This window comes from Perognathus longimembris, chromosome 20 (genome assembly GCF_023159225.1).
Source record: "Perognathus longimembris pacificus isolate PPM17 chromosome 20, ASM2315922v1, whole genome shotgun sequence".
Lineage (NCBI taxonomy): Eukaryota > Metazoa > Chordata > Mammalia > Rodentia > Heteromyidae > Perognathus > Perognathus longimembris.
Window position 1 is genome coordinate 20087930 of NC_063180.1, and position 116380 is coordinate 20204309.

Here is a 116380-nt window from a genome sequence, read left to right on the forward strand (position 1 = left end):
GTGTCCCGACCTGGAAAAGCAAAATTAGAGTTAGCAACCCTTGGGACTGCAAAGCTACGTTAAGAACTTGTGTGCTCTAGCTTGTTGAAGAGGTAGCAGATGGTGGCGGTGATGGTGGTTATGGGCCAGAGGCCGCAGACCCACCTCTGACCATGTAATATCCATGACAAGGCCTTGATTTTGACTTACTTATTATTTATTGCCCAGATGTGTTTCTTAGCAACATGGCCCAATGGCAAGGAGGGGCATTGAGGCCCGGAGCAGCCAGAGCACCCATAAGACAAGGAAAGCCTCACCAAGGGAGAATACCCGTATCCACCACCGAGGCAGGAGGGAAGGAGGAAGGGCAAGGAGACGAGACGGTGCCTGCAAACTTGATTCCCTCAGGCCTGCCTCGCTTGGGTAGAGTGGGTGCCCTCATCAGAGGGGGCCCTCAACTGAGGGGATGGGAAGTGGAGATCGCGTCTGTGAAAATTTCGAAAGGAAGGAGTGATTTGTGACTCCAGGATTGGCTGCCGGGGCGGGCACGGGGTGGCGCGTACCCCCTTCTCACGGGGTGAGTTGGCTTACTTACTGTGACTGGAGGCTGAGGGTTTGTGCTCTGTGAGATCGCGCTGGTCACTTGTCCTAAATAAATACCAGACACTGTGACTGCTATTCCCCAAGAAGAAGGACTTTTGCCCCCTGGGCCGGGGCCGGGCCTGAAGGTACTGTCCCGGCACTCCTTCATGTCTGTCATGTTCATTCACCAGCACTCCCCGTTCTTGGGCCTCACTATGATCCCTGCTAGTGTTTCTTCCTTTCCTATTGGTGCTATGTGCTGTCCACCTTCTGTCTGATCTATCTATTCTTTGGTTGGTCATGGGGCTTGAACTCATGGCCTGGGCACTGTCCCTGAGCATTTTTTGCTCAAGGCTAGTGCACTATCACTCTAAGCACAGCTCCACTTCTGGTTTTCTGGTGGTTAATTGGAGATAAGAGTCTCATGTACTATCCTGGGCTGGCTTTGAACCATGATCCTCCGATCTCAGCCTCCTAAGTAGCTAGGATGAAAAGCTGACAGGCATGAGCACCCGGCCCTTAGTCGTTATTTTTTGCTTTGCTGTGTGTGTGTGTGTGTGTGTGTGTGTCTGTGTCTGTGTTTACAGCTTCTGCACCTGTTGTTACTTTAACACCTCTCCTAGTTCGCATTACACAGATAGCCTCTGGATTTTGTTTTTCCTTTCACATTATCATCCATGAAGACATCCTTTCAGCTTCTCTCCCTGGCTCATTCCTCCTCCTCCTGCTATTGTGGTCCACAGAACATGGGGTTGCTTTCTCATGCTGCTCTTTCTATGTTCTCATCTGTTTTCTTTCTTAGCTCTTTGCTTCCTTACTAGGATGGGGTGGGGGGCAGAGGACATAATTGGATTGGTTTGCTGTAGAGTCCATCAGAACTGGACTAACCAGCTCCAACAGACAGAGTGGGAAGACAGGGAGCCTGGAGACCATAGGTGTTAGTGCTGGAAAGCAGGAAGGTTAGCCAAAGGAGGTGGCCAGCCCAGAGAAGGAGATAAAGAAGCCCTTTCCTCTCTCAAGCATGGCAGCTGACATGGAGAGGAAGGGCCATCATACCCGCCAGTCTTCCTGGAGTACAGGAAATACGCCAGGGCCGCTATCAGAGCCACCCCGGCCACAACTCCAACCACGATTCCGGCAATGGCTCCGGGCGAGAGGTCAGAGCTTGATTGTGCTGGGTCATATGTCGGGGGAAGAAAAGAGAAGAAATGGAGGTGAAATTATTTGGCGGTGAGGGGACCTTGATTAACACTTCTCAGCATGAAGTATGGCCTGTTTGTACCTTCCCAGGGAGGTAGTCTATGTGGGAAGGGTTGATCAGAGGCGGCAAGGTGAGGGGTAATTAATAGCTGGGCCTTTTGCAACTGATGGCGGCTCTAGATTCGGCCTTCCCTCCATTCTCTCTTGGCCTTTCTACACTCAGAAGGTTTGGGGATGAGAAGAGGGTGGATTTCTGTCTCTGTGTTGTACTATTCCTACTTCTCCATGGTCACATCTTTTTTTTCAGTATCCCTGTCCTGGTAGGGATACTGGGGTGGGGGTGGGGGGTCACCTGCCTCAAGGGCTTAATGGAGAGAGGCCCACACTGTGTACCCCATAGTGTGCACTCTGCATGACTCCCATGACCCTCCATGATTCCCATGGTTCCTAGGAAGGCTAGAAAAGTAGGTGCCCTTCTGTAAGACAGTTTGTTCCATTTGGGTTCCCCCGCTCCCTCTGATGGGTAACTTTGGTTCAAGAATTCACCACCAACCTTGAGAAACACTCTTAGCATTGCACTACCATTGAGAGCATCCTTCCTGCTCTTTCACGACTGCATTGCGGTCTGAGGCCTCTCCAGGGCCTCTCCCTCAGGGGTGTTTCCCCCCAGTTCATGCCTTGTGTCCAATCCCATCATGGCTGCCCCTCAGGGCATCCCAACTCATCTACCAGACTTGAAAGTTGGCACTGAACTCTTAATTATTATTTTTTGGGGGGCTGGTCCTGGGGCTTAAACTCAGGGCCTGAGAGCTGTCCCTGGCTTCTTTTGCTCAAGCTAACACTCTACTTCTTGAGCCACAGCTCCATTTCCAGCTTTTGGGGGAGATAATTGGATATAAGATTTTCACGGATTTTCCTGCCTGGATTGGTCTCAAACTCTGATCCTTAGATCTTGGCTCTTGGCCTCCCAGTAGATAGGATTACAGACCAACAGCACCTGCCTCTTTTCTTTAAAAAATAATATCTCCCACAGGGCTGGGAATATGGCCTAGTGGCAAGAGTGCTTGCCTCGTATACATGAGGCCCTGGGTTCGATTCCTCAGCACCACATATACAGAAAATGGCCGGAAGTGGCACTGTGGCTCAAGTGGCAGAGTGCTAGCCTTGAGCAAAAAAGAAGCCAGGGACAGTGCTCAGGCACTGAGTTCACGGCCTAGGACTGGCCAAAAAATAAAAAATAAAAAAATAATAATATCTCCCAGGTTGAGTTAGTACTTTGTCTCCGTGATTTTATTCTTTGTGTAAAGTTCTCTTCTTCTTCCCTACTCTCTTTCCACTACTTTTTGCATGTTTCTTCTTCATTTTAGTTACAGCTCTTTGGGCCTTCACCAGCAACCCACCAAAAGCTGATGATTCGTGTTGGCTACGGTTATAAGGATCTACCATGCGCCACGCCCCTTACGGTGTGTTAGTGCGCATCTCACAGTTGAGTGACACACTTTCCCTGTCAGGTAGATGCTCTTTCCATTTCTCATATGGGAAAACAGAGGCTCAGAGTGGCAGGAGCCCCTTCTTAGAACTGAATGCCGGGTGCGAGGTGGACCTGGCCACCTGACTGGGGCTGACCATAACCGCAAGGTGAACAGCAGTTAGTGTTTAGAAACTTTTCCTCTGTGTGGTATGTTGCTAAAGAATATTGTGCAAGTGGCTTACAGCTATACCTCTTTGCATTTACAGAAGAGGGCCTTGCCCAGACGCCAGTGGTTCTCACCTCTCACCCTAGTTCATCAGGAGGCTGAGACTGTGGTTTGAAGCCAGCCCAGGTAGGAAAGTCTATGAGACGCTTCTCTCCAATGAACAACCCCCCACCCCACCCCAAAAAGCCGGAAGTGGAGCTGTGGTTCAAGTGGTAGAGTGCTAGCCTTGAGCACAAAAAGTGCTGGGACAACACCCAGGCCTCCCAGACCAGTGCACACTCACACATGCACACACACTCACTAAAGCTAGAAGTAAAACTGGAGACTGCTACTGGTTAGAGCAACAAGAATTCTACAAGTATTACGTACCCTCATCTGCAACAATTGAATCATCTAGATAAGATGGACCAATTCCTAGAAACACGAAACCCGCTAAGGTGGAATCATGAAGAAATAGAAGATTGAATCCATCCATAACTAGCAAGGAGACTGACCTAATAAAAGTACTTGGCAAACACACACACACACACACACACACACACACACACACACACACACACACAAAATACATCCTTTTATGATGAAATACCCAAGCTAGTGGACAGAAACTACCTTATTAAACATAAGTCACAGCTGGAAATCCTACAGCCAACTTCACACTCAACGGTTAAAGACTCAAAAGCTTTCTTCTAAAGTCAGAAATGATAGGTCAGAAATGAGCCTATCAGCACTGTCGCGCCGCTGAGAGAAACTGAAACCACCCAGACTTGCAGAACGAGCTGAGCTACGCTAACAACCACCGCTGGCAGGAAGTCCCCACCTACTAATTCCCTGCTTTTGGTCGGGGCCAAATAAACCCCGACTGAGCCAGGCCCAGGCCCCACCTCTCTGATCCCGACCCCCTGGGGACCGACCAGCCGCTGACCCTTCTGGGCCTCCTCTCCTCTCCCCATCTGCTGGGGCCTCCTCCATCCAGAGCGCGGAGCCCGCTAAGCTTACTAAGAGGACTAAACGGCCGCCGGATCTGACTTATCGTGGCTTTTGTCCAAGTAAGTGGTGCACATCCTGTGGACGGCCACCTGGTGGTTTGGGATTCTATTGGTTATCCATGTAAACCCAGCTGAGGCCTCCACTTCCGCTCTCCCTCTCCATCTTCGGACCCAGACCTCAGCCTGACTTCAGCCTGGTCCCTGCACATTCAGCTTGGGTGAGTCCGTCTGTCCGTCCCTCCCCCCACCCCCCTTCCCCTTCCCAGGGTGTTCGGGCTTGCTTCCTCTGGGAACTTGGTTTCGTCCTTTTTCTACGAAAGTCATGTGCTCATGCCCCAGTCTCTCCCCGCCCCCCCCCCCCCCGCCTTTGTTAAATTACCTGCCACCTTAACTTGGGGGCCTCCTAATTTGGCCCCAGCAGCCCCGCTTTTATTAATTTTATCTCCCAACGAGTCCCCACCCTCTTCCGCCCTACCTCTTCCCCAGGACCAGGTAGATCCCATCCATCCTGTGGGACTTCTCCTCTGGGGTTGCAAGTTCTTACCAACCCTAAGGACCCCTGCATGATCTCAATTTCCAATCTCAGCAAAACACCGCCAGGGACTGTGCCCATTATCAATCGCCTTAAAAGTAAGGGACTTCTGGTTCCAACTCATTCCCCCTATAACACCCCGATCTGGCTCCTACCGGCTAGTACAGGACCTTCGCCTCATTAATGAGGCCATGGTGTCCAGCCCATATACTCTCCTTTTTCACATCCCTCCTTCCACCACCCATTTGTCTGTATTAGACCTCAGGGATGCCTTCTTTCCAATTCCCTTGGACCTGGCGTGTTGGGATCTTTTTGCCTGTATGTGGGAAGACACCGAGGCCTCTCAGGCTAGCCGGCTGACCTGGATGGTGCTTCCCCAAGGGTTCTGGGACAGTCACCACTTACTTGGCCAGGCATTGGCCACAACCTTGGGGAGTATGACTTAGGCTCCAACACTCTCCTAGCCTTACCTGTCGCCCTAGCTACAACCATGTCCAGCAGATTCATGTCTCCCTGCACATCAGGCCTAAGGCATCATTCCAGTTCCTAAAACCTCTCTTTTACCACCCCCACCTCTCCTCCATAGTTGAGTCTCCCGAGCATGCTTCACATGCTCTACCTCCACACCCCAAGGCGGACTTAGACCTGCCTTTCCAACCCACCAAATGAGGGGCTATCTCACCCATATGCCCACCCACAAGGGGATGAGGTACCTCTTGGTCCTGGTAGACACCCTCATGGGATGGGTGGAGGTCTTCCCCACCCTAAAGTAACGGCAGGAGTCCTAGCCCCATTTCTACTTTCAGAAATCATTCCCTGCTTTGGCCTTCCTTCCTCCTTCCAATCTGATAATGGCCCAGCCTTTATTTCCCAAGTAGTACAATGGGTTTCTTCTGCCCTGGGCATGGAATGGAAGCTGTTTGTCCCCTACAGGCCTCAGTCATCCGGTAAGGTTGAGAGGGCACAGGGTTTCCTTAAGACCCACCTGACTAAGCAGCCCTCGAGCTATGGCTTTCATGGATGGAGCTGCTGCCCTCTGCACTGGCCAGAGTACGGGCCACTCCCCAACCTACCTAAGTCCCTTTGAGCTGATGTGTGGACAGCCTTTCCTTCTTAATCCCAATCTGCCCTCCAAGCCACTGCCTTTAGCATCCTATTTGCCCTATGTTTCCCTCACCAGACAGCTGCTGTGGGAACACGCGGACCGGTACCTCCCCCATCCAGAAGAGGAGGAGGACCCCCCACGTGGCCCCAAGGAGCTCTCACCAGGGACTGGGTGCTTCTCAAGACTCTACATCCTAAGCCCCTGCAGCCCGGGGGACCGGAACTCACACCTGATCCTCACCGCTCCCACGGTGGTAAAATTACTTGGGGACCACATCTCTAGGGTTAAGTTCGCCCCTGACCAACATGCCCTCGACAGGTGCAGGTGGGAACAGGTGGGCCCTACCAAGGTGTGCATTCCCAAGGTTGGCCCTCCTTCTCCTCTCCCTCTCCCACCTGGTGACGCCAGGACAGAACCAATGGCGCTTTAAGATCTTGGAAACTAAAGGTACCACCTATGATGCCACCCAGGCTGAGCTAATAGGGTGGGGGGACTGTCCAGTGGCAGGATGCTCCTGGCCCCTCTCTTTCAAGATACAACCAACCGTGGTGGACTCCTCAACCCTAGCCGGAGGCCCATCTGGAACTCGACTGTATGCATGTTTCTTTCACGACCAAACCGAAAGCTGGTGCAAGCAAGGGGCCAAGTACACGGACTACTACGGAGGCTGCCCTTACTGGTCATGCAAGATGCATGCCACCTGGACTCCCATGTCCTCCCTCTTCTCCTGGAGTCCCCCCAACTGCCAGGGGGCATGCTCCCTGAATATCACCATCCCGGACCCCTGGGAAAACAGGTGGGAGGGGGGAGTGGAAGCCAAAATTTACCGCTCGTACTCCGCGGCTCACGCCCCACTAGAGGCGGTGTGGTTTATCTACAGGGAACCCACGGCTCTCCCTCCTGACCCTAAGACAGTACAACAAACCATGGGAAAGGCTTAAACGACACCCAACCAGCAACCTGGACTGGGATGCTTCCAAAATCCCCAGCCCAGTGGCTAGTGCCTGTGGCAGGACCTGTGATTTTAATCTGCTTATTTTTTTCTTTTTGCCCCTTGCTTTTTAAGATTTATACAGGAGTGGATACGGGAAATTACCAGGGGAACGGTCAATCAGCTCCTTCTCCTCCATACGTGTACTCATCTGCCTACCTCCCCTGCCATGGTGTCCTAGACAAATCGGCATCCTACCCAACTACGCCCCCGTTCAGCAGGAAGTAGCCAGAGGACTGTCGTCGTCCTTTTATCTAACCCCAAATGCCCAGATGTCAGGCGCTTTTTGCCCCGGCCATATAAACCCTGCCTGAGCCAGGCCCAGGCGCAACTCTCTGATCCCCACGGAGAGTCACTCGGGAGCACACCCCAATAAACTCCCTTTTAATCACCTCTACTTCTCTCTGCGTGCTAGCTCCTCACTTAGAACCTTACAAGCACCTCTGCTCAATATACTGTTAGAAGTCCTAGACTGACCTATTAGGTATGACAAAAATACAATTATCCCAGGGGCACGAACTTGCATGTAGAAAATTATAAGGATCTTATAGGAACTTCTAGAACTAAGAAGTAATTAATCCTAGCTACATGGGAGGCTGAAACTGGGAGGATTATAATTCAAGGCCAACCCAGGCATTGAAGTCTATGAGACTTCACTGCAATGGAGAAAAGCTGGGTACGGTGGCAGGCATGGTGCGTGCCTGGGCAGGAAGAGAGACCCTATCCTCCAAAACAACCAGTACAAAGCACTGTTGGAGGTGTGGCCTAGTGGTATAGAGTGCCTGCCTACAAAGCAGGAGGCTCTGAGTTCAAATCTTAGTAACTGCCTCAGGTTTGTTTTGTCAAAAAATTGTGTCTGCACTAAAAAAAGACACCATTTTCTCTCATCATTATTTGAATAGTATAATCCAACAACTATTTATATAGCATTGCATTAGGCATTAGAAATAATCTAGAGATGGAGCCAGGCACCAGCACAGTAGATCATGCCTGTAATGGGTCCTAGCTCTGCAGGAGGTTGAGACCTAGAGGATTTCGGTTCAAATCAGCCTGAGCAAAAAAGGAAAAAGAAAGTCAGCAAGACTCCACTTCCAATGAACCAACACAAGGCTGACCATGAGCCTTAGAGCCTCGGGGTCTTTGCCTCCCGAGTAGCTGGGATTACATGAGTCACTCATGCCTGGCTTACATCTTATTCTTTTTTCTTTTTGGTGGTCGTGGAGCTTGAACTCTGGTCCTGGGTGCTGTCCCTGAGCTCTTCAGCTCAAGGCTAGTGCTCTACCACTTGAGCCACAGCAACACTTCCAGTTTTCTGGTGGTCCATTGGAGATAGTCTCTGGGACTTTCCTGCCCAGGCTGGCTTTGAACCATGATCATCAGATCTCAGCCTCCTGAGTAGCTAGGGTTACAGGCATGAGCCACTGGCATCCGGCTTTCCTATTCTTTTCCCTATGACTTCTCCATTTGTGCAGTCATGGTAAAGAACTCCCCCCTCTCCCTTCCCCCGCAATGGTAAATTTCACAGGAAGAGGAGGGGTAACTCACAGCTCACAGACAGCAGGAGAGCTTCACTCTTCTTGACACTGACTGGGTTGGACACCTCACACCTGTACTCCCCGCTGTCCTCCCGCCTGACAGGGTCTATGCTGAGCGTGCTGTTGTCTTCAGATAGCTTTGTCCTCGAGCTGAGCCGCAGACTCTGGTCATTGAAGATCCACCGGATCGTGATTTCGGGGTCACGAGAGTGGCAGGTCAGGACCACAGATTCCTGTTCCATGACCGTGGTGTTGCTGGCGTGGATGGAGGGCTGTGTCACCAGCTCTGCAGACAGACAGACAGAGGAAGGGGACCACTGAGGCATTGCGGGAGCCTGGTGGAAGGCCCTTCCCATCTCTGCAGGGGTTGCCTCGTGATTTGTAAGGACACAGCTGTTACCTCCCTCTGAACCCCCAGATCGTCCAGGGTGACCCCCTGACCAGAGCCCTGGCCAGCTCTGTGAGTTCCACACCAGGAACCACTTCTCAGCCCCCATGGCCAACGGCCGCACGGCCAGGTGAAAAGTTCCCCCCATCAACGCTGTGCAACCCTTTTTGTGGTGATCTTTGTGACTATATGAGATCAAACCTCCTGGTCCCCGAAATAAAGTAGACATATTCAGAGGGAAGGTGGCGGCTGTTTCCCCTCCCTTCATTAAATACTTTTGTCAAGGAACTAAGATGACTAAGTCTTCATGGGATCAGGATCATTTCATTTGGAGAAACTCCAAACTAAAGAATTACTGTTTAAAGAGGACTTTTATTTCCTGATCTGTAGATTAACCAGCACAGCAAACGAAAACTATAGAGGTGAATGGTCACCGAGTTCACAAAAGCCTGGCATTCTCACTGCTCTTACAAATAGACACACTGGCACTGCCCTTCCCTCCCTTGGCAAAGCTTCTTGCTCTTCCAGCCAGCTCCCTCCTGCCCCCCCCCCCCCATGCACCCCGCCTGTGCTGGGGTCCCTGGCTTGCTGCAGCTGGGACTTCAGAGCCAGGACACAGTGAGGCTCTGGGGCTGGTTCTTCCCCATGTCCCTGAACCTGACCCACTGATTGACTTCAAGATTCAGCCAAATCCAAGATAGGCCTCCCGGGCACCTCCTCTACCTGCCCTGTCTCAGCCAGTACGTGGGAGCAGAGTGAGCCATTCACCCCTGATGATGGGCTCCTCCCCTCTCCTTCAGGGGAGGAAGCTCCCTGATCACGAAAGAAGGAGAAGAAAGTGGAGGCCACAGAAAGGGTTGATTCAGTGACAGAAAGAAGCTACTTGACAAAGACCTCGTCTTCTCTTCTCCTGGGAGGCCCCCTACCCCAACCTGGGACTTTCTAGGTCTAGGAGACCCAGGATGAGCCCCTCCCCACCCCAAGTCTGCCATGAGAAACAAGCAAATCTAAGCAATAGAGCTGGAGGCTTGGGGGAGAGATGGCTCGTGCCTGGAACTAACTTCGCCAGAGACTAGAGGCTAGCCATGAGCTGGGTCCGCCGCTGTCCCAGGGATGCACTTACCAAAGACTGTAATAGTCTTGACTGTGGTCCTATTTAGGCCAGTGACAGAGTTATGGGCGAAGCAGGCATAAGATCCACTATGGTTGGCAGTGATGTTGGGGATAAAGAGTTCTGGTGTGGATGACTGCGGCCTCTCATTGAACAGCCATGTGTACTGTGCGGGTGGGTTAGAGGCTGTGTGGCAGGAGAGGCTGAGGTTGGTCCCTTGACCGACATTTGAGCCAGGGGGGGTTATGATGGGGGCATCCGGGCCATCTGGAGCAAACAGAATAAAGTCACGGTTGATGTCATGAGATGGAAGGCCAGGTTCCCTGTCTGTGGAAGGCCCGGGCAGCCCCCTGAGCCGTGTCTCCATCTTAAGTGTCACCAGGGGCCAGTGGCTCACACTTACAAGCCTAGCTCATTTCTGTGAGACTCTTATCACCAACAGACCAGCAAAAAGCCAGAAATTGGAGCTGTGGTTCAAGTGGAAGAATGGCAGCTTTGAGCACAAAACAAAAACATAAACCAGGGGGCTGGGAATATGGCCCAGTGGCAAGAGTGCTTGCCTCCTACACATGAAGCTCTCGGTTCGATTCCCCAGTACCACATATATGGAAAACGGCTAGAAGTGGCGCTGTGGCTCAGGTGGCAGAGTGCTAGCCTTGAGCGGGAAGAAGCCAGGGACAGTGCTCAGGCCCTGAGTCCAAGGCCCAGGACTGGCCAAAAAAAAAAGAAAAAAAAATACACCAAAAAAAAAAAAAAAAAAAAGCAAAGGGGCAGCACCTAGGCTCTGAGTTCAAACCCCACGACTGGCACTCCCCCAAAAGATAAATAATTAAATAAAAACAAAATGGTGCCATCCAAAGCCGAGACTACATTCATCGATAGAGCACTTTGCTGAGCACATAACAGTGCTCTGGGTCTGTTCGCAAGCAGATTAATTAATTAGAAACCACTGACAAGTCCCACCTTGATCCTGTTGTGTTCACAGGGTTTGAGCCTAGCACAAGCTCTGTGTGTCCATCACAGGAGGGGGCCCCCCACCCCGAGCCCTGCACTTTGTTCCTTAGCTCATGGCTGGAATCCCTGGATGGACTTCGGTGGGGGGGGGGAGGGGAATGTTCTGGGAAGCCTGGGGGTGTCTGGGGGCAGGGGGTCTGTCCTGGGGCCCTGTCTTTGGGCTGGGCAGGTAGGATGACAGAGAAATAGAAGCTACTCACAGGAGACATTCAAGGAGAATGGATCGCTTCTGTTGTAGCTCACTAGATTGGAGGCTGCACATTCATAGGGTCCCGTGTCATTTCTCGTGACACGGAGTAAAGTGAGAATCCTGTTGTCGGTGGACAGGTCCAGCCTGGGGTCATTGAGAAGGCTCTGGCCATTGATCCACCATTGGTAGCTTGTGTTCTGTGTCTCGGGATCACAGGTTAGTACTACAGAGTCTTCCCCCTCCACAGGGCTGGAATTGTTGCTCGTGATGAAGAGCTTGGGTAACTTGGCTGCGTGGACAACAGAGAGAAAGATTGCCCTGTGCGGTCCCTGGTGACCCCTCTATAAAGACCTCTGTCTACCAGCGTGGGAACCTGACCCCCCTCTCCTCCCAGACAAGCTGGGAGTCCTTCACATGCAGGCAGGGTAAGATTCTCACCCACAGACCCAAGTGCTCAAAAAACATGGAGGCCACATGCACATGGAGAACAGAGATGGTCACATGAGTGACAGACCCAGAATCTAGACGGAGATGTCCTGCCTGTCTCATGTCCTCACTGCCCCACCTGTGTAGACTGAACACCTCCGACGACACAGACCTCCCTGGCTCGCCCCGGTGTGTGTCCTCTGAGACTCTGCCTTGCAAGGCTATCCTGAGGGCCAATCATGGCGGCCTCCTTCAGTTCCACATGAAGACAGCAGTGTGAGCCGAAGTCCCATGCCAGAGCTCAGGACCGAGGACTGGCGCCCTGGCTTGGGATAGGCGGGGCCGCAAGGCGGGTGGCTTTGTGCAGGTTCTCTAGGTGCCCAACTCTAGGGAATGATCTAGGTTAGAATGGGGGCGGCAGACAAGGCCTTGGGGCCGTCACAGTCCTGACCTTGGCTTTTAATATGCCTCCCCCCACCTCAGAGGGCAGAGGAGGACTGTGACAATCTTCCCTGAAACACGGGGACACATTTTCAAGTACAGAAGAACTGAATGGTGACCATGAAATATGCCAATCCAAGTCAGGCACTAGTGGCTTATGCCTGTTGTCCTAGCTACTCAGGAGGCTGAGTCTGAGGATCATGGTTCAAAGCCAGCCTGGGCAGGAAAGTCCATGAGACTCTTATGGCCAATGAACTACCAGAAAACTGGAAGTGGTGCTGTGGCTCAAAGGGGTAGAGAGCTAGTCTTGAGTGAAAGAACTCAGGGGCAGTGCCCAGGTCCTGAATTCAAGCCCCACAACAGACAAAAGAGGAAGGAAGGAAGGAAGGAAGGAAGGAAGGAAGGAAGGAAGGAAGGAAGGAAGGAAGGAAAGAAGGAAAGAAGGAAGGAAGGAAAAAACATGGCAGTCTGGCCCTTATGGGCCATGTGTGTTCATCAGATCCAGTATAAGAATTTGAGGAGGTAAATTAAAAAATGTATTATCAGGCCAATTTCTCTAGCGAGTGTAACAGGCCAAACTCTGAGTTCTGTTGCTCACATAATAATCAAAGGCAGAGGCTATTCAGGCACCAGTAGCTCACATCTGTAATCCTAGCTATTCAGGAGGCTAGGATCTGAGGATTGAGATTCAAAGCCAGCCCAGGCAAGCAAAACCCAAGACTCTGTATCCAAACGACCAGCAGAAAGTGAGGAATCTCCAAATACCCAGCACAAAACAGGGAGTGGGGGCTCAAGGGCCAGAATGCCAGCTGTGATTGAAAAAGCCAGGCCAGAGTGTGAGGTCCAAAGTTCAAGCCCTAGGACTGGTGTGGCACATGTACACACACACACACACACACACACAGGACACATGCCAAAGCTGCTTGGAATCAGTGACTCTGACTACAGAGGGCCTCTGCAGAGCTGGTCATAGCGGGAGGTCTGAGGTGTCTTTATCGTAAGAGATTCATGTCAGTAAATTCAGAGGTCTAAGTCCCCAGTGGAGATCTACAGGGGTGTGGATTGCTTTCTTCCTTTCCTTTGCCCTCAGCAATCAATCCCAGCTAGGACTTTTATCAAATTCTTCCAGACATGGCAGAGTCTGATGGAAATGACAGCGACTGGGACATTTGTGACTGGGTTCAAGGTCAAGCCTCCTGACCTTGATGTCATCATGAGGATACAGGTGTATAAAATAGGCTGGCTCCCCGCAAAGGCTGGAGAATGGTGAAGCCTCTACACCAGGACCAGGAAGGAGTAAAGAAGTGCAAAGAGTGTAGCCAAGGGCGCTGGTGGCTCAACACCTGTCATCCTGGCTACTCAGGAGGCTGCAACCTGAGGCTCACGGTTCAAAGCTAGCCTGGGCAGGAAAGTTCGTGAGACTCTCCAATGAACCACCAGAAAACCAGAAATAGAGCTGTGGCTCAAAGTGGTAGAGTGCTAGCCTTGAGCAAAAAGCTCATAGACAGTGCCTAGGCCCCAAATTCAAGGCCCATGACTGACCAAAAAAAAAAAAAAAAGAAGAAATGAAAAGAGTGGTGTAACTTAGGGCTGCCTACCTCTGCCGTTTATCTGGGGGCAAAAGGGCAACTGATTGGCAGGAGAGAGGCAGAGAGAGTGGGAAATACCCATGACGGTATAGAGCGGGGATTATAACGACTTCAAGGGCCCCAAGAGACCAGAAGCGTCATGGCTGACTCAGGCTGAGCGGGCCTCACCCTCAGGCCTCCCCCCAGCCCAGCTGAGGTCACCTGGGAAACAGGTCAGAGGAACGGAATGGGGATCTCAGCCTCCCCGAGCGACTGGGAACGGGTGTGGCCAGAAACTGCAAGGACTTGAGTCAAGTTTCAGTCTCTGAGGAAGTCCCCAGCCACTCGTGCTCCCGTCCCTCCATTCATTCAAGTTCGTGCTCCTGGCTCCCAGGGGCCTGTGGCTCCCACCTGTCATCCCGGCTACTCGGGAGGCTGAGACCGGAGGAACCTGGCTCCAAACCAGCCCCGTAGCCAAGTCCCTGAGCATCTCATCTCCAATGAGCCATCAAAAAATGATGCAAGTGGCACTGTGGTTCAAGGGGAGGGCACTGGCTTTGAGCACAAAAGCTCAAGGATAATGCACAGGCCCTGAGTTCAAGCCCTAGCCATGACAGGCGCCAAATAAAACCCAACAGAACTGAGAGTTGGCTACACTCTGGGCCCCGCGTTGGGTTCAGGGTGTAGTGGGGGTGAGGTAGCAATGCCCGCTCCTTCACTCCACAGCACATGGGCAACACCATGCCAAGCCCAAGTGAGGTCAGCAGGGGCCAAATCCAGCACCTTCTACGCAGGCCGCTCATGTCATTCTAAGGTAAGAACTGGAATTGTCATTTGCTCTCACTAACCCCAACTACGTTCCTCACACCCTGCCGACACCTGAGGTTAAAGTCTCTCAACCAACAGTTCCTCTCTGACAGGAGTCTCACAGACTCCTAGCAAGTCCCTCGAGAGGAGGGGACAGGGCGGTGGACAGAGACAGTCATCCCAGGTCTGAGGACTCCGATTCAGCATCCATATTTATTTCCCCATGCCTCAGTTTCCCTTTCCTAAGACAGATGGTAAACAGCCTGAGCCTTACCATGGTGTCTATAAATGAGCCACAAAGGAGTCACCCACATCAACAGCTCCTCCGAGAGAGAATTACTTGAGCTGGGGTCTCCATCCCCGCACCCTGGCCTTCCCTGGATGTGGCTCTCAGGGGAGTTCCCAGAGTTGATGACATTGTATGACATTCAGACAGGCAGAAAATCAGGACTCCTCAGCCCAGACAGGAGGCAGAATTCCAGCTGTGGCCAGAAGCTCCCAGAGTAATGTAGGGTGAGGCGCCTGAGCGAGGGAGGGAAGGAGAGAGAGAGAGAGAGAGAGAGAGAAGCCTGGAGCAGAGGCACCCTGAGGCTGCCCTAAGCCAGGCTCTGCCCACGCCCTGCAGGTTCTTTCTTAGGACCATGTTCCTGGGAGAAAAGACGGGGGGGGGGGGGGGGTGAACCGCTACCCCACCTGGCTGCCATTCTCTCTTGTCTCTCTGTCTCTGCCCCTCTCTCTGTCTCTGTCTCTCCCTCTCTCTCTAGCTGGATTCAGGTGAAGGATTTCTGTTTCTGCAAATCTGTTTCTACTGTGCATGCCCCATCCAGATGTCAGCTCCCCAGGGCAACAGAAAGCCGAGAGAAAGGTGGGCACCCAGTCCATCTCCACACACCTGTGTGCCTGGGCTGGGAATACGACACCCTCCCCCCCCCCCCCCCCGCAGCACCCGGAGGCCACGGTGAACTCACCGAACACTCTGAGCTGTCCAGATGCCTTTATACTGGTAAAGTCTTCATCAAAGATGTCCAGGGTGTAAACTCCGGAGTCATTGACAGTGACGTTTCGCACGGCCAGCGATCCGTGGGGCAGTATGGTCTCGCGGCCGCTGTTGGCGGGGCCTGGCTTGCTTTCGTTAGAGGACAGGGAATAGGCCGCCAAGCGATAGGCTTCCTCCGTAGTTGCCCCTCTGAACCAGCGGTAGATCTGAGTATTTGCTGGCTGATTGTGGACCCGGAGGAGAACGTCCTGTCCTTCAGCGGCATTGGGCGGCACGGATTCGATCCGGAGCTGAGACATCGCGGATGGAGTCCACAGGGCTAAAAGACAGGCTGCAAGGGGTGAGAGAGAAGAAGCCCATCAATAGTGAGACCCTGGTATGGGATGGAAAATGGAGCTCTGAGAAGGGGTCTTCAACCCCCTGCCTTGAGAGATATATGTGTGTATGTGTGTGTGTGTGTGTGTGTGTGTTTGTCTGTCTGTCTGTCTCCTTCTTGCTCTGTCAGCAGCATGACCTCCATTCCTTCACCACCCCTGAGCTTGCCACCCCCTCTGTGTGCAATAATCTTCTCAAGGGTCTTCACAGCTCACCCCTCGCTGCCCTCTCAGTCCCTGCTCACACTCGGGGTGTCCTGGTGAGATGCCTTTCCTGACCCCCCTCCTCTAGAGACCCTGGAGCTCTGCTTTCTCACCTCTCTCTGCTGTGTCCCTTCTGCAGCTGCTGTCACCCCCTGGCCTCCCCCGCTAGACGCCATCGCTGCAGTCTTGCTGCCCGCTGGGGAGGGAGCTCTGTGGGGACAGGGACCCTGTGGTCCCTGTGGTGGCCCTAGGCCTGGGACAGGCTCAGACACCTTGGATGGATGAACCGGCATTCCCAGGGCCCTGCGTGTCCACAGGGTTTATCTGGCAATTTCTGAGGTTGGTGGCTAAGGACACGTTGGCTGATCTGGTTGGTTTTTCCCTGGAGATTCCAGACACAGGTGTCAGATCAGCCCTTAGCATAGAGGAACTTGGGAGGAATGGAACTTTCCCTCCCCGCTTAGCACTTCCAATGCCCCAGGCCGTTTTCTGAGGAGGAGCCTTGTCCCTCTCCAGCTCCCACCGGCCGGCAGCCCCGTCCCCTCCCCACCATGCTGTCCTCCAACCCAGGGGCCTCCCCTCACCTGTGAGCAGCAGCCCCTGCCAGGGCCGGCGACCTCCCTGCACAGAGGCCCAGTGGGGCTTCATGGTGTCTTCTGCAGCCCCTGCCTAGAAAGGACAGCCTTGCTTCCAGAACCACTCCCCTGCTCCGTCCTTCCTCCCTCTGAACTGAGCCTCCTCCCGGGGCTGGAGCACTTTCTAGGGTCACATGGTATGGGGGTGGGATCTGTCACCGCAGCCTGCCCCTCTCTCCCTTCCCCCGCTCCTCCCTCCCTCCCCCCTTCCTCCTCCCCGCCCCCTCTGGTTCCTCCTTTCCTCAGTGTGGGGTTTCAGTCCCCCCAGCACACTGTGAGAAGCAGCAAGACTTATAGGGGCCCCTGCCCTCCGTGGGACCTGCCTGCCTGAGGTTTGCGGACCTAGGGAAGTGTTCTCTTTTCCTGACTCAGGACCCCTGCAGGCCTGGTGGAAATCGCCCGTGGCAGGAAAGCCACAGAGATGTGGGGGGGGGGGGGGGAGCGGGGAGGAATGGGTCACCTGAGTCTCTGCAGGGCCAGGGACCAGATCCAGGGACAGCTAGCAGGGCAGTATCCTCCGGAGCTGACCGGGGCGTGGAGGGTGGGTGTGGTGCTCTGCTGTTGGTAATGATGGCGATCAAGGGCCCCCAGGCGCCGGCAACCTCCGCACGGGGGTGCAGGGGGATCCTCCACGCCCGCCTGAGTCAACAGAGCCTTGCCTCTGGCTGGCGGCCAGTGGCCTTTGTCCTTTGTCCTCTGCCCTCGGGCCATCCAGCCGGCCTCCCTCTGGCACCCCAGACACCTGGCACAACAGAGTCCTCCAAGACAGGGAGGTCACAGGCAGGAGGGAGCAGGCCACCCAGGAGAGGCGTCATGGGGATCCGCAGAGCCCCCGGGGGCAGAAGTCAGACTGCATCTCTGCCTCCTACACCCAAGCCAGCTTCAGGCCCCGGGGATTCCTCCCACTGCCAGTTACCTGCTCGGTGCAATGCCGCCCCCTGGAGGCCGTGAGCAGACCCACGGCCAGGGGTCAGGACCGCGGCTGGCTACCTGCCCACCTCAGCCTGCCCCACCGCTGTCTTTGCCCAGAAGGTATTTTTATTTTTGTCCAACACCAGGACTCAAACTCAATACCTGATACCTTTGTTCGTTGGCTGGTGCTCTACCCACTGAGCCATGCTTCCAACCTCCCCCACCCCAAGGTTTAAAGGTATCTGCGTGGGGCCCCGAGTATGGCCTAGTGGCAAGAGTACTTGCTTTGTACACGTGAAGCCCTGGGTTCGATTCCCCAGCACCACATATATAGAAGAGGCCAGAAGTGGCGCTGTGGCTCAAGTGGTAGAGTGCTAGCCTTGAGCAAAAAAGAAGCCAGGGACAGTGCTCAGGCCCTGAGTTCAAGCCCCAGAACTGGCAAAAAAAAAAAAAAAGGTGTCTGCATATGAGTATAACAAAGATGAACTGACCAGAGTGGATGTTTTATATTTCATCCCTAAAGACTGCTTCCCCACCACCACCCTGCATGTGCTATGTAGGTGCTCTACCACTCGAACCATGCCTCCAACAAAGGCGTGGTGATGTGCACCTGTGGTCTCAGGTACCCGAGTGGTGGAGGAAGAAGGTAGGTTTACAGGTTTGAGGCAGAGTTGGTGAGATCTTGTCCCCAAAACAAATGAAACCAAAAGGCCTGGGTGAAATCCCTGGTAATGCAAAAATGATGATAATAATTATCAGTTTTTCCTTTTGCTGTTCCTGCTTTTGTATGATATCTAAGAAACTATTGCCAAATAAAATGGAAGGTTGGAAAACTTTGCCCTATGTTTTGCTCTATCAGCTGCTTTGTATTTATAAATTGATTTGTTTTGATTTTTTTTTTCCAGTTCTGGGGCTTGAACTTAGAGCCTGGGCACTGTCCCTGAGCTTCTTTTTCTAAATAAAGGCTAGCACTCTAACCACTTGAGCCACAGCACCACTTCCAGCTTTTTCTCTTGTTTTGTTTCGGGGTTGTTGTTGTTTTGCCAGTCCTGGGGCTTGAATTCAGGGCCTGAGCACTGTCCCTGGCTTCTTTTTGCTCAAGGCTAGCACTCTACCACTTGAGCCAGGGCTTCATGTATACGAGGCGAGCACTTTACCACTAGGCCACATTCCCAGCCCCCAGCCTTTTCTGTTTATGTGGTACTGAGGAATCAAACCCTGGGCTTCATGCATGCTAGGTAGACACTCTGCTGCTAAGCCACATTTTCAGCCCCTGTTTTGATTTTTTTTTTTTTGTATGTGTGTGCTAGTCCTGGGGCTTGAACTCAGGGTCTAGGCACTGTCCTTGAGCTTTCTGGCTCAAGACTAGTGCTCTATCACTAGTGCTCTATCCATTTCTAGCTGTTGTTGGTTAATTAGGATATAAGAGTCTCACAGACTTTCCTGCCCTATTTGGGTTGGAACTAGGATCCTCAAATCTCAGCCTCCTGATTAGCTAAGAGGACAGGCATGACCTACTGGTGCCCAACAGAGATCATTTTGTGTGTTTTTTTATTTTATTTTATTATTTTATTTATTTATTTATTGCCAGTCCTGGGGCTTGGACTCAGGGCCTGAGCACTGTCCCTGGCTTCTTTTTGCTCAAGGCTAGCACTCTGCCACTTGAGCCACAGCACCACTTCTGGCCATTTTCTGTATATGTGGTGCTGGGGAATTGAACCCAGGGCCTCATGTATAGGAGGTAAGCACTCTTGCCACTAGGCCATATCTCCAGCCCATCATTTTTTTTTTTTTTTGGCCAGTCCTGGGCCTTGAACTCAGGGCCTGAGCACTGTCCCTGGCTTCTTCCCGCTCAAGGCTAGCACTCTGCCACTTGAGCCACAGCGCCGCTTCTGGCCGTTTTCTGTATATGTGGTGCTGGGGAATCGAACCTAGGGCCTCGTGTATCCAAGGCAGGCACTCTTGCCACTAGGCTATATCCCCAGCCCCCCCATCATTTTGTTTTAATACGATGAGAATATAGTCTCTAAAAACTCATTCTTTTGCTTCTTGTTATCTAGCTATCCCAGCACCATTATGTAAAAACTCTCTTCTCCTGCTAAGTTCTTTTCAATATTTATCCAAAGATGACACGGCTTGTCTCAGGACTCTCAGTTCGAATCCTGTGGTCGCCGTGGGTCTCAGGCAGGTCGTTTTGTTCCCTAGAGCCAAGTCAGAAGTTTTCAAATAAGGAAGTGTGGGTCTCCCGTGATGCTTTTCTTTCTCAAGATAGCTGGGCTGTCCGGATGTGTCTATTCTTTCCAAACCTATTGTTCAATGGTTCCTAACTAGGAGGGGCTGCGCTCCTTTCCTGGGGAAGTTGCCCGTCTGGGGACACCTCCAGGAACTCCAGTCATTGCGCGATTCACCGGGTGCCGTGAAGAATGCAGGACTGTGTTCATGGCCTCACTGTTCACCACAGCCAAGCTTTGGAAACAGCCCAGATGCCCTACAGCAAAAAGTGTGGTGCCTCTCTATTCACAGTGGGACTTTACACCACCATTAGAAAGAAGCATATTAGGCCATTTGTAAAGAGATGGATAAAACCCACAACAAACCATGTTCCATGAGATACAAGCCAAGCTCCAGAGAGACAAATGGCGCATGTTTTCTCTCACAGGAGGGAGCTGGATCTAAAATCCTCTGGGACATGATAAATTTTCCAAGACTCTAGGCATCCACACACACAGTGAGACCAGAGGAGGATATTCTTAGGGGGGAAACACAAAGGCCACTGATCATATAAAATAGCATTTATCTGAATGAACTACAGGACATGGAGAAAAAAAAAAAAAAAGAAGAAGAAATGAGGACCTTGAAGCCCTCCCTGTCAGGATGGAGCCAGTAATGTCCCCGCGGATGGCCCCAAGTCTTGCCAACGGGGGTTATTTGTATTTCCACACCTTACTTTTCCTCTTGAAGGCCACAGGCAATGGTCTTAGTATATATTTACATTCTGGTTTATCGCCTGGGATCCCCGAGCCCCGAGGTGGCCTGGCAGGTAGGTGGGTTACTCCCGTCTGTCGGCAGGGCACCCTCTGGGCTGGGGAGGGAGGTGGCAGCCTCCAGCCAGCTGGCCTGGAAAGCCTGACTCTGAGCCCAGGGAGGGGCTGGGAGGGGCTGGGAGCGCTTCTCCTGCCCTGCCTGTCAGGAAGTCGCCACTAGAGGGTGCACACGCCCCTCCTTTTGCCTGTGTGCGGCCACTGGAGGGGGGGAGAGGGGCGGCAGCAGGAAACGGCCATGAGCCTGTGTCCCCAGGGGCTTGCTTGGTCACCTCACAGCTGTGTGCATGGCCCCGGGCCGCTGTGGAGCCTTCCACACCAGACCTGTGCGGTGTGCATCGGGGTCTTCAAGCAATGCCTGCAGCTGAAGGACCAGGAGGACCTGTGAGAGGTCAGCCTTCTCCCCTCCTGCCTCCTTTCCTCCCCCTTCCACGGCTCCCCAGTAGACATCAAGGGGCTGAAACACAGGAAATGGGGAGCTGGCATGGGAAATGACTGGAAGCCAACAACAAGGGCAGCACCTCAACGTGTTAAGCAGCTACTGACCATAGCCAGTAGCCAGTGGCTCCCTCCTGTCATCCCAGGCTGAGATCTGAGGCTCAGCACGCGATGATGCCAGCTGGGAGAAGAAGAGTCTGAAAGACTCTTATCTCCCATTAGTTACCAAAAAATCCAGAAGGGGCTCCATGGCTCAAGTAGTAGAGTGCTAGCCCTGAGCAAACAAGCTCAGGGACAGCATCCCAGGCCCTGGTTCAAGCCCCAGGACTGATGTACACACACACACACACACACACACACACACACACACACTTGATGCTTGGTTTAATTCACAGAGGAGCTGAGGGTCACTCAGGTCACGGCCAGTACCGGGGTGGGGGGGCACTCAGTTCACGGCCAGTACCAGGGGGTCACTCTGGCTGGCGGAGGCGGGGTTGGAGACCTTGCACCTGTACTCCCCAGCATCCTCCCTCCCCACGGGGCCCAGCCTGAGCGTGCTATTGTCTGCAGCCAGCGCCGTCCGCTCCGTCAGCCGCAGGCTCTGGTTATTGAAGATCCACTGGATGGAGGCTCCAGGCTCACGAGGGTGGCAGCTGAGGACCACGGATCCTTGTTCCAAGACCGTGGTGTTGCTCGCCTGGATGGAGGGCCGGGCCACTGGTTCTGTGGATGAAATAAAAAGGAAGCCTGGCTGAGTGAGGTGGCCCAGAAATGGTGCTGCCCCCAGGACTGAGAAGCTGCATGGGGGGGGAGGGGAGTCCTATGTGAGAAAGGTCACCCTTCCCTCTGACCCCAGATCACCCAGTGTGACCCTAACCAGACCCCCTACATGTCTATAACACCCTCAGATCCCCTGCTTCTCCGCAGCTTTCTCCTCAAGGGGAATTATTCTCCTCTAAACTTCTGTGTGACCCTCTTTCTAAAACCTTTGAGACTCGTAAGCCATCAGCGTTTGCTCCTTCTGTGTACTTCCGCAAGTATTAAAGAGAGCCAGTTTGGCAGAGCTGCGTGTCTCTGGGGCAGGGAATATTTCCATAAACTAAAAGCAAAAAAGGGCATTCACTCTTTGTTGTTTATTAGGGAACAAAGGCAGCCCAGATCTCTCATGACCTGAACAGCTGGAGCAGGTCCAGCCTTAGGAGTCTCAGCCTAACAAGACTTGGGCTTCCTGGCCTGTGGATTGATTGTGACATTGCAGGAAACTCTTACAAGGAAGTAGTCACAGTTTTCAATTTAAAAAGGGTGGGGGGGAAGGCACTCTTAGGAATACGGGGAAATTATCTCAACACAAAAAGGTCACAAGAAGAAAAGTTCACAGGTAACTTAATTCTCCGTTGTGAAACACAAAGGCTTTTAGTCTATGACTAGGAACACGACCAGAATGTTGCCTTCGTCACTTTCATTCGGAGCAATACTAGTCCTAGTTAGAACAATTGCACCAAGAAGAGGAGGAGGAGGAGGAGAAGGAGGAGGAGGAGGAGGAGGAGGAGGAGGAGGAGGAGGAGGAGGAGGAGGAGGAAGAAAACCACTTAAAAGTGGCAAAGAAACATTTTTATACATTTACCAATGAACAGTCTCAAAATGAAGAAAACAATTCCATTTATAATAGCATCAAAAAGAGTAGTATCTTTTCTTCTTCTTCTTTGGTTGGTCCTGAGGCATGAACTCAGGGTCTGGGCGCTGTCCCTGAGCTCTTTTATTCAAGGCTAGGGCTCTACCCCTTGAGCTACAGTGTCATTTCCAACCTTTTCTGAGTAGTTTATGAGCTAAGAGTCTCTCAGACTTCCCTGCCTGGGCTGGCATCAAACTACAATCCTCAGATCTCAGCCTCCTGGGTAGCTAGGATGACAGGCCTGAGCCACCCAGCTAAGAATAATGTCTTGAGGAATGGATTTAACGCAGGAGGAAAATACTCAGCAGTCTAAAACCATGAAGCTTTCATGGAAGAAGTGAAAGCTTCTGGGGGCTGGGAGCTCACATCTGTCATCCTAGCTATTTAGGAGGCTGAGATCTAAGAATCAAGATTCAAAGCCAGCCTGGGCAGGAAAGTCCATGATTTTTTTTTTTTTTTGCCAGTCCTGGGGCTTGAACTCAGGGCCTATGCACTGTCCCTGGCTTCCTTTTGCTCAAAGCTAGCACGCTGCCACTTGAGCCACAGAGCCACTTATGGCTTTTTCTATATATGTGCTGCTGAGGAATCGAACCCAGGGTTTCATGTATGCGAGGCAAGCACTCTACCACTAAGCCACATTCCCAGCCCAGTCCCATGATATTCTTATCTTCAATAAATTACTAAAAAAAAAAAAAAAAAAAAAAGGCCAGAAATGTGACTGTGGCTTCAGTGGTAGAGCACTTGGCTTGAGCAAAAAGGCTCAGCGAGAGCACCTGAGTCCTGAGTTCAAGCCCCAGGACTGGCACAAAAAAGAAAGGAAAGAGAAAGAGAGAAAAGAGAGGGGGGAAACGACAAAAGCTGACATAAAGACAGCCCATGTGCCTGGGTTGAAAGTCGTGTTTGCTAGGAGACCATTACTAACCCAAGCAATCTACACAGTCAACACTTTCTGCTTCAAAACCCCAGATATACAAAAAAGACACCCTAAAATCCATATGGAATGCCAAGGGCCCCAAAGAGCCAAAACAATATTGACAGTGAAGGACCCCCTGGCCATGTCCCACTGGCTAGCTTCCATCGTTCGTGAGCCCCTGGGACTCCTGTGCCCCAGAGGCCCTGGAGTGTCCACTCACGAAACACGCGGAGCTGCCCCGACGCCCCCTGAGTCCGAAGGTCTCGCGTGAGGGTTCGGAGGGTGTAGAAGCCCGCGTCCTTCGGATTGACATTCTGCAGGAGCAGAGACCCATTGCGGAACATTCTCTCCCGACCGCTGGAGTCGGGCCCGGGGATGACGGTAGGAGGACGGACCCCAAAGATTACGATCTGGTGGTTGTCCAGGCTGTCTCGCCCTTTGTACCAGATGAAGTTTCTAATATTCCAGGGCACGTTGTGGACGCGTAGAAGGACATCTGTCCCCCTGACAGCATTGGGGGGCACCGGCTCAATGCTGAGTTGGGCTGTCGTTGGCAGGCTCCAGAAGAATAAAATGGAAGCTAGGAGGAGAGAGAGAGAGAGAGAGAGAGAGAGAGAGAGAGAGAGAGAGAGAGAGAGAGAGAGAGAGAGAGAGAGAGAGAGCGCCACTGATTATTGGATGGGAAGAGCAAAATCTAGAATCCTGAGAAGTCTTCATCCCTAGCATGACAGACAGACAGACAAGACACCTGTGCCTCTGTGTGTGTGTCTCCTGCTGGCTCGGTCAGCAGCACAACCTCCGTTTCTTCCCTGCCCCTGAACTTGTCGCCCCCTGAGTGCCATACTTTTCCCAGGGGGCTTCACAGTTCTGTTCACACTTGGGGTGCCCTGGGGAGACTCTGTGGTCCCTGTGGTGGCCCCCGAGCCTGGGACAGGCTCAGGCACCCCTGGATGAATGAACTTGCGTCCCAGGGCCCTGGGTATCCGTGGATTTTGTTTGGTAGTTTCTGAGGTTGTTGATTAAGAGCATGTTTCGTGGTCTGGCCTGTTTTTGTCTGGAGATTCGTCTATACACAGGTGTTCAATCCATGTTTAAAATACAACAGCCAGTGGTGAGGAATTTGGAACGAGAACACCTGAGCTTTTCCTCCCTGATTAGTTCCAGTTCATTGAGGGTTTCCTGCAGCTGAGCTTCTAACACTGTCTGCACACCTTCGACTATAAACAGAAGCCCTCTGTCCCACGTTGGTGACTCTGAGCTCCTCTCCCTGGCTCCCTCCCGGGGAGCTGCACCCCTACCTGTGAGCAGGAGCCCCCGCCAGGGCGTGCAGCCTCCGTGGAGAAGGGCTGCAGGAAGCGCCATGGTACCCAAGTCTCCTCCGTCCTTCCTCTGTGGGGATGAGCTCAGTTCCAGTGCAGATCCTACACAGGGCTGCCGGGGGTCAGCTCTGCTGTCCTCCTCCCTCTGAGCCCAGCTTCCTCCTCCTCTCAGGCGGGAGTCCTTCCCCAGTCATGTGGTCTGGGGGCAGGGTCTGTGTCCAGGACATTGCTCTGTCCCCTCATCTTTCAGTCCTGCCCTTTTCCTCCTCCTCCTCCTTTTCCTCCTCTTTCTCCTCCTCCTCCTCCTCCTCTTCCTCCTCTTTCTTTTTGCATTGATTCTGGGGTTTGAACTCAGGGCCTGGGCACTTGTCCCTGAGTTTTATAGCTCAAGCTCTACTGCTTGAACCACAGCTCCACTTCCAGTGCTTCTGGTGGTTCATTGGAGATGAGTCTCACAGACTTTCCTGCCCAGACTAGCTTTGAACCTGGACCCTCAGATCTCAGGCTCCTGAGGAGCCAGGGTGGCAGCCGTGAGGAGGCACTGGCACTCGGATCCCTCTTCTTCTTTGTGTTAGGTTTCAATCCCCAGACCCCACGGGGCAAGGCAAGGTAAAGATTGGAGTGGATTATGCCCTCAAGAAGAGCATGAGGGACGTCGAGGGATGGCGGGGGAAGGTGGGGGACGGTGGGGGACGGCGGGAGACGGCGAGGGACAGCGAGAGACGGCGAGGGACAGCGAGGGACAGAGAGAGACGGCGAGGGGCCGGTGGAGGCAGCGCGCTCCCCTGGGAAGTCTCCCTTTGACTAAGACCTGGGGTCATTCCCCTGGGAAGGACCGACCTAGGGGACAGGGCATAGACGTTGCATGGACAGCCCTCAAGGCAGAGCTGGCAGATGTCACAGGAAGGAGTCTGGAGACCCGGTGGCATGTGGGGTGAGGCCTTGCTGGACTGGGGGCGGTCCCAGCGCTGCGGAGACACCAGGCTGGATGGGGATGGGGTGGGGATTGTGGTGTGTTGCGCCCCCTGGTGGCCAGAGTGGGAAGTGCAGGTCGCAGATGTAGAATTTGCACTTCGTGGTAACCATGGGTCCACAAGCCATCTGGAAACCTCAAATACCTCACAACTAAGATCTTCTCGGATTGAACTTCAGACAGCCGTCAAAATCAGGTCTATGGTCTGGGCCAAACTGAGCTGTGTCTGCAGTACTGGGGATGCAGCACCATGGCCCTGGGCCTTGGGCTGGGCTGGGAGTGTGTGTGAGATGGAGAGTGGGTGGTTCAAGGCCCCTGTGTCCTCTCATGAACCCTACAGGTCAGGTGCACAAGGCTCCACTCCCTTCCTCACCCCGCTGTGGCCTCAGAGCCTGCTGAATCTTCCCAAGGCCACACTAGGGGTGCAGCCATCTTCCCCAGGGGGTGAGATGCAGTAGACAGGCCATAACCCTAATGTTCCTCCACGCACGGAGGACCACGCAGGGTAGAAGGCACAGGAGACCCCGATCTTCCCTGTAAGAACTTCCTCCCTGCGTGTTTCTAGGGCAGGGGAGAGGTGGGCGGCTTTCTGCCTGTGATGTCTCCTCGCCCCCTTCCTGCTGCCAAGCCAGGCCCAGGAGGCCCGAGGAGCTGTCCATGGTGCTGACCGCAGAGCCCGGCGCTGCTGGTTCTTTTATTTCCAGCAGTCCAGAGTTATTGGGGGGGGGGGGGTAGTGGGGGAGGTGCTGGGGTGCCTCGTGGACCCTGACTCCCTCTGAGGAGCTGGAGGGTGCTATGGATGTCATTGCAGGAAACACTGAGTCACGACAGACAGGACCAAGGGCCCAGGTGGCATTGTCTTTGAGAGGAGTGGTAGACACAGCAAGGTCATTTCCAGGAGCTCCCTCACCTCATCCCCAGGGTCTGTGAACTGCGGCCTGAGGAAAAATAACTGCACTTCTGAGGACTAGGGTGTTGGCCACTCCCCAGGTCTGTCCTGGTGGATATGTTAAAAGCAGCTGGCCAAGATCCTTTGGCTCTGGTGGAGGGAACTTATGGGTATGGCTAGGTGAAGCTTCTGTAATTACCTTGTGGAGTAGATGACAGGGTAGCAGGGATGGTACCAGTGAACCCCAGGCCTCCCATAGCCAGGGCAGTGACACTGACATCTCACAGGAAAAGCTAGTTCCACAAAAGCCAAGTGCCCGTGGCTCACGCCTGTCATCCTAGCTACTCAGGAGGCTGAGATCTGAGGATTGTGGTTCAAAGCCAGCCTGGGCAGGAAAGTCTGTGAGACTCTTATCTCCAATTAACCAACAGAAAATTGGAAGTGGTGCTGTGGATCAATGTAGTAGAACACTAGTCTAGAGCAAAAGAGCTCAGGGACAGTGCCCAGGCCCTGAGTTCAAGCCCCATAACCCACAAAAAGAAGGAAAAAGGAAAAAAGAAAATTCCTTGAAAGGTATAATAAGTAATGGGAGGAGCCATGTGGGTCTTATTTCACAGCCAGCTGCGGGGGTCACTCTTGCTGGAACAAGCAGGGCTGGTGGCCTCACTGGTGGCCCCCTCTAGTCCCTCTGACAGTGCTGGGCCATCATCCCGACTCCTGTCTTGGGAGATCTGATAGGCAGAGACTCTAGGGTCACGTGACAGGCAGTTCTGGACCACAGATTCCTGTGCTGAGACTCTGGTGTTGGTGGCTGGGACTAAGGGCAGGAATCCTGGTCCTGTGGACAAAGAATAGGAGTCTGTGTGAGAGTCGTCCCCGAGTCTGTGTCCCGATCTTTCACTAAGATCTTCATCAACTCTTGGAATCCAAAGTGAGCTGTGTGAGTTCACCCAAGAATGACCCTCGACAGAGTCCATGCTGGTCTTTTTTTTTTTTTTTTAGAAATAATTGTCAGGAGTATTTCTTCTTTATTTACCTATGATTGTATTTGTGCATTTAGGTGTTTTCTGTGCACATATGTAAATATACTAAGCCAGTGTTCTCCTGAAGTTGCTTGTTATGTACCCTAAGCTGTATCGTAGTGTTACATGTTGTTAATTTGACATCACTTGCCTTTTTTGTGTTGTTTTAATTTGGTTGGTCATGGGGCTTGAACTTGGCCTGGCAGCCTGCCCCTGAGCTTTTCTACTTAAGGCTAGCACTCTGCCACTTTGAGCTCCACTTGTGGATTTCCGGTGGTTAATTGGAGATGAGCATCTGAATGGACGTTTCTGCCTGGGCTGACTTTGAACTGTGATCTTCAGATCTCAGCCTCCTGAGTAGTTAGGATTACAAGTGTGAGCCACCAGTGTCTTGCCTGGTACATCCTATTATTGCACTTCAATGATGGCATCTTGTGAAGTATAAACGTTGCCCATGTCCTTGTGTCTTTCTTCTGTAGAAAGGCTAGTGTGTCTGGTTATATATGTATGAAAGATGATACAAGGAAGCTGGTTACTGTCAGTATTTAGAGATTGGGTATAAAGTAAGATGATGTATATTGATAAATAAGAGCAGGTTTGTGGTAGTTAATTGGTTTATGTGTCAATTTCAGTTGGCCACAGGTACTGAGATACTTGATTCAACCTTATTCTGATTGTCTCATACTGATGACATCTCATTTAAAAACTTTTGAGAGATATCTAATTTTAAAGGCAAGAGAACCAGTAACCTGGTACTAGACACCTAGGTGCCCTTATTCTTAGCTGCTCTGGAGGCTGGGATCTGAGTATCGTGGTTCAAAGTCAGTGTGGGCAGGAAAGTCTGTGAGACTCTTACTGCAGTTAACCACACAGAAGTCAGAAGCTGAGCTCTGGCTCAAATGGTAGCATGCTGGTCTTTTTACTGTATTTATTATTGTTTTTTCCTGTCAGTTGTGGGGCTTGAACTCAGGGCCTGGGTGCTGTCCTTGAGCTCTTTTGCTCAAGGCAGTGCTCTGCCACTTTGAGCCACAGCTCTACTTCCAGTTTTCTGGTTAATTGGAGATAAGAATCTCATGGACTTTCCTTCCCCGGGCTGGCTTTGAACCATGATCCTCAGATCTCAGCCTCCTGAGTAGCTAGGGTGACAGGCGTGAGTCACCAGTGCTCAGCTTATCTTTTTTTTTTTTTTTTTTTTTTAACGTAGATGATAACCTCTAAGGAAAGGCCTGCACCTCCCTCTGGCCCCAGATCACCCGAGTCCACCCTCTCTGGATCCTCTGCGCGTCGATGGGATCCCACGAGGATCCACTTCTCCACTCGTGTGTGCAGGTGCGCCATCACCAGGTAGAATTTCTCTCCCCTATACTTCCGGCGGCCCTTTTCTAGAGTCTGTGTGACTTTATGAAATGTCAAGCCCTCTTCCTCATGACCACTCGCGCATGTACCGAGAAAAGCTGGCTTGGCAGTGCTGCAATCTCTGGGGCGGAGAATATTGTCATAAACTAGGAAGACATCCACACTTTGTTGAATCACAAAGGCAGCCAGGCTGTTTCTGACTTTGTAGCTGGAGAGGTTCCAAGATGAAGGATTTCTCAATGGAAGAGGCCGGGTGCTTCCTGGATTGAGCAGATTAATGAAGGGGATGGGCTGGGGTGGGGGGAGAATAGTCACAACTTTAACAAAAGACAGGCACTGGAGGCACAGTGGTCAGAAAGGTCACGGGTGACAAGTCTACAGGTAACTTAATTCTCAATGGTGAAATACTGAATTTCTACTTTAAGACCAGGAAGGAGACAAGACGGCTTATATTACCACCTTTATTCAACACAATACTGGAACTCCTAGTCTGAACAAAGAAAAGAAACAAAAGCCATCTAAAATGGTAAACAAGGAGAAAGACCATTTCTGCACACGGACAACATGATAAAATTGACTAACTGCCCCAAATCTCCACAACACAATTGCCAGAGCTAACATGCCAGTAAGATTTCAGCGTAGAAAAATCCCACCGCCAGTCATTTGTATTCCCATACATCAACAAGTAGCAATCTCAAAGTAGCCTGGGGAAGCCATTCCAGCTGGGTGCCGGTAGCTCACACTTGTAATCATAGCTACTCACGAGGCTGAGCTCTGAGGATCATGGTTCGAAGCCAGCACAGGCAGGAAAATTCATGAGACTTTTAACTCCAATAAACTACCAGAAAGCTAGAAGTAGAGCTGTGGATCAAGTGGTACAGCACTAGCCTTGAGCACAAAAGCTCTGGGACCCAAGCCCTGAGTTCAAGCCCCAGGACCGGCACAAACAAAAATGAAGCCATTCTTGTTTGTAACAAGATCAAAGCGAATAATAAAATCTTTGGAAGTAGATTCCTTAATCTAGGAAGAAAGCAGTCATAGTTTTTAAAACTCCACAACACTGCTAATAGAAATGGAAGCAGACATAAATAAATAGAAAGACATCCTGTGTTCATGGATCAGGTCTAGTATTGCTAAGATGCCAGAGCTGACCAAAGCAGGCTTCAAGTCCCCAATGATTTTTCTTTTGAAGAAACTGAACCCTATTCAAAAACTGGAGCAGCAGGAGAGGAGAGAGGAGAAAAATGGATCTGTGTTGGCCTAGGCCCAAAGCTAGGGGTTGCAAGTGTGGCTCAGTTCATTGAACAAAAGCATCAGGTACCGAGTTCAAGTCCTGGTCTGGGATTAAAAAAAGAAAGGTAGCTCAGTAGCAAAGTGTGTGCTTAGCATAGACAAGGTCCAGAACAGAATTCCAGCACACACACACACACACACACACACACACACACACACACACACACGCAAATAATAATATAATAATAATAACAAGGGTTAAGTTACATCATGTTTCTGCAAATAAAGTCTACATTCCAATACTTTCTTTTTCTAGACCAGGCCAGAGATTCTTTTATTATTATTATTATTATTTATTTTTTATTTTTTTGTTTTGGCCAGTCCTGGGCCTTGGACTCAGGGCCTGAGCACTGTCCCTGGCTTCTTTTTTGCTCAAGACTAGCACTCTGCCACTTGAGCCATAGCGCCACTTCTGGCCGTTTTCTATAGATGTGGTGCTGGGGAATCGAACCCAGGGCTTCACGTTTACGAGGCAAACACTCTTGCCACTAGGCCATATTCCCAGCCCTCTTTTATTATTTTATATTACTTTTTGTGGTGGATCAGTTACTTACAGACTTGGGGGAGGTGGGTGCGGTACTGCTTAGGCCTCGCCCTCTTCCCAATTTGCAACAGGTTTGTAAAATCTCGTAACCTGCTTACAGTAATACCACGGGAGGAGAAGGAAACCCTTGCTTCCTGTAAGAGGAAATCACCCTTGACTTCGGGCTCTGAAGACACAGCGTCAAGCGTGGATGAATGTGGATTCATAAATACCAGCGTAGAGGCAACAAGCAATAACTGCGTGGAAAATCCCTCATACATTGCAAAAAGTGTTTAAGTCGCTTGAACCACCATGTTCCCGTTGGAATGATAAAATATTCTAAATAAATCCTGAGAATATTTAGAAATGACCAAGAGCCAGGCAAGGAATGTGGCTCAGTGGGAAAGCGCTTGCCTAGCATGCATGAGACCCGGGTTCGGTTCCTCAGCACCGCTCCTTAAAGAAAGAAAGAAAACTGATAAAAAATAAAATAAAATAAAATTATGACCAAGAGCCAAGCAGGCCGGCAATCCCAGTATTTGCCAGGCAAAAGCAGAGGATTTCAAGTTCAAGGCCAGCTTGGGCTACACAGTAAGACCCTGTTTCAACAAAACCAAACCCGTCTCAACAGTAAACAAAACTAAGGACTAGGAGATGATCCATTTTTAATAACTACCCCACTTTCTTTTGCTTTTTAGGTCTGACGCGTTTGTTCATTGGGTGGTGCTCTACCCACTGAGCCATGCCTCCGGCCCCTCACGTTTTTTAATGCCTGCTTCCCTCTGCGGAAGCGCAGCCTCTGTCCAGGAAGCAGCTCCTGCCTGTGTCTGGGCTCAGCTTCCCACAGGACACCAAAGGCACTGATCGGAATTGAACACCGCATACCGAGTGCTGCCAGAGGCGCCAAGCCCTGGCGCGGGGTGAGCCCAGCCCCACCATGGCCACCCAGGGCGGAGGTGCGCCAGCAGACACAGAGGTCAGAGGGCACAGGGACGCACTGAGCGGTCAGCACCGTGCCCGGGCCATGCAAGCACCGCTGCGGTTTAGCTCCAAACACTCTCGTTCCCCACGAGAAAACCTGTAGCCAAAAAGAGGTTGGGAAGGAAGGAACGAAGGAAGAGAATGAAAAGATTTGGAGCATATTAAGCTCTGTTCTGAACTGGCCAACAGATTTCTTTTCTTTTCTTTTTTTTTTTTTTTTTTTTTGCCATTCCTGGGGCTCGAACTCAGGGCCTGGGCTTTGTCTCTGACCTTCTTTTGCTCAAGCACTCTACCACCTGAGTCATGGTGCCGCTTATGACTTTTCCTGTGTATGTGGTGCTAAGGAATGGAACCCAGGGCTTCATGCATGCTAGGCAAGCACTCTACCACTAAGCCACACTCCCAGTCCATGACAGAATTTAATTCATATATACTTTGCCATCCATAGCAACTGTAGCTATCAATCCCTGTTTAAAAAAAAAAAAAAAAGACAAGGGGGCTGGGGATATGGCCTAGTGGCAAGAGCGCCTGCCTTGGATACACGAGGCCCTAGGTTCGATTCCCCAGCACCACATATACAGAAAACGGCCAGAAGTGGCGCTGTGGCTCAAGAGGCAGAGTGCTAGCCTTGAGCGGGAAGAAGCCAGGGACAGTGCTCAGGCCCTGAGTCCAAGGCCCAGGACTGGCAAAAAAAAAAAAAAAAAAAAAAAAAAAGACAAGGAAATTATAAAGTTGCTTCACGTAACAGGAAATGAAAGTGGTACACAAGCATATTAAAAGGCAGAAGCATGCCATGCATGTCATCCTAGCTACTCAGGTGGCTGAGATCTGAGAATCAAGGTTCAAAGCCAGCCCCAGCAGGAAAGTCCGTGAGACTCTTATCTCCCATGAACCACCAGAAGACTGGAAGTGGTGCTGTGGCTCAAGGGGTAGAGTGCAAGCCTTGAACAAAAGAGCTCAGGGACAGCACCCAGGCCCTGAGTTCAAGCCCTACAACTGGAAGAAAAAAAGACAGCCTGGGCAGAAACATCTATTTATGAGACTCCATCTCCAAGAAAGAAAGAAAGTGAGAGAGGGAGAGAGGAAAGAGAGGGAGAAAGAAAAAAGAAAAGAAGAAAGAAAGGCCAGGCATTGGTGGCTCACACCTGCAATCCTAGCTACTCAAGAGGCTGAGATCTGAGGATCGTCATTTGGAGGCAGCCCAGGACAGGAAAGTCTGTGGTCCGAGTGTCACGGCAGCTGGTTAAAGGGCTATAGCCTGGTGGGAACTGCCTGTCAACCCACTCACCGGATTCTGGGACAGCGGTTTCCCCACCAAAAAGTCTTCTGAGATGATCCCTGTTATCTCTCACCTACAGCTGGGATTACAGGCATGCACTACCACACCTGGCCTCTCAAGTAGTTTCTGTTTGCTGCCGAATACTGAGTGCTGGGCTGATGAGATTTGAAGCAAATCCTTCAGTTGGCCAGAGCATCCTCGCTGGGCTGAAGTGAAACAGAAAGGTTGATGGCTGGCTAGGTGGAAGGTCTGCTTTTCTGCCTGGGGCCACCATTTCCTGGGGATCCAAGCTTTCACTTCTCCTTTCTAAGGCTCTGCTTCTTACAGGAATGGGTTCTGAGGGATGGGCTGTCTGGGTGGAAGGGCCTTCCTCAGTGGGCAGCACTGGGCTGGAACACAGCATCATCCTCCCTAAAGGGGAACCAGCTGTGCAAGGAAGTAGACCTACAGGAGGAGATGTGATGTTTACACGGCTCCAGGGCATCCTGCAGAGTGCTTTACATAGCTTGAGCCCATCCAAGGACGGGCTGGGAATGTGACCTAGTGGTAGAGTGCTTGTCTCACATGCATGAAGCCCTGGGTTCGATTCCTCAGCAGTACGTATATAGAAAAAGCCGGAAGTGGCTCTGTGGCTTTGTGGCGCTGTGGCTCAAGTGGTAGAGTGCTAGCCTTGAGCAAAAAGAAGCCAGGGACAGTGCTCAGGCCCTGAGTTCAAGCCCCAGGACTGGCAAGAAAGAAAGGCTGGGGAACACTGGGGTTTAAAGACCACTGCAGAGTGGCAAGATGACCTGGTAAAGCCAGTGCTGAGTCCTGGAATACCCTCCCCACAGCAAAGCAAAGGCACTGTGGCCGATGGTACTGGGGCACAAAGGAAAGCTGTGTTAGCAAATCATGTATGAATGCAACCTCTGAGTGTGATAATGGCATCAAGTTCTTCCTCCCTTCTTCTCTTTCTTCCGGCCTTCCTTTTCTTGCTCCCTTCCTTTCCTTCTTCCTTGTTTGTTTGATGATTATTTTTCTCAGTGTTAAGGCTGGAGCTCAGGATCTCATGCATTCTAGGCAATCGAGAGAGGTATGTATGGGGAAGAATGTGTGTTTATCTCCATTTATCTCCATAGAGGAATTATTTTTATTTATTTATTTTTTGACAGTCCTGGTGCTTGAACTCAGGGCCTGAGCACTGTCCCTGCCCTCTTCTTGCTCAAGGCTAGCACTCTACCACTTGAGCCACAGCGCCACTTCTGGCTTTGTCTATACATGTGGTGCTGGGGAATCAAAGCCAGGGCTTCATGTATACGAGGCAAGCACTCTACCACTAGGCCACATTCCCAGCCCCATCCATAGAGAAATTATTTACGTCTCGTGGAATTAATGCATATTTGACACCACAAATAAAGCCCCACTCAGGTGCTTAAAAGTCTGCCTTAATTCTCTTTTCAGTAAATATCCAGAACAAGTTCTGGAATGATCTGGGGTCCCTGAGAGCTGAACCCCTCAGCTCGTCAAGGAAGAGAGAGAAGGCAGCGTGAATGAATGGAACCAAGGGTGGAGGGCCTCATTCTAGATTGACTGTAACCCAGAGCCCTGGGCAGGCATCCTTACGCCACACAATGTCTGCACCCCACTCAATGTTCGCATCTAATAACAAACCAACAAACCAATACAGAACAACACAGGGGAGAGAGAGATCAAGTTAGGCACCTGTGGATCATACCTATAATCTCAGCTACTCAGAAGGCTGAGATCTGAAGATCGAAGTTCAAAGCCAGCCTGGTCAGAAAAGTCCATGTGACTCTTAAGTCCAACGAACCACAAAAAGTCAGAAGTGGAGAAAAGAAAACAGGAATGCAACACTCCCCCCACCCCCCAACACACACTTCCATTCCCTCAACTCAGGGGGAGGCCTCAGTCAATACTCAGCCAGAATATGGATTCAAAATGGTGGTCTCATGTCATGGCGGCCATGTCTAGGATCTAAATAGATTGAGTCTTCCATGGAGAAACATCTTTCCTTAGCTTGTCTCCCTCTTGTCTCCCCCTGACTCATCTCCTTCCTTCACTCCCCTTCTCTCGAGAACTCTCTCTCCATAAAAACGGTGAATCCCGGCCTCAGGCTCTATTGCTGGAGCATCCATCCCAAGGAAAGTCTTCTCCAATTGCAAGTGTTAGAAAGACTTTTGGAGACCCGGTGCTGGTGGCTCATGCCTGTAATCCCAGCTACTCAGGAGGCTGAGATCTGAAGAACAAGGTGCAAATCCAGCCTGGACAGGAAAGTACAGTGAGATTAGGAACTCCAATCCACTACTAGAAAACCAAAAGTGGTGCTGTAGCTTATGTGGTAGAGCACTAACCTTGAGCAAAAGAGCTCAGGAGCTGGGAATATGGCCTAGTGTCAAGAGTGCTTGCCTCGTATACATGAAGCCCTGGGTTCAATTCCTCAGCACCACATATATAGAAAAGGCCAGAAGTGGCGCTGTGGCTCAAGTGGCAGAGTGCTAGCCTTGAGCAAAAAGAAAGGCAGGACAGTGCTCAGGCCCTGAGTTCAGCCCCAGGACTGGCCAAAAAAAAAAAGAAAACAAAAGAGTTCAGGGACAGTGCCAGGCCCCATAGCCAACAACAACAACAAACAAACAAACAAACAAAAAAGCACTTTTGGAAGGGATGCATCATAGTCATAAACAGCTTTGTTCAATGACACCTCCTTTGTACTACTTAAAGGTAATTTATATCTTAAAAAAAAAAAAAGAAATACTACCAACTATAACAGTGAAAGCATCAAACCAAATTTCCATGGCCTAACCGACCAGAACTTTCTCTCCAGTCAGAAAAAGGGGAGCAAAAAAGGAAGTGGATGTATAGGGAGGAAAGAGAGACAAAAGCAATGTGGCTGGGGTTGGAGGCGCAGCTCAGGAGGCGGAGCGCCAGCCGAGGAGCAGAAGCCCCAGATGCCAAGTTCAAGTCTGGGTCTCTCATTTACGACCCACAGGGAGAGCAGCTGGGATGTGGCTCGGTGGCAAAGCGCTTACCCAGCAGGTGCAATGTCCTGCGTCCGAGCCCCAGTGCCAAGAACCAAAAGGGGAAGAAAGAAACCCACAGAGAAGAGGGGGCAATATGGGGACGGGGGTCACAAGGTCTGGCCGGGCGGTGCCATTTCCCCATCTGAGGAGGCAGCAGGATGCCAGGCGATGAAGATACAAGCCAGGTGGGGCTGAGGACCTCCCTGGGGGTGGGGCTCAGCGGGAACGAGGCCTCAGGGCCTAGGGCAGTAGGGCGACTCCCTCTGTAGTTGGGGGGAGGACAGTGGGGAGCCCTGGACACTGGGATCTGAGGAGAGAGGCGCTGGGGTCTGCATCCCCTGGATCTGAGCGAGGAGTGGCTGTCTTCCCTACTTCTGACTTTCAAGCAGGTGAGTTTTGGGAGGGCACCCCAGGCTTCTGAGGCTCTCTGTAAACCCCGAGGGCGGGACCAGGGCTCCCTCTTCCAGTCCCCACATTCCTGGCCACACACACCTGGCCCACGGCCCAAGTGAGGTGTGAAGGCGCTGTTTCCTCATCAAAGGCCCCCCGGGGGACTTCCCACTGAGGCCTGGACATGAGCCCGGCACCACTGCTGGCCGTGCTGCTGGCCACCGCCTCGTTACCCGGTGAGTGAGGACCCGCCCCCCACCAGAAAGGGCGGGGGGGGGGGGTGTCTCAGGATTCAAAGTCCAGAACTTTCCTAAGGAGGCTGCCTTCTCTCCACGTCAGCCGCACAGGCTTTGCAGTGCCAGGAGGGGCTGACCCAGGTGGTGAGGGCCACCCTGGAGCTGCCCCTCAACTGGACCGCTGGCCAGGAGACGTGTGGGGCGGGCCAGGGCTGCCAGGACACCGTCATGATCATAGCGAATGGTGAGAAGTGGGGGGGGGGGGAGGTCACCCTCACCCGCTCCGCCTCTCCGTGGCAGGAGGCACAGCCCTCCCTGCCCCGACGGCAGGGTCCTCAGTTCCACCCCATCCTGTCCTGTTCCCCCACTCCATCCAGGACCTAAAGTGAACATTGTGATCAGCAAAGGCTGCACTATGGCTGAGGACGAAGAGGCCCGAGTCACCAGGCACAGAGCGGGCCCCGGGCTCTCCATCACCTCCTACCACCATGTGTGCCGCCACGCCGACTTCTGCAACAGCCTGTCCAGCACCCAGACCCTCGGGGCTCTGCCCACCCCCTCAGGTGGAGGGCCGCAACTGCTTAGGCGAATCCTCTCTTGATGGCTCTCGTGTGTGTGTGTGTGTGTGTGTGTGTGTGTGTGTGCATGCGCGTGTGTCCTGGGGCTTGAATTCTGGGCCTGATCACTGTCCTTGAGCTTCAGTGTTCAAGGCTAGCGCTCTACTACTTGAGCCACAATGCCACTTCCAGCTTTTGGGGGTTCATTGGAGATAAGGGTCTCACAGACTTCCCTGCTTGGGCTGGATTTGAGCCATGATCCTCCGATCTCATCTTCTTGAGTGGCTAGGACAACAGGCACAAGCCACCAGCGCCCAGTTTCATGTTGCTTTTTAATTTTTTTCTTCCTACCTGGCCTCTTGGTCTCCATCTCTGCCCACTCACTTGTTCTCCGCATCCTGCTAGCCACAGGCCCCTGTGACTCCCCTGCTCCACTCCTTCTAGATGTCCTAGAGTGAAAAACTGGGTGGGCTTTGCATGTTAGATTTCACTCAACTTCAGACTATGACCCAAATGCAGACGCTAATTCCTAGCACAGAGACTCCCGCTTTCTTTTTTCTTTCTTCCTTCTCCTCCTCCTCCTCCTCCTCCTCCTCCTCCTCCTCCTCCTCCTCCTCCTCCTCCTCCTCCTCCCCCTCCTCCCCCTCCTCCTCCTGTTGTCAGTCATAGGGTTTGAACTCGGGCCTGGCCACTGTCCCCGAGCTCTTTTGTTCAAGGCTGGTGCTCTACTGCTTTGAGCCACAGCGCCACTGCTTTGAGCCACAGCGCCACTTCCCGTTTCCTGGTGGTTTGTTGGTGATAAGAATCTCATGGACTTTGCTTCCCGGGAATCCTCAGATCTCAGCCTCCTGGGTAGCAGGGTGGCAGGCGTGAGCCCCAGCGCCCCAGCAGGGTCCCCTTTTCAGTGCCTCACTCATATCTCCCGTCAGGCTTTCCCATTTCTGTGTCTTTGGAGCCACAGGCTGTCACGATCCCTCCTCCCAGCTTAATGTTAAACACTGGGAGGCGCTCTGTGTCTCTGAACTCAGGACATTTTGTGGACAGAACACACTGTCTTCCTCGACTGTTCAGTAAAACTCGGAGGTGGAGCCAGTGGGTTCTTTCAGGCTCTTTGTCCCTCCTTACCCACACCTGAACCCCAGCACCCTCCTGCTCTCAGCCCCCCAGGAGTCCATGCAGATCTCAGTCCTATGGCCCCAGCAGCCTCTCATGTCATGTGACTCATGCCCCAGTTGCCCTCCGGGAACCCAGGAGGGCCTGTGGAATGGGGGGAGCCAAGGACTGAAAAGCCAGATTCTTGGGGACAGCCTGGTGCTGATGGCGAGAAGGGAAGGAATCTGAGCTCGGTGTCTCCCACCCCTGCAGTCCCAGGGACCCTGCGCTGCCCCGTCTGCTTCTCCAGCGACCACTCATGTCCCGAGGACTCGCAGGGTCACCTCTGCCCCGCGGGACACACGCACTGCTACGACGGCTTACTCAGGCTCAGGGGAGGTAAATTTGCACATCAGGCTCCCCCACTGTGAGGACTGGACATTCAAATCTGAGTGTCTGGAGAGTAAGGGTAAACTGAGGCAGGGCATGGGGCACAGAGGGGAAGGCAGGCAGCTGGCCTTCCCTCTGAGGCTCAGATGGTCTTTGTGTCAGCCTCTCCATGTCTCCCCTCTTTCCTCCTCTCTAGGGGGGATCACCAGCAATCTGCGGGTGCAGGGCTGCCTGCCCCAGCCAGGCTGCAACCTTCTCAACGGGACGCAGACCATCGGGATCATGGACGTGAGTGAGAGCTGCGGTCCGTGGTCAGGTGAGCACCGTGCCCTGCCCCGCAGCCCTGGGGAGGACTGCCGTGTCCGGGGCCTCCGTGGGGGATGCTGCTTCTCGATCACCCAGCGAGTGCGAGGCTGGGCGGGGACCCCAGGCTGGCCACAGGGGCTTGGAGGGTGACATGTCAGCAAGAAGAGTCCCACTGATGGAGAGAGAGAGAGGGAGTTTGGCCCAAGAGATTGGAACCCACTGGTGGGCCAAGGAAGTTCAGGGGTCCTGTCTAGATAGGAGGGTAGGGGTGCCAAGGGGAGGGCAAGGGTATAAGATGGGGTCCTTCTTTGCATGTGACTCTGCAGCCTTTGCTTCAGAGCTCTGTGGCTGTCAGGTTGGAGGTGATTACACTCTTGCGGCTCTACTGTTTCACACCACTGACTCTGGGTCACCCCAGTGACCACACCTTTTCCTTTCTGTCACCCTCATCCGTGGTATTGGGTCACAGGAAGGAAAATCGGATTGCATCAGGTGAGATGGGAAGGCAAGCGTTAAGTAAGGTGCTGAGGGCACCCCCACATAGGCAGGTGAAGGGTGCAGTAGAGGGTCTCAATGAGAAAAGCCTAAGGCAAGGCCGCCGTGGCTCAGGCCTGTCATCCCAGCTGCTCAGGAGGCTGCGATCCTGAGGATCGTGGTTCAAAGCCAGCTGGGGCAAGAAAGTCTGTAAAACTCTTATCTCCAATGAATCCCCAGAAGCTGGAAGTGGGCATGTGGTTCGAGTGGTAGAGTGCTAGCCTTGAGGGAAACAAAAACCAAACAAATGCAGTGACAGCAGTCAGGCCCTGAGTTCAAGTCCGGGGACACCCCCCCCCCACACACACACACAAAGAAAATGAAAAAAAAAAAAGAAAGGTCTAGAAGGTAGGAGACCACGGGGAGCCCCGATAGGGAAGCAAGGTCCAAGAGGAGTCTTGGCACCCCCTGGGAGCCAGATGCTCCCTGGCCCTGTCTCTGTCTCCTCATCTGCTGGGTCCCACAGAGTCTCGGAGTTTCTAGGAGAGAGTTGGCTCCAGCCAAAGCCCTGTGTCACTAGATGGCGAACTGGGGGGGGGGGGGGGGACGGGGGGGGGGGGCCGGGAGCGCTTCCTGCCAGGCTCAGCTGGTGGCTCCTGGTGACTGAGGTCCCACCCGCCAGGGGGTTTGCCGGCATTGGGAGATGGTTGAGGGGTGGTGGTGGGGAACCCCCTGAGATGGATCTGCCGCCCCCATTTCAACTGCAGAGCGTCTGGAATGCCAGAAAGGGGCGCTGGAGACAGTGAGGGAGCTGTCGGAGCTGCCCCTCCAGTGGACCTGTAACAACTGCCACGTGACCTGCCAGGTGGGCGAGGGCTGCCAAGACACGCTGGTGATCGTGGAGAATGGTGAGATGGGGTCTCTGTGCATCGCCCCCACCCACCCACGCTGCCTTCCCGCTGCCCACCAGCATCCAGCGCCAGGAGCCCTGTCCTCTCTGCTGCTGTCTGAAACCCTTGGGTTCCTGGAGCCACCCCAGCCCACACAGCCTCTGTGGGGTGATAGGAAGGGCGTCCAGTGTTCCCTTCCTCCCCTGCAGGACCCCAGGTGTATTTGGCGCTCTCCAAAGGCTGCACCACCGCCCAGGACCACGAGGCCAGAGTCACAGAGCACAGGCTGGGCCCCGGGCTCTCTGTCACCTCCTACAGCCTGGTGTGCAGACGCGGGGACTTCTGCAACGCCCTGTCAAGCACTGTGCCGGTCTGGGCTCCGCCCCCTGCCACAGGTGCCAGGGCCAAGCAGACAATTAGGAAGGACAGTGCCCCAGGGTAGAAATGAGGACAGCGCCCAGGGGTGGAAGGGGGCACACAGGGGTTGGTAACTTGCAGACACTCCCTTGCCGGATGGCAGCCATGCTAGCTCCTTCCTCCAGGCTCAGCCCAGGCTGCTTGGCTGCCCTCTCCGCTCTCCTGTCTCCACCCTTCCTCCCTGTCCTCCATACCCCGGGGCTCCCCACATCCACTCCTCCCCAGGGCCCCACCCCTACACGCAGGGTGCATCTTCTCCTGTCCATCCACCAACCTCAGCTGCCAGGCCTGACCCTGAGCCGCTCATCATGAATCAGGCTTCATTTGCCTGATATTGAGCAGAACTTATGGCGATGCTTTGCGTCTCTCAGCTCTGGAATATTTTGTGGCTAGGACAGCACTGTCTTCCTCTGTCTCTTTTTTTTTTTTTTTTTTTTTGTGGGAGATGGAGACTCGAACTCTATCTCTGATGCTTTTCTTCATGGGGTGAGGCTCTACTCTCTGAGCCAGGCCCCAAACTCTGTCTTCCTTGGCTGTTTATGGGGACCTGTGGGTGACATCCCTGATTCTTCCAGCCTTTTGCCTGTCCCCTCCCCAGAAGCTCCAGGGACCCTGCGCTGCCCAGTCTGCTTTTCTAGAGGCAAGTGTCCTGAGAAGTTGCCGGAACACCTCTGCCCCGTGGGACACACACACTGCTATGATGGCTTCCTCAGGCTCTCCGGAGGTGAATCTGCACGTCGGGGCCCCTGTGGGGACACCAGATGGGGGAGGACTAGACAATCAGATCTGAGCATCTGGGGAGTGAGGGTAAACTGAGGCAGGGCATGGGGCACAGAGGGGAAGGCAGGCAGCTGGCCTTCCCTCTGAGGCTCGGATGGTCTTTGTGTCAGCCTCTCCATGTCTCCCCTCTTTCCTCCTCTCTAGGGGAGATCTCCAGCAATCTGCGGGTGCAGGGCTGCCTGCCCCAGCCAGGCTGCAACCTCCTCAATGGGACGCAGACCATCGGGGTCATGGACGTGAGTGAGAGCTGCGGTCCGTGGTCAGGTGAGCGCCGTGCCCTGCCCCACAGCCCTGGGGAGGATCGCGGTGTCTGGAGGCCTCCGTGGGGGCTGCGGCCCCAGGGGGGCAGCTGCTTCTCACTCACCCAGCGTGTGCGAGGCCGGGAGGGGACCCCAGGTGGGCCATGTGTGACTGACCTTGCTCACCTAAGTCCTGGTGATCCCTCGAACCTCCAGATCCTCCGACGTGTTTCCGGGGGGTCTCGCTGCAGTCTGGCTATGGCTTTAACCCTGTGGAATGGAATGCGAATGGAAGGCAGATGTGCAATGCTGGGGAGGTGTGTCAGGAGACTCTGCTGCTCATCGACATCGGTGTGTGCACAGGGGTGGGGGGCACACCACTGTACCATGTCCCCCCTCCCGCAACCCCTTCCCTGGATTCTGTTCCCCATTGCCCTTCATGTCTGGACATCTCCATCCAGCGCAGCCTTTCTCTGCACCTTGGTGTCTCCTGAGTAAAAAACTGAGGGCAAAGGGATGGAAATACCCCCCAGCTGGGCAGAATGGCTCCTGTCCCTAATCCCAGCGGTATGTGGGGCTAAGGCAAGAGGATGGGAAGTTGAGAGACCAACCTGAGCAATGAAGCAAAACCCTACCACAAAAAATAACTGTGTTATTTATGAAAGGGAAAGGCTGGGATCATAACTCAGTGGTAGAGCACTTACCTGGCATGTGAGTGGCCCTGGTTCTAGCCCCAGCACACTTCCCCCTTCCCAAAATAAGTTCCTTCCCTGCTGTGTATATGCAATCCTTCATATGAAGGGCTGAGAACAGCACTGCCAAAGAGGAACTTCGCCAAGCGCTGGTGGCTCATGCCTGTCATCCTAGCTATGCAGGAGGCTGCTGCGATCAGAGGGTCACGGTTCAAAGCCAGCCTGGGCAGGAAAGTCCATGAGACTCTTAATCTCCAGTGAACCACCAAAAAGCCAGAATTGGAGGTTGTGGCTCAAGTGGTAGAACACTAGCTTTGGGGGAGGGGGGAACTCAAGAAAAGAACCCAAGCCTTGAGTTCAAGGCTTAAGAACAGCACAAGTGCACAGGCACACACACAAAGAAAAGAGGACCCTGAATGAGCTCTCTTACCTGTCTTCACCAGACACTAAACCTGTGTGTCTCTCTGCCTGTGTCCATTGGTACGTTAGTACTGGCACTCCCAAGGCTGGTGCTCTACCACCTGAATCACGGCTCCACTTGTGGCTTTTTGCTGGTTCATTGGAGATAAGATTCTCACAGACTTTCCTGCCAGGACTGGCTTGGAACCTGCAATCCCCAAACCTCAGCCTCGGGTGTCATGGTGTCAGGCATGAGCCACCAATGCCAGGCTGACCTGCGCCTTGTAATCAGGGATTGCGTTTACCCTCTGTGGTGGTGTGGGGGGGGGGGGGAGCACAGCCCTCTGCCTTCACCCTCCCCCAGCCCAGCTCTCGCTTTCATCCTCCCCCCAGGACCCAATGCACTCCTGGTAGGGAGCAAAGGCTGCGGGGTGGACAGGGGACAGGCTTCGCAGAGGATCTCCATCTACTCCAGCCCCCCCGGAATGCTAGTGGCCTCCTACAGCCGGTTCTGCTCCTCCGACTTGTGCAACAATGCCAACAGCAGCAGTGTCCTGCTCTCCTCCCTTCAGCCAGGTATGGGGTGCGGGGACCAGCGGGGACCTCTGTGCTTAGGGATCCAGTGGCTGGCTACAGCTGAGAGGTGTGTACCCCGAACCTCCTCTGTGCTCCCCAGGTCCCCCTGTGCCAGGAGACACACAGTGCCCTGCCTGCGTGCAGCTCAGCTCTTGCTCCTCCAGCTCCTCACCTGTCACCTGCCCAAAGGGTGCCACCGGCTGCTACAGCGGGAGCCTCCACTTCAGGGGAGGTGAGCACCCAGGAAGATGGCGGCCCAGACCCCAGGGGCTGCGGGAGGAGGCTGGGACCTGGACCCCTGGGTCAGAAGAGACAATCCAATCTAGACTCCCGGGCCTGTGGAAGTAGGAGTGGTGTCTGGACTCTGGGGAGTAAGAATAATACTGGGGCCAGGCGTTGGTGGTCACGCCTGGTGATCCTAGCTACTCGGGAGGCTGAGATCTCAGGATTGCAGTTCAAAACCAGCCTGGGTAGGAAAGTCCATGAGACTTTTATCTCCAATGATTCATCCAGAAAAGAAAAAAAAAAAAAAGAGGAAATGGAGCTGTTTCTTAAGTGGTAGAGCACTAGCCTTGAGCAAAAAAGCTGAAAGACAGTGCCTAGGCTCTGAGTTCAAGCCCCAGTATCTTCACTCAAAAAAAGAATAGGGGCTGGGAATGTCCCTTAGTGGTAGAGTGCTTGCCTAGCATGCATGAAGCCCTGGGTTCCATTCCTCAGTACCACACACACAGAAAAAGCCAGAAATGGCGCTGTGGCTCAAATAAATGGTAGAGTGCTAGCCTTGAGCAAAAGAAGATCAGGGACAGAGCCCTGGCGCGGAGTTCAAAGACTGGGGGGAAAAAAGAACAGTACTGGGGTCTGGCCCCTTGGGACTGAGAAAGGAGGGGCTGGGGACCTGAACCAGATCTGAGGCAGAGGAGCCAGGGCCTTGAATCCTGAGTCTGAGGGAGGAGGCTTCGTCCCCCCTCGACTGCTTTGACTCCGCCCCTCCCTGACTGGAATTCCACCCTGCAGGTGGGCTGTTCTCCCCACTGAGCATTCAGGGCTGTGTGCCCCCAAACTTCACATCCTTGCTGAAAGGCACCCAGAACATTGGCATCTTCTCCGTGATGGAAAGCTTTGAGATTAAGGAAAGCAAAAAGCGCAAGAAGAATTTTATGTTTAGCAGTGCGGCCCTGGGCGCCTGCCGGGCTCCAGTCTTGGCACTGGGGCTGTCTTTGAGTGTATTGAGCTTTTCTCTTCTGGCTAATCTTATTTCCCTGTGATCCGGGTGATGGGAATCAGCATTGCTCTCATAACCTCATGCTGCCTTCGTGGGCCACTGACACCCACACCCACCCCCAGGGGCCAGTTCTCAGAAAAACCTCTCCTCCCACCCTTTCTGAAAGTGGGCATTGCCCCTTGTGAGACTGTCTACAGTAGCTGTCCGATTTCACAACTAATAACTTCCTCCTTTTTGTTTTTTTATACACTTAAACCCTGGGAAACAACTCCCCCTCCCTGCACCCCTTGTATTTCCAACCTGTTTGGTGGTCCTTGGCACCCCTCTGCAGCAATGATTAAAGTCTGATCTGATCTACTGAGGTCTCTGTCTCCTTTCATCGTGTGTGTGTGTGTGTGTGTGTGTGTGTGTGTGTGTGTGTGTGTGTGTGTGTGCTGGGCTTTAAGCTCTCACTTGGCTTTTTCCCTTGGAGGATCTACCACTTGAGCCACAGCTCCACTTCTGAAACCAACCAGCGCTGGTTTTGAACCATGATCCTTACATCCAAGCATTCTGAGTAGCTAGGATTACAGAGACACAGGGGCCCAGCTTGCTGTGATTCTACCTGAGGTGATTTTCACATCCCCTCTATATATGTTCATCCTCCACATGCACCCGCACATACTCTGTCCACCTGATAATACACTGAGAGCCTGGGAACAGCTGCACCATCCCTGTGCAACAGTGGACATGAAAGGATGGGCCATACATCTCTAATATTCCAGTTCCCATTCTTTCTCCCAATGCTTGGATTCCCCTATGTCAGGGGAGGATGTTCGCTGAGGAATCAACACCCATTCTCCATTGGTCTGGTCCACATCTTCATCCCGCCTTGCATGGTCTCCAGCAGTAGCATTTGGGGTTTGCCATGACTTAGAAGGTGCTTAGGGTGCCTGCTTCCTTATCACCCAGGGTCCAAGTGCGGGTGAAGAGCCAGACTTTGAAGTCAGGCCCCACTTTACCACGCGAACTTCACTTTACCACGCTAACCTGAGATAAGCAGGCCCTGTGAGCAAACCCAGGACAAGCTTATTAGGGCCCAGCCGGTCAAGAACTCTAACCGCTGGGAATGCTTAACTCTAACTGCCCTGCCCCCAGAATGCCACGAGCCCTGTGCCTTGAGCCCTGAGCCCTGAGCCAATCAGATTTGTACCTGTGTCCTAATCTTGCTTGCTTGAACACCTGATTGCTGTAACTTTGTTTTTTTGTCTTACTTGAACACCTGATGGCTGTAACTTTGTTTTTTGCCTTTATAAGCCCTGTGCATTCGCAGCTCTGGGCTTCCTCCTAACCTCCGCTGTGTCAGTGGGTAGGATGAGGTCCGAGTTGCAGCTCGCCTGAATAAAGCCTTGCTTTTGCATTTCGGAACATCTGAGTCTCGGTGGCCTTCTTGGTAGTCTTCTCGCGACTTGGCATAACAGGGGAGGTAATGGGATTGTTAACATAGGAGGTTAGGGAGTGGACAAAAAAGGTTAGCAGTTTCCTAGAGCTGTTTGTTTCCATCCTAGGCCAGAAAGGGGTTATAAAAGGAGCTGTTGGTGAAAAAGAGAGAGGACAGTTCGCCTTACAGGAATGTATAGGAAGAGATTTGAGGGGGGGGGGAAGTTCCTATTTCAGTCTCCTGTTGGGGCTCCCCTCTGGCTGTACCCACTGACAGGGCTGGAGATCCCATAGATGCAGTGAAATCATTCCCAGCACAGGGGAAGAAGGGAAGGAGACTGGACCCAGGGAGAGGAAGCAGTCTCCACAGTCCCTCCCCTTCTCTCGGCATCCACGCTTTTCCCTCGTGGAGATGGAAGTGGGAGGCCTGGGTACACCGGCCCACAGTTTCTCCGAACCATTACTCCTTGTTTTAGTGTGAGATAACGACAATGAAGGCAGGTCTCCCAGTAAGCGAAGCCACCGGTGGTTCATAACCCATCCTGGGAAGATGAGGGTGGGGATGACACCGTCGCCCAGGTCCTAGGGGCGGCAGCCACTGGGAAGCGAGGTTAGAAGCCAGCCTGGGAAGGCAAAGCCAAGGGACTCTGATCTCCAGTTAACCTGCGAAACAAAACAACTACAAGTAGAGGTGTGGCTCAAGCGGTTGAGCACCAGTCTTGAGCAAAAACGCTGCCAGGTTGAGGGCTAAGTGCCGTGGTTAACAACTGAGAGTTTCACACGTGGGGAGGCGCGGGCACGCGGCCGCAGAGCTCAGCCCCCAACTCCCCTTTGGCCCCTTTGACTCTGCTGCGCACGCGCGCCACCACCTGCGCGCTTGCCGGCCATTGGCTTCGAGGGAGCCAATCAGACGCAGCGACTCTCCGAGCTCATTGGCTGGGGAAAAAAAAATCTTGCGTGCCAACCAATAGGACTTCGAGTGTCTGCTCTGGCCGAGGATGACCCCGCCCTTCCCTCCCCCCCCCACTGCCTCCCGGAGTCCGAGTGCGGGAGAAGGCTCCAGAACATTCTGCGTGACGCCTGCCAAACTGTGAGGTTCGGTGAGGTCATTTGGCAGCCGGCAAGAACGCCGCAGCGTGAAGTGGGGCGCGGGGAAGCGGGTTTCTGGGTCCTGAGGGAGACGTAGCCACGGACCTACGCGCAGGGTCTGGAGAGGCCTGGGTCTAGGAGGCTCGCCTTAGGCCCTTGAGCCTGAGGAAGGGGGCCTGGGGCTGCGGGAGGAGGTATTGGGCCTGGGCTCCTGGGTCTGAGGGAGGAGGACTGGGGTCTGCAACCCTGAGTCTGAAGAAGGAGAACTGGAGTATGCACCCCTGGGTCTGAGGGAGGAGAACTGGGGTATGCACCCCCCTGGGTCTGAGGGAGGAGAACTTGGGTATGCACCCCCCTGGGTCTGAGGGAGGAGGCCTGGATTTCTGGGTCTGAAAGAACCTGAAGTCCTGGGTGTAAGGGAGAGGGAACTGGCTGCCTTGATTCCTGGGTTTGAGGAGTCAGGTCCCTTAACTTGGAGCCCCAGAGTCTTGCATCCTTTAGGAAAAGAAGCCAGGGCCCCTGGAAGGAGAGGTGTGGGCTCTCAGGATCTCGGGTGCCTCGGAGGAAGGGGCTGAGAAGATGAGACTCTGAGATGTTGGGACCTTGCGAATCGATTTAAACCTGGACTGCCTGGTCTCAGGGAAAGAGGTCTTTCGGCTTCACCTCCTGTTCGTAGAAGTGGAAGAGTATTAAGTTGCTGTATTTCTTGGTCCTAGGGAACAGGTTTCTAGATCTGAGAACGCATATGCAGAAAATGAGGCATAATGAGTTTATCACCTTGCCCTAGCTCAGGAGCTACTTAGAGTCAGACTTCATTTAGGAACCTCGGGCTAATATACCATAGAATCTACCCTAAAGTCAGCATTCACTGGAAGTGTAGATTCATGGCACTAAATCTGGGCTGAATTGTTGTTACCTTTGCTCCCCTAAATCACAGAACCTGCGCAGCTCTTCCTGTCTTCAAGAAGGCATGGGAGGCCTCCATATCCACCACCTTCTGTTCTTCTTTCTGCTAAGATCCTCCTTGAGCGGTGTGTGCATGGGATGTGGGGGAAACAGCTGGGTCACAGAGGATGGACTATGATTTTTTAAAAAGAAAGAAAATAAGAGGGTTGGAGGTATGGCTCAGGTAGTAGAACACTAGCCAATGAACAAACATAAGTATCAGATAGCAAGTTTGAATCTTGGACAAATAGGAAAAAAAGAAAAGGAAAGAAGGCAGCCCTGGTGGCTCATAGTTGTAATCCTAGCTACTCAGGAGGCTGAGATCTGAGAATCACAGTTCAAAGCCAGCCTGGGCAAGAAAGTCTGTGAGACTCTTATTTCCCGTTAAACAGCAAAAGGCCAGAAGTAGCACTGTGGCTCAAGTGGTAGAGTGCTAGCCTTGACCACAAAGCAAGCTGAGATAGTGTCCAGGCCCTGAGTTCAAGATCCAGGACTGGCACTATAAAAAAAAAAGAAGAAGAAAAGAAAAAGGTGTGCCTTTTGCCGCACACCAGAAGGTCAAGTGCTTACCTTTATCCTATTTTTCCTCCAGTGGCCGATGATCTGTATTGTCATGTGGGTAAATTGAGGACTATGGAAACATACCCGGTGACCTGGCTCACAGAGAAGGTTGACATTTGTGATGCCAATCATTTTCTTTGCCAAGAAACGCTAATAATGATCAAATCAGGTAAAAATGAGACAGGGCAGCTGAGTGGGAGGAGGGTAATGGTGTTGCTTCCCCTCTCCAGGCCAAGTAGGTCCACCCTCCCTCCCTCCTGTCTCCTCACAGGCTCCAGGATAGCTATTTTGGCTACTAAGGGCTGTGTCTCTGAAGGATCCAAATCTGTGACTTATATCCAGAACTCTGAATTCCCTGGCCTGATTGTAATCTCCTACAGCAAGTACTGCGATACTTCCTTGTGCAACAACATAAAGGATTTGTCCCAGATTTGGAAACCACAAGAGGAGATCCCAGGTGCTCTAGAAGGAGGAAGAGAAGTGCTGAGAGAACACCATGGACACTGACATTTCCTTTTTTCATTCTTGTGGGGACACACACACCTCTCCCAGCAGATGTCACCTGACTTATTCTAAATTGTTTCTTTTGGAGTCGTTAGAGAGCTGTCAGCGCTTCCTTCCTTTTTTTTTTTTTTCTTTCCTTATTATTTTTAGTGCCAGTACCAGGGCTTGAACATGGCCAGGGCTCTGCCATTTGAGACACACCTCCAGTTACAGCTCTGGTTTTTCCGTCATTTGTTGTGTTAGATCTAGGACTAATATTTAGAATCCTTAACAATGGAGACAGTATGGGATATCGAATATATATTTTTAATTTTTTGTCAGTCATGGGGCTTGAACTCAGGACCCGGGCACTGTTGCTAAGCTCATTTTTGCTCAAGGCTAGCACCTACCACTTGAGCCATGGCACCACTTCCAGTTTTCTGGTGACGAGATAAGAATCTCACAGACTTTCCTGCCCAGGCTCACTTTTCACTGTGATCCTCAGATCTCAGCCTCCTGAGTAGCTAGGATGACAGGCCTGAGCCACCAGCGCCCAGTGGATTGGGCTGTTAACAACGACAGGTGCCAGTGGTTCAGGCTTATAATCCTTCACTCAGGAGGCTGAAATCTGAAGATCTTAGTTCAAAATTAGCCCAGTTACACCCAAAAGCTGGAAGTGGTCATATGCCCCAAGTGGTAGAGTGCCAGCCTTGAGCAAAATAAGCTCAGGGACAGGGCTCAGGCCCCGAGTTCAAGCTTCAGCACTGGCACATAAAACCAAACCAAACAATGTAGCCTTACTTGTGTCTTCCATCTGAATATAAACTCTATGAGGTTTTGTCTGTTTGTTGTTTTACCTTTTGTTTTTTGTGGTACTGGGGTTTGAACTCAGAGCCTCATGTTTGCTGGGCAGGTGCGCTACCCCTTAGCCACACCTCCAGCTCTCCACCCTACAACTTAATCCCAGCTGGGCTCCCATCCTCCAGCCTTTGTCCTTTCTGTTTGGTTTGCTTCCTCCACCTAGACCCCATGTTTACATCATCTGCCTACACCCATTCTCCTCCACCACCCAGACTTCATATCTTGTGGGATATTTACCGCACGCTTTAGCTGTGGCTCCACTGAGCTGCCTCATTGGCGCTAGAAGGTGCCTTGTGGGCCCCCCATCCCCACACCACCCCGTGGGAGCCAGGGCTGGGTAGGGCAGCTGCGGGAGACACTGCATGGAGTGACAGCAGCCAGATGGACGTGGGGGAGAGAAAGCAATGAGAGGGGACATGGCGCTAACTGTTGCTCTCGTTCCCTCCAGTTTCCAATATGTCCACAAGCGTCCACTGCCCCACCTGCGTGGCTCTGGGGTCCTGCTTCAATGTTACCTCTCTGCCTTGTCCCCGCGGTATAAATGGATGCTACGCAGGGAGAATCATGTTCTCTGGAGGTAAAGGGACATGCGCATCAGATGGCTCTGCCCCTCGGGATTCCCCTGTGACCCCCTAACACTCGTATCTCCCATCCCTTCCTTGTTCCACAGAAGGCATCGACACGCTCGTGGAGGTCAAAGGCTGTTCAAGCATGACGCACTGTGAGCTGATGAACGGGTTCTCCATGATAGGGACCCTCTCCATATCAGAAGTGTGCCCGCATCCCTCTTTAGTACAACGAAGCACTGAAAGTGGGGCCCCTTGGCTGTGCCTCCCAGTGCGGGGGCTACAGCTGCTGACACCGTTGCTGGGGCTGCTGGCCCACCTCCTCTGAGGGCCAGAGCACTGGCTGCCTCCCCTGACCGCCGCCCCGCCGGGCGAGGGACAGGAGAAACACCCTCTGCATGTGTCCAGCATGTCCAATAAAAGTTGCCTGTGATTTGTGTGTGCGCCTCAACATCAGAAGTGGCTCAGGCCTGTCTTCCTAGCTACTCAAGAGGCTGAGATCCGAGGATCTGGGTTCAATGCCAGGAAATGCATTTCCAATGAACCACGAGAAAACTGGAAGTGGTGCTGTGGTGTGTGGTAGAGTGCTAGCCTTGCACTGAAGAGCTCAGGGATAGGGCCCAGGCCCAGCGTTCAAGCCCCATGACTGATGAAAAAAATACACATATACATATGTGTGTATGTAGTTGTATAAACACAACTTATACAATTTATGGAAATACCTTTTAAACATATATTGAGTGAACATTTGCAATATGAGGATGTTTCGCTGTGATGTCTCCATATATGCACAGTTAGTTCACGTTGAACAAATTCACCCCTTCCATCCCATCCCCCCATGCAATTAGGGGTGATTACTTCCGAATATGGATTCCTGAGGGGAGAACCCTAATAATCTTCAGTGACAACTCTCAGGGTGGGATTGAAGGACAGACAGCAACATTTTGGCCATAAAATCTTCAGTGTTATCTACTGTGAGTCCTCGTGGGGGGTCACCCCAGGAATCCCCAAGCCCCCAGTCCCAGCAAGAGCACAGCTGGGGACCAGCCAGCCGCTCCGCACAGCCTCCTGTGGTGTGCCAGGCGCCCCCCTCCCCAGCAGCCTTGCCGCACAGCTGTCCCGGATCTGCTGTTCCTAGACGACCCAGCCAGCTCCTTCCACTCCAGGAGGCTCTGCAACCATCTGGTGTGATTTTTTTTTTACAAGCAGCCAGCTTTTCCTGGGAAACTGGCTTGTGTAAGCCTCTAAATTTCCCTTGCTCATAAAATGGAAATAATTAGAGTCCTGCCTTTCCAGCGCTGCTGCCTTGCATCCGTGGCTACTCCCCACCAGCCTGCGCCCTGCCCAGCTCGGCGTCAGCTCCGGAGAGCACAGCGAGCTGCGGGGAAAGTCAGCGCAGCACTCATCCACACCTTCATTTACAAACCAACACGTTACTAAAGGCAAAATCTCGAGCCGGGCCCTGCTGGCTCACACCTGTCATCCTAGCCACTCAGGAGGCGGAGCTCTGAGGTTCACAGTTCAAAGCCAGCCTGGGCAGGAAAGTCCACACGACATCTCCAATGAACCACCAGAAAAGTGGTGCTATGGTGCAAAGTGGTAGAGCGCTAGCCTTGAGTGAAAGAGCTCAGGGATACCATCCAGGTTCTGAGTTCAAGTCCCACAACCAACAAAAATAAATAAGGGCGAAAACTCAGTAGAAACATAAACTGGGGGCTGGGGATATGGCCTAGTGGCAAGAATGCTTGCCTCCTATACATGAGGCCCTGGGTTCAATTCCCCAGCACCACATATACAGAAAATGGCCAGAAGTGGCGCTGTGGCTCAAGTGGCAGAGTGCTAGCCTTGAGCAAGAAGAAGCTAGGGACAGTGCTCAGGCCCTGAGTCCAAGCCCCAGGACTGGCCAAAAAAAAAACAAAAACAAACTGGTAGGTGATTTTTAAGATAATGAGTAGGTAAGTAAATAAATAGAAAATAGGTAGATAATTTGTCAGGTGATAGTTGGCAGATGATATATAATATATGGTAAATGATCGATAGGCTGATAGATGAATAATAGATGTAGTTAGATCATATAGTTCCACAGGTAGATGATAGATAAATATGCAGAGAGACGGACAGACAGTTATGCAGACAGAGTTCATTTTTAGCACAAACCCTTGAGCCTGACACTCTAGAAGCAAAGACAAGTTTGAAGCCAATCAGAGCTATACAGCAAGAGTCTGTCTCAGGAGAAAGAGGGGGGGCGGGGGAGAGGAGAAAGAGGAGCAAGAAGTATGGACTTAATGGAGGAAGTGGCTTCGTGCTGCGGCCGATCTACTCAGAGTCAAATCATGACTTCATCACTGACCCACTGTGGGGCTTGGACAGGCCACCCAGGCTGAAAGTGGCAGCCAGGCCGTTCCAGAAGGTATAAAAAGTTGTTGTCTTGGTGTCTGCAGGAACATTCTGCTAACATTTGCCTATAAGTGGGTGTTTCTATTGTACAGTTTCCACCCCCAGATCCTAAGTGTGTGTGTGTGTGTGTGTGTGTGTGTGTGTGTGTGTGTTTAGGAGATGATTTTAGAGAACATAGAAATGGCTGCTTGTTTTTAGGTCCTTGCTCCCCAATTTTTTTTGTTTTGTTTTGTTTTGTTGCCAGTCCTGGGCCTTGAACTCAGGGCCTGAGCACTGTCCCTGGCTTCTTTTTGCTCAAGGCTAGCACTCTGCCACTAGAGCCACAGTGCCACTTCCGGCTTTTTCTATATATCTCGTGCTAAGGAATCAAACCCTGGGCTTCATATAAAGGAGGTGAGCACTTTACCACTAGGCCATATTCCCAGCCCTCCATTTTCTTTTTAAAGTGAATGACCTGAAGATCTGACTCTCCAACAAACTCCACACTGGGTTACGAAAGTCCAGGGCTAGGGCTGGGAATATGGCCTAGTGGTAAAGTGCTCACCTCATATACATGAAGCCCTGGGTTCGATTCCTTAGCACCACATACATACAAAAAAGCCGGGAATGGCGCTGTGGCTCAAGAGGTAGAGTGCTAGCCTTGAGCAAAAAGAAGCCAGGGACAGTGCTCAGGCCCTGAGTCCAAGCCCCAGGACTGGCAACAAAAACAAAAAAGAAACAAACAAAAGTCCAGGGCTAAAGTTCTCTCCCAGATGGGCCCTGACCCATTTTCCAAGCCTCATCTCTACCCAGAGACGCGGCACACCCTGCCCGCGTGGGCTCTGGCACATGTGCCCCAGGATTTAGCTAAGTTAAGACTTGGCTGCGTTTGGTATGGCAGCCACACCATGCTAATAGTGGAGTGGGACAGGGTCTGAGAACCGAATGCAAATACCCAGCCGGCAATGCTCCTTCAGGCCACCAGAGGGCGATCGACAAACACAAACCAAATCAGGGCACTGGGCACTCCGACCATCATCCCAGCTACTCCAGAGGCTGAGACCTGAGGATCACGGTTCAAAGCCAGCCTGAGAAGGAAAAATCCCAGAGTCTTTAAGCCTTTTTTTTGGACAAAACACTTCTGGCCATTTTCTGTATACGTGGTGCTGGGGAATTGAACCCAGGGCCTCATGAATACGAGGCAAGCACTCTTGCCACTAGGCCATATCCCCAGCCCCATCCCTGAGAGTCTTATTTGCCATTTGACCAGCAAAAAGCCAGAAGTGGAGCTGTGGCTAGCAGAACACCAGCCTTGAGTGAAAAAGCAAAGGGGCAACATTTAGGGCCCCAAATTACTTAATGAACAAGATTTAAAAAAACAACACAAAAACACCAAAACCAAGAGTAAAGGCAATGGGATGGTGCAATACTCAAGGCTGGAAAGATGGGAGCTTCATTTCTCTCTGCTTAAAAACGATATTGTACAGTGGAAAGTTCCTCAATTGTTTAGGTCATTAAAATTAAGCCTTTCATTAACACACACACACACGCACACGCACACACCTAGGAAGAAAAGGAACCTGCAAGGCCAGTTCCAGAAGATCTGCCTTGTCCCTGTCATCCCCACTGTGTCCCCAACATGCCCCACCTGATGTTGAAATCTGTTTTCCATGCGTGCACCTCAAAGCCCAAGCCTTGGGAAGAAAAACAAACAAGTCTAGGGAGAGATTTGTCATTTTCCTTTCTATGATGCTACAAACTTCTCTGCCCAGGCTGGCTTTGAACTATGATCCTGAGATCTCAGCCTCTTGAGTAGCTAAGATGACAGGCGTGAGCTCTTGGTGCCCGGCGAGATGGGTCACTTTTAAATGAGTAAATACAGCTCATGCCCCATAACCACAAGTCCCAACCACAGATGGAAAATATTTGGGGGGAGGGGGAGAATGCACCTGCATTAAACACGTGTCAATTGTCTTTCTCTTCTCATTATTGCTTCAAATCTATAGTAAAAGTAATTGTTTGAATAGCCAAAGCCCTTATACATAAACCAGAAATGAAGCCGGTGATGTATACCTGTAATCCTAGCTACTTAGGAGGTGGAGGCTGGAGGATGGTGGTTTGAGGATTTCCCTGGAAATGTTAACAGAAGAGCCTATCTGAAAAAGCAACTAAAGCCAAAAAGGCAGAGGTGTATGACAAGTTGCAGAGAATCAGCTTAGCAAACTGAGGCCCTAAGTTCAATCCCCAGACTCACTAATAATAATAATGTCAAATATGGTGTTACAAGTTGCTAATATGACACAGCAAAGTAAGTCTCAGGAGTAAGAGCAAAGAGTAAAGCAAAATATGGGTGTCAGTGGCTCACACCTGTCAGCCTAGCTACTCAGGAGGCTGAGATCTGAGGCGCGCTATTCAAAGCCAGCCCAAGTAGGAAAGTTGGTGAGACTCTTATCTTTAATGAAACAGCAAAAAGTCAGAACTGGTGCTGTGTCTCAAGTGGCAAAGTGCTAGCCTTGAGCAAAAAAGCTCAGGGATAGCACCCAGGCCCTCCATAAGTTCAAGCTCCAGGACTGGCAGTGAAAAGCAAAACCCACTGGTGTTGACTTACTCAATTGATTTCCTGGCCTACAGTCTTTGCCAACGTCACAAGTACGTCATCATCAGGAGAGCTGTTTCGTTCCCTGCGTGGGCACTGTTCTAAGTTCTCACAGACGCCACTTCATCTCAACCTTAGGAGGCAGCTCTTCTCACTCTGATTGCAAAAAGATGGTAGGAAGCCCATAGAGGTTAAGTGTCCTGGACAAGGCCACACAGCTAGGAAAAGATGGAGCCAGCCTAGGGTGTTCTCTTGACTTTACAAAAGAAAGTCACCCCTTGAAGGACTACTGTGACTACTCATTTGACAGACTCGGGAACTGAAGCTTGGGGAAAACAAGTAGCCAGTTTCAGTTCACATAGAGATTGAGAAACATAGGTTAGCTGGGTGTGGTAGTTCACGCATGTCATCCCAACACTCAGGAGTCTAAGGCAGGAAGATGTGGAGTTTTAGGCCAGACTGCCCTACATAATGAGGTCTCCAAAAGGGGAGGGGGAGAAAGAGGGGAAGCATGGTGGCTTACACTTGTAATCCAGGGACTCCAGAAGTGGAAATCAGGGGCTGGGAATATGGCCTAGTGGCAAGAGTGCCTGCCTCGTATACATGAAGCACTGGGTTCGATTCCCCAGCACCACATATATAGAAAATGGCCAGAAGTGGTGCTGTGGCTCAAGTGGCAGAGTGCTAGCCTTGAGCAAAAAGAAGCCAGGGACAGTGCTCAGGCTCTCAGTTCAAGCCCCAGGACTGCAAAAGAGAGAGACAGACACAGAGAGATAGGAAGAGACAGAGAAGAGGAGTGAGCTGGGTGCCAGTGGTTCATTCCTATAATCCTAGCTACCCTGAAGACTGAGATTGGAGGATGAGGTAGAAAAGTCCCTGGGACTTTTTATCTCCAATTAAACACACACACACACACACACACACACACACACACACACAGAAGTGGAGCTATGACAAACGGTAGGGCGCCAGTCTTGAGTGAAAAAAAAATCTCAGGACACCCAACTCCCCCTCCCCCCCAATTCTATAAGTTATTGTGAAAAATACAGAAGGTGGGACGATCCCTTCAGGGCACTATACAAAGTAATGAAAGTTTATTGAAGTCTTTCTGTGTCACAGCCTGGCAAGGAAGGCCCAGCCCGCCAGCCCACGTGGAGGGGCGGGACCGAGGCGGCACTGGGGGCGGAGCCGCGTGTAGCCACGCCCACAACCCCCACTAAGGGAAGCTGTCCCAGGCTCTCCTAGCACCGGGCTCTCCCCTTACTCGGTCCTGGACTCCACGAGGAGGTGGGGGGGCGGGGCAGGGCGGGCCCCAAGTAAGGCACCCGGGTAGCCTATGTACAATTATCAAAATGTTTACTGCCCAAAGCTGCAAACCAGTGCAGCTCAAGCTGGGGCGCCTGGGGGCGGGGCGGGGACGGGGCGGGGCCAGCCCCGTGTGGAGGGGCGTGGTGTGGCTGAGGCAGGACAGCCCCGTCGGGAGGGGCGGGGCGGGGGAAGGGGCGGGGCCGGGGACCCCGATGCCGCGGGGATCAGTACAGGAGGGAGGAAACTCACAGGAGAACGCCAGCAGCCACGGCCACCAGGAGAGTCGCCAAACCAGCCTCAGCAGCTCCAGAGCCTTTACTCTGGGGGTTCGGGGTCCCACCCTTTCCGGGGTACTGCTCCACGTTACTGCGGTCCTGGTGGCCCATGGCCCCTCCAGCCAGCCATCGGTCCTTTTCCGGGGCGACCTCGGGTTCGGCGGCGTGGGGAGGAGGCTGGCTGGCTGAGGCCGGGGTGGGTTTGGTGGCAGAAGTGGGGGTGGTCGGGGCTGGGGTAGACGGGGGGCGGGAGGAGGTGGCGGAGCCCCGAGTGGTGGGGGCCGGGGAGGTGGAGGCGGGCAGCAGGACTAAGGGAGGGATCCGGGAGGAGAAGTACGTCTTGTTGCGGAGGTCGGAGTTGCAGCGGGGGCCCTGGCAGCAGGAGCCGCTGAGGGTGAACCCCGGGCCCGTCACCCCATCCCGCGTGCAGGCCTCGTCCTGGACGCAGCCCCGCACGGGCAAGGACACCGTCACATTCGCTGCGGGAGCAAGACAGGGAAGGTCGGCTTGGTGACAGCCCGACGGAAACTTGGGGGTGTCTGGAGCCACAGACCAGCAGAGGACCCCCCCCCCAAGTGGACCTGACTCTGACTCCATTATTACTCCAACATTTTTTTCACCTCGGGTCGCACGGTGAAATGCCATTCCAGAATGTTCCGCGGGTGGGGGACTCCCTTCCCCCTACAGAGCAGTGCATGGGCTTGACATCAAATGTCACAGCAAACTCCCCTGAAATCCCTCAGCATTTTCCTCCCTCCCCTGAGCCCCAGCACCAACCAGCCCGGTTCAAATGTGAAATCAGAACTACATCTGAGGATCGATCGAGGTTCAAAGCCAGCCTGGGTTAAGAAAGTCTGTGGGGGGCTGGGGATATGGCCTAGTGACAAGAGTGCTTGCCTCGTATACATGAGGCCCTGGGTTCAATTCCCCAGCACCAATTATACAGAAAATGGCCAGAAGGGGCGCTGTGGCTCAAGTGGCAGAGTGCTAGCCTTGAGCAAAAAGAAGCCAGGGACAGTGCTCAGGCCCTGAGTCCAAGGCCCAGGACTGGCCAAAAAAAAGAAAGTCTGTGGGACTCTTAATCCTCAATTAACCAACAAAAAATGGAGCGTGGTTCAAGTGGTAGAGTTAGCTAGCCTTGAGTGAAAAGCTCAGGGGCAAGAGCCAGGGCCTGAGTTCAAGCCGCAGGACCGGCACCAAAAACTAAATAGACACAAGAAAAGAAAGAAAAGAGAAAGAACTACAGGTCCCACCTCCCCGCGGGGTCGGGACACCTGCCATAGAATTGCGTCTGCTTCGTGGGAGCTAAGGGGCTGCACTTCCCATGATGCTCCAGGACAAGACCAGCACCTGCCCTCCCTGCCCTCCCCGCCCCCCCCTCCCCGCCCCAGTCCTCAACTGAGTCGGAGGTGGGGCGGCTGGGAGCCTTAAGGTGAGGCCCCGAGCCCCGCCCCTGCGCGCAGGATGCCCCGCCCCCAGGAGGGCTTCCCCAGGTGTGCAGGGCCGCTCGGCCGCTCACCTGCCGTCAAGGTGACGTTGCCATCGAAGCAGCCCGTGTAGGCGCGGTCGCTGGCGTTGAAGCATCTCACGACGGGCGGCGCCGAGCCCCGGCACTGCTCCCGGCTGAGCCCCACGCAGCTGTAGCACTCGGCCCCGTTGGGCTCGTAGGCACTCTCGTTGCCTGCCAGGAGGACGGCGTCAGGAAAAGGTCAACCGGGCTTGGGAGGCCGGGCACCGGTACGGTGGGCTCTCGCCTGTAATCCCAGCTATTCAGGAAGCTGAGATCTGAGGATCACGGGTTCGAAACCAACCCAGACAGGACTGGAGACTTTTATCTCCAATGAACCACCAAACTCCAGATGTGGAACTGGTGTGGCCCAGGTAGTAGAACTCCAGCCTTGAGCGGGAAAAGCCTGGGCCAAAATTCAAGCAGCCTCGGACTTTGGGGTGGGGTGGGGAGGAAGAAGTGCCAGGAACATTGGCCCCGCCCTCTCCCGCCCACGGGGGCGTGGTGAATTGTGTCGGGCACGCCCCTAACTCGTGGTCCCGCCCCCGCACCAATGGGGCCGTCGCTCCGGTGTGGCTCCGCCCCCGCCCCTCCAGCCCGCCCCCACAGCCACCCGGTGCGGACCTGCGGGGTTCAGCCCGCGGGAGGTGAGGTTGAGCTTGGCGTTGCAGCGGTCCTGGGCGCACTGCTGCAGCTGGATGAAGGCGAAGAGCCCGTGAAGGTCCAGTCCGCGGTCATTCTTCCCGGGGAGTCCCGAGCCGCAGCCCCTCACCGCCACCGAGAACTGCCCGTGGACTGCAAGAGCGAGGGGCGTGGTTAGCAGAGGGCTGCCCGGAGGGGCGGGGCCACGGGGGACTAGGCGTCGGGGCGGGGTCTATTTGGGGGCGTGGCCTCTCTGGGGCGGGGCTACGAAGAGAATCCTGGGAGCGGGCCGGCGCCTGGTGGGAAGCGGGGTCTCACAGCAGATAGGAAGCAATGGGGGGCAGGAGGGTTGTCACAGGGCTGTCACCGACGAGGAGCGTGGGGCTCAGACAGACAAGGGCAGAGTGGAAAGGAGAGAGCTGAAACTAGGGATGGGACCAACCCAGAGAAAACTACCAAGAAATGGACCAAAAGAAGGAGGGTGCTGGAAGCAGAGTGCTTATTGATCTTAGCTACCCAAGAAGCCGGTTCGAAGCCCGCCCCAGGCAGAAAAGTCCCAGAAACCTTTATCGAAGTCCCGAGTTTAAGCACCAGTACCAGGACAAAAACAAAAGCAGGGGCTGGGGACATAGCCTAGTGGCAAGAGTGCCTGCCTCGGATACAGGAGGCCCTAGGTTCGATTCCCCAGCACCACATATGCAGAAAACGGCCAGAAGCGGCGCTGTGGCTCAAGTGGCAGAGTGCTAGCCTTGAGCAAAAAGAAGCCAGGGACAGTGCTCAGGCCCTGAGTCCAAGCCCCAGGACTGGCAAAAAAAAAAAAAAAAAAAAAGCAGGCACAGGGTCAGAGGTGGGGGGGTGGCATTAGATAAAAAGGGGGCTCCTTAGCCCACTGCACAGGGGCCTGGGCCTCAGCCCCACTCTCTGATGGAATCCCTGTTTGTAACCCCCAACAGGCATCTGGGTCGGTGGGGTGGGGAGCGTGGTCCGATGTACCCTACCTCACACCGCGCTCCCGAAGCCCCCCAAAGGATGACCCAGGCTGCTGGGAGCACTGATGTCCCCCACTTTGGTTTCTGAGTGGTTGTAACCAGAATCACATGACTCTAAGGAGGCAAGGCCCGGCTGGGGGAGCCGGAGAAGTTCCCCAGGACCCCCCAGGGGGGACACTCACTGGTCTCCACAGCCCCCACTGCCTCGGTGCAGACTTCCACGCCTGGCGAGCACTTGACCACCTTCATCCTGTGCGGGTTGCAGCCGTCGTCCGCCCTCTGCACACAGCTGTAGCACTCCAGGGCCTGTGCCCCTGGGGGTCCCCGGGCAAGCAGAAGAACAGAGTTGGGATGCTGGTTATGGCAAAGCCACCCCCACCCAGGGAGGAACAGACATGCCCACACCCTCCCAGTCCCTCCGGGATGGGTTGCCAGAAAAGAAACATCCCCCATAAAGCTGGGGGCTCAGTGAGAGGTGTGTGGGAACTGGGATGTCCCTGCCGTGAAGCACCTCATCTCAGGACAGGAGACCCATGTCTTCTCACAGTTGTCTGCTCAGGATGGAGAAGGCAGAAGGTGCTTCCCATAGCTCCCCCTAAACAGGACCAGGGGCCCCTCATGGTCCCCTTGGGACAAGGCAGGGTGTCTGTCCCTCAGTCCTTTGCTCTAGATGTGAGGACTCTGCCCTCCCTCACAGAATTCTTTCAACAGCTGGAGCACTTTGCCCCCATGTCTCTGTGTAGGAAGCAGGGACCCCTCACCCCTAGTAGCCCCACAGTCTCCTGCAGGCCGCAGACCTACCTTGGTTAAACAGCAGCAGCAGCAGTAGCAGCGGCAGCAGCTGGCCTGCGCTTTGAGTCACTGTCGGGACCTGCGCCTTCCTGGCGGGGAGCATGGCTGCGACCTTCTTCCTCCGCGTCCCCCCTGGGTGTGCCACCTCCCAGCCAGGGCCCTCTTACCTGAACCCCAGATGAGTAACCTACCCCCGGGGCAACCTTAGCCTTGCCCAACCAGGCAAAGTCAGCGTCCGCTGTGGGCGCGGGCCTGTGCCCGCCCCATGTGCGTCACCCCCGGGGAGTGCAGCCCCTGTGTGAGTGCCAAGGAGAGGAAGGGCGGGAGGCAACTCTCTTGAAAGTCTCCTGGAAGTCCCCCCACTGGGGAGGAAAGTCTGTGTGTGTTGGGAACCCCAAAGAGAGGCAGGGGTTCCCCACTGGTCAGCATTCAGGCACTGCATGTGCCAGCCATTGGGGCCCAGGGGATGCGGGCTGGCCTCTAAAGGATGAGGGGACAGATCTCCACCAAACCATCATGTTAGTGCCGTCTCCAGGGACAAGGACAATGGTGGGGGCAATGAGCTGGGGGCCCTGAGGTGGGGTGCAGTGGACACTGGGGAAGGGGCCCTGAGCTGGGACCTCAGGTTTGTCCCAGAAGGAACACAAGGTGGGTGCAGGACACTGTGGGATCTGTCCAGAGCAGGGAGCAGAGTGGCTGGAGCTCAGGGGGGGCCCAGAGAAGGGGGACCAGGGCTGAAGAGACAGACAGGCAGGCGAGGATCAACTCTGAGAAAGGTGAGTGGCCTTTGACAGGTCCAGGTCAACTGAGGGCATGAACAGGCTGGCTTTGTAGGTTATTTGGTTTGTTTTGGTGTCTGTACTGAGGCTTGAACTCAAGACCAGGTGGGTGCTGTCCCTTAGCTTTTGCACTCAGGGCTGGCACTCTACCACTAAAGCCACTTCTGGACTTTTGGTGGTTAGTGATTAAGAGTCTCGTGGACTTTCCTGTCCCAGCTGGCTTCAAATGGTGATCCTCAGATCTCAGCCTCCTGCATAGTTAAGATTACAGGCGTGAGCCCCAGCCCTTGGTTTAAAACAGGGATTCTTTTCTTGTTGGCGATCATAAGGCTTGAACTCAGAGCCTGGGCACTTTCTCTGAGCTCTTCTGCTTAAGGCTAATACTCTACCACTGTGGGCCACAGCTCCTCTTTCAGTTTTCTGGTGGTTCTCACAGACTTTGCTTCCCCAGGCTGGCTTTGAACCATGGTCCTTATATCTCAGCCTCCTGAGTAGCTAGGATTACAAGTGTGAGCCACCAGTGCCCAGCTAAAATAGGGATTCTTAGTAGTAGCTACCTGGTCAGGCTGCTGTGGAGATGAAAATGAAGTCCCTGCAAACTGCTCCAGATACTTCTAGGTGCTATAAAAGCATACTGTTGGTTTAAAAGGACTGCTATTATTATTAATTAGTTATTGATCGTCCCACTTCTTGAGCTCCTGCTCTGTCAGAAAGGGTGTTGGCCCTTGGACAAGCAACCTGTTCTTGAATTCCTATTGCAGGGGAGGAGAAAGTACCCATTTCTCAGATGAGGAAAACTGAGACCCACGGAGGGAGACCTTAGTTCAAGTTGATCAAACAGCAAGGGAAGCAGCGGTCAGCTTGCCCTGCCTGGCTCAGGATCTGAAGGCAGAAAAATAGCGGCTGTGATCATGAAGTTCTCTACACCAGACTCTCGTCAGGCATCGGGGTTCCCAACTATGACAAACACCTCAGTCACCTAGGTGGGGTCTCCTGTCAGGCAGTGAAGGCTGGGACAGCGAAAGTGAATGGCTTCTAGTAAAGTCATCCTGTTTCCTGGCCTGATTCTGGTTTGCTGTGTGACCCTGCAGACGTGTCTTCACCTCTCTGACGCTCCAAAGTGTGCTTTATTGTTATTACTATCATTATCATCACCATCATTTTGTTTTGAGATGGAGTCTCACTGTGTAGCCCACGCTGGTCTCCCCTTCCCAATCCTCCTGCAGCCTCCTAAGCCTAAGTGGTGTGCACCACTACCCCGGGCTTTAGGACTCATTTATATTAAAGGAAGGGGCTGTCTTTCCTGCTAAGAGGGAGGTGGTCTGGAATTGGGCAGACTGGGGTTTCCAATCCTGCTTCAGCCTCCTTCTTGCTGTGTGACCCCAACCGGCTGCATTGCCCTCTCTGAGTTGCAGCTGCCTCTTTGCTCAAATGGCTCTGAACTCCTCCCGGCCATACTTCCTAAGGGACATCTTAGGGAGCCAGTGAGTGGCAGACTAGAGTGATACCCTGATTGTGTCTGGGGAGCAGGAGGCCCAGCCAGGTCCCAGCAGCGTGAGAGTTTCAGGGAGGAACCCTAACTCACCAGACAGGAAGAACTAGCCCAGCTCTCAGGGAGGGAGGGGCCCAGGGTGGAGAGCTCATGCCCTGGCCTGCCTGGATGTAGGGCGCCGCTGACCTGCATCTGGCCCAGGACCAGAGAACACAGCGTGTTTGTATTTGTAAGTATTTATTAATTTTTGGCGGGCTAGGATGGGACCCAGTGCTCTCACCTCTATCACTCCGTCCCAGCCCCCAGAAAGGTTTGGAGGACACTGGGCCCCAGCCCGCAGCCTCTGCTGCCTTGTCCCGCTCCCGTCTGCCAACTTCACTGCAGAGTTTCTGGAAGGGACTGCCAAATAGAAGGGACAGTGGTCCACAGAGCCGGGACAGGAAGCCCAGGAGAGACCCTATACAAGGGAGATGAGAGGTGCGTGGCCCCGCTTGTGATCTAGGGGTTCTAATCCCCACCACCACATCACTTGATTTTCTCACTGTCCTGCACTAACAAAGCACACACTCAAAGACAAAAACAATGAAGAAGCCAGCAATGAGTGGCTCACACCTGTCATTCTAGCTACTCAGGAGACTGAGATCTGAGGATCATGGTTCAAAGCAAGCCGGCGTAGAAAAATCCCCATGAGACTCTTACCACCAGTTAACCACTCAAAAACCAGAAGTGGTGCTGTGGCTCAAGGCTTGAACAAAATAGGTCAGGGACAGCACCCAGGCCCTGAGTTCAAGCCTCAGGACTGATCCAAATAAAAAGATGAAGAACTTTTCAGATGGGTAGTCAGGCACAGTGGTACAAGTCAATAATCCTAGCTACTTGGGAGGCTGAGATGGGGAGGCCTGTGGTTGGAGGTTAGCAAGATAAAAGGCTGGACAGGTTGGTGTGTGTCTGTCATCCTAGCTGCTTGTGAAGTATAAGTAAGAGGATTACTATGCAGGTTTGCCCAAGGCACAAAGCAAGACCTTATTTAAAACAAACAAACAAAAAAAAGCAAAAAGGATGGGAACATGGCTTAAGTGGTAGAACACAAAGTCCTGAGTTCAAACCCCAGTACCGAGGGCTTGAGAATGATAGAAATGGCCCCCCAGTGCCGGCCTCCCTGAGGTCATCAATAGCTAAGAGATTGGGGTGTAGGTGTTCAGGGCAGTGAAGGCTGTGAGAGACTTAAAGGCGGAAGTATAAGAGGAAACCCAGAGAAAGCAGGAGGCTCAGGGCAATCGGGGAGGGCTTCCCGGCAAAGGAACCGTAACACACGGGGAATGTGCAGTAAACAAGATGGGTGGAGCGTGAAGCACCTAAACAAACACGACCCCTCAAGGGAGTAGGGGCTCAGTTCCCTCTCACTTTAATGGGATGGGCTTTGCCCTACAGTGCAGAGGTCATGAGAACAGTGTGGCCCTGCCCCCCAGCCCTAAGGGACAGGGACCCATCCCCAAAAGCCAAGGCGCCAAGGGACACGAACCCTCAAAATCTGTCTTGACAGCCAGTGTGGTGAGGCACATCTATAATCCCAGCACTAGGGAGAGGTCGGGGCAGAAAGGCCCAGAGCGCGTGTGAGGGCAGCTGGGGAGTAGGATGTGGGAGGAGGAGGGAGGTGAGGACCTGGGGAGTTCTGAGGGAGGGACCCGCAAACCACAAAAAGTTGCCAGAGACTGAGGACACACGTCCCCACCCCCTCGCCCAGCCCTGACCCCAGGGTTAAAGGTCAGCATTGCCAAAGAGGGGGGGAAGGGGGTGCTGAGTCCCCCCACCACGCACCCCTGCACTCAGGAAACGTGACCTTAGGGGTTAAAGGTCAGCACTGCTAAAGAGGGGGGAGGGGGCGCTGAGTCCCCACCCCACCCCGCACCCAGCACGCAGGGGCCACGCAGGAACCGCAGGAGGAACCAGTTGTTTTTTCCTCACGTTTAATTCGGTATCACTGGAGCACCAATAAATAGTCGCATCCGCTCCCCGCAAGCTTCCCCTGACCCGGACAGGGACCGGGGACCGGGAACCCCACGCAGGAAGCCACCAGCCGCCCGGACCACCGCGGCTCAGGCCAGCTGAGCAGCAGCCCCGGCCGGCGTCCCGCGAGAGTTCCGGGGGGCGGGACCAGGCGATCACCGGAAGTGGGCGCGGGCCGGCCCGCCTATACGCTCGAGGGCGGGGCCTTAGCGTCTTGGGACTCGCGTGGGGCGTGGCCAGCGGTCAGGGGGCGTGGTTCTCGTCCGCAGCTGTCACGATGACGTCCATCCAGATGCGCATGGCTTCCGGGCTCGGGGCCACCATGTAAAAGAGGCGTTCGTAGGTTTTCACGCAGAACGTGAGGCGGGGACTGGGGCTCTGCGGGAAGCAGGGAAGGGGGGTGAGTGACTGGCACGCTCTCCCACTTCCACCCCTCCACCCCTCCCAGGCTGCTTGCTGGCTGGGGAGCTTGGGGCAAGTTTACTTAAGATTCCTGGCCTGAGTTTCTTCCATTTGTCTTGGTAAATGGTCACCCTGTAATCCTTAGCTATTCAGGAGTCTAAGGTCTGAAGAGCAAGGTTCGAGGCCAGCCTGGGCAGGAAAAGCTATCAGACTCTTATCTCTCCAATTTACCCAGCAAAAAGCTGGAAGTGGAGCTGTGACTTAAGAGGGGGAGCACTAGCCTTAAGAAAAAAAAAAAAAAAAGCTCAGAGACAGTGCCCAGGCCTAGTAGAGTTCAAGCCCCCATCATGGCACTAAATAAAGAAATAATAAAGGGTGCTGACTACCTTACCAGTTAAAAGGATTATATGAATCAATACCAGAAGAAATTAATATAGAATGCTATTATTACACCAGGAACCAAAGGAATTTAAAAAGGACCAACCATAGCCCTTTACTCAGCCCTATTACACTAGAAATATAGACATTTAAATGCCACCTCCTGAGCTGGGCACTGGTTGCTCACCCCTGAGGTTCAGATCTCAGGATTTCGGTTCGAAGGCAGCACAGGAAGGAAAGCCCATGAGACTCTCGTCTCCAATTAACCAACAGAAAACCAGAATTGGAGCTATCTAGCTCAAAGTGATAGATTGCTAGCCTTGTGCAGAAAAGCTCAGAGACAGCACCCAGGCCCTGAGTTCAAGCCTCACAACCAACACAAATAAAAATAAAAAGCAAAAAATGAATACATTCCACCCTCCCCTCCCCCCCCCCCGAAAAAGAACACCTAGCCTCCTCCTAGCAATTGGGGAAAGTGTCTAAAATCTACTTAAATGAGCCACCTACTGGCCAACCCCAACCTGTAGGTATCCTCTATGTCTTTATGTTTTAATCCAGAATGTGTTGAAGTGTGCCCACTTCACAGATAAGAAAACTAAGGCTGGAGAAGGGGAAGCCACTCTTCTGACCCCACACAGCTGGGATTCCAAGTGAAGCTTTAGAAAGCCTTGGGTTGGTCCTCTGCACAGAGCACCCCAAAGATTCCATCAGTTGCCAACACTGAGACTTCTACCATTGCACTTTTACAGAGGGGGAAAAATAAACTGGAGGCTGGGCTCAGTGGCACACGCCTGTAATCCCAGCTACCCTGGAGATTGGAGGAGCCAGAGATGGGGTTGGGGGCACTCCACCTTGAAGGCACAGCGTAAATGGTCATAGTAGACTTCTTCGATGGCCTGGAAGTAGATGACGCCTTTGAGCTTGGTCTCCTCCTTGTCTGAGGCAGGGAGAAGAAGGAGAAACAGAGGCAGCAGAGGTGAGAATGGGTGGTAGGAGTGACAGGACAGTTGTATTTGGGGAAGGGGAGGGGGGAGGAGGTCCTTGGCTGGAGGGCGACTTCTTATTCAGGCTGTAGGTATGTAGTCTGCACCCACAGGGGTGGTCTGGGGGGCATTGGGGAGGAAGGCTGGGGGGAAGGGCAGGAAGGAGCCAGGGGCCCCAATTCCCGGATCCTGGAATGCGACAGGGGGTGAGTGTGGTCCTGGCGTTTGGGGGTCTGAGGTTGGACGGCTGGGGCCCAGACCCCCGAGTGCCAGGCCCAGATGAGGCCCGCAGCCCCACAGCCCGCGCAGGGCTCACCGGCATAGTAGGCCAGGCGGCGGGCCTGGCGGTCGAAGCAGAACCACCGCTTCCTCCAGGTCTTGATGCGGCCCCCCATCTTCACCAGAGGCCCACGGCAGCAGCCCCCGGACACCCTCACGTGAGGGCAGCTTTCGGGGTTGTGACCCCAGCGGTCCAGGTGCTGCCGGAGGTCCAGGACGCGAGGCCCAGGGGGGCGTGGTGGGGGCGGGGGCGGGGCCTGTAGGGAGCAGAGAAGGGGGTGGCTACTGGGGAGGCAGGAAGTGGAGTTTCTAAAGCTGGGAGCCCTGGTCAACAGGCCATGAGGCCTAGATTTTTTTAATTCCTTAAGATTAGGGTTGGGGAACTTCTTGGCCAGGGTTAGCCTTGAACTGTGATCCTCCCAAGTTTGCCACCTCCCCACCCCCCCATCACAGTTGCACACCACTGTGCTTGGCTTCCCTGTAGAGTTGGGGGTGGGGGAGGAGGGGACAGGGTTAGGCAGGTCATGAAGCTTGAAGTTAAAGCCTGGATGCTGTTCCTGGGCTTTTCTGCTCAAGAGTAGCACTTTACCACCAGAGCCACAGCTCCACTTCTAGCTTTTTGCTGGTTAATTGGAGGTAAGAGTCTAATGGCCTTTCTTGCCTGGGTTGGCTTTGAACTGAGACCCTTAGCTCTTCAGCCTCCTGAGTGGCTGCGGTTACAGGTGGGGGCCAGCAGAGCCTAGCTCTCTCAAGAGTTTTAAATAATGCAGAGTCTCGGCAGGGCACAAAGCGAGCCTGGGGGACACAGACGGGGGACAATGCCCACTGCAGGGGCTGTTGAATAAATGATGCCTCAAAGGGCGCTTCTTTTTTAATGAGGACAAGCTTCCAGGACCTGCCTCCCCACGCCCCCATCAGCACCAACACAGACATGCTGTGTTTATTTCATAACACATTCCTTCCCAGGCTGGTGGGCCGGCTTTGAACCATGATCCTCTGATCTCAGCTTCCTGAGTAGCTAGGATGACAGGCACGAGCCACCAGCACCCAGCTTAAGGCTCAGTTTCTGAGTGCCCCAACATAGACAGAGGGGAAACGGAGGCACAAAGAAGTGGAGCTGGGCTGTCGTTCAATGGTAACGCTTGTACCGAGAACACATGAGGGCCTGAAATGGACTCACAGCACCCAAACAAAACAAAAATGGCACCGTTTGCCAAGAACGCCCATGCTCCAGATGTGTGAGAGAGGGCGCTGGGGCCTTCTCGCCCTTCCCAACCCTGGACACGCTTCCATGGCTCACGAGACATGCAGAGCAAAGGCCACAGACATGCTGGGCAGGGAGAGGGCAGGTGAGACTGACCGTGATGGCAGGAACCGCGGGGCCCGAGGGTCCATCTGTGCCTCTCCTTGTCCCTTCCTGTGGGTCGGGGTGCAGGGACAGTGAGCATGCCAACTCATGACAAATGGAGGGAATGCATGGGACTAGGGTCTGAGGGAGGAGGCTGGGGTCTGTACCCCTGGGTCTGAGGGAGGAGGACTGGGGCCTGGACCCCTGGGTATGAGGGGGGAGGCCTGGGGTCTGCACCTCTGGGTCTGAGGGGAGAGGCTGGGGCGTGAGGGGGAGAGTCTCCTGTCTGCAGGGGTGGGCTTGGGGCCTCACCCTGGCCTTGAGCAGCCGCTCTCTCTCTGCCACAGCCTGTTGCAGTAACCGTTCCATGTGGGCAATGTCAGGGTGCAGGGCTCCATAGCTGGATGAAAGGGGCAGAGAGGGGCAGGAGGGGCGTGGTCACCACAGCTCCGCCTCCTCCTCCTCCTCCACTCTGCCCCCTCCTGTCCCCAGGGTCCTACCTGTTCCCAGGGCCACAGTTCAGCAGCTGATAGAGCGGGTGTCTTCCTGAGCCCCCCACAGCTGGGCCAAGGGCTGAGGCCTCCAGGGGTCCTGGGGAAGTGGGGGTAGGGTTAGAAGGCTGGGGCACTCCCCTACCCCAGCCCCTGAACTCTCTGCAGAACCCCCCTGCTTTCACCTGCTCCTTCTGCCTCCACAGGGGTACACCGGGGAGCAAGGGAGGAGAGGGGAGGGTCCTCACCTGTACAGTGGACAGACAGAGGTCGGGGAGACCCCTTCTGGCTCACCCTTTCGCCCCTTCTCCGGGGCAAACTTCCAGTCCTCTGGAGGCCAATGGAGCCCTGAAAACACACAAGGCCTGTTGTGACTTTGATCGGAAATATCCCCTAAAAACTGATGCCTTTCACAGCGGGTATCAGCGGCTCACGCCTGTAATCCCAGCTACTCAGGAGGCTGAGATCTGAGGATCTCGGTTCAAAGCCAGCCCAGGCAGAAAAGTCCAGGACACTCTTATCTCCAATTAATCACAAAAAGCCAGAAGTGGCATTGTGGCTCCAAGCAAAATAGCTCAGGGACAGCGCCCAGGCCGGGAGTCTGAGCTCCAGGACAGGCAAAAGACCACAACAGTAAACTAATGCCTTGAGCCAGGTGCTTGTGGCTCATGCTTGTAATCCTAGCTGCTCAGGAAGTTGAACTCTGAGTGTTGTGCTTCAAGTGGTAGAGAGCCAGTCTTGAGTGAAAAAGCGACAGCAGCATCGAGGTTCTGAGTTCAAGCCCCAATACCAGCACATAGGCACACAAAATGGGAACCCCAGTTTGGAGGATTTTTTTATGGAAGGTTTGGGTATGAAACCCAGAGCTTCTTGGATGCTAGGCAAACACCCTGCCACTGAGCCCCAACCGCAGCTGCCATGAGACTCCCAGTATTAAGGAAATTTTGGAAAGATGAACATTTAGGCAAAGCCAGTGCTGGTGGCTCACACCTATAATATCAGCTCCTTGCGGGGCTAGGATGGGGTGGATCAGGGTTCAGGACCAAGCCTTGGTAGAAACATCCATTAGGATCCATCTTGACAAAAGGAGCTGGTGGGGTTGGGATGGGAATGTGTGGCTGACATTCCAGCTATGACCAGAGGCCTCAAACAGGAGGAATGCAGCTCAGGTACATGCCTGGGCAGGAAGCAAAACCCTATCTCAAAACCAGCCGGTGCTGGATGCTGGTGGCTCCCTCCTGTAATCCCAGCTACTTGGGAGACTGAGATCTGAGGATTGACATTTGGAGCCAGCCCAGGTAGCAAAGTCCCTGAGACTTTTCTGCAATGAACCAGCAAAAGAAAACCAGCAGAGGCCTTGCCCTGGGGTTCTGCTCTCAGCAACCCCCCTACTCCCCACTGACCAGAGAGGCTCATGGGAAAAGCGAGCGGTGGCCAGGCACCTGCAGGGAGCTGTGGACGGAGAAGAGGCAGGAAGAGGCAGAAGCGGCGGCTGCGGCGGGGTCCTGCAGCACCAGCAACTGGCGGTCAGTCTTCTGGGTGAACAGGAGCTGGAGAGAGGTGAAAGGGAGATGGGGTATCAAGGGGGCGGTGCTGGCAGTGCCCAGATGTCAGGGTCCAAGCTTCCATGGATAGCCCAGATCTCAGATGAAAAACCAAGGCTTGGTTGCAAGGAAGCTGCGATGTGCTCCTCATGGTCCAGCCTCCATGCCAGAGCCAGGATGCCAGACTCCTGGGTCTGAGGGGGGAGGCTGGGCCTGGACCCCAGGTCTGAGGGAGGAGGGCTGAGGTCTGCCTGGGTTTGAGGGAGGAGGCTGGGGCCTTGACCCTGGGGTCTGAGGGAGGAGGTTGGGATCTAGGCCCCTGCCTGGGTCTGCGGGAGGAGGCTGGCAGAACGTGTGTACCTTGGTGAGGGCTTGGCTGGGCTCTGGGAAGTCGCCCCCGGGTGTCTCCTGCAGGCTGCTGAGCTCCAACAGTCGACTCCGCTCCTAAAAGCCCATGGCCACCATGTGTCAGTGAGTGGGGGCCACCCCCACAGCTTCTCCTGAAGCCAGGAGTGGGGGTGAGGGGTGGGGGAAGGCCCCCATTGAGGGAGGATAGAGGAGAGGTGTCTGGTGAAACGTACCTGGGTCAGGGCCTGGAGGGCCTCCTCCTTCTTCCGGCTCAGCCCCCGGCTCTCAGCCGCCATCTGCTCCCCCAGTGATCGGAGCTGCTCCTCTAGGACCTGAATGCGGCGCTACACAGCCCCAAGCCTGGTTACCGACCTGCCTCCGTGGCCCACCCTCCCTCAGCCTTGCTCCACCCTAGAGATGGCAGGAACTTAGGGTGGGAGGGTTACCTTTTTTCTTTTGGGTCCAAAGAGATGTGGGGCAGGTTAGGGAATATAAGATCTACTAGAGAGGCAGAGATCCAGGAAGGCAGAGACTCATGGAGAAAAGAGAAGAGATAGCAAACAAATGCCAGGCTAAAACCACAAAACAGTGACCAGGACAGATGGTCAAAGACAGACAGATACAGAGAAAAGGCAGAGAAAGAAGACAAGATGAGAAACACACACCAGAATGTGGGGGCATGCCTGTAATCCCTTCACTGGGAAGGCTGAGTCAGGAGGATGGAGAGTTTAAGGCCAGTCTGGGCTACATGGATAGACCCTGTCAAGAAAGGGAGGAAGGCCTGGTGCCAGTGGTTCACACTTGTCATCCCAGCTACTCAAGAGGCTGAGATCTGAGGATGGCAGTTCAAAGCCAGCCCAGGCAGAAAAGTCCGTGAGACTCTTATCTCCAATTAACTACCAGAAAACAGAAAGTGGTGCTGTGGCTAAAGTGGTAGAACCAAGAGAGACAGAGAAGGAGGAAGGGGGGGAGGGAGGAAAAGAGGGAGGGAAAGAAAAGAAAACCCGGGTGCCAGTAGTTCATGCCTATAATCCCAGCTCCTCAAGAGGCTGAGATCTGAGAATCACAGGTTGAAGTCAGCCCAGGCAGAAAAGTCCATGAGACAAGAGTTTCCAATTAACCAGCCAAAAGCCAGAAGTGGAGCTGTGGTTCAAGGCATAGTGCACCAGCAATAGGGAAAAAAAAAAGCCAAACAAGAGCAAGAGGTTCCAAGTTCAAGCACAACACACACATACCCAAAAATAGAAAAAGAAAAGAAAGAACCCAGGGTTTGCCTGGCGGGCTGATGGTGAGATTCCACGAGTGAGTGCCTCCATGGGCTGCAGGGACAGTGGGGGCCAGGGCGGGCAGGGCCTCGGGCTCACCCTGTGTTGCGCCACGCTAGCCTGGAGCTCCTGGACCCTGGGGTCTGGCGTAGGGGCCCCAGGGCCATCTCGATCCTCCTCCTCCTGCCGGCTCTCCCGCTCCAGCTGCTGGAACTCCAGGTCCTCATAGGCCCTCTGGGCCACGTCCAGCTGCTCCCTCATCTGTGGTGCAGAGGCCGGAAGCTGGAGCCCAGGAAGCAGTGGGCTGGGCCAGGACTCCTGGACCCCCGGGTCAGAGGGAGGAGGCTGGGGACTGGCCCCCCCATCCAGGGTATGAGGGAGGAGGTTGGTTGGGGACTGGACCCCCCTCCTGGGTCTGATGGAGGAGGGGTTGGGACACCCATTCTCTGGGAAGTCCCAGAGGGCCCTCACCTCCTGCACCCCATGCAGAAAGCGCTCGCGCTGGTCCTCGGGCTGGGAATCCAGCTGCCCCTCGGCGTCCCGGAGTCTCTGGCGAAGATGCTCCACGCGCTGCCGCTCCTGGTGCAGCCGCCTCTGCTCCTGCAAGAACCATGCTGTGCGGTGCGCCGGAGCCTATGCTCAGGACGGGAACCCGCCACAGGCCGCAGCCCACAGTCCTGCCTGCAGCATGGCGCCAGGGGGACCTGGACCTGACCCATCCACACAACTGCCCCAGAGAAGGCACCAGGCAAACAGCCCTCCTCCCTCACACCCGGGGGTCCGGACCCCAGCCTCCTCCCTCACACCCAGTCTGGCTCTTTCTCATTCTATATTGAGCTGACCTCAGCCACTGTCTTGTCCACACTGTCCTCTTCCTGCCCCTCTAGCTACCACACCAGAGTCCAGACCCCTGTCCTGAATGCCTGCCTGTGTCTCCTCTCCTTCCTGAGCACACTAGCCCCCTTCCCTGGCCTGTAGGCCTCTCCTGCCCTGGTCTCTCAGCCTTGCTCTGGCCCATGTCTTTTCTTTTTCTTTTTTTGCCAGTCCTGGAGCTTGAACTCAGGGCCTGAGCACTGTCCCTGGTTTCTTTTTGCTCAAGGCTAGCACTCTGCCACTTGAGCCACAGTGCCACTTCTTGCTTTTTCTATATATGTGGTGCTGAGGAATCGAACCCAGGGCTTCATGCACAGGGGGCAAGACTCTAATGCTGGCCAGGGCCCTGGCTTCTCATCTTCCTGCCGAGCCTTGCCCAAGGTCACACTGTCATTGCATCGAGGACTCTGAAGGAGCTAGTGTCCACCCTCCAGCCCATCCCCTGGAAGGATGATTTCAAACTCAGGCCCACCCAGCCCTTGCACTCCTCCCTATGACCCCAGGAAACCAAGCCCAATATGCACCCTGTCCATTCCCAGCTCCTCTTCCTCTCTTCCTGCTCAGCCCAGCTTTGCTCCCAAAACTTCTTGTACTTTTCAACCTCTGTCCACTTGTTACATTCTGTTCCCTCTGCCCCAAATGCCCTTCTAACTCCACATATCTCCCCAGGAAGAAATATTCCCTGATTCTCAGGCTCCATGTAAGATGCTCACATTCAAGGAGTCTGGGATTCCTGCAGCAGGAGTTACCCCTCAATCCAGGTTCCCTGGGAGCCATGTTACACTGTCCTGGCAGCCCTAGATTAAAATTGCCTTTGGTCCCCAATATTTGCTCAGAAAGTACAAAACATGCCAGGTAGGGTAGTGTACACTTGTAATTCTGGCACTGCAGAGGCTGAGGCAAAAGGATCTCAACTTGGACACCAGCCTGGATTGACATAGCAAGACCATACCAGAAAAATTTAAAAATAAATAAATAATAAAATGAAGAGGACAGCTGGGCACTGGGTTCACACTCTGTCATCCTAGCTACTCAGGAGGCTGAGATCCCAGACTTGAGGTTCAAAGCCTGCCAAGGCAGGGAGGCCCATGAGACGCTGATCTTCAATGAACCACCAGAAAACAGGAAGTGGCACCGTGGGTAGAGTGCTAGCCTTGAGCAAAAGAGTCTCAGGGACAGCACCCAGGCCCCTAGGTCAAGTCAAAACAAAAAACAAAGAGGACAACAAACAACAAAAACCAAGAGAACACAAAGAGCATTTGAATCCTGGAGGCTTTCAGGGAGTGGCAGAGCCCTGGGCATTGCAGGTCATACCACCTTCAGCTGCATCCTGCCTGTGGCAAGGGACCAGCCACATCCTGCCTGGGAACAAAAGAACTTGTTTTCCCAACAGCAGGGGGCATCTGGAGCAGAGAGAACCATTAGAGCTGAGCTGCAGGAGCTCAACCCCAGATCACATGCCAGCCTTCATGGTGATTCCACAAGTGTGTGTGTGTGTGTGTGTGTGTGTGTGTGTGTGTGTGTGTGTGTGTGAACTGGGGCTTGAACTCAGGACCTGGGTACTGTCTCTGGGTTTCTTTTGCTCAAGGAAAGTGCTCTACCACTGAGTCACATCTCCACTTCTGGCTTTTTGGTGGTTCACTCTTTCCTGCCTGGGCTGCCTTCAAACCCCAATCCTCAGTTCTCAGCCTCCTGAGTAGCTAGGATGACAGGCGGAGTCAACTGGTGCCTCACCCACTTCCAGATATTTGCTTTCATTAGAGTTAAGAATCTCTCAAATTTGTCTTTCCTAGGCTGGTTTTATACTGGGGGTCTCAGATCTCAGCTTCCCCTGGAACTGTAATGATAGGCGTGAACCACTGAGGCCCAGGGGTAGAGCATTTGTCTAGCATATGAAGTCCTGAGTTCAACTCCTAGTACACACACACTATTTTAAACAGGACAGTACAGGACACGGGGGCCATCTGACTGTTAAAAAAAACATGCCAAACTTTTATGCTATGTTGAAAATGAGCTCTACAACTTGTGGATGGGGATGGGAGGGTGAAATTGGGAGAGAAGGCGAGAAAGGGTGACACTGAGCAAAAAGAAGTGGACTCTTTACCTGACCTGTGTACCTGTGACCCCTCTAGGACATCATCTTTAGAATAACCATTAAAAAGTAAAAACTTCCATTAAAAAGTAAAAACTTTCGTGGCTTTGAAGTTTTTCTGCATATGACATCTGAAGAACAAACAGCCGGGAGACCACGAAGGGTCATCGAGGGAGTCGGAACCACCAAAGTCACAGTCAGGGACGAGGAGAAGGAGGGGAGAGGAAGGCAGGCAGGTGGAGCAGTCCGAGGTCCAACCCACCTGCTCCCGCAGCTCCTGGCTGCCCTTCGCGGCGTCCGCCTGCCGGTCCAGCAGCTCCCGAAGCTGCTCCTCCTCCCGCCGGGCCGCCACGCGCTCCCCGGCCAGCTCACCCCGAAGCAGGGCCACCTCCACCTCCATCTGCCGGGAGGGAGCGAGGCGTGGGGTCCGCGGGGTGCCGAGGCCCGGGGCTGAGGGGGGGGTGCTCCCCGCCCCGTGCCCCCCGCCTCCCCCCCAGGCGCCCGCAGGCCTCACCTCGATGCGCAGCTCCTTCCTCTGGCGCTGCAGCTCCTTGACCCGCTGCTCCATCAGGGCCACGCGGGTCAGCGCCTCCAGCTGCTGCGCCCGCAGCCGCCGCGCCGCCCCCCGCACCCCGTCCTCCACGGGGATGCGTGCGGGGGGCGTGGCCAGGGCGGGCGCCGCCGCCTCCAGCTGGAGCGGAGGGGCGTGGTCAGAGACGATGCCACGCCCCTCCCCCGCGAAGCCCCGCCCCCGGCAAGCACCGCGTAGGTCCGACCCCTCCCCGCGCCCCCCACTCCCGGGGGTCCGGAGGGCGGGGTGGGTGGGGTGATCCGAGCACCGTTTTGGGGGTCCCACCATGAGGTACAAGGCATTGTTATGGGAGGTATTTGTTTTCCATATCTGGGGGGCCACAGACCCTGTCGCTTTCCCTGGATCTCCAGGTCCCTTGCTGGGGGGGGTTGTCTCTCTCTCTGACTCAGTTTATCCGTCTGTCTCTCTCCCTCTAGAGGTAGCTGCGTGCTTTCTTTCTGGAATTTCCTCGGTCACTAACCCCAACCTCTGCCTCTGTCTCTCTTCTCCTCGGTGTCTCGTTGGGATCTTGCTCTGTCCCTCTCTGGGATCTGTCTAGTGTCTGTCTGTCTGTCTGTCTGTCTGAGTCTCTCTGGCTCCAAGTCAAGATTTTTCCTGTCTCTCTCGGGGTATCTCTACCAGTCTCGGGGTATCTCCGCTTATCTCCACGTTTCTGCTTTCTCTACCTGTCTGTGTGTCTGTGTGCCCGACTAGCAGCCTGTCCGTCGGTCCGTCCGGGTCTGCCTCCTGTCCGGATCTTTGTCTCTCTGGGCCTCTTCTGCTTCTCCACCCGGTGGCCGTCTCTGTGTCCCTCCCTCTCTGTCCTCTCGGCCCATCTCTGCGTCCTCCACCTGCTGGGGTCTGGGCCCCGTCGCGGTGGCTCCCGCCCCCTACCTGGGAGGCCGCCCCGCGGGCCCCTCACCTCCTCCCGGCAGCTCTCGGTGCTGCTGCCTTCCCCGACTTCTTCCTCTTCCTCGGCTTGCTGCTTGGCTCCCGGGCCGCTCGGGAGCTCCGCGGGGAGCGCGGGCGCCTCTTGCACTTGGGGCTCCTCGGAAAGTCCCTGGGGTGGAGCGGCTTCTCGGGGAAAGGCTTGGGGGTCGCATTCCGGGGCGGGCGGCGAGGCTGGGGTCCCCTCCTCGGGGCTGCTGGGCTTCCCCATGGCCGCTTTGGATTCCAGCGGGGGTGGGCGTGGCCAGGGCGCGCTCGGGGCGTGGCCTGTCGGGTCGGGGGCGTGGCCCTGGCGCTCGGGGCGTGGCCGGAGAGTTCAAAGACTGGCGCTGAGCATCCCGCGGGCGGGGAAGGAGGTTGGGGCGAAGTCTGATTGCTCCTGGGGAGACACGCCCCTAGAGGCGGGGCGGGAATTTGAGTCCCAGATGCCAGGGGGGAGGTGCTCGCGCTCCCCCTAACTGGCCTCCCTCCAGCCCAGGTGTCAGGCCTTGAGCCCACCCCGCAGCCCCCCGCAATTTCCCGCACTGCCTTAACGGCGCCCCCTCTCCTTCTCCCTCCCGGACTCTCCGGAGCTCGCAGTCTTTCTCCCGATCTCACTGGGCTGGGGGCGGGCAGCACCCAGAGATCCAGGATCGGGGCTCCCAGTCTCCGCCTTTTTGGACAAGTCCTGGGGCCTTGAGCCTCCCAGGAAAGGGATCCCCGAGTTCTAGCCCTCCCCTCCGCGCTCCTGCCCGGCCGCCGCGGCCCTCCTCACCAGCCCAGGCTCCGGCGCGCTCCGCTCCCCGCTCCGGCACCGCCGCTTCTGTCGCAGGACAGGTGGCGGGGCCAGGGGGGTGGAGGGCGGGAGAGAGGGCGGAGAGAGGCCGCCCGTCCCTCTCCCCGCAGCCCGGAAGTGGAGGGGGGGAACAGGTCCAACAGCTCTCCAGGGAGGAGGGAACCACCGGCTTGCCCCGCCCGCGGCCATGGCACACAGCCATTCCAGCCCCACCAACCCCACTGTCTGAGAACCCAGCATGGTGCCCTCCCATTCCGACTCCAGAGGGACCCCCAGCCCTGCCCCCAGGAGGGCCAGGTGTCGTCGCCATTCCTATAGTGCAGTCTCTCCAATAATTCTTGTGAGTTCTTAAAAGATAGGAACGGAGATGGGGGGCCTCTCCCCTTTAATGAGCCCTTGAGAAGGGCCCCAACCGGTTTAGGGAGCTGGGCCCAGGGGGTAGGGGTGACTTGAGCTGTGTCAGTGGCCTGCCCAGTGACAGGGAAATGTGCCCTCCATACTTTACCACAGGGTGGAGGGCTGGGGTTAAAGGTCTCAGCCAGACCCTTTCCTGTCCGGGCAAAACAGGAAAATAGGCAGCACGTGAAAGGAGAGTGCTAGGGGCCAAGGGCTGTAGGAAAATGCTGTGCACACCTTAGTTTCATACACCAATCCATGAATTGTCATCCAGAGGGTTTTGTTTTTTGTTTACGCCATCCTGGGGCTTGAACTCAAGGCCTGGGTGCTGACTCTTTTCACTTCAAGGCTGGCATTCCCTCACTTGAACCACAGCTAACTGGAGATAAGAGTCTCATGGACCTTCTTCCTGCCTGGGCTGGCTTTGAACTGAGCTCCTAAGATCTCAGTCTACTGAGTCGCTGGGATTACAGTTGTGACCAACCAGTGTAGGACTACCCATCTTCATTTTATCCTTGGGAAAACTGAGGCTTAAGGAAACATATCCAACTTCTACAAACACCAGCTTTGGTCTCCGTGAGTCAATGTAGGAACATGGAACCATGAAATAAATAGTCATACATCAGCCAGGAAGTGGCCGGGAGATCATTCTAGACGATAGTAACAAAAATAGTCTTGGTAGGGAGTCTGCCCTGCAGGCAGGGTGCCAGGCACTCATGGGTGTTATAGGCTTATCAGATCCTGCAGGCACCCTGTTATTACCACTTCCACTTTACAAATGGGGAAACTGAGGACCAGAGCAGGGGAAGTCCCTTACCCTAGAGTTCGGAGAGAAGGGAGTGGCTCAAATGCAAGGCCCATATTCATGCCTGCACCTGACTTGTGAGTTAGGATCTCCAACTCCTCCTGCTGGCGCCCAAGGCCTCTCTAGAGGGCCCAAACTGACCTCAGCCTTCAGACCCTAAAACCCAACTGTGCCCCTAGGAAACAGGTAGACGTCACATTCGTGGTAAAATAATCTGTTTTTATTTAAGACACTTGAGGGCTAGAGGAATAGGGGTGGGAGAAAAGAGAAGGTGCATGGTAGCCCCTCCTTTCATCCCACCAAGTGCAACTTTAACCACAATGCCAGCACCTGACAGACAGTCAGGAAAGCAGGGTCTAGACTCCACAGCGCAGGTTCGCTGGGACAGCAAAATCTGGAAGGAAAAAACACAAACAACTGTAAAGGAGCCAGCCGACCCTGTGCCCCACGGAAGACCCAGAAAGACTGGGGAATTAGAGGGAGTAGTCAAGACCCCATCCACCTCCTCCCTCAGATCCAGGGATCCAGACTCCAGCCTCTTCCCTCAGACCCAGGGATCCAGGCCCAAGTCCTCCTCCCTCAGAACTTCCAGACTCCAGACTCCTCCCTGAGACCCTCTAGACCTCAGCCTCCTCCTCTCTCAGATCAGGAGCCCACACCCCAGCCCTCCTCCCTCAGGAGTCTAGGCCCCAGCCTTCCTCCCTCAGACCCTCCAGACTTTAGCCTCCTCCCTCAGACCTAGAGGTCTAGGCCCCAGGCCTCTGCCCTTAGACCCAAGGTCCTGGTTCTCAGATGCTCACCTATCTGCTTAGGCTTAGGCAAGTTCAGGTTGTTCATGACCTTGATGAACTCCTCACAGCTGAGAGTGAGCCGAGGGTTCAGAGTCCGTTCTTCCTCCACAGTGGAAACTGTGAGCCCTGGTGGCCAAGGGAGGGAAAAGAAAGTGGCCGGCTCCAGTGCCTTAGGTGTCTCAGAACTACATTTCCCAGGAGGCCATGAGGTGCCTCTTTAACCATGAGACTTTTCCCCTTCATGGTATGCATGAATCTTTTGGCTCAAAGGCTCTTGGGACCTGTAGTCTTCAGGCCCTGCAGAATGCTAGTTGTGGAGTTCCTACCTCCATACAACCCCTCTCCAAACCCTGAATCTTTTGGGGCCAAGTAATTCTGGGATTTGTAGCCTCCATGTTCCGCGAGAATTGAGGAGGTCACTTAGGACTTCTGTCTGCACTGCTCCTCCAGCAAGCAAGCCCTTACCATGGTAATCATGAGCCGGGTAGACAAGGCAGTCCCCTGGAAGTGTGAAGATCTTTTCATGGACCGAGTGGTACAATGTCTTAGCACAGCCTGGGGAAGGAAAGTTCAGTAGTCTGTGGACTCCTTCCCTTGGGAAGAGGACGGCAGGATAGAGTCACTACAGCTAATCTCTCTCCTGCCAATAATACCTGTTTGTCCGCATAGAGATGGAAAGGGAAGGGCATTCTAGGGGGTGGAAAAGCATGTGCGAAGAATTGAGGAACAGTGAGGTATTTATTAGTGTAATTCAGGATTCATGGAGGATTAAGCAAGGTTAGAATGAGACCCTAGAGAACTGATGGTTTGTTCTGCCACCCTTGAGTGAATGCCTGTAATCCCAAGACCAGTAAGATCAAGAATCCAAGACCAACCCAGCCTTTGTGGCAAGATCCTGTCTCCAAAACAAAAAAACAGAAAAAAAAGGCAAAACAAACACCAAATCAAAAAGCGATGTGAGATAGTAATTATTTGTGGCTCTAAGTTCCTCATTAATTAGGGTTTTTGTTTTTGTTTTGCAGAGGTAGGATATTTGTATATAAAACATCTGCCACAGCCAAGTCCCTGGATGCAATTGTCTCCAAACTCCAACAGCTCAACTTGAATGTAAAATCCACTCATTCATTCTTGAAGCAGACACTGAAATCCCCTCCCCCCCACACACACATTGCCACAGTGAGAGATCTGGGGCCAGGTAAGGAAGCCAAGTTACCTTGCTGGAAGTCCGTCCGCCCACACCCTCGGATAAGCAGGGCATCTCCAGTGAAGGCCATGCTGTGGTCATTGAGAACAAAGGTGACACAGCCTGCGGTGTGGCCAGGGCTGGCCCGGGCTTCCAAGGCCTGGCAGGAATGGAGCACACAGAGACAGTCACTGACCAGCTGCAGGCGACACCACCCAGAAGCCCGCTTACCCCCAATCCACATTTAGACAAAACCAGTCATCAACACATTGGCTTAACATCTGTGAATCGGGAGTAGTAGCAGAACTACCACTAACCAAAGGTGGGTGCCAGTGGCTCACGCCTGTCATCTTAGCTACTCAGGAGGTTGAGATCTGAGGATCACAGTTCAAAGCCAGCCTGGGCTGAAAAGTCTACAAGACTCTTATCTCCAATGCAGCAAAAAAGCCAGAAGTGAAGCTGTGGGTCAAATGGTAGAATGCCAGCTTTGAGCCAAAAACTTAAAGGCGCAGCGGAAAGATTCTGAATTCAAGCCCCAGGAGTGGCACACACACACACACACACACACACACACACACACACACACACACGGAAGAGGAGAAATTAGCTAGGGCTGGGAATGTGGCCTAGTGGTAGAGTGCTTGCCTAGCATTCATGAAGCCCTGGGTTTGACTTCTCAGTACCACATAAACTGAAAGCCAGAAGTGGCGCTGTGTCTCAAGTGGTAGAGTGCTAGCCTTGAGCAAAAGAAGCCAGGGACAGTGCCCAGACCCTGAGTTCAAGCCCAGGACTGGCAAAAAAAAAAAAAAAAAAAGTCAGCAGCTGGTGAACTGCAGGAAACGGTTTGAAGGTGATAATATTCCAGTGTTAGTTCAGTTGGCTCTTGATTTGGAAATATTCCAAACAAGATGTTGTGGGGGAGGGGAGGACAAGGCTTGGGAGGGGAGGGAACAAGGGGGAGAGGAGGGGAAGTCACCTGACACCCTTAACCCACAGCCTCCACTGTTCTGAAATTGTTGACTGATGGATGCCCAGGGCTGCAGAAACTTCCAGCTGGTCTCTTCCATCCTCCCTCCCCCTGCGTTCTCCAACAATCTCTTTCTTTCGCTTCAATGACATGCTACCGGCCACAGCTGTCTTTTTCTTTTCTCTGCTTCCAGAGCAACTGAAACTACACCCAGCAGGCTCCACAGACAAAAAGGGGATCTGGGGTCAATCAGCACAAACCTCCTGCCTGGCCAGGAAGTTCCCATGGCCTGCACTGCCGCCTGGTGGCCACAAAATATGTGGCAGAAATTCAGTTTGGTGGCAGTGTTTCCTCATGCTAGCTTCATTATTCACAAGCACTCTGGGACCCAGGACAATGGCTCCCATCTATAATCCTAGCTACTCAGGAGGCTGAGATCTGAGATCTGAGGATGGCAATGAAAAGCCAGTCCAGGCAGGAAAGTGCGTGAGACTTTTATCTCCAATTAACTGCCAGAAAAGCCAGAAGTGGGGCTGGGGATATGACCTAGTGGCAAAAGTGCTTGCCTTGTATACATGAAGCCCTGGGTTCCCTAGCACCACATATATAGAAAAAGCCAGAAGTGGCGCTGTGACTCAAATGGCAGAGTGCTAGCCTTGAGCAAAAAGAAGCCAGGGACAGTGCTCAGGCCCTGAGTTCAAGCCCCAGGACTGGCAAAAAACAAAACAGAAAAGCCAGAAGTGGAGCTGTGGTTCAAGTGGTAGAGTGCCAGCCCTGAATACAAAAGCTCAGGCAAGTTTCAAGCTCCAAGACTGGCACACATCTAAAAAAAAACCCACAAAACAACATTGAAAACACTGATCAGAAGAAATCATCCACAAATTTGCATTTTTCCATTTCTGTGGAAAAGCCATAGAGACTGAAAGTAGATTAAAAGCATGGTGGTGCATACCTGTAATTCCAGCACTCACAAGCCTGAGGAAGGAAGGAGGTGACAAATGCAAGGCTAGCTTGGGGCTACATAGAAAGTCCTGTCTCAAATAAATAAATAAAATTGCCTATGGCTGAGAGGGAAAAGGATGAGGCTGGGGGTGATAGTTAAGGAGTGTGGGGTTTCTTTTCTTGAGTAATAAAAATTAAAACCTTTTGGGTTGGGAATGTGGCTTAGTGGTAGAGTGCTTGCCTAGCATGCACGAAGCCCTGGGTTCTACTCTTCAGCACCATATAAACAGAAAAAGCCAGAAGTTGCGCTGTGGCTCAAGTGGTAGAGTGCTAGCCTTGAAAAAAAAAAAAAAAGCCAGGGACAGTGCCCAGGCCCTGAGTCCAAGCCCCAGGACTGGCCAAAAGAGAGAGAGAGAGAAAAGAAAAAAAAAACCTTTAATATTAATTGGATGCTTGTAATTAATGTACTTCTCTAAGTATGTGGATTATGAGTAAAGCTAGTAAAGAAAGAATAAATACTGAAACAAGTTCAATGTAGTCTTTGGTGTTTTTTGGTGTTTTTTTTTTTTGCAGTTCCAGGTCCCCTAGCCCTTTGTTGACTACTTCTGAGGTAGGGTCTCACGTCTAGTCTGGTGCACTTAGGCGTTGGTCCACTTACTCTAGGCTTTCAACTGTAGCTGGGATGACAGGTATGTCCCACCATGCCCAGCTTCTTTATGTTGAGAACTTTTCTTTCTTGGGCTGCACTGGTACCATGATCCTCCTAATTTCAGCCTCCCACCCAACCGGGATGACAGGTATGAGCCACTCTGCCTGGCTCTATTGATTGCAAAGGGGTCACATATATATGCCCTGGCTAGTCTTGAACTACCACCATCCTCCTGATCTCAGCCTCCCAAGTAGCTAGTATTACAGGTGTGGGCTACCAGCACCTGACAACCTCAATTTATTTCTAACCCTGTTCAGGGTTTTCTCAAGTTAGGAAATGTTTGCTAGCATCTATATGTATTCCATACACAAAAGTACAATGCATTTTATTTTACCTTCTCCTAAACACAGGCTTTAGATATCATGGCCTAAACCCTCAGCCCTACACAGCCCTTATCTCCCAGAAATGCTTTGGTCTAAATAAACAGTCCTTGTTTAGAAAACCCTCAGCCCGGCAGCCAAGCGTTCACCCTGTCACAAGAGCTGGCCCCTACCTTAACCAAACTCTCCATCTTTGACAATCCTTGTGTGGGGCACAGGTGAGATATGAATTTAGGACGGTGCAATTCCTCTTTCTTTGGCAATTCTGATCAACTGTTTCCCTTGCTCACAGCACACACATCCCAACCCCCTCCATATTGCACCAAGTTACCAATTCTAGCCTAGCCAGAAACCTGCTGATTAAGGCAGTGGCAAAGAAAGAGAAGCTAGACCTTTCCTACAGGAGAAAATGGGGCTGAGGCTGGGGTGAGACTGCTGACTGTAACATTTAAGGAAGCACCAGCTTTTGAGTACTGACCCTGCCTGTCCACCACTCTGTGAATGGGTGACACCTTAAAGGCTCTCCAGGCCTCTCCCAGGTCCAGGTCTGGGGACTGGGCCAAAGATGCTTCCTTCAGCTAAGATAACGTACAATTCACTTTTATGGTGATGCCAGGCCAAAGGCGTTGCCCCCATGGAGTTCCACAGGGAACTGTTGACTTAGGGGTTAGGCCAGGGCCTCGCCTTCCCAGAGCCTCCTGTTCCACTGACCCACCTGGATTCAGGACACCCTCCACCCAGAGATCTGAGATCAGGGTTCACAGCCCAGCCTCGAACCTTCCTTCCACAGGAACTCAGCAGCCCAGGCTTCAGTACCTTCTTCCTTTAGGTTCAAAGAGTCCCGGCCACCCACCACCTACCCTCTTGGAGACCCAACCCTTCCACTCACGAAGCGTCCAAAGCGGATGGAGTCGCCATCGTCGATGTGCAAATCAGCCTTGGCCCCGCTGAGGCGGGAGATGACCGACTGGCAGCCCGGGAGCAGCGACCTGAGCGCCCCCGAGCCTGTGATGTGGTCGGCGTGGCAATGGGTGTTCACTGCGAGACGGGAGGGCACAGCTTAGCGGGCACGGAGAGTGGAGCGTGCCCAGCCCTCCTCCCTCTGACCCCGGGGTCCGGACCCCGCCCCCCGCCCCCCCCCCCTCGGCGGGTCCCCACACTGACCGGCGTACAGCAGCCGCAGCCCCAGGTCCTTCACCAGCTGGGCGTCGCGGCCGGCCGTCTCCAGCACCGGGTCGATCAGCACGGCCTCGCGGGCGTCGCGGTCCCCCAGCAGGTAGGTGTAGGTGCAGCTCTTGGGCTCGAACATCTGGGGGGGGGGGATAGCAGGGGAGGGGTGACGGTGAGAGTGCAGGATCTGACCCCGTCCCCGCGGACCCGAGTCCTCCCGAATACCCAGAGGCGGAACCCCCAGTGCCTCTGCGGGACGGGGCCCCATCATCCTCCCCGGGACTCAGGAACTCCATCCTCCTAACCCGCACCAGGTCCCCTCACCCCTCTCATAACGGATCCAGACGTTTGGTCTCCACGCCACGAAGCTCCAGCCCCCCCCCCCCCCCGCCCCAGATCGTGTCCCCTTGAAGGACCCAGAAATCCTGCCCGAACCCCACTCCGGGTCCGGAACATTCAGGCGTTGGACCCCCACGACGGTCCTTCTCCCAAGGTCTCAGGGGTTCCGCCTCTCCCGCCGCCCGGGCCCATCGCCCCGCTTTCCGACCCGGCACTGGCCGTCACGCCGTACCTGCCGCAAGAGGAGGGGGGCTCCGGCCTCGCAGCCTTGGCTCAGCTGCCTCCGGGCGGCCCTGAGCACCGCTCCCGCCATCGCGCCCATGATCCGGACTGCGCCCAGGCTGGGCAGAGCTGAGCGCGCGCCGAGTCGGACGCGCGCCTCCGTGACCTGGGGGCGGAGCCAGTGAGGGCCGGGGGCGGGGCAGGAGGGGCGGGGCGGGCGCGGCTCGGGGGCGGGGCCAGCGCGGCCCGAGAGCAGAGCTGGAGGGCGTGGTCTGAGCGGGCCAGGGGCGTGGCCTGGGCGCCTGGGGGCGGGGCCATCCTTAAAGAGGCCGGCGCTCCTGCACAGCCTCAGGCAGGGCTTGGCCAAGGTGGTGCTGACACAAATCAGGAGATGCAGCCAGTGAAGGCAGGGCCCTGGGCAACCCAGACAGACAGACTAGACAGACACACAAGGACCCGCTGGTGTAGGAAGACAGAGAAAGAGGCCCAAGCCAGCATCAGGCTCGAAGACACTCAACCCTGGGCTAGACAGATAGATGGATATTCTTTTTGTGGGTGGTGGGGCCTGAACTCGGGGCCTGGACGCTGGTCCCTGAGCGGTTTTTGCTCAAGGCTAGTGCTCTTCCACTTTGAGCCTCAATGCTCAGATCTCGGGCTCCAGAATAGTTAGGATTATAGGCATGAGCCACAGGCACCTGGTCCTAGGCCATTTTAGGACAGGTGAGAAAGAGTGCTTCATGCAAGGTCCCTAGTGTTTGGTTTTCAAAGTAGGTAGTCGGTAAAGGAGAGCACCACGCGGTATTCAGGCAGGAGAAAGTTTATTAACGAACTGCTGGCCTGTGGCCAAGATGATCCATAGCTGGAGAGAAGGGAGAGAGAGAGAGAGAGGGAGAGGGAGACGGGGGGGGGGGGGGGGGGGGAGAGAGAGAGAGAGAGAGAGAGAGAGAGAGAGAGAGAGAGAGAGAGAGAGAGAGAGAGAGAGAGAGAGGAGGGAGAGAGGGAGAGAGAGAGACCCAGGCAGAGAGACCCAGCCCTGCCTTATATCTAGGGCAGGGGCAAGGGGTGTGGCCAGGTGGATTAGGGACCTCAGGGAAAGGGGAGGTAACTGCCTCCAGGTATGCAGGTTACCCAGGTATCTGGGTAGAGACTTAATGAGGTGGGGGCATCTACATGGAGCCCTCAGGGAGAGGACCTAACGAATAGGGATAGCTTGATTTCTTCCTTGCTGATGTGGATCCCTTTGATGTCCTCCTCTTGCCTTATTGCTATGGCTAGGGATTCCAGCACTATGTTGAAAAGAAGTGGGGAGAGTGGACATCCTTGTCTTGTTCCTGAGTTTAGGGGGAATGATTTAAGTTTCTCTCCATTTAATATGATGTTAGCGTTGGTCTGTTGTATATGGCTTTTATTGTTTTGAGGAATGTTCCATCTATTCCTGTTCTCTCCAGAGCTTTTAATAAGTATGGATGTTGTATTTTTTCAAAGGCTTTTTGGGCATCGACTGAGATAACAATGTTATTCTTGATTTTAGTTCTGTTTATGTGGTGAATTACATTGATTGATTTACGGATGTTGAACCATCCTTGTGCCTGAGGGATGAAGCCTACTTGGTCATGATGTATAATTTTCTTGATCAGTTTCTGGATCCTGTTAGCTAATATTTTATTGAAGAGCTTTGCGTCTGTATTCATTAGTGATATTGGTCTGTAGTTCTCTTTTTTTGTTGGGTCTTTGCCTGGTTTGGGAATGAGTATAATATTAGCTTCGTAGAATGAATTTGGGATTTCTCCCTCTGTTTCTATTTCGTGGAAGAGTTTGAGGAGTATTGGTATTAGCTCCTCACTAAAGGTTTTATAGAATTCGTTGGTGAATCCATCTGGGCCTGGGCTTTTCTTTGTTGGGAGGTTCTTGATTACCCCCTGTATCTCGCTGTAAGTTATTGGTTTATTTAGTTGATTTATTTCTTCTTGGTTCAGTTTGGGCATTTTATACTTCTCTAAGAATTGATCCATTTCTATAAAATTATTGTTTTTTAGTGAGTAGAGGTTCTGGAAATAGTTCCTTATGATTGTTTCAATATTGTGTGTACTTGTTGTAATTTTTCCGGTGGAGTCCCTGATTTTACGTGTATGAGTCTCTTCTCTCCTTTTTTTTGTAAGTCTTGCGAGGGGTCTGTCAATTTTATTTATTTTCTCAAAGAACCAGCTTTTAGTCTTATTTATTTGTTGAATGGTCTTTCTATTTTCAATCAGATTTATCTCTTCTTTAATCTTTGTGATCTTTGCTATGGAAAGATCTGGTTTTCCCCTCGAATGTGAACTCCAACTTCGCTGGATATTTTATCCTAGGTTGGCAGTTGTTGGCCTGTAGAACTTGGATGGTGTTCTTCCACTCTCTTCGCGTGTGGTAGGTTTGTGTGGAGAGGTCTGCTGTTATTCGGATCCTCTTCCCATTGTAGTAAATTTCTTTCTTTGCTTTGGCTGCATTCAAAATTTGCTCTTTATTCTTGAGATCTGAAGTCTTGAATATTATGTGCCTTGGCATGGCTTTTCTGGGGTCTGGCCTGCCAGGTGTCCTATAGGCTTTGGTTACCTGGATGGGGTCCCTTGTGAGATTGGGGAAGTTTTCTGCAATAACTTTATTGAAGATATGTTGAAGCCCTCTGCTCTGGTATTCGGCTCCTTCTATTCCAATTATGTGCAGATTATATCTCTTGTCTTGTCCACTAGATCCTGGATTAGTCTGCCCTGAAGCTTCACCGTTTCTTGGAGTATCGTAATTTTCTGGTTCTTATCGGCTGCATCATCATCCAAGAGAGATATTCTGGATTCCATATAGTCAATTCTTTGTGCTGTGGATTCAATTGCGGAGTTTATGGATGTCGGAGAGCTATTTATGGTTGCCAGATCAGCTCTGGTCTTGGAAATTTCTTCCTTTAAAGTGTATTTTAAATCTATTTTTTCTTGCATTTCACTTCGCAGGATGTTAAGGTCTTCTTTAAGGAGGTTTGCATTGCTACCATTTCTTTCTTGGCTTCCTGGATGTCCTTCAAGACTTCCACTCTAAACTCCTAAAATTGTTTTATGATTTTGTTTCTGAAGCTTTCCATCATTTCTGCTAACATAGCCTCAGTTGATTTTATTCTCCATCTCCTCTTCAGTCGTGCTGCTTTTTGGAGCTGGCGAGTTGGCTTGCCCTTTGATGAACTGTGTTATATTTCTTTGTGATTTGTGCATCTGGAGATCTGTGGGTAGCTTCCCTGGTTTGGTTTTGTGCTGGTTCCTGCTAGTCCATCAGTGGGAGCTTTGTGTCCTGGTGTCCTGGCTCTGGGTTTGGGTTTGGCTGTTGAACCTTGCTGCCCAATGGGTGAGCGTGACCTTCTCGATTGTTGCTGGGGTGGTCACCTCACTGCACTTGGGGGTCGGTAGGTTCTGTGTCTTTCTCTGCGGGACAGTGTCCTGCTGCTGTGTTGTGCTGACCCTAGCGTGCCCCTGGTGGGGGTTTGCTGGTCGCTGATTCAGCGTGGCGTGGAAGCTTTTCTCTTCTTTGGTTCTTTTTTCCACTCTGTATCTTGGTCAGAGGAGCTCACCTCTCAGGCGGTTCGCCCTCCTGTGTGGACCTCTCCGGGGCTGGTGTTGTTGAGGGGCAGCCCACCCACTTGTGTGAAATGCACCAAACTAAGTGGACACGGCCGCTGGAAAGCTCTGCCCTCCTGTGCGGGCGCACCTACCAGAGTGGGCGCTGTCGCCGGAGGCCCCGCCCACCTGTGCGGGGTACACCTACCAGAGCAAGCCCCCGGTTGTTGGGTGTGCTTGCGCCCTCCCGCAAGTCTGCTGTGGGGGGTGGTATGTGTGGGCCCCAGTGGGATCAAGTGTCCGAGAGGCCCAGGCGCCTCAGGTGGGGCTTGCAATGCCTGCCATCCCAGGGCCCCTGTTGGGAAGGGGGCGGTGCGGTGCGGCCGATTCCGGCTCCTCTGCTGCCTTGGTGCTGCTCCGCCCTTCCCCTGCTAACTTCTGTGTCTTCCCAGAGCCTGATGGGATCTTGCCACCTGATTTGGGGGTTCTTTGTTCCCTCGGGGTAGGGAGGGGGGGAGGGAGTTCTAGCTTCTTTGTAGGGTTTGGGTCTCTGATAGCTGGTCTCCCGTTGGGGGAGGGGGCAATGGGGAACTCACTGGTCCTGGATTGTGTGTGTGTCCCGCGCGGCAGTTGGTCCTTCGGGGGTGGAGTGCTGGGGTGTGGCGAAAGGTCATGGTGGTGGCCCCAGCTCTCCCCTTCTGCGCTGCTCAGTTTCCCCGCTGCTCGCGTCCGATCCCGGCAGTGCGGTCCCAAACTTCCCGTCGCCGCCGTGTCTTGGTCCACGCTCTCCCTGGGGTCCGTGGAGTCCCGCTGTCTGGACTCTGCGCTCCCGGTGTGGGTTTTCGGCAGTTGGTCTGCCGTTCATCGGGTCCCCTTTCCCAGCCTGGCCCTATTCGGGCCAGGGTCGGCTGGTGGGGGGAGGATACCCCGGAGATTCTCCGGCTCCGTGCAGGTTATAGGCTCTTCTTTTTTTTGCTCCTTTTTGTTTTCCTGCGTTTCTCCACTGCTTTTGGCTGCTGGTTTTGCTGGGTTCTTGATGGGGTGTTGGGTGTTGGAGTTCCCAGCTCGCTATTCAGTTGGAGCGAGTTGGGGTGCCTCCCTACTGTGGCGGCGCCATCTTCCTCTCTCTTCTTTCTTAATTTAGAAAGATTCAATGGCAAAAAAATACCAAAGCCCTGGAGGCGGCGGCGGCAGCGGTGGTGGAGGCGGCAGTACCTCCTCCAGGCGGCCGCTGCGGTTTCTTTCTCAGGCAGCAGCAGCGCCCCCGCAGGTGTGGTGGTGGTGGTGCACGTCCAGGACTCCCTGGCTTCTTTTTACTCGAGATTAGTACTCTGCCACTTGAGCCACAGCACCATTTCTGGCCATTTTCTGTATATGTGGTGCTGGGGAATCGAACCCAGTGCTTCATGTATACAAGGCAAGCACTCTTGCCACTAGGCCATATTCCCAACCCTTCTTTTTCTTTTTGCCCAAGACTGGAACTAGAATGTGGTACTTGATGCTTTTGCTCTTTGGCTGGTGCTCTACCCACCAAGACACACTTCCAACCCAAAGATTCTGGGGTTGGTTTTGTTATTGTTTTGTACTGGTATTGGGGTTAGAACTCAGGGCCTGGGGCCTCTTGCTTGTCTTCTTCACTCAAAGTGATGCTCTACCACTTGAACAACAACTTCTGGCTTTTTGGTGGTTAACTGAAGATAAGAGTCACATGGTCTTTCCTGCTCAGGCTTGGTTTGAGCCTTAACCATCAGATCTGAGCCTAGTGAGTAGCTAGGATCATGGGCATGAGTTGCCAGAACCCCACTTTGAGTGGGCCTTTTAAAATGTCAATGATCAGCACTGGGCTCAATCACCAGTGAGGAGAAAGACAGGAAGTCTAAAAAGTCTTACCATGAGTGCAATGTATGAACTGTGCTTAATAACAATTCAAACAAACCCAGGGAAATAAAAAAGTATTGGACCTGGCACTGAGATGTACACTCACTGGAGAAGAGTGGATGGGACTAAATTTAATGACTGGACCATTGTAGACATTAGCCAATTGTGTGTGTGTGTGTGTGTGTGTGTGTGTGTGTGTGTGTGTGTGTTGGTAGAGAAAGCCTCGTCTATTCTGGGCAGGTCCTCTACCACTGAACTTCATCCTCAGTCCTGAATTTTTTTTGGTCAGTCCTGGGGCTTGAACTCTGGGCTGGGCACTGTCCCTGATCTCTTCTGCTCAAGGCTAGTGCTCTACTACTTGAGCCACAGAGCCACTTCCGGTTTTCTGGTGGAGATAAGAGTCTCCCAGACTTTCCTGCCTGGGCTGGCTTCGAACTGAAATCCTCAGATCTCAGCCTTCTGAGTAGCTAGTAGCACGAGCCATCAGCACCCAGCTACTTTTGAAATTTTCTATAATTAAAAAAAAAATGGTGGCCAGGCACAGTAGGACATACTTATAACCCCAGCACTCTTGAAGCTAAGGTAGGAGGATGGTAAGTTTGAAGCTAGCCTGGGTTACACAGCAGTCTTTAAAAAAATGTAAAAAAATGGGCTGGGGATATGGCCTAGTGGCAAGAGTGCCTGCCTCATATACATGAGGCCCTGGGTTTGATTCCCCAGCACCACATATACAGAAAATGGCCAGATGTGGCACTGTGGCTCAAGTGGCAGAGTGCTAGCCTTGAGCAAAAAGAAGCCAGGGACAGTGCTCGGGCCCTGAGTCCAAGCCCCAGGACTGGCCAAAAAAAACAAAAAAAAAAGTAAAAAACCAAAAAAGTATATGAAGCCAGGCACCGGTAACTCATGCCTATAACTAGCAACTTGCAAGGCTAGGATCTGAGGATCATGGTTCAAAGCGAGCTGGAGACTCTTATCTCCAATTAGCTACTAAAAAGCAGAAATTGGAGCTGTGACTCAAATAGTAGAGCACTAATCTTGAGCACAAAAGCTCAGGAATAAGCGCCCAGGCCCTGAGTTCAAATTCTGATACCAACAAAACAAAAAGTATATTAAAAACAAACTTAGTTCATGATTCTGTGTTTGTGACCCTGTGTGTGTGTGTGTGTGTGTGTGTGTGTGTGTGTGTGTGTGTGGTGCTAGGCTTAGAACCCAGGACTTCCTGTCTACCACTGAGCTAAAGCCCCAGACCCACTTCCTATGTTTAAAACCCTCCCATGGTTTCTCACTCCACTTCAGACCTCAGATTCTACACCATTCCATGCTCTTTCTTGTAGTTGATTCTCATAAGTGCTCATTCAGCATAGAGTTACTGAATATCTATTATTTGATAAGCCCTGCCTTGATAAGCCTGGATTGTGGGAACAGAGAGAAAAACAAGATAACTAAGCCAGCCATCTGGATGTATCCACCACAGAGTAATGGAGGGAAGGGTGGCTAGGGAAACTTTCTGCTGTGGTAACATTTCAGCGGAGATCTGAAGGGAGGGAGAATCTCCTAAGCAAAGAAATGGAGGGGAAAAAAAAGAAATGGAGGAAGGTCTTTGGGGAGAGAAGGAAGAGCCAGTGCAAAGGCCCTGAGGCATGCCTGAACAATGGAATTTCCAAGAACTGGAAGACCAGAAGACCAGAGTCTGTTAGGACATGGTGGGAAAGAGTACTTGAACACAGCGTGGTCTTTCCTAGCTTGAGGTCTGTTCACATGCTGAACCTTGTACAATTTGATCCTGATAGGTCTATTTAACCACATGTCACCAGAAAGAATATAATATCTGGGCACCAGTGGCTTGCATCTCTAATTTTTTTTTTTTTTGCAGGCTCTGGAGCTGAGCTCAGGGCCTGGGTTCTGTCCCTGAACCTCTTTGTGCTCTACCACTTGAGATACAGCACCACTTCTAGCTTTTTTTTTCTTTTTGGCCAGTCCTGGAGCTTGCACTCACAGCCTTAGCACTGTCTCTGAGCTTCTTTTTGCTCAAGGCTAGCACTCTACCACTTGAGCCACAGCACCACTTCTGGATTTTTCTGTTTATGTGGTACTGAGGAATGGAACCCAGGGTTTCGTGCATGCTAGGCAAGCACTGTACCACTAAGCCACATTCCCAGCCCCATTTCTGGCTTTTTTGAGTAGGTTGTTGGAGATGAGAGTCTCATGGACTTTTCTGCTTGGGGATGACTTCGAACCACAATCCTCAGATCTCAGCCTCCGGAGTAGCTGGGATGACAGGTGTGAGCCACCAGTGCCCTGCTGTATCTGTAATCTTAACTATTTAGGAGGCTAAGATCTGAGGATTCCAGTTCAAAGTCAGCCTGGGCAAAAAAATCTGTGAGAAGGACTGGGAATGTGGCTTAGCGGTAGAGTGCTTGCCTAGCATGCATGAAGGCCTGGGTTTGATTCCTCAGCACCACATAAACAGAAGAGGCCAGAAGTGGTGCTGCAGCTCAGGTGGCAGAGTGCTACCCTTGAGCAAAAGAAGCCAAGGACAGTGCTCAGGCCCTGAGTTCAAGCCCCATGACTGTCAGAAAGAAGGAAGAGAGAAGGAGGAGAAAGAGGAGGAGGAGGAAGAGGAGGAAAAGGAGGAGGAGGAGGAGGAGGAGGAGGAGGAGGAGGAGGAGGAGGAGGAGGAGGAGGAGGAGGAAAGAAAATCTGTGAGACTGCTATCTCCGATTATCCAGAAAAAAACCCAGAAGTGGAGCTGTGGCTCAATTGGAAGAGCACTAACCTTCAGCTAAAATGCTAAAGAACCTAGGACCTGAGTTCAAGCCCCAGGACTGGCACGCACGCGCACACACACACACACACACACACACACAGAGTATTCCCATAATTTATTGAGCACCCCAGTTAAGACAGTGGCAGAGCCAGGCGCTGGTGGCTCACACCTGTAATCCTAGCTACTCAGGAGTCTGAGATCTGAGGATCTCGATTTGAAGCCGGGCTGGGCAGGAAACTCTGTGAGACTCATCTCCAACTAATCACCAGCAAATCGGAAGTTGCACTGTGGCTCAGAGTGGTAGAGCACTAGTCTTGAGTTGAAGAGCTTGGAGACAGCTGCCAGGATGAGTTCAAGCCCCAAGAATGGCAAAACAAAACAGTGGCAGAGGCAAAAGTCCAAACCAGTTGTGTAGGTGCATTTAGTTCCAGAATCCAACTAACTCCACCTAGTAACTTGTGACTCCCAGGTCATCAGGCTGGAGATCCGTCCACGTAGAGGACATTCGCAGGCACTCCGTGGTCATTCCAGCACAGGCGTGGCCTTGCACCGTCACTGCCTGGGCACAATGCCTGGCAGCTTCACACTGGAGCTTAGGCACCAGAGAATGGACCCGGGCACTCTGGGCCAGACAGGGCAGGCCCAGGAGGAGGAGATGGGGGAGGGGCCTGGGAATGTTGAGCCACCCAATGGTGAAGCGAGCCAGAGCGCTCTGGAAATACCTTGCCTTTCACTGGCTGCCAGCTTACCCCAGAATCTGGCCCCCACCCTCACTGGAGGAAATGGTCAAACTTTCTGCAAATGCCATGCTTGGGGAATACGAACGGGCATCGCGCGTGTGTGTATGTGTGTGTGTGTGTGTTTTGGTCAGTCATGGGTGGGGCTTGAACTCAGAGCCTGGGCACTGTTCCTGAGCCTTTGTGCTCCAATCTGGTGCTCTACCACTTAAACCATAGCTCCACTTCTGACTTTTTGCTGGCTAACTGGAGATAAGAGTCTCATGGACTTTCGTCCTCAGGTTGGCTTTGAATCATTATCCTAAGATCTCAGCCTTCTGAGTAGGATGACAGGCATGAGCCACTGAGCCCGGCTCTGTGTGAGATTTTTTTTTAACTCCCCCCTCCCCCCGCAACCCTATCCTCAGGTAAGAAACTCAGGTTCCTGGTGGAGTTCCAAAAGAAGAGAGAGCAGGTCTGTGGTACCCACACGTGTGACTCGGCAGCATTCAGTGCTGAAGCATGTGGGCACACATTTAACTTGGCATCTCCATCTTGGTCCCCTATGACTGGAGCCCAGACATTGAAAACATGCTCGTGTCTTTCTATAAGCGTACACCTGTGAGGTTGCACATTGCTTGCCTGATGGCTGTGGCCAAGAATTGCCAGCAGTTTCGTGAGCATCAACAGGGGTGCCTAGCCAGAAAAATGCCAGCTGTTCTGATGTGGAGAGTCCGGACCCCCACTAGGGGGTAAAAGGCTGGCCCTGATCTGCTCTGCAGTTTGGGGGTTTGGGGGCGGCCTTGTCTCTCCTCTGGATGCATGGTGGATCTGTGAGCTGGGGTGTGGTAGAGGGGTGTAGAGAAGGGGCCAGCACCTCCCTTCCCCTGCTCTATAGTGGGGATCAGAGCTGGCTTAGGGGCACAGTGGTGCAGACAGACCTGGTCCAGGCAGGACAGTGAGCACAAGCGGGTGGTAGCCAAAAAAATCCAAGTCACAAGCCATGTTCCTTACCAGGTACTGGTGGCTCACACTTGTCATCCTAGCTACTCAGGAGCCGGGGATCTGAGGATCATGGTTCAAAACCAGCCCAACCAGAAAACTGGAAATGGCACTGTGGCTCAAAGTGGTATAGTGTCAGCCTTGAGCAAAAGAGCTCAGAGACAGTGTCCCAGATCCTGAGTTCAAGCCCCACAACCGGCAAGAAAATAAAAAAGGCTGAGATTTGAGGATCATAGTTGAAAGTCAGCCTGGACTGGAAAATCCACAAGACTCTAACTTCCAATCACCCACCAAAAAGCTGGAAGTAGAGCTGTGCTCAAGTGGCTGAGCACCAGCCTGGAACACCCAAGTACCCAGGCCCTGAGTTCAAGCCCCAGGACTGGGGGGGGGGGGGGATAGGGGGAGTCCCTTTACAGGGCAAGTTTGAGAGCCCTGGCTGGCGCTGGTCCTCAGATGTGAGAATCACAGGCTGTAATGTCCCCCGTGGATCTCAGCCCCGACTCTGACACAGGCCAGGCCTGAAGCCCCGGTCTGCCCCCGCCAATTCCCTCAACAGAGCCCCAACTCCTGGGTCTGGGGTCACAGCCCTTGGAGCAACCCCGAGTGAGGACGGGAGAGGGGTGGAGCCTCTGGAGCCCGGGAAGACAATGAGATGGGCAGCTGCTCCAAACCAAGTCTTCTTTATTAAACATCTGTGTGCACGCACACGCTAGCGTGCACACGCGTGTACGTATGCGCATGAACGTGACGGGGGCAGGCAGGGCCCCTCAAGCCTGGGGCACCACCCCGTACAGCTGGTGGGGGAGTAAGCGCTGCTTCTCGTTGCAGGAGTAGATCCACCGGGGCCGGACGAACGCCAAGGAGGGGTTGTCCATCAGGGCCTGCGGGGCAGGAGGGGATGTTCACATGGGGACGTGGAATAAGGGGCTGCCGGGGTGAGTTGTGGGGTGGGGGGGGGTCCTCTTATGTCCTCCCTTCCCTTCCAAGGTTCACCTCCTCAAAGCTGGGATCCCACTCCTGGGCTGTGATCACAAACTGGACTCGGTCACTCATGTAGTCCTCGAGCTCCCTGGTGGGAGAGGAGAAGAGGGGGTGGAGGGCTCTCGACGCCATGCGCCTCAGCTCTGGCCCCCCGCCGCGGTGCCCCCCCAGCCTGACTGGCCCCTTCCCCACCCTCCCCGCCACGTGCCGGGACCCACCCATTGAAGGCGGTGACGTAGCGGATGAGCCTCCGGCGCTCGTCCCCCGGGAACTCGCCGTACAGGAAGAAGCGCTTGCCCTGGAAGAAGTCTGTGGAGGGGGGAGGAGGACAGGCACGTGGGGCGGGCGCTCACGGAACCTGATGGCCCTTAGCGCCTTCCAGAAGGCTTGTGGGCGCCTCTGCCCGCGGCTCTGCTAGTTCCCCGCGTCGGGTGGGCCGCTGACGGGGCTCTGTGGCTTTGGTGGCCGGGGGCGGCGCGCGCGGGGCGCAGGGCTCCCCACCTGGGAGCTCGGGAACCGGCAGGTCCTCGCTGTCGGTGTTCTCGTCCGTGGAGCCTGCGTACGGGTCCTCCCCGTTCTCCCCGGGCCCCGCGGGGTGTCGCTGCTGCCTCTGCGCGGCCACCCTGCAGGAGCCGAGAGTGTCAGGGGGGCGCCCGCCCCGACCCCTCGCCCGGGACCACCGGCCTCACCTCCGCAGCTCGTCCTCCGTGTCCCCGGACGCGTCCGTCCCGCTGTCCCGTCCTGCAGGGAGAGGCCCGGTCAGGCGGGGTCCTGGCCCCATCCTCTGGGAAATCGACCCCAACTCCAGCCCAGGGACCACCCAGCAATTCCCTCCTTCCACCCTCTACCTGCAAACTGCTCACGCCTCCCTCAGACCAGGGGGGCCCAGGGGCCCAGCACCCCTCCCCCACAGCCAGCCCCTCCCCACACGCAGGGGTGCAGCCCCTCCCTTGGGCTCTCACCTGCCGGCTCCTCCTCATTGTCTGTGTCTTCCTGGGGTCCTGGAGATGCTGCTTTGGTCAATTCAGGGGTTGGGGGCTTTGGGGGTGAGCTGGGTCCTGCTGCCTGGGAGGGCTTAGCTTTGGTCTGTGGGGTCTGAGAAGGGTGGGTGGGTGAGGATGGGGGAGGGCTGCCTGCAGGGGAGGGTGGGGAATCACAGCCTCCCTGGTGCCACCCCACACGCCCTCCCCCTGACAAGGCTCTGGACCTTTCGGGGCCGCTTGGGGGCTTCATCCCCACTGCTGCCGCTGTCAGAACCCCCCTCGTCCTCGCTGCTGGAGCCAGGCCCCGCCATGAGGTACCTAGGGAAGAAGGGGGGGACAGACAGGCAGCTCAGCAGAACATAAGGGGGAGGTGAGAGAGTGCTGGGTGGCGGCAGCCACAGGCCTTCATTCCACTCCTGTGTCCCTCCCACCCACCCCAAGGACCCCACAAATGCGAGCACCCTCTCTCTTCCCCTCCTTTTGTGAAAGACATATCCCGTCTCAGAGAGGGAAGAACAATCAAAGTCAGTTACTCATCAGGAGAACCAGCCGGTGGCTCGCGCCTGTCCTCCTAGCTACACAGGAGGCTGAGATCTGAGGACTGCGGTTCAAAGCCAGCCCAGGCGGGAAAGTCCATGAGACTCTGATCTCCAATCAATCACCAGAAAACTGGAAGTAGAGCTGCACTCAAAGTGGTAGAGCGGTAGCCTTGAGATGAAGAGCTCAGGGACAGTGCCCAGGACCAGAGTGCAAGCCCCAGGACAAAAAAAAGAAAAAGTGTGTGTGTGTGTGTGTATTGTTTGGTGGAAAATATGGGGGAAAATATGGCATCTGAATGTAGGCATCTGAATGTAGGTAGGTGCAGTGGCTAGAATCTATAATCCCTGAACTAGGGAGGCATAAGCAGAAGGATGGAGAGTTCGAGGCCAGTGTGAACTACTCGGCAAGGCCCTGCCCTGTCTCCAAGCAGCAAACACTGCACATGTACTGTGTGTGGTACGGCAAGCCTTCACCCAGTGTGGTGCCAAGAACCTGCACCTGGTGCAATATCACCTAGGGTGACTCAGAACAGGGCGTGTGTGCACTGGAACCAGGCTTGAGCTCAACCGAGTGTTCCTGCTTGGCTTTTTCACTCAAGGCTGGGGCTCTGGCACTTGAACCACAGCTCTGCTTCCAGCTTTTTGCTGGTTCACTGAAGGTGAGAATCTCACCAACTCAACTGCCCAGGTTGGCTTTGAGACTCCATCCTCAGATCTCAGCCTCCTGAGTAGTTGGATGACAGGCATGAGCTCCCTCTCAGCAGCAGGTAGACCCCACTTCGCCTCCGCAGCCCCAGGCTGGCCCTGTGCCTCCTAGCTCAGGCGTCTTTGGTGCAAACCCCGTCCCCCCCCCCCAGGGTGGGTCAGGCCCTTCCACTTCCTCCAGCAGCCACAGCCTGCCTACTAGCCTCTGCCTCCGCTCCCCGGTCCTTTCTTCATCCTGCGAGGCTCACCCTGAGCTCGTGTACTGGGTTAGAACATGTCCTCACCCAAGCGAGAGGCCTTCCAGGAGGCTGTGCCATGTCAGGGTCCTGGGACTGCAGAGCCCCGTGCCGCCCCTCCCCCAGCCTCAGCTCCGTTCCCTTCTACCCTAAGGATGCCCGTGACCCATCCGGGCGCCAGGCCACGCCCCATCGTACAAGCTGCAAACTCTGGGGTCTCTGTCCTCTGGCCTAGCGAGCTGGTCCTGGGGTCGGGGGTGGAGGGGCGGGGTGAGGCTCACCCACCTCCGGGAGGGGAGCCGCCGGCGCATGCGGTGACAGTCCAGCACCCACTCCTTACGCACAATGCGGCCTCCCAGGCCCAGGACCTGGCTGTACTTGGGGGTGTTGGCAAAGGCACAGCTGGTGGGGGGCAGAAGAGAGGGGCATCGGTGAGCTGTGATCTGAGGAGCACAGGGGAAAGGGAGGGGTGAGGGAAGGGGAGAAGCCAAAGGGGACCAGAGGCCACGCACAGACTGAAAGAGGCCGAGGGACAGAAGGAGAGGGGGAGGCAGGGCGGGGAGGGAGAGATGGAGGGGGACGCAGGCTTTAGGGAGGGCTCGGGCCTACATGAGGTGGGTGCTGTCGGGGGTCCAGTCTGGCCGGTACTTGGCCCCCAGCTCCAGGGCCTTGTCCCGCAGCTCGGAGCGGAAGGGGTTCTGGAAGCCGCTCAACACCACCACCACGCCCTGGAGGACCTTCCCCAGCTCCTGCACACCGGCTCGGGCGCCCTTGGGCTTAGGGCCTTCTCCCCGGGGCTTCTCTGGTACTGGGGCCGGCCCTGGGGTGGACCCTGGGGCTGCGGATGGGGCCCGGCTGGGAACTTGCACTGAGAAGCCAAAGGGGAGATCCAGTTAGACAGTGAGTCCAGTTAAGACTAGACTCACATCCAGTTCTTCTTCCCTCTGACCCAGGGCCCAGGCCCAGCCTCCTCCCTCAGACCCAGGCATCCTGGATCCAGCCCTCTTCCCTCTGACCCAGGGCCCAGGCCCAGCCTCTTCCCTCAGACCCAGTAGGACACCTGAACCCAGGCTCCCAGGGCGACAAGGGGCTCACATTTGGGTTTCTTGAGGGCGGGTGACAGAAGCTGGGCTGATGGTTTAGTGGGGGCCTTCCTTTCTTCTACATTCAAATCCAACTTCTTCTTCCCTTTGGGGGGCTCCTGGGGCTGAGGGGTGGGGCCAGGCTGAGGACTCGAGTGGCTCTCCCCGCCCTCCCTGGGTCTCCTGACCTCACCTTGGAGGCGCTGCCCGAAGCCTTGGACGCAGGAGAAGCTGAGGAGGCGGCACTCGAGGCCTGCAGCGTGGCCGCGGCATAGCTGGGCCCAGCAGGCTCACTCGAGGTGGCTAAGGAGGGACAAATGGACCTGGGATGGAAGGCCAGGGGCCTGGGGACCTCCACCCTCACCTAGGGGACACGTGGCATCGCCCCACAGCTCTGGTTTTCCCACACACCTGGGGACGCCTTGTTGATGCGGCTGAAGAAGAGGGAGCCGGGCCGCAGGGAGCTGGTGCTCTCCTCCTCCTCCTTCACCCGGAACTGGCCAAGTTTGGTCACTGCAGCCTTCTAAGTTCCCACAAGGTCAGTGGGGTGGGAAGGCTGGAGGAGGGGGGTGCTAGGGAAGTGGCCCTGGGGGAGGGGGCAGCTTACCTGGACAGGGGCCTCGGCCTCCTCTTTGTCTGGGGGGCTATGAAGCCGGATAAAACTAAGGCCGTAGGGGGAGTCCTGGGGAAGCAGGGGTGGGGGCCGGGGTGTTGGGTCAGGCCAGCACTGGGCCCCAAGACCCCTTCACTTAGCAAAGCCGCTTTCTGGCTCTGTCCCTCTCAGGGACACAGGTCCACACAGGTGGCCTGATGAGGCGAGGAGGAGGAGGAGGAGGATGATGATGACGACACACTGAACTTTGCTGGCTGTCCCACCCAATCCACTTGCGCCCACCTTCTTGCCTCAGCTACTTCCAGAACCCAGCCCCCGTGGGTGTGTCCCTCTGCAGCTGGAGGCAGGGGTTTGGGGCTCCTGGTTCCTCCCGCCCCAGGCCCCAGCTGCTCCCGGGCACCTTGCTGTAAGGCTGGCTGCACACAATCTTCACGCGGTCCCAGCGCTTCTCCGCAGCCGCCCGGACCAACTTGTCAGACCCAAACATGCGGACGCGGTTGGGGTTGGAGCCACTGCGGCTCTCGGAGGGGGACATGAAGGACGAGGTGACCAGAAGGACCTGGGGGAAGGGACACACAGGGGATAAAAACCAGCATGATTTCAACGACACCAAACAGGGACTGGGCAAGAGGGCTCGGGCTCAGGCAGCGGGGGCTGGAGGGGGATAGAAGGCCCAGGCAAAGGACGGGGGTAACCAGCCTAAGTGCCGACATTTCTGGGCCTCCAATGGACCAGCCTGGAGGGGCTTTAAATATATGCAGACACCTTTACAGAATGCTGTGATATTTCAAAACTCGACTCAGGTATCACTGTATCTTTGTATTGGGAATATCAAAACCTCTAGTAGCTATTTGATCTCTCTCTCTCTCTCTCTCTCTCTCTCTCTCTCTCGCCACAGCCACTTCCCATTTTCTGGTGGTCAAGTGGATATATGCATGCCACAGACTTTCCTGCCCAGCCTGGCTTCGAACTGTGATTCCCCAGATCTCAACCTCCTGAGTAGGTAGGATTGAACTGTTTTGTTTTGTTTTGGTCATGGGCTTGAACTCAGGGCCTGAGCTCGGTCCCTGAGCTAGGGCTCTGCCACATTGAGTCACGTACACTTCCAGTTTTCTGGTGGTTAATTGGAGGTAGGGGTCTCATGGACTTTCCTTCCCAGGCTGGCTTTGAACCACGATCCTCAGATCTCAGCTTCCTAAGTAGCTAAGATATCAGGCATGTGCCAACAGCGCCCAGCTTTGATTTTCAACTTTCTTCAGACAGTTCAGGGGTTTGAACTCAGAGCCAAGCACTCTGCCATGTAGGCCACAACCCAGCCCTCTCCCAGCTGTGTTGAGATGTACAATGAATGGTTGTCAGCCAGTTGCCCTCCCCGATTCAAGAGCACTAGACAGCACCTCCTCCTCTCTCCATTCTCCATACCCCCCCCACACCACAGCCTCACTAGCTGCTCCTCTCCTCTCCAGGCTCCACCTTCTGCAGGGGGCCTCTCAGTTGTTTATGTAGCTTTTGGGTATTATAACAGACAATGGGTGCAGCTGTCTCTGTGACATACTGACTTATTCCTGTCCCAATCTCACACACCAGGGATGCGATTTCTGGGTCATCCTGTAGTCCAGACAGATCCTCCTAACCTGAAGATACGAACGGCCCTCCTCTAAACTCTCTCAGGGAGTCTTCAAGATTGAGCAACCCAGGGGGCCACATAGCCCTGGCAACTCTCCTGTGGAGAATGGTCAGAGTCTAGCACAGCATTTACACAACTTTTGGAAGTACACCACGGAGCTGGCAGAGAGGCCAGGAGGATCACAGGTGGTCAGGAATGAGACTGCGTCCTCCAAAGAGGTGGGAGAGACCAAGGGGAAGGGGCAGTGTCAACTACTGGGGAATTGTTTCTCCACTCATACCCATCCTTCCCTTGCCTGGGGCCAGCTGCGCATTCCACCTGCTGCCAGTAGAGGGAGCTGGCGAGAGGCGGGCTTGCCAGGTGTTGCCAGTAGGGGGAGCTGGTGAGAGGCGGGCTTGCCAGGTGCTGCCAGTAGGGGGAGCTGGTGAGAAATGGCCAGCTTTGGGGGAAGGGGGACCTAGAAGATGACTCCTGGCTAAACCCCAGGTGGGCTTCTCTGGGTCAGCCCCTTCCTGTGGCCCTGAGTGAACCCAGTTGACAGCTTCGCACACCTGTAGAGCCAAGTCTCTCGTGGGTACAGCAGCAGCCGGTGAGGCAACACCTCAAAGTTTGAATCCTGGCCTCGGGTGACCACACCTCCACACTTATACCCTCTGTTTCAATCACTCCTGCCTCTGGTCCCCCACCCAAGGGGTGGGAGCCCCCACGCTGCCCCTTCACCAGACTGTAGCCGGGCCACAGCATCTTGTTTCTAAGTCCCTGTGTTGAATTCTCTCTGTTAAAAGAACCAGCTATGTGGGGCTGGGAATGTGGCTTAGTGGTAGAGTGCTTACCTAGCATGCATGAAGCCCTGGGTTCGATTCCTCAGTACCCCATACACAGAAAATGCTGGAAGTGGCGCTGTGGCTCAAGTGGTAGAGTGCTAGCCTTGAGTAAAAAAAGCAGCTCAGGGACAGCGCCCAGGCCCTGAGTTCAAGTCCTAGGACTAGCAAAAAAAAAAAAAAAAAAAAAAAAAGAACCAGCTGTGGTCTCAGTCTCTCCGGGAGGGGGCGGCAGGTCTGCCAGGGAAGCTCTGATGTGAGTGGGCCTGTCCTGGTCTCATCCCATGGCCCAGAACTTGATTTTACAGGCACTGACTGTGTGCATTTTATTGAATTCAAAATAAACCTCAATTGAAAACTAGTTTCCATTGCAAGAAAACACATCTGGTAGGAAACAGGTTTGTTCACTTTGGCTCATAAACTCTTTGTCACCGTAGTTTTATTTTTATCCACCCAACATTTCATTGAGGAACCAGCCAATTACCAATCAGTCTTACAAAAGAAGAAGAGCCAGGTACTGGTGGCTCATGTTTGTAATCCTAGCCACTCAGGAGGTTGAGATCTGAGAATTGCAGTTCAAAGTCAAAGCTGGCAGGAAAGTCAGTGAGACTCTTATCTCCAATAAACCACCAAAAAGAAGCAGAGCTTCGGATTAAGTGGTAGAGTGCTAGCCTTGAGCAAAGAAGTTCAGGGACAGCACCCAGGCCCTGAGTTCAAGCCCCAGTACTGGCACAAAGAAAGAAAAAAAAAAGGAAAAAGAAGTAAATTAAATAAGGACTGTGTTAGGCTACAGACATGACTCAATGATAAGAAGACCTGCCTAGTACCGTGTTTAAACCCAGTATCTCTCTCTCTCTCTCTCTCTCTCTCACACACACACACACACACACACACACACACACACACACACACACTATGCTAGCTACTTTTAAAATATTCAAAATAACGAAACAGGCAGCAGACATTCCTTCTTGTAAATATTTGTCACAAACAAAATGGCTAATAGAGGCATCCCAAACAATGAAGAATCCAAGTGGGTGTGGTGATCCACACCTGCAATCCCAGCCCTTGGGAGGCAAAGACAGGAGGAGGATCACAGTTTGAGGTCAGCCTAGGCACAAGTTAGTAAGGCTCTGACTCAAAAACAAGCCAAGTGTGGTGGCACATGCCTGTAGTCTCAGCAACGCGGGAACAGGTAGAGGTCGCTCTTAGATGAAAATCCAAAGCTACAGGACCAGGGGCGTGGCACAGGGTGGGGGGACTGGGGGATAGGGCCTGTGGGGCAGAGGTCAGCATCCCCCAACTCTGCTCACCTCGTAGTCCTGCTCGCTGGTCCCGGCTGCCGAGCTGCCCACCAACACCTCCACGAAGGCCGAGCCATCGTTGCCAATGTCCAGGCTGTGGATCTGCTCCTCCTTCTCCAACTGCGGGCGGACAGGAGCCGCGGTGAGGGCCGCTCCATGCTGGCTTGAGGGAGGACCCTCACCCGGCCTGCCAGGGCTGGGCGGCGTCACCCCTGGGTCATTGGGGACCAGGGCTGGGCGGTGTCACCCCTGGGTCATTGGTCTGGGTGGTGTCACCATGCCCCTGGCACGCAGCCCAGGGCCTGGTGTGGACAGGGAGTCACTGAGTGGGCATCCCCACCCCACCCCACCCACACGCAGGCTTCCAGCTACTCCAGACTCGTCCAAGTCAGTACCCCCACATGCGGAGCTCTGCTGGGAGGGGAAGCGGAGCTGAGGCTGATTTCAAACAGGCACACAGGCCGTGGAAGCTCCCACATGGAGGGGCAGGTGCACAGGAGGGATGGAGGGGCAGGGTGAGCCTGGCTGTGCACCCTGATTGCTAGGACAGGGTCCCCTACTTGTAGGCCTTGCTGGCCCTTGCAGCCTCACCAACCTCTTCTGTAAGAAGGGACAGGGAACACAGAACGGAGTAGTTGGCTAAGGAGAGGGAGCAGGCAAAGATGGGTGTGGAGAGAGATTTTCTTCCTTGTTTTAATTGACACAAGCCTCCAACTCGATCCTCCTGCCTCAGCCTCCTTAGGAGATTCCAGGCGTGCTCTATCACACCCAGCTTCCAAGTTTTCTTTTCTCAACAGTAAAGGCTACAGCAGTGATCACCACACCATGGAATATTATACACAGATGAAACCCCCAAAGCAGACAGGAAGCGGGGCGCAGGTGGATCAAGCCTGTTATCTTCGATACTCAGGAGGCTGAAACTGGAGGCTAGAGCTTCAGAGGCCAGTCCAGGCAGGAGAGTTTGTGAGACTCTTATCTCTAACTAAGCAGCAAAAAAGCCAGAAGTGGTGCCGTGGCTCAAGTGGTAGAGCGCTACCTTTGAGCAAAGAAAGCTCAGGGACTGGGCACTGTCCCTGAGTTCAAGCCCCAGGAAAGGCACAAAAACAAAACAAAATGAAACAAAAGAAGATGCAAAACAGGAAACACCAGGACTCCAATGGCAGAAAATTCAAACAAAACAGAAGGAAATCTGTGCTGACGAGAACCAGGACAGGTGTCAGTGACTGCAGTAGTGTGAAGAAGCTGGGCCCAGGCAGGTTCAGTAATGGATCCGGCTGTGGGGTGCCAGGTGCCAGACTAGACTCAAGCTTCACCCACGTGCTTAGCTACATGCACGTCACCAACTTCAAACAGCACCATGGCAAATGGCGCGATTACAAAGCCAGCAAGTCCCCCAAAGCAAGCCATGTGCCGTTGGGCCGCTGGACACTGCTAAAGAGAGCTGCCATGGTGACACACATGGCAGGGCTCCCAGGGAGCCTGCCCAGCCATCCCCTCCAGGCCAGGCACGGCTGGCATCCATGTCAAACGCCCTGCCTGGGAGCAGGTGACTGGCTCATCACAAGACCACCTGTAGCTGCAGCAAACAAAAAAAAATGTTGTGTGGGGCTGTCACCTCAGGGCAGAGGGCCGCACCCCAGGGCAAGGCCCGGGTGGTTGTGTAACAGTTTGGAGAATGCATACGCAGCAGGGAAGCCCAGAGCAGTCACCCGACCAAGGGGTGGCTCAGATCTCTCCCCTGGCATCGCTTCCAAAGAACGAAAGTTAGCTCCTGAGAGTTCCAAGCTCCCTACCTAAGGGACTTCTGGCATTTTCCTAATGTCTCTTTTGGGAGACCTTTGAGGGGAGGTGTGAGGGCTGACACAGGACTGCCTCTCTGCTTCTGTACTCTGTCCTGAATTTTATTCCCAACCTGGACCCTGAAAGATCCTGCAACCGTCAAAGCAGACTCTGTCCCGTCTCTGTCTGGACCACAGGAACAGCATGAGTCCCAACAAAGGCTTTTGGGGCTCACAACTGCAATCCTAGCTACTCAGGAAGTTAAGATCTAAGGATTGCGGTTCAAAGCCAGCCTGGGCAGAAAAGTCCATGAGACTCTGATCTTCAATAAACCACCAGAAAACTGGAAGTGGTGCTGTGGCTCAAAGTGGTAGCGTGCCAATCTTCAGCCAAAGAGCTCAGGGACAGTGAGCACTCAGGCACTAAGTTCAAGCCCCACCACCAGGAAATAACAACAACAATGAAAAAAACCCAAACTAGACATTCCAGAGTGAATCCCTTTCTCAAGTTGTTTCCATTCTGGGTTTCTCACTTTGGTGATGGCTACACTTTCTCCCAGACCAGAGAATGCTATGTTTTGCCTCTCTGCCCACCCCCCACCCCCTGCCCACCCTCACTCCCCTACCATGTCCTTTCTCTTCTGTTCCAGCTTCTCTGCTCCCATTGGGGCTGAGTTAACAGAATCACAGGGTATCTCCTGGGATCACCATCATCTTCAGTGAGCCTGACCGCCCCACAGTAGAATCACAAGTCCCTCCCTTTGTACAAATATCCAAGTGTTGACAGAGCCCTTCTCCAGACATCATGTCACCAAATCCTACAACCACTCTGGGCTTGGATATCATTATTCTCAATGGACAGGCCGCGAGAAATTAGAAAACAAAACAAAAAAAGTGCCTGAGGTCACAGAGTGAATAACATAGATATGTGGATTTTGAATCCCAAAAACAAAATTTTGTCCCAAAAACAAAATCATCAGCAACCTGGATCTCAGTTTACATTTAAAAGACTGGCTTTCAGGCAAGTTGCATAACTCTCCTGAGCCTCAGTTTTCTCATCTGTAAAATACAGATAATAACAGAGCCTGGGTCATGGGATTTTATGAGGATTCAACGAATCAAATCATAGGAGATATAGACAATGAAGACTGTCAGCTTTTGGGTTTTTGTTTTGTTTTGTTTTTCCTTTTTGGGCTATGACCAGTGCCAGAACTCAGGTCCTCTAGCTCTGTACTGGCTTTTTCACTAAGGCTGGCATACTACCACTTGAGCTACATATCTATCCCCAAGAACACAACCGGGATCAGATACAATCATATAGGCCTTTCCTCCCCACCAACACTCCTCCATTCAGCACTAAGGAATGTAGCTGACAGAGAGGACAGCCTGTGGGCTGGGTGTGCGTGGCTTGGTGGCTCAAGCCAGTGTGTAAAGTCAAAGAAGAATGATAGAGTGGTTTAAAGTACAAATGAACTCAAGCCACACCACTGTCATTTATTAGTGCCTGGTTGCATGCAGGTTAAACACACAGGCCACACCATCTGACAAGCAGATACTTAAAATGCATTCATCCCTCTTTCTCCTATCAGCAACTTGGATCTGTCAGCAAAGCCTCTTTAGAAGTGTAGGTCCATCTCAGGACCAATCATCTTTTCTTCTTTGCCTCTCCCACCCCAATTCACAGGGCTGTGGTGTGGATTTAGTGAATCATGTGTGCAGAAAGCACCCAGAACTCAGTCAGTATTCTAGATATGATGGCTTGGACTGGCCACTCATTTCCCCTTCCCTAGAATTCAGTTTTCCCATTCTAAAATAAAGTTAGAAGCCAGGCACTGGTGGCTCACACCTGTAATCCTAATTACTCAGGAGGCTCAGATCTGAGGCTCACAGATCAAAGCCATCCAAGGCAGGAAAGGTCCTCCAGACTCTTATCTCCAACTAACCACCAAAAAACTAAAAATGGGGGCTGGGAATATGGCCTAGTGGCAAGAGTGCCTGCCTCATATACATGAAGCTCTAGGTTTAATTCCTCAGGACCACATATATAGAAAAGGCCAGAAGTGGTGCTATGGCTCAAGCTGGCAGAGTGATAGCCTTGAGCAAAAAGAAGCCAGGGACAGTGCTCAGGCCCTGAATTCAAGCCCCACGACTGGCAAAACACACACACACACACACACACACACACACAAAACAAAACTAGAAGTGAAGTGGTAGAGCACTAGCCTTAAGTGAAGGAGCTCAGAGACAACAAGAACCCAAACCTTGAGTTCAAGCACCATGACTGACAAAAATAAAATAAAATAAAGTGAAGCCAGCTGCTAGTGGCTCATGTCTGTAGTTGTAGCTAGTTAGAAGGCTCAGATCTAATCAGATCTGTGGATTAAGGTTTGAAGCCTGCCTGGGCAGAAAAGTCTATGGGATTTTTTTTAAACGGCAAAAAGGACGTATGGCTCAAGTGATAGAGCACCAGCCAAGCAAACAAGCTGAATAGGAGTGTAAGGTTCTCACAATTGGCACACACACACACACACACACACACACACACACAGAAGCAACTGATGGGTAGGCCAGGTGGTTCCAGCTACCTTAGTTGGAGGCCCTGTATGAAAAAGAAACAGACAAAAGGACAAGAGGTGTAGCTCCAGTGGTAAATCCCAAATTAGGCCCTGTGTTCAATCCCCTGTGTTGTGAAAATAACTCAATTTGCTTAATGATCTTCCTGGACACCTTCCAGCCTGGATCCTACTTTAGGAGGTCATGATTCATTCTGTTTCAGCTGAGGAAACTGAGGTCCAGAATGTGGAAGCACCCCACTCAAGGCCCCATGGCTGATGCTTTCGGGGTGGGGGGGGTCATCTTGAACCTAGTCCTCCCTGAGGAGCACAGGGATACACACTCATTTTCCCGGGGAGGAAGCTGAGGCCTAGAAGAAAAATGTGACTGGACTTGAAGCTAGTTGGCTGGGCAGAATCTGGACTCTGTGACCCTACAGCCCTATGTGCGGAAGGAGGAAGAAGGGAAGGGGGAAGCAGAAAGAATGGGCCGGGGGCCGGGAGGCGGGAGGGCTCACCTGCAGGACCACGGAGATAGTCTTCTCGCCGGGTTTGGCAGCTCGCCATTTCCGGTAAGTGTCCGCTTTCAGCAGGTTCTCTGCACAGTGGGTCTGCAGGTAGGAGTAGGAGATGAGAATTAGGGCTGAGAGGAGACCTCTAGGCTCCCCACTTCTCAGGTCTTTGAGTCTTCCACGTCCACGGCGACCTCCACACCCCCATTAGCAAACGTTGCCTCGAGTTTCCCCCTGAAGTTCCTTTCACCGGCTCTCCTACTCTCCTTTTCTCCCTGAAAGTTCCACAGACGCCCCCCGCTCCGCCCGCCCCCAAACTTCCCAAATTCCACGTCGCCCCCAGAATTCACTTTGGGCGTCTGAAAGTCTCCCCCCGCCGCATCGCCCTCCCTTAGACTCCACCAATGACACCTTTTTCATTTCAAATTTTCTTACAAAACCCCTTGCATGAATTCCCTCCCGTCTTGCAGCCCCCCACCCCGTGCCGGGCCCTCACCGAGTCCTGGCTGCTGCAGGACACGACGTGGCGGAGACGGATCTCCGGCATGTCAGAACCGTGGCACGGATGAAGAAGGGTCGGCGCTTTGGGTTTTTTGGTTTTGTTTTTTTTTTTTGCTTTCTTTTTTTGGGGGAAGGGTGGGGGCTGAGAAGGCGGGGAAGGAGGTGATGTTGCTTCTCGCGCGGGCTTCAGTGCGCAAGCGCGCGAGGCTACGGGCCTTTCAAACAGCGGCGCGCTCGCGCTGACGTCACCATAGCGCATGCCCAGTCACATCTCTCCGCTGAGACGCGTTTCGTTCCCTAGCAACAAGCTCTCCTTTGGTCCCGCCTCCCTTCGAATCCCACCAATCTCTATCCGGGTTTCCTGATGACGCCAAGGCCTTGCTTGCTGGGCGCGTAGCAACAGGAGCGGCCACGGGGATTGGTGCCTGGAAGACGTCCCCCGTTCTCATTGGATGATGTCATCACCAATCAGACGGAAGCCCGAAACAGTGAGGGCGCCGGAGCCCAGACTGATTTGCAACCGGATCTCCTGCACCTGTTGGTGCAGACACACACAGGCACACACACACACACACACTCTCTCTCACTCTCTCTCACCACAGATCCTCAGATCTCTCTCAGCTTTATGCCTAAGGCCTAGAGAGTGGGGAGGTGGAAAGGCCTAAATCAAACGCAGAGCGTGTTCTGCACACACACACACGCACACACGTGTGTATATGTGTGTACAGGCTTAGAATACTCCCACAAATGCCTCTGTTTCCCAATATGTGACCTGTGGGCATTTGTCTCCTCCCTGGCCCGCCTCCGGCCGCTGACAAGCACACCTCTGTTCAGAGACCCAAGGGTGCCAGACCTGGGCGAGGTTGGATCTGGAGCCAGCCCAAACACAGAAGAGCAAGTATGAGCCCGGCAACTGGAAGGAGAAGGGAAGGGAGCCAAAGGCGATCGGCCCCCGCAGGACGAGCCTGGACAAGCTGGGTGCTCCCAGGTGGGACCCCACCCACGTTGGGTGCCTTCTTGAGAAGACAGAGGAGAGGGAATCCCAGTCTTTCTTTGCAGGCACTCTACATCCACAGGGAAGTGACCTGACTCTGACCTTGGACTTAGAGGGGAAAAAAGGTGGTGGAAAGGTGAGAAAGGGACCTTCTGGGGTCTGGTTGGAAGAGGGACTGGAGTTGACACTTGTATTTCCATGGAGGAAGGGGCCGGGTCTGAGATGTTCAGGTTCCTTTTGGGTGCTGGTTTCGCTTCCCTAACCTGTACACTGTGAAGGGACTGCCCTGGGTTCTGACCTCAGCCATTCTCACCCCAGGGTGAAGGTGGGTCCAGACCCGCCCCTCCCCAGCTTCCTATAAGGGCAGAGGACCTGGGACTGCAGACACAGACACCATGAGACCATCCACGAGACAGAGGACCTTTCTGCTGGCCTTCACACTGCTCTGCATCCTCTTGGACCTTGGTAAGTAACAAAGGACTTGGACTCCTTCCTGGGACCTCAGGAAAGAGAGGACTGATTGAGCAAGGGGGGAAAGAGGAGGTCTCCTCAGAATTCCAATCATGAAGGAGCCTGGTGAAGGGTACAGAAAAGAAAGCCTGGGTCCTAAGAAGGTTATTATGGGCTCCTGAATCCTCTCCCTCCGAGGCAGGATCTCAAAATAAAACATCTGGATTCCAGGAAATGACTGGAAAGGGAATTTTTTTTTCCAGTCCTGGGGCTTGGACTCAGGGCCTGAGCACTGTCCCTGGCTTCTTTTTGCTCAGGGCTAGCACTCTACCACTTGAGCCACAGCTCCACTTCTGGCTTTTTCTATATATATGGTGCTGAGGAACTGAACCCAGGGCTTCATGTATACAAGGCAAGCACTCTTGCCACTAGGCCATATTCCCAGCCCCCCTGGAAAGGGAAATTTTTAACACTTAATTTTGAAAGGAGGGGAGGGAGATTTTTTTTTTAACCTGTATAGATTTCTGGTTCAGACTCAGAGCCTTCTCCTCTACCTACACACAGTAGTCCAGGCCAGCCATAGGCTCCTTAGGACCTATGTCTAGGTCCTTTGTTTCCTCTCTTGGGACCAGGGAGTTCATGCCCCAAGTTCCCCTTCTTCCCTAGACCCCAGTCTCATATACCCCTGCCTGAACCTCGACTGTGTACAAGACCTTTGTGTACAAGGAGAGTTCCACGCCCAAGAACCAGCTGGACCTGAAGTTTAAAAAAAGCCCAAGGAAACTTTTGCCAGGACCCCTCCCTGCCCCCAAGCTTGCTCAGAGGACCCTGGCATCCCCAGTCCCCAGCCTGGTCATTAAGGAAGCAAACCCTGCAGGGGAGTCACTTCCCACCCCTCCAGAAGCTGCTTTCGGCATCAGCCCTGCTTCCTGGCATTACCATTCCTTCCTTGTCAGACTCTAGACGGTTCCCTCGCATAATAGCCAGTGCCCCACCCAAGACAAAACAGCCAGAGGTGCAGGTCCCCCCTAATTTCTGCACCCCAAGATCATCATCTCCCCTTCCTCCTTGGAAGTCCAAAGTCAAAATCACCTAAGAGCACACTACCCATGATCACAGCCTCACCCTCTACACTGCAGGAAACCCACTAAGCTGCGAGGTGTGCAAGAGCCCAGGACACACGTGTAGCGGGAAAATGAAGACGTGTGAGGCCGGCAAGGATGCATGCATGATTCTCGTGGGGGAGTCCAGCACAAGTAGGAACGCGTAGCCTCTGCTGATGGGTGTGGCTTGGTGGGGGCGTGGCTTCGCCCTTGGGATGTGACGGGATGGTCCAGGGGTGATAACCATGTTCTCCAGATGGTTGAAGCCTGGAAGAAATGTTTAGGCCAAAAGGAGTAGATGATTATTGTGAGATGGAATGAAGAGATTGAGTGATGGCCATAAAAAATTGTCTGTCTTCTGGGATACTGACAAAGAGACCCTCCAAAACAGGGAGAAGGGGATGGAGACATGGAAAAACAAAAAAAAAGCACCAGGCTCTGGTGGCTCATGCCTGTCATCCTAGCTACTCAGGAGGCTGAGATCTGAGGACTAACCATTCGAAGCTGCCCAAGCAGGAAAGTCCTTGCGACTCTTATCTGCAATGAACCACAAAGAAGCCGAAAGGAGAGCTGTGGCTCAAATGGTAAAGTGTCAGCCTTGAGCAGAAAAGCCCTGGAATAGTTCCCAGGCCCTGGGTTCAAGCCCAGGACCAGCACTCCCCACCCCCCCTAAAAAGAACAACTATAAGAAGTAGAACGAGGTGGGTAGTACTGAAGGAATAGTCTGGACGAGTCAAGGGAATGTGATCCAGGAAGATACTACCTGGCCTGGTGTGGGAAGGTCGTGTGTGTGTGTGTGTGTGTGTGTGTGTGTGTGTGTGTGTTGTAGGGCTTGAACTCAGGGCCTGGTCACTGTCCCTGAGCTTTTTTGCGCAAGGCTAGTACTCTACCACTTGAGCCACAGTGCTACTTCTGGTTTTCTGGTGGTTCATTGGAGATAAGAGTCTCACAGACTTTCCTGTCCCAGCTGGCTTTGAATCACCATCCTCAGATCTCAGCCTCCTGTGTAGCTAGGGTGACAGGCGTGAGCCACCAGCGCCTGGTAGAAGGTCACTTTGGGGATCAGGAAATTGTTCACACTAGATCTAAGGACAGCATAGAGGGACAGCATAAGTGACCATAGATGCATCTGAGAGGGTTGGGGGTGGGAGACAAACAGCATCCTGGGGTTTGTTAGGAGGAACTTTTGGGGGTAGGGGAAACAAAGTGGTGAGGGCTGGACGAGACCATGATACACAAACATGGGGGTGGCCATCAGCAGCTTGGGAAAGAACTGCAGGCAGGATGGACAAGGAGAAGGCTAGAGGGTGGGATAGACTAGGCGGGAGGGACCATGTCAGGGAGGCACTGGGGCTACTAGCTACAGACTAGGGGTGTGGCCTTGGGGGGCAGGGCTTGGCCCATGCCACCCACCCACCCTGTGTCCCTGTCCTCACCTTGCAGAGGGTCACAAGTCCGTGAACACTTTAAAGGCTTGCATGAAGTTCAGAGACTGCTACTCAGGCTTCGTGTCCACCACCATGGGCCCCGATGACTACATGGTGTCCAATGCGCACTGTTGCCAGAGCGACGGCTGCAACCGTGGATCTGTGCCCCGTGAGTGCCAGCGTGTCCCCTACCCCCACCCCCCGCAGGGCAGGCGACACCTTGCAAGCACCTTGCTGATTTCTGAGCCCCCGTTTCCTTACCCATAGGATTCAGTGGCCAAGCTGGGCATGATAGCACCCACCTGTAATCTCAGCACTTGGTGGGAGGCTTAAGGCAGGAAGATCACTGAGGCCAAGAGAAAGGAAAAGGCTGTGTCCATTCACAACCCTGGAGTTCCTCGGGGTTTGGTGAAGGTGAGGGTGAGGGGTGTCAGAAGTCTCCAGGCACCTTATGCTTCTCTCATCCGAAGCTCCCCAGAACAATCGGACAGAGAACGGCCTGACGTGCCCCTCCTGCATCGTGCCCTTCCAGGAGACCTGCCCGAAAACAGAGGCCGCCCGCTGCGTGGGCAAGGAGACCCACTGCATCTACTTCGCTGGCAGCGTCCAGGCTGGTGAGGAGGTGGGGGGGGGGGGAGGTGGCAGCCAGCGTTCTGAAAGATCTGGAGGATGGAACTCCTCTGGTCCAGGGAAGGAGGGGGCCCCACAGCTGGAAGCTGGGGGGGCGGGGTAGGGAGGAGGGACGACTCCTGGATCATAGGGAACGCACACATTACAGTGCTCCCTTCCCCTTGGCAGGAATCTTCAACGCCAAATTTGCCACCCGAGGCTGTGCCACACAGAGCGCCTGCCACACCAAGGTGGGGGCCGAAGTGCCCTCGCCCTCCTACCTCTACTTCCTCCGCCGGGCAGACTGCCTGCCAGCCTCCCACTCCCGGGGCCGGGCCAAGTGAATGTGTGGCCTTAGGTCCTCCTGTGTCCCAGCGCCCCCCCCTCCCCCGTGCCTGTAAATTAAAACCCATTCACAGAATGCGTCCTTGATATTTAAGGCGTCTGAGAGGTGGGTGGGAGGGTGCAGATCTCCATTCTCCTTTCTCATCCCCTCTCCAGAGATTGGGGGCCTCTGACTTTTAAAAGGTGCTCTTTGCCATGCCCCTGTGCTAAGTATTTCCCATATTCTGCTTCAGTTTACCATCATAACTCAATTTTGGGGAGATTGGGGGAAGGGTTGGTTCGAGAGGGTCTCATCATGTAGCTTACACTAGCCTCGGATTCTCCCAGGTGCTGGATTACAGGAGTGCACTGCCATGCTAGGTCTGAGCTAGGATCAGAACCTCATTTCATCCTGAGACTGTTAGGCCTCAGAGCCCTCACTCGCCTCTTGCTCTTTGTGGCCTCAGTTTCCACTGAGGGCACTTTAAAGCACTTAGCAGGTACCTATTGCAGATCATCTGCACAAACAGTAATCATCCTGACAGCTGCCACTTACCAGTGGCCATTAGTTGGCAGATGCCAAGCCCTGGCACCAACTGGAAGTCCAGAGCACACTACAATAACAAGTCCCTCATCTCGGTAGCTGAAAACAAGCTGCATGAATCAGCTAATGCCACAATAATACCCTATAGCAATCATTCCTGGTCCAGACAGTCTTGTTTCTAGGGGTTTGTGGGTTGGTCTGGGTGGCTCTGCCTCTGGCTGCAGATTGACTGGTTTGGGTTTTGTTCAGGAGCAGGAAGTGTCTGTCCTGCGGACTTTCACAGTGTTCTGGATCAGGGGTTCCTGGCAGGGACTCTCATGTCAGATCACAAAGTCTCACCATTGCGCCTCACTTTTTCCTGACAACACTGGGACTGGACTCAGGCCTGGAGCTTGCTAGTCAGGTACTCTGCCACTTGAGCCACAGCTCCACTTCCAACTTCTTTGCTGGTTCACTGCTGAGACTTGTATCTCCAATGAACCAGCAAAAAGCTGGAAGTGGAGCTGTGGCTTGATAGGGCAGAAGTCTTGAGCACAAAAGCTTGGGGACAGCGCCCAGGCCCTGAGTTCAAGCCCCAGGACTGGCACACACACACACACACACAGATCCCCTGTGTGAATTCCTCCCTTGAATCCCCAAAAAACACACAGTAAGATTTTACTCACTTTTTATTTATTCCTCTAAAACACACCACAGGCAAACCATACCCCCACTTTGTCCTCCATGGTTTCCCACTGCAAGGGATGCCGGTGGAGCCCCACTGTGGGAAGGAACGAGGGCCTCTGATCCACAACCCCAAGCATTCGGGGCTCATGAAGCCCCAGCAATGGTGGTACCAATATTATTGGTACCGTTCCTACAACTTCGGCTTGCCAA

At 53.7% G+C, this 116380-nt stretch overlaps 8 protein-coding genes across 12 annotated transcripts in view; 3 read left to right on the top strand and 5 right to left on the bottom strand.

The window, feature by feature from the left end:
* Positions 1-16839, bottom strand: part of Ceacam1 (CEA cell adhesion molecule 1) — an 18205-nt gene extending 1366 nt beyond the window's left edge. Inside the window, exons 1-8 of one of the 3 annotated variants that reach the window (XM_048369155.1) lie at positions 16715-16839; positions 15524-15883; positions 11324-11602; positions 10122-10376; positions 8621-8896; positions 1618-1744; positions 575-627; positions 1-10 (exon numbers count right to left, since the gene is read on the bottom strand). The exon at positions 1-10 is cut by the window's left edge and continues 25 nt beyond it. In XM_048369155.1, the coding sequence (XP_048225112.1) occupies positions 1-10; positions 575-627; positions 1618-1744; positions 8621-8896; positions 10122-10376; positions 11324-11602; positions 15524-15883; positions 16715-16778 (1424 nt within the window). In that variant the 5' untranslated portion in view covers positions 16779-16839. The remainder of the gene's footprint in view (positions 11-574; positions 628-1617; positions 1745-8620; positions 8897-10121; positions 10377-11323; positions 11603-15523; positions 15884-16714) is intronic. The other 2 variants (XM_048369157.1, XM_048369158.1) reach the window with 2 other exon arrangements.
* A 20128-nt stretch (positions 16840-36967) lies between these two features.
* Cd177 (CD177 molecule) lies at positions 36968-45410 on the top strand. Its single transcript, XM_048329983.1, has 13 exons — positions 36968-37019; positions 37123-37263; positions 37397-37582; positions 38942-39067; positions 39255-39374; positions 40606-40746; positions 40938-41123; positions 41747-41869; positions 42070-42189; positions 42381-42515; positions 43649-43831; positions 43932-44063; positions 44846-45410. The coding sequence occupies exons 1-13, from the start codon at positions 36968-36970 to the stop codon at positions 45094-45096; spliced, it is 1896 nt and encodes a 631-aa protein (XP_048185940.1). The 3' UTR covers positions 45097-45410.
* A 3621-nt stretch (positions 45411-49031) lies between these two features.
* On the top strand, positions 49032-51434 carry Tex101 (testis expressed 101). The gene is made up of 4 exons (XM_048329985.1): positions 49032-49236; positions 49339-49569; positions 50836-50988; positions 51082-51434. The coding sequence occupies exons 1-4, from the start codon at positions 49140-49142 to the stop codon at positions 51303-51305; spliced, it is 705 nt and encodes a 234-aa protein (XP_048185942.1). The 5' UTR covers positions 49032-49139; the 3' UTR covers positions 51306-51434.
* Positions 51435-57443: 6009 nt separating this feature from the next.
* Lypd3 (LY6/PLAUR domain containing 3) lies at positions 57444-61817 on the bottom strand. Its single transcript, XM_048329496.1, has 5 exons — positions 61472-61817; positions 60853-60984; positions 59664-59834; positions 59052-59213; positions 57444-58011 (listed from the first exon to the last, which is right to left on the bottom strand). Exons 1-5 carry the CDS (start codon positions 61563-61565, stop codon positions 57503-57505), a joined length of 1068 nt encoding a protein of 355 aa, XP_048185453.1. The 5' UTR covers positions 61566-61817; the 3' UTR covers positions 57444-57502.
* Positions 61818-65691: 3874 nt separating this feature from the next.
* On the bottom strand, positions 65692-78130 carry Phldb3 (pleckstrin homology like domain family B member 3). Its single transcript, XM_048329643.1, has 17 exons — positions 78017-78130; positions 77237-77657; positions 76258-76434; positions 76006-76143; positions 73250-73378; positions 72878-73039; positions 71747-71857; positions 71526-71609; positions 71064-71171; positions 69870-69969; positions 69631-69721; positions 69443-69530; positions 69143-69199; positions 67820-68039; positions 67372-67457; positions 65949-66118; positions 65692-65917 (listed from the first exon to the last, which is right to left on the bottom strand). Exons 2-16 carry the CDS (start codon positions 77471-77473, stop codon positions 65984-65986), a joined length of 1923 nt encoding a protein of 640 aa, XP_048185600.1. The 5' UTR covers positions 77474-77657; positions 78017-78130; the 3' UTR covers positions 65692-65917; positions 65949-65983.
* Positions 78131-79436: 1306 nt separating this feature from the next.
* On the bottom strand, positions 79437-86049 carry Ethe1 (ETHE1 persulfide dioxygenase). Its single transcript, XM_048329728.1, has 7 exons — positions 85892-86049; positions 85315-85459; positions 85040-85188; positions 81243-81372; positions 80495-80584; positions 80039-80155; positions 79437-79632 (listed from the first exon to the last, which is right to left on the bottom strand). Exons 1-7 carry the CDS (start codon positions 85979-85981, stop codon positions 79595-79597), a joined length of 759 nt encoding a protein of 252 aa, XP_048185685.1. The 5' UTR covers positions 85982-86049; the 3' UTR covers positions 79437-79594.
* Positions 86050-96483: 10434 nt separating this feature from the next.
* Xrcc1 (X-ray repair cross complementing 1) lies at positions 96484-110203 on the bottom strand. 2 transcript variants are annotated; one of them, XM_048368825.1, is made up of 17 exons: positions 110049-110203; positions 109559-109651; positions 104720-104830; positions 101359-101517; positions 100953-101027; positions 100757-100865; positions 100539-100648; positions 100359-100470; positions 99873-100131; positions 99549-99665; positions 98008-98101; positions 97763-97895; positions 97490-97541; positions 97302-97423; positions 97019-97109; positions 96813-96888; positions 96484-96700 (listed from the first exon to the last, which is right to left on the bottom strand). In XM_048368825.1, exons 1-17 carry the CDS (start codon positions 110097-110099, stop codon positions 96587-96589), a joined length of 1878 nt encoding a protein of 625 aa, XP_048224782.1. In that variant the 5' UTR covers positions 110100-110203; the 3' UTR covers positions 96484-96586. The 2 variants fall into 2 exon arrangements, with proteins under 2 accessions (XP_048224782.1, XP_048224781.1); XM_048368824.1 differs by having other exon boundaries at positions 100757-100868.
* Positions 110204-110700: 497 nt separating this feature from the next.
* On the top strand, positions 110701-115048 carry LOC125368024 (phospholipase A2 inhibitor and LY6/PLAUR domain containing). 2 transcript variants are annotated; one of them, XM_048368829.1, is made up of 6 exons: positions 110701-111183; positions 111366-111512; positions 112637-112753; positions 114044-114196; positions 114498-114641; positions 114826-115048. In XM_048368829.1, the coding sequence occupies exons 2-6, from the start codon at positions 111443-111445 to the stop codon at positions 114978-114980; spliced, it is 639 nt and encodes a 212-aa protein (XP_048224786.1). In that variant the 5' UTR covers positions 110701-111183; positions 111366-111442; the 3' UTR covers positions 114981-115048. The 2 variants fall into 2 exon arrangements, with proteins under 2 accessions (XP_048224786.1, XP_048224785.1); XM_048368828.1 differs by having other exon boundaries at positions 110701-111512.
* Positions 115049-116380: the final 1332 nt, after the last annotated feature.

Coding starts and splice junctions, on each gene's coding strand:
- Cd177 (XM_048329983.1), top strand. CDS start 36,968: ATGAGCCCGGCACCACTGCTGGCCGTGCTGCTGGCCACCGCCTCGTTA. Junction 37,020..37,122: donor GGCCACCGCCTCGTTACCCG/GTGAGTGAGGAC, acceptor TCTCCACGTCAG/CCGCACAGGCTTTGCAGTGC. Junction 42,190..42,380: donor GAGCTGCGGTCCGTGGTCAG/GTGAGCGCCGTG, acceptor TCGAACCTCCAG/ATCCTCCGACGTGTTTCCGG.
- Tex101 (XM_048329985.1), top strand. CDS start 49,140: ATGGAAACATACCCGGTGACCTGGCTCACAGAGAAGGTTGACATTTGT. Junction 49,570..50,835: donor GCTGAGAGAACACCATGGAC/ACTGACATTTCC, acceptor GGACATGGCGCT/AACTGTTGCTCTCGTTCCCT. Junction 50,989..51,081: donor GAGAATCATGTTCTCTGGAG/GTAAAGGGACAT, acceptor CTTGTTCCACAG/AAGGCATCGACACGCTCGTG.
- Lypd3 (XM_048329496.1), bottom strand. CDS start 61,565: ATGCTCCCCGCCAGGAAGGCGCAGGTCCCGACAGTGACTCAAAGCGCA. Junction 60,985..61,471: donor GCTGCTGCTGTTTAACCAAG/GTAGGTCTGCGG, acceptor GGGGACCCCCAG/GGGCACAGGCCCTGGAGTGC. Junction 58,012..59,051: donor CAACGTCACCTTGACGGCAG/GTGAGCGGCCGA, acceptor TTGCTCCCGCAG/CGAATGTGACGGTGTCCTTG.
- Phldb3 (XM_048329643.1), bottom strand. CDS start 77,473: ATGGGGAAGCCCAGCAGCCCCGAGGAGGGGACCCCAGCCTCGCCGCCC. Junction 73,379..76,005: donor GCCAGGAGCTGCGGGAGCAG/GTGGGTTGGACC, acceptor TGGTTCTTGCAG/GAGCAGAGGCGGCTGCACCA. Junction 71,172..71,525: donor CCAGCCAAGCCCTCACCAAG/GTACACACGTTC, acceptor ACCTCTCTCCAG/CTCCTGTTCACCCAGAAGAC.
- Ethe1 (XM_048329728.1), bottom strand. CDS start 85,981: ATGGGCGCGATGGCGGGAGCGGTGCTCAGGGCCGCCCGGAGGCAGCTG. Junction 85,460..85,891: donor CCCCCCTCCTCTTGCGGCAG/GTACGGCGTGAC, acceptor CCCCCCCCCCAG/ATGTTCGAGCCCAAGAGCTG. Junction 79,633..80,038: donor GCCTAAGCCTAAGCAGATAG/GTGAGCATCTGA, acceptor TTTTCCTTCCAG/ATTTTGCTGTCCCAGCGAAC.
- Xrcc1 (XM_048368824.1), bottom strand. CDS start 110,099: ATGCCGGAGATCCGTCTCCGCCACGTCGTGTCCTGCAGCAGCCAGGAC. Junction 101,028..101,358: donor GCAGCCAGCCTTACAGCAAG/GTGCCCGGGAGC, acceptor CTGCTTCCCCAG/GACTCCCCCTACGGCCTTAG. Junction 97,424..97,489: donor ACGGAGGACGAGCTGCGGAG/GTGAGGCCGGTG, acceptor CGGCTCCTGCAG/GGTGGCCGCGCAGAGGCAGC.
- LOC125368024 (XM_048368828.1), top strand. CDS start 111,443: ATGAGACCATCCACGAGACAGAGGACCTTTCTGCTGGCCTTCACACTG. Junction 111,513..112,636: donor CTGCATCCTCTTGGACCTTG/GTAAGTAACAAA, acceptor TCTACACTGCAG/GAAACCCACTAAGCTGCGAG. Junction 112,754..114,043: donor CGTGGGGGAGTCCAGCACAA/GTAGGAACGCGT, acceptor CTCACCTTGCAG/AGGGTCACAAGTCCGTGAAC.